Source organism: Amyelois transitella, chromosome 25 (assembly GCF_032362555.1).
Source record: "Amyelois transitella isolate CPQ chromosome 25, ilAmyTran1.1, whole genome shotgun sequence".
NCBI classification, from domain to species: Eukaryota; Metazoa; Arthropoda; class Insecta; order Lepidoptera; family Pyralidae; genus Amyelois; species Amyelois transitella.
Window position 1 is genome coordinate 1,373,651 of NC_083528.1, and position 144,179 is coordinate 1,517,829.

At 36.0% G+C, this 144,179-nt stretch overlaps 6 protein-coding genes and 1 long non-coding RNA gene across 7 annotated transcripts; 5 read left to right on the top strand and 2 right to left on the bottom strand.

The window, feature by feature from the left end:
• Window positions 1-582: 582 nt before the first annotated feature.
• Window positions 583-13,346, bottom strand: LOC106142764 (oocyte zinc finger protein XlCOF6). Its single transcript, XM_060951599.1, has 13 exons — window positions 13,042-13,346; window positions 12,644-12,751; window positions 11,525-11,750; window positions 10,758-10,928; window positions 9,665-9,834; window positions 8,625-8,710; window positions 7,868-7,993; window positions 6,257-6,376; window positions 5,548-5,697; window positions 4,984-5,058; window positions 3,801-3,912; window positions 2,493-2,597; window positions 583-1,806 (listed from the first exon to the last, which is right to left on the bottom strand). Exons 1-13 carry the CDS (start codon window positions 13,156-13,158, stop codon window positions 1,639-1,641), a joined length of 1,734 nt encoding a protein of 577 aa, XP_060807582.1. The 5' UTR covers window positions 13,159-13,346; the 3' UTR covers window positions 583-1,638.
• A 369-nt stretch (window positions 13,347-13,715) lies between these two features.
• LOC106142760 (zinc finger protein 267) lies at window positions 13,716-19,894 on the top strand. Its single transcript, XM_013344639.2, has 8 exons — window positions 13,716-13,889; window positions 14,017-14,626; window positions 15,335-15,486; window positions 15,800-15,924; window positions 16,764-16,881; window positions 17,871-17,986; window positions 18,721-18,858; window positions 19,662-19,894. Exons 1-8 carry the CDS (start codon window positions 13,782-13,784, stop codon window positions 19,741-19,743), a joined length of 1,449 nt encoding a protein of 482 aa, XP_013200093.1. The 5' UTR covers window positions 13,716-13,781; the 3' UTR covers window positions 19,744-19,894.
• A 2,371-nt stretch (window positions 19,895-22,265) lies between these two features.
• LOC106142761 (MAM and LDL-receptor class A domain-containing protein 1) lies at window positions 22,266-35,404 on the top strand. The gene is made up of 10 exons (XM_060951577.1): window positions 22,266-22,398; window positions 26,809-26,991; window positions 27,533-27,694; window positions 28,453-28,629; window positions 30,127-30,253; window positions 31,433-31,607; window positions 32,213-32,339; window positions 33,386-33,517; window positions 33,987-34,400; window positions 35,223-35,404. Exons 1-10 carry the CDS (start codon window positions 22,347-22,349, stop codon window positions 35,402-35,404), a joined length of 1,731 nt encoding a protein of 576 aa, XP_060807560.1. The 5' UTR covers window positions 22,266-22,346.
• Window positions 35,405-36,495: 1,091 nt separating this feature from the next.
• LOC132903390 (uncharacterized) lies at window positions 36,496-49,360 on the top strand. Its single transcript, XR_009657395.1, has 3 exons — window positions 36,496-36,632; window positions 45,236-45,312; window positions 49,272-49,360. It is a non-coding gene; the product is annotated as an uncharacterized LOC132903390 (long non-coding RNA).
• Window positions 49,361-52,882: 3,522 nt separating this feature from the next.
• LOC106142757 (calcium-dependent secretion activator) lies at window positions 52,883-79,636 on the top strand. The gene is made up of 29 exons (XM_060951652.1): window positions 52,883-52,970; window positions 53,251-53,418; window positions 53,936-54,111; window positions 54,201-54,286; window positions 56,233-56,390; window positions 56,462-56,542; window positions 56,859-57,028; window positions 59,520-59,622; window positions 59,935-60,056; window positions 60,372-60,516; window positions 60,630-60,736; window positions 61,055-61,230; window positions 61,526-61,546; window positions 61,615-61,809; window positions 62,115-62,251; window positions 62,488-62,678; window positions 66,037-66,178; window positions 66,688-66,835; window positions 67,184-67,296; window positions 69,136-69,292; window positions 69,642-69,783; window positions 70,877-71,051; window positions 71,779-71,913; window positions 73,242-73,372; window positions 73,869-73,977; window positions 75,364-75,498; window positions 75,882-76,015; window positions 76,324-76,432; window positions 76,723-79,636. The coding sequence occupies exons 2-29, from the start codon at window positions 53,356-53,358 to the stop codon at window positions 76,792-76,794; spliced, it is 3,633 nt and encodes a 1,210-aa protein (XP_060807635.1). The 5' UTR covers window positions 52,883-52,970; window positions 53,251-53,355; the 3' UTR covers window positions 76,795-79,636.
• An 18,273-nt stretch (window positions 79,637-97,909) lies between these two features.
• On the top strand, window positions 97,910-120,007 carry LOC106142758 (uncharacterized). The gene is made up of 18 exons (XM_060951653.1): window positions 97,910-98,020; window positions 98,726-98,922; window positions 100,522-100,694; window positions 102,398-102,498; window positions 103,278-103,352; window positions 104,161-104,326; window positions 108,020-108,117; window positions 109,352-109,527; window positions 110,717-110,774; window positions 111,101-111,256; window positions 112,021-112,127; window positions 113,118-113,273; window positions 114,816-114,907; window positions 115,868-115,941; window positions 116,135-116,307; window positions 116,778-116,917; window positions 117,913-117,994; window positions 118,720-120,007. The coding sequence occupies exons 1-18, from the start codon at window positions 97,987-97,989 to the stop codon at window positions 118,720-118,722; spliced, it is 2,061 nt and encodes a 686-aa protein (XP_060807636.1). The 5' UTR covers window positions 97,910-97,986; the 3' UTR covers window positions 118,723-120,007.
• Window positions 120,008-125,653: 5,646 nt separating this feature from the next.
• Window positions 125,654-143,660, bottom strand: LOC106142779 (lysine-specific demethylase 9). The gene is made up of 12 exons (XM_060951630.1): window positions 143,254-143,660; window positions 141,582-142,266; window positions 140,475-140,672; window positions 134,588-134,705; window positions 133,958-134,146; window positions 132,467-132,607; window positions 131,840-131,976; window positions 131,274-131,410; window positions 129,133-129,283; window positions 128,112-128,251; window positions 127,681-127,785; window positions 125,654-127,212 (listed from the first exon to the last, which is right to left on the bottom strand). The coding sequence occupies exons 1-12, from the start codon at window positions 143,462-143,464 to the stop codon at window positions 126,602-126,604; spliced, it is 2,823 nt and encodes a 940-aa protein (XP_060807613.1). The 5' UTR covers window positions 143,465-143,660; the 3' UTR covers window positions 125,654-126,601.
• Window positions 143,661-144,179: the final 519 nt, after the last annotated feature.

Consider the following 144,179-nt stretch of genomic DNA (forward strand, 5'->3'; position numbering starts at 1 on the left):
GAAATGCTAATATATAATAACCCATACTTTAAATAAATCTGAAATTTTAACTAAGCTCATTTGATTAGTGTCTACAATCTGCGCGGGAGTTACTGCAGGCAACATCTCTGGAGAGGAGCCCGGGGTGCCATTTTACGACCATGATCCCGGATTGAGTAAATTTTAAGGATGAAACATCTATACAACCGCGAAAACGTAATCAAATTAACGCTCAGTACCTGGTTGACCGAGCGGTGACCTATTCTTTAACAGAAGGTCATATCAAGGTTACATATGTACATATATAAAATCACGCCTTTTCCACGGAAGGGTAGGCAGAGACTACAATTTGCCACTTGCCACGATCCCTGCATACTTATTTCGCTTCATCACCATTAATTAGTCTCGTCATATTCGTCGCTCGTCGGTTTCGGGTACTCTTGACCTGACCTTTTGCCAGAAAGTCTCAGATTATTGACATATTAAGATTGTTCACTTTTATTTTAGTACCTAAAGGTATAGACTGCAGTGATTCTTTAGAAGGAGAAAAAATAACAAGTCTTGACTATAAATAATTTTATTAACTTATAATGAGTATCACAATTATATTATTTACATAACGATTATTTATTTTAGACTAGTACAAATAAGGTACCTACAACCTAGTGGGGAAGGCGTTTGCCTAACGGAGTCTGTGGGTTCAAATCTCGTGGAAATATACTAAGTTATTTCCGTTTGGGAAAGGCAGAAAAATAATTTAAAATAACATAGAATTACATAAAGTGTAAATCCATATTTCGTCTATACAAGTATAGATTAAATTTTACAAGGAGATATTCATAGTGTTTACTCCATCTCTTACCCGTGAATGTCGTAGAAGGTGACTAAGGGAAACTTTTTCACCTAGTTCAAAGTTAAGAGGTACAGGTTCAATTCCCACGGCCGTGCACCAATGACTATTTCCGAAGTATTAGTTTCAATAGAGAAAACATCGCGAGGAAACCTGCACATTCAGGCAACTGGATGTGTAACCATGATCGATCCAACACGGGTTAGGTTCCCCTGCAAATATTGCGGAGGTCAGATGGAAGTCGCTTCGTGTAAAAACCTGACTCACCCAATCCAGGATCCAAGGTCAAAGGCGCACCCCGGGCTCCTCTCCAGAGTGGTGAGGATGCAACCGGGACTAAAGCGATGAGGAAGAATAATCATCCGAGACCCACTTCGTTTCTCATCATGCCCTGGCCGAGATTCGAACCTGGGACCTCCGGTGTCACAGACAATGGACAAAGGCGCACCCCGGGCTCCTATCCTGATTGCTGAAGATGCAACCGGGACTAAAGCTTGGAAGATAACTAAACAAGTCTTCATAATTCTATATTGTTATTATATCGACGGCATCTGTGGCGCAGCGGCAGAACGCTTGTCTGTGACACCAGAGGTCCCGGGTTCGAATCCCGGCCAGGGCATGATGAGAAAAGAACTTTTTCTGATTGGCCTGGATCTTGGATGTTTATCTATATAAGTATTTATTATAAAAATATAGTATCGTTGAGTTAATATCTCGTAACACAAGTCTCGAACTTACTTCGAGGCCTAACTCAATCAGTGTAATTTGTCCCGTATATATTTATTTATTTATTAATTATTTATTTATTGTTATTTGACAGCGGCCTTAGGTTTCCCGTCCCTGGTCAGTCGAAGATGTATCAGCTTATTATGGGTGCCCAGGGCGCTGGATTGTCCAAAAGACGCCGGACATTTTGCACATTGATATGGTCTTTCACCTGTATGTGTCCGAAGATGAGCCTTCAGGATCTGATTACGCTGTAGGAGAAATAGTTATGAGTTCAATATCTTATATATAAAATTCTCGTGTCACAATGTTTGTCTCCGTACTCCTCCGAAACGGCTTTACCGATTTTAACCAAATTTTGCATGCATATTCAGTAGGTCTGAGAATCGGCTAACATGTATTTTTCATACCCCTAAGTGTAAAGGGTTGTCCACCCTTAACATTTTTTTAACTAGACATTACTTATAAAATTATTAATATGGCAAAACAACGTTTGCCGGGACAGCTAGTAAATTATAAAAGTTCATTAATTCATTCATAAATAATCACGTCTATATCCCTTGTAGGCTAGACAGAGCTAACAGTCTTGAAAAGACTGATAGGCCACGTTCAGCTATTTGGCTTAATGATAGAATTGAGATTCAAATAGTGACAGGTTGCTAGACCATCGCCTAAAAAAAGAATCCCAAGTATGTAAGCCTATCCCTTAGTCGCCTTTTACGACTGGAAATGGTGCGGTCGTATTCTTTTTTGTATTGGTGCCGAGAACCACACGGCACTGTGTGCGTGTATATGTGCCTTTATTGTGTGTGTGTGTATTTGTGTGGGGGTGTGTTTATATGTAAGTGACACTTACATATACACACTGTGTGTGGGAGATACAAAAAGAGAGAGTGTGTGTGTGTGAATGTGTGTGCGTGTGTGTAAATATACTTACGTCAAAAACCCTGTCACACATCGGACAGGGGAATCTGAGAGGTCTCTTGTACCCCTCGTGGACGAGTCGCTTGTGTTCAGATAACGCCCAATTTGTGACGTAAGCCTGTTGAATAAAATGGCAGCAATAAATACTATATAATAATGTGCTGTGTGGTTCCCGGCACCAATACAAAAAAGAATAGGACCACTCCATCTCGTACCCATGGATGGCGTAAAAGGCGACTAAGGGATAGGCTTATAAACTTGGGATTCTTCTTTTAGGCGATGGGCTAGCAACCCGTCACTATTTGAATTTCAATTCTATCATTAAGCCAAACAACAGCTGAACGTGGCCTATCAGTCTTTTCAAGACTGTTAGGTCTGTCAACCCCGTAAGGGATGGAGACGTGATCATATGTATGTATGTATTGTATGTACTATAAAATAATACATTCATTCATGTTTTTTAATGTAGACAATGTGCATTCGTCCACGATTTAGATTAAAGAGATCTATCTATATTTGTAAATTGACGTCCGATGAAAATGGTGCAGTGTAGTTTGTTCCGCCGCTTCTTCTACACATGCGCTTTGAAAGCGGTAGTATAGTTATAATTAGATTTAAGTTATGTGACGTCAATAAGTGATACCTTATATCCAATTTTGAAAATAAATCTATTCTATTCTATATATATTAATAAATACATAGGTACTCATTGTACTTTATAGTGGTCGAATAGTCGGTTAAAATGCGTAATACGCATATATGAACAGGTTCAAATCCCACCTCGGTAATGACGTGTAATTAAATCAACTGCCGCTTCCAAATCGCAAGTGGAGAAGAGGCGACGGAACAAACTACACTGCAGCATTTTCACCGGATGTCAATTTACAAATATAGATCTTAAATAGGGTTTTTATCGCGCGATGAACTATCGCTGTTTCACTTTTTATTATGACATGAAACGAGACAACGATATAAACCAAGTTTCGCGTGTCATGCTAACCTTGTAAAAATGAGACATTCACATTCATTTATTTACATATACATACATATGTACATACATTTTTTATATAAGTACGTGCCGTGTGGTTTCAGACACAAATATAAAAAAGAATAGGATCACTCAATCTCTTTACTAAGGGCTTATAAACTTGGGATTCTTCATTTAGGCGATGGGCTTACAACCTGTCAGTATTTGAACCTCAATTCTATGATTAAGCCAAACAGCTGAACGGGGCCTATCAGTCTTATCAAGACTGTTAACTCTGTATACCCCGCAAGGGATATAGACGTGATTATTATGTACGTATATATATTTTCTTACCTTTTCACAACTATCGCAAGGGAACGGTTTCAGTTTCAAATGAATCCTGTTCGTGTGGTGTTCCAGATTTCGTTTGGTTCCAAAACGCTTGTCACAATGTAAGCACGGGTACCTAAATTATAATATATTATGTTACATTAAAATGTGTGATATGATATTGAAAGGAGAGTGAACGCGGGGAACATGGTGAATGGAGCTTTGCGTGCCTTTATGAGCAGCCAGAAACTATCCAAAAAGGCTCGACTGGCTGTGCATAGGGGCGAGTTGGTCCCGACATTAATGTATGGGAGTGAAAGTTGGGTATGGCAAAAGAAGCACGAAAGCAGAATAAATCTCTCCGGGAAAGAGACGCGATTTTATGTATGTATGTTACATTAAAATCAACAGTGTAATGGGAAACAATTTTTTTAGTCTGTGGCAACATCAGTAACGTCACGCACACACCATAATGTCAATCGTAGCGTGACGCGCTCAGCCAATAGCAGTGTAGAGTCTAAATCGTGCAAACAAAGATTTCACGGATTCAAAACCTTTTAAATGATGGGCTCACAACCTGTTATTTTTGTCTGAATACCGATTCTATCTTGTGAATGTCGACTCTGTCTAAGGGATACCGACGTTATATGAAGTGCGTTATATATATATGACGAAAAATGGAATAACTCGCTTTGGAATAACCTCCCCCAAGAATTGAGATCAGCTCGAAGTTTTGGTTCTTTCAAAACACAAATCAAAACACTGTTTTCTGATGCATCTGATACTTTACTTTACATAAATATTTATTTATATATTACTAGCTGTCCCGGCAAACATTGTTTTACATTTTGTAGGTATAATAAAAAAATGTTGACCGATTCTCAGACCTACTCAATATGCTCACAAAATTTCTTGAAAATCGGTCAAGCCGTTTCGGAGGAGTATGGGAACGAACATTGTGACACGAGAATTTTATATTTAAGATTTATGTATAATGTTTATTGAAATAATAAATGATTTTATGTCATCCCTAACGTTTTTTATCTGCGCTACCTTTTTGATTTGGAGATATTCCTATTTCAGTTCGGTTGACTGGAAGATTCGGACAAGACCACCATTATACTATTTTTTTTTTTAATTCCAAAAATTCTTTGATTTTTTTTTTCTATAAAGAGTTAACAAACAAACGATTATTATTTGATCTCACCTTAGCTCCATATAGTTGACGTGTATCGAGGTCGTCGTAAGATGATATTTCAACGTTTCTTCAGTCTTAAAACTCCTGGAATAAAGTTAAACATCAATCAATTTATCAATGAATGTTATAGAATATAATAGATTTGATATGCCGTGTGAAAATTAATAATTTATTAAATTGTAATCACAATTTAGCCATTAATAATTCATGGCGTGTAACAGTAGTACATACATACATATATATATAATCACGTCTTTATCCCTTGCGGGGTAGACAGAGCCAACAGTCTTGAAAAGACTGACAGGCCACGTTCAGCTGTTTAGTTTAATGATACAATTGAGATTCAAATAGTAACAGGTTGGTAGCCCATCGCCTAAAAGAACAATCCCAAGTTTATAAGCCTATCCCTTAGTCACCTTTTACGACATCCATGCTAACGAGGTGGAGTGGTCCTTTTTCATTTTTTAATTACTGCCGGGAACCACACGGCCGTAACACTAGTAAATATAATTAAATACAGAACACGCCAGGCGTGTATTTTTAATTTAAAACCAAAAAAAAAAAACACGTTACTTATCACACTCCACGCAGTAGTGATCCTTGGCGTCTGAATGTTTCAAAGAATGTTTCTTCAGTTGCGACGGGGAATTGAACGCCATACCGCACGATTGACACACGCACTTTTTACTCCTTTTCACGGCGGACACCTCTTTCGGGTGTCTCCTGTATGTGAATGGGCGAAAGGGAATTTATATAGAAACTCAAATATTACAAGATGGCCTGTTGTTCTTTTAATAAATTTCATAAAATCATTCTTTTTATTATAAATGTATGCCTTTACCGTGTAAGTAATATAATTGTTATGTGTTAATATTATAAGTTTTAATTAATATTAACACATAAAAATATTATAAGTTATAAGGATTAAATTTGCGTATTAATAACCGTTTCTCGCATTTAAAAAATGATCAAGCGAACTCACGTGGTTAATTTTGTAGGCGATTGGCTAGCAACCTGACACTATTTGAATCTCAATTCTATCATAAATGCATACAGCTGAATGTGTCCTTTCAGTCTCTTCAAAACTGTGGGCTCTGTCTACCTCGCAAGGGATAAAGACGTAAATATATATATGTATGTATGCACTACTGCTACACGCCATGTGAGTTAGCCTTTCAGTTTTTTTCAAAACTGTGGGCTCTGTTTACCTCGCAAGGGATACAGACGTGACTATATATGTATATATGTATGTAGTCTACGAACTAAAAGAACTGTCCCTCACGTTATCATATGAGACTTGAGTACTTCCACGCTGGCGTACGTCTTGCTGCAGTAAACACACAACACCCTCTCTTTTTGCCGGTGCCGGTTGAAGATGTGCTTTCTCAATGATGCTTTGCGTCTAGAAAAAAACAATGCGAGTTTTAAATCAAATTAAAGTCGTGTAAATATGTAAAGTTACTATGTGACTTCTCTGGAGTATTAAGCGTTGCTGATTTTTAATAAACGTTGACATTCAAATTATGATGCTCTAGTTACAACAGACATCGGGGTTTTTTAATATATTACACGTCAAGCGTGTTCTGCATTTAACAGTACACGCCTGGCGTGTTTTTAAACGTAAAATATGTGAATCTCAATATCAACATTTAGCTGACGTTTCAATCATTTCTTTCTTTCGAACTTATTTATTTATTTATTTATGTACACAAAATTATATACAGGAGCATTTATTACAGTAATTCTAATACAAAGGTGCTACTTATTTCAAAAGAAATCTCTTCCATGAGAGGAAAGATGAATTTTGGCGCGGTATGGCGTGTGCATAAATGACGTTTAATATATTAACATAAACATGCTTACTTCGAGGCTAACTCAATATGTGTAATTTGTCCCGAATATATATATATTTATATATTTTTGAGAGTGAAGACATGACTACATATAATATGTATGTCTGTATGACCTAAAACTCACTTGAACTGCTTGGAGCAATGTGAGCAGACGTGACGTGCGCAGTCGCAACAGTGGTGGGCGGCGTAGTGGTCCAATATCGTACTGAGCTACATTCTGGTTATGTATTGCGAGAAAGAGAGAAAAAACGAGGGAGAGAGACTCTTAAGCATTCCATCATCCTAATGTTCCAATTACAATTCACACCAATTGTTTTTAAATATGCTACACGCCAAGCGTGTGCCGCATTTAACAGTACACGCTTGGCGTGTTTTTAAACGTAAAATATGTGAATCTCAATATCAACATTTAGACATACAGCTGACGTTTCAATCTTTTCGAGAGAGAAGACATATGTATGTTCACACGAAGAAGACGTATGTATAAACTATAATGTATGTCTGTATGATCAAAAATTTTTCTTTTAACGTTTTTGAATATCCTTTGGATGGGAACACTTAGCGGTTAGATTTATGCAGTTGAATTGAAAGTCACCCTGTATAGACGTGAATTTATGTATGTATGTCTGTATGATCTAAAACTCACTTGAACTGCTTGGAGCAATGTGAGCAGACGTGACGTGCGCAGTCGCAACAGTGGTAGGCGGCGTAGTGGTCCAATATCGTACTGAGATATATTCTGGTTATATATTGCGAGAAAGAGAGAAAAAAGAGGGAGAGAGACTCGTAAGCATTCCATCATCCTAATGTTCCAATTAGAATTCACACCAATTGTATTTAAATATGCTACACGTCAAGCGTGTGCCGCATTTAACAGTACACGCTTGGCGTGTTTTTACACGTAAAATATGTGAATCTCAATATCAACATTAAGCTGACGTTTCAATCATTTCTTTCTTTCGAACTTACTTCGAGGCTAACTAAATATTTGTAATTTGTTCCGTATATATTTATATTTATATGTAGGATATAAAACTCACTTGAACTGCTTGGAGCAATGTGAGCAGACATGACGTGCGCAGTCGCAACAGTGGTAGGCGGCGTAGTGGTCCAATATCGTGCTGCGACATATTCTGGTCAAATCGCACGCTTTGCACTTGTAACGACTGAAAGAAATTCAATTATTTATCGCTTTCATAGTTCACCTTTCTTAGTCGAAATTATTAATAATGAAAATAGTTTTGTATTTTATTTACGATTCAAGCCATTATCCAATGTAAGTAGGTTGGATTTTATTTAGTTGGAGTCGGTGGTCGATTTAAAATTCGTACCTACATACATACATATATATGGTCACGTCTATATAATATATAATGTGTAGGTTTCCTTACGATGTTTCCTCTCACCGTACATATAGAGCATAGGTTAGTAATCAAACTAATGTACATAACTTTCGAAAATAGTCTTTCTACGCATCACGAATTTTAATTGGTGCCGTACCGTGTGGTTCCCGGCACCAATATTAAAAATAATAGGACCACTTCATCTCTTTTCCGTGAATGTCGTAAAAGGCGACTACGGGATAGGCTTACAAACTTGGGTTATTTTTAGGCGATGTGCTAGCAACCTGTCACAATTTGAATCTCAATTCTATCATTAAGCCAAATAGCTCAACGTGGCCATTCAGTATTTTCGAGACCATATTAATGTATGTATGTATGTATGTTCTCCTTTGAAGCAAATAACATAGAGGCAATCGGTAAGGGAAAAAGATAAAAAATTAATGGCAACACTTACATTTCATGATACTTCTTGTGCGCTAACAATTTCTCCTCGGAATTTGTTCTTTGTTTACAAATATCACATACATAGTCGCCCATTCTCTGCAAAAATACAATAGTCTAAGTTAATTAGGTATCACTAACCATTAGGTACCTACATATTTTTTATTTTACAAATACATACTAAAATACATATAATCACGTCTATATCCCTTACCGGGTAGACAGAGCCAACAGTCTTGAAAAGACTGATAGGCCACGTTCAACTTTTTGGCTTAATGATAGAATTAAGATTCAAATAGTGACAGGTTGCTCGCCTAAATTAAGAATCCCAATTTTATAAACCTATCCCTTAGTCGCATTTCACGACATCCATGGGAACGAGATGGAGTGGTGTTATTAATTTTTTTTTAGTTTAGGCTAGCTACCTGTCACTATTTGAATCTCAATTCCATCATGACGCCACACAGCTGTGCGTGGATTTCGAAACTGTAAGCTCTGTCTACCACGTAAGAGATACAGACGTGATTATATATTGGTATGAGTATATAACGTGACAAGGTTACAAGCGAACATACAAATTCACTTCATTATATTATTTTGTAATATGTTTTTATTTGGACATAATTCTTTACTAATATTATAAAGCTGAAGTGTTTGTTTGTTTGAGAAGAGAAAAATTGCTAGTCTAGTCCGTACTATATGTATAATCACGTTTGTTATATCTACCTAAAACGTGTTTATACATCTATACTTACTAACTAATTATAAAGCTGAAGAATTTGTTTGTTTGAACGTGCTTATCTCAGGAACTACTGGTTCGAATTGAAAAAATCCTTTTGTGTTGAATAGACCATTTATCGGGGAAGGCTTAAGGCTATATAATATAACATCACGATGCAACTTTAAGGAGCAAAGAAGTAGTGGAAAATGTGAAAAAAAAACGGGGAAAATTATTCATATTTAAGGCTTTAATGATGCCCAAAATAACTATTCCACGCGGACGAATCGCGGGCACAGCTAGTACTATATAATAACGCAATATACTAAAAATACCTCACTATGTTTCTCCATGTGCTTTTCGAAGCTCGCTTTAAAAATAAATCCTTTTATGCAGTCTTCACACTTAAACGTAGAATTGAGATATTTCTTATCTGCTCTATTGTTTTCCCTCTCTTTCATACATTGTTCCCTCGTTATCAATATTTGTTCTACTTTATACATATCTGAAATAACAATTTTTATTTTTACCAAAACAGTGTGGAGGGAAAGGTCGGAGAGGGAAGACCTAGACGAACGTATCTTGATCAAATTAAGGACGTCCTGGTAAAGGGTCAGGTCAAAAGTACCCGAAACCGGCGAGCTTGCATGAAGAGAGTTATGAATGTGGATGAAGGGAAGGAAGTATGCAGAGATCGTGGCAAGTGGAAAGAGGTAATCTCTGCCTGGGGTAGGCAAAGGCAAAGAGGCGTGATTTTATGTATGTATGTATTTTTACCAAACAATACTGATCCATCAAATGGCGTCGGTGGTCGAATCGGTAAGACGCCCGGTTAAAATGCGTGATGCGCAGAAAGGCACAGGTTCGAATCCCACCACGGCCATGTACCAATGGCTATTTTCGAAAGTTACTTACATTAGTTTGAACACTAACCGATACTCTTACGGTGAGAGAAAACATCGTGAGGAAACCTGCACATTCAGTTAAATGGATGTGTAAGCATGATAGATCCAAAACAGGTTCCAACTGCAAAGGTTGCGGAGGTCAGATGGGTGTCGCTTTGTATAATATACCCCAGACTCCTCTCCAGAATAGTAAGGAGGTAACCGGAACTAAAAGCCAGGAGGAAGAAGAATACTGGACCATCAATTTTTTAAAAACTTCAGGGTCTTTTTTATTATTTTCGCAGGAGGCGAAAAAGAAGAACAAAACATTAAAAACTCTAGAAATTTAGGTAGGTAGGTTAGGTACCAACCCACTCATCGCCTTGGTATAATTTAGGTAATTTTTAATTATTTTTAGATTTTTTTTTAAGTTTAGGAAAAAATGGTCTAATCGTGAAATTCTTTCCACTTTGATGTCTGTTAAAAATCAGTGAAAAAGGCGAGAGAAATACTGCAAGAACAAGAACAACAAGAGTTTTATTACCATTCTGTAAATCACTGTCATCCTCTATTTTCACTTTAGTCTTATTTTTTATTTTGTGTTTCTTTCTAGTCATCTTTCTGTGTTTGGAGACAATTCCATTTTCTATTTCCGTTTTGAACAACTCTTTTAATGGAAAATCATCTTCTTCCTTCACAAATTGACCCTGGAAATCTACATAAAAAAATCATCCATTATTTAGCAGTCATTAAGTATACAAATTTTTTACAAACACTGAAAGTAATAAAGGCTAATCAGAGAAAGTTCATTTCTCATCATTCCATGGTTGGGACTCGAACCCGGGTCACCTACGGTGTCACAGACAAGCGCACTACCGCTGAGCCAGAGGCCGTCAAAACCATCGAAAAACGTCTTCACTTTAATACATTATAATAATTTTACAATTATAAGCCATTCAAATATTAAATATTTTACCTTTTAATTAGCACTTTAAACCGAACTTTTACATACATACATTTAATCACATCTATATCCCTTGCGAGTAGACAGAGCCAACGGTCTTGAAAAGACTAATAGGATACGTTCAGCTGTTTGGCTTGATGATAGAATTGAGATTCCAATAGTAAAAGGTTGCTGGCCCATCGCCAAAAAAACGAAGCTCAAGTTTATAATCCTATAAGCCCTTAGGAACCTTTTACGACATCCATGGGAAAGAGATGGTCCTATACTATTTTTCTATTAGTGCCAAGAACCACACGGCACTGTATTATTTATAAATAGTATAAATATTTCTATGAAGTAAGAGTTACCTGAATCATCATCAACATACTCCCCCTCCAAGTGGTCCAACAACTCATTCTCTTCCTTAACCTCTTCAAGTTTTATCTTCACTTTATTTGAAGAGTGAAACATCGCATATTTCTCTTCCGTACTCATCACGTCACCGGAGAGTTCTATACTGTCCAGTGTTAGGTGTGTGAGGTTCACTAAAGGTTGAGTCTGCGATCGTATTATTTCAAAGGCCGAGTCTGTATCCTGGAAATATAGATAAAATACTCTAATAAATGAATAGGTACCAGGTAGACAACAAAGTGCCATGTTGTTCCCAGCACCATTACAAAAAAGAATAGGACCACTCCATCTCTTTCCCACGGATGTCGTAAAAGGCGACTAAGGGATAGGCTTATAAACTTGGGATTCCTCTTTTAGGCGATGGGCTAGCAACCTGTCACTATTTGAATCTCAATTCTATCACTAAGCCAAACAGCTGAGCGTGGCCTTATCAGTCTTTTCAAGACTGGTGGCTCTGTCTACCCAGCTAGGGATATAGAAGTGATCATATGTATTTATTTATTTATTTATTTATTCTTTATTGTAACAATTACAATTTGTAAAGTACAATAGGCGGCGGTATGTATGTAGAGAACAAAAAGTGAAGATGACACAAAGTTTCTCCGCTTAACCCAATGGTAGACTGTTCGATAATGCTATTAGCGTTAAATCGGCCTATTGTACATTACAAATTGTAATTGTTACAATAAAGAATAAATAAATAAATGATGTCAAAAAAATGTAAAGTCTGTTTTTCAAAATTTTTGGGTACAAACATTTTCAATATAATTATAAATTAAACATAAATTAATTTTTTTTATGTACATATATATTTATGACATAAATTTTAATAAATCTGAATAGTAAATTTAAAAAAAAATGTGTAAATGTACCTACATATTTTTATTAAATAAACTTAAGACAATATTGTTGTCTTTTACTAACTATGCAGTCTTCAATTAAGATTGAACTTTTGTTTCGCCCCACCTTTTGCATTGAAATGGTTATTATCTCAAAAACTCAAATTTTACTTTTATTAACACTCACCGATAAAGTGGCATGTAATAAAATGAGATCTTAATTAAATAAATACTTACGATACTAAAGTTTTCCATTAATATTTGATTGCTTTGAACATTTTGTATGAATAACTCCACATGTTGAGCTATTCTCTTGCAAATATAACATAGAACTAAATTCTCCATCTAAAAAGAAATCACTTTATTTTTATTAACATATCATATAAACTACTACTTGTGTCACAGAGCTACGGTTTAGGAATAAAATATGCTATGAATTTTGGGATTAAGAGTATTCCAAGGTTAAATTCTCCTGTGTACGAAATTTCCCTGAAAATGCATTCAGTAAATTAAACGAAAAGAGTACTTAACAAACATTGATTCATTATCACAAACAAAACAAAAAGGGACTCCATGATAATGCCTAGGTACAAATAAGTAGTAACTAAGGACTAAACTTATTTTTATGTACACACCTGTAGTATTGCCTTCATAGTTCCATTCTGTAGGGTTATCATTTCCAAGGGAAGTTCATTGTTTTTCACCAAACAGCCAAGACAACACATATTTTTCGATTTTATGTTGTCCTCCATTTTCACAATAAACACTCAAGGCTCAAGCCTTCCTGAGCTGAGTATTAGATTTTCCTTAACATAAACTATGAAAACATTTCCATTTATCTGAATTCCATAACAAAATTATAGGAAAAATTACATTTACAAGCACTATTTAAATTGTTTTAATTTCCAGTTCCACTTTTCCGAAACGAAAACAAATGCGATTTATTTACTTTTTACTTTTAGACGACTTGACATTGACATTGATTACAAGTAAACACTCAATGTCTAATTTTTAGTCTGAACTCCGAAGCAAAGATCCGCTTGTTCAGTGGCAAAAGTTGCCACAAGAGCAACAATTTAATCTGATATTGTTACCCGACGCCTACCACAACGTTTTATAAAAACCTTGCCTACCAATACTTAATAATCAAATTATCTGGCTCAGAGAATCAGCATTGCCATTCAAAATGGCAATGAAACTTTATTTTTAAACGTTGACCTTGAATTATTTTCATACATATTTTTCATCTAATTTTATCAACAGTCACTGTCAAATCAATTCGACAAAGTTTGTTTTGTCATTAATTTTATTTCTTGTCTTGTTGTGAAGTTGTTTGGATAGATGTATTATTTTTTGTCGTCGATTTAGATGAAAAATGGAAAATATGTGTAGATTATGTTTATCATTCTCTAATGGGTGTTTACACAATTTTTCAGACGACCGTGGCATTACACAAAACATTCAGACATGCTTTTCGATAAAAGTGAGTTCGTGACTTTTTAACAGAGAGTTTTAAATTTGTATTAGCTTCTTTTATAATAATAACACTATTGTGTTTACATTTGATTTGAATATTCCGATGCTTAAACAAAACTGTCGATTTTTTCCAGGTCGAATGCAACTCTCTACTGCCCAACCAAATTTGCGAATTATGCTTGACAAAGATCAATGAAGCTTGCGATTTTAAAAATAAAATAATTGAAAATGAGCGTATATTATTAGAGCATTTAAAATACGATAAAGATATCAATCATTTAAATCAAAATGTCAGAAGTAATATTCAACCAAAATCTGAATATGTTGAAGATAAAGAGAATTCATCGAATAATATTCCAATAAATATTGAAGAAATAAAACAAGAATTTGACGAAGCAGAAGAAACATACACATCCGATAATGAAACCTTATCTAAACTGAATGAAGATAAATTCAAATTAGAAATAAATAATGAAGAAGTAACAAAGACAATAATAGAAACACATAAATGCTTGACATGTTTTCAAATATTGGATACACAAACAGATCTAATAAAACATTACAAATCTGTGCATTTCAAAAAGAAAGATAATGACAAAAGTTTTGATTATAGCACACAAATGTGTGATAAATCTACTGTCTATAAATGTAATATGTGTAGTAAAGAATATAGCAGTAAAAAGAACATTCATAGACATTTGATTGGACATTCGGATTTTAGGCCATATCTTTGTAAAATATGTGGTAAGTATGGCCAAATACTCAATAATAATATTGAGTTAACATACATATTAGGTTATCTATTTGCGGTACTAACATTGGTCATTTCAATGCTATCAAAAGTTTTCCTCCCCAATATTTTTGCCTTCACAGCTATAAGGCTCTGAAATACACCAAGTCATTCTTATTTCAAATGTAAGATATACAGATTTCTGAGTACTGAATGTCTTTTTTTTCATCTTTATTGTGAAACACAGGTAAAAAAAAAATAGGTCAACAATAAAATTATAGGTATCAATGTGTCCTACCCATATGGACGTACAATATTTCCTTTATAATATGATTAAAGATCAATTAATTAATAATACAAATCAAAATAAGCACCTTTTATACCTATAAGCATTCTCACTAATTTCGTTTATACTACACCTACATATTTATTTACTTATATTGTTCATTTATAAAGGTTTTATGTATGTTTATTATAATAATTATATTATTTTGTGTAAGTAAAAAAATGTTCATTATAATAATTATATTATTTTGTGTAAGTATAAATATTTTTATTTAATGTGACCCCACCTAAAATTCTCTGTAAGACTGATTTGATTGGTAGATTATGCTTCTATATAGCATTAAGTGTGCCAATTGTGCTATTTATTTATATTTTCTACAATAAAGTTTAAATAAAAAAAATTTTTTTTTTTTTTAATTGAAATACATTTTTTTTAGGACGGACATACAAAACAGTGTCAGAAATAATCAGACATGGTCGTGTCCACAGCGAGGTCAGGTTGTACTGTTCTCATCAATGTGGGTACAGCACAGTATATTTAGGAGCCCTAAGGTCACACGAGAAGAGACATGATAAGACTGAATACAAAGTAAGTCAACTTACTACCGGAGTTCCTAAAATTAAAAATTATTTAATGTGCCGTGTTGTATTCAAACTAATGTATACGTCTATATCCCTTGAGGGGTAAACAGAGTCCAATCCCTTAATCGCCTTTTACGACATCCATTGGAAAGAGATGGAGTAGTCCTTTTCTATTTTCTATTGATGCCGGGAACCACACTGCACTGCGCCACTAAGAGAGTTTTCCCAAAATTTCCACATGAATGGAAATTGACAGGACATTTCGTTACACGCGGTCTAGGTTGCTTATGTAGTAAAAAAAAAAAAATTTTTTTTTTCAGTACAAATGTGATATATGCGGCAAAGGATTTGAAGTCAAGACTTGGTATGAGCAGCATCAGAATGTTCACACTGGCACGAAGCCGTATGTCTGTGACATTTGTGGTCTAGCGTTCCATATGGACAGGTATTTTTTTTTTGCTTGCTGTAGTCATGGTTACATCCACCCTCTCTGGAATGGAGCCCAGGGTGCGTCTTCGCCTGGATCGCATGGTTTGGGTCGGTCAAGTTATTTTCACGAAGAGGCTTCCGTAAGCCCTGCTCAAACTTTGCGTAGTAATTCGAAATTCTAAAATTTTATTCATTATTATGGGATAGTTGATATCACTTAATAATCGTCATATCTTTTGGTTTCACAACTTTGGTTGACGTCAAATAAATTACTTAAACCTAAGTTTACTGCCGCTTTCAAAGCGTCGCAAAGCAAGGGATATAGACGTGACAATATGTATGTATGAATGTATACAGGGTGACAGTTAAAACAACTGCATCCTTTTAAACATAGACTATACCCATGCTTCTAAGCCGTTTGAGCCTATTTTTATTTAAATTAAAGGTCATCATTTTCACATTTAAAAAACCCTCAAAAACTACGTCACACGCTTTATTAAAGACCAATACTACAAAAAGAAATTAAAACTAAACATGTAAATAAATGTCTGAAAAATAAATTATTTTTCTAGTATCAAGATCAAGTAAAGTACAGAGTTGTCGAGATCGCTCAGCTGAATGAATTGTGTCGTTGACCTCTGAATCTTACGCGTCGCTTTTCCGCCGGCCGGGGTGATATGACGTATGTAGGATCGTGGATTTTGATACTTTTATTTTTTTTCGCACTTTCTTAAATATGAACCGATATTTTTCTTTTAACGTTTTTAAATATCCTTTAGATGAGTACACTTAACAGTTAAATTTATGCAGTTGAATTAAAAGTCGCCCTGTATTATTATTAGTATTTGGTTTCAGATATCTTACTGCCCACCGAAGCTCTGTTCACCCACAATCTTCAAACCTCAAAAGATATGTATGTTTACATTGTTTTTTGCCGTGTGACTCGAAAAAAGCTCTCACTGAACATCTACAGGTAGGTCTTGTTTGTTTGTTTGTAAACTCTATATTGCACATAAAAATAGATATACAAAACCGTTATTGGATTTAGAAGAATATGTATAGAATGGCGGACTTATCCCCAATGGGATTTCTTCCAGTCAACCAAAATATAAAGGAAAATCCATAATTAAAAAGGCAGCGCACATAAAAAGCATTGAGGATGCAGTATAATGAACAATACATTTCTAAATAATTAAAGATAAACATTCATACATATGTTTTTTGAAAAAACAAAATTTATCGCTAGCAAAAAAGTAGGTATCATGATTTTTATTACAGTGCTACAAGTAACTAAGTGCTTAGTCTAAGTTCTAGTCGTGTTTGTTTCCTTGATGTACATAAATATATAAATGACTTAATGTTTTTCAATTTAAAACATGTTTGTTTTAACATACATACATACATAAAATCACGCCTCTTTCCCGGAGGGGTAGGCAGAGACTACCTCTTTCCACTTGCCACGATCTCTGCACACTTCCTTCGCTTTATCCACATTCATAACTCACTTCATGCAAGCTCGGCGGTTTCGGGTACTTTTGACCTGACCCTTTATCAGGACGTTCTTAATTTGATCGAGATACGTTCGTCTAGGTCGTATGAATGTATACTTTATATTAAATGATCTTGACATAATTTGTACAGTATGTACATATTTTATTTTATATTTATTTTATTTGACGAAATATTCATATTGACATAATCAGTTCTACATTCATACATGTTTTTTAATGTAGACAATGTGCATTCGTCCACGATTTAGATTTAAGAGATCTATATTTGTAAATTGACGTCCTATGAAAATGCTGCAGTGTAGTTTGTTCCGCCGCTTCTTCTACACATGCGCTTTGGAAGCGGTAGTAGTTATAATTAGATTTAAGTTATGTGACGTCAATAAGTGATACCTTGTATCCAATTTTGAAAATAAATCTATTCTATTCTATTCTATTCTCAATATCTCTTCAGGTACATGGTATCAAAACAAGTATACTCTGTGACGTATGCGGAAAAACGTTATCGAACGCTGAACAACTGAAATTCCACATGAGAACGCATTTAGGTGAAAAACCTTATACCTGCAGGTAACTACTGTACTTTCTAGATTATTTTATCCTTTTATACTAGTAATAAGGTTGACTAAGCAGATATACAAGGAGAGTGTGGAGGGAAAGGTCGGAGTGTGAAGACCTAGACAGACGTATCTTGATCAAATTAAGGACGTCCTGGTAAAGGGTCAGGTCAAAAGTACCCGAAACTGCCGAGCTTGCATGAAGAGAGTTATGAATGTGGATGAAGCGAGGGAAGTATACAGAGATCGTGGCAAGTGGAAAGAGGTAGTCTCTGCCTACCCCTTTGAGAAAGAGGCGTGATTTTATGTATGTATGTATACTAATAATATTATAAATGCGAACGTTTGCGAGTATGTTAGGATGTCAGAATGGATGTTTGTTACCCTTTCGCGCAAAAACTACTGAACCGACTTTTTATCCCGGAGAAATAATGGAAAATATGACAAAAACGGGGTAAATTATTCATCCTTGAGGGCTTCAATGATGCCCAAAATAACTATTCCACGCGGATGGAGTCGTTTTTTTTCACATTTTCCATTATTTCTATGCTCTTAATAGTTGCAGCGTGATGTTTTATAGCCTATAGCCTTCCTCGATAAATGGTCTATTCAACACAAAAGGAATTTTTAAATTCGAACCAGTAGTTCCTGAGATTAGCGCGTTCAAACAAACAAACAAACTCTTCAGCTTTATAATATTAGTATATAGATGCATACATTTATTTTCAATGTGCGTCCTACCACCAGCACTTGCAACAAATCGTTCACGAAGAAGTACAATCTGCAAGTTCACCGGCGCGCGCACGGCGGGCAGCGCGCGCATGCGTGCGCGCAGTGCGGCCGGCGCTACACGCAGCGCAGCGCGCTACACAGGCACCGCGCCAGGTGGGTGGATAGATACCGAGATAGCTCGCTGTAGATAGATAGATATATATATTTATATATATATATATATATATATATATATATATATATATATATATATATATATATATATATATATATATATATATATATATATATATATATATATATATATATATATATCGAGAAGTATTTGAAGAGTTTCTTAAACCAATTGCAAAAAGCATCCCATATCATTTAATTATGAAACGTGCCTACAAAATTGCATAGCATGATGTTGAGAAACATAATTATTCGTTTTTAGCTATAGTAAATATGTAAGTAAATAAATATATACAGGACAAATTACACTGATTGAGTTGGTCTCGAAGTGAGTTCGAGACTTGTGTAACGAGATACTAACTCAACGATACTATATTTTATAATAAATACTTATATAGATAAACATCCAAGACCCTTCTATTCTATTGCCCTGGCCGGGATTCGAACCCGGGACCTCCGATGTCACAAACAAGCGTACTACCGCTGCGCCACAGAGGCCGTCATAGATCGCTAGATAGCGAGCGATAAGCGATGTCGTAATAGCGAGTAAGAGAAAGGCTTATAAACTTGCGATTCTTCTTTTAGGCGATGGGCTAGCGACCTGTCACTATTTGAATCTCAATTCTATCATTAAGCCAAATAGCTGAACGTGGCCCAACAGTCTTCAAGACTGTTGGCTCTGTCTACCCCGCAAGACGTGACCGTATGTATGTATGTGTTTATAAAATGTCTTTATTTTTAAATCTTAAAATGTACTCTAATTTAAAATGTCTTTTTTTCAGACATCACGCTGGTACTGTGGACTGTGTTAAGAATCAAAAATCTTTCCCGCCTGCAAATGTGGAGATACCCAATAATTTGTAAATCAAATTCTATAAAAAAAAATTAAAATCTCAATCTGAATTAAATAAAAAACAACTCAAAGACTGAATCAAATAAGTTAAATTATATGAAAATAAAATGCATTTTTAATTAAGTACAATGCTTTTGTTATTTGTAAAATCTCAACCGAAAGACTGAATAAAATAAGTTTAATTAATATAATAAAAGATATGAAAATAAAACGCATTTTTAATTACAAGGCTTTTGTCATTTGTAAAACATTCATCATACTTAAATTCATTCGTCTTCTGCTTTTTCTCGACGTTTCGTCATCACTTCACATTATTTCATTCATTTCATTTTATTCATTCATTCATCACTTTTCTGGAGAGGAGCCCGGATTGCGTTTTTACCATGATCTTAAATGATAAGGTTTTTATACGAAGTAACTTCAGTCTGATCTCCGCAACCTTTGCAGGGGAACCTAACCTACTTATATTTGATGATGTTAACACACCTGAATCGGTGCCGTATGGTTCCCGGCACCAAAACAAAAAAGAATAGGACCACTGACTAAGGGATAGACGATTACGGGTACTCCTAACATCTCCCTTTTTCAAGACATTCGAAATTGATCCTTGAAAGTTGGACAAAGCCGGCCTTGGTACGTAGGTATATGTAAAACGACTAGACGTAGGTTGTTTGTTTGTATGTATTTGTTGGTAAAATATCTTTTTCTACTAGCCTATAATGGCCGCTTCGGTCGCGCGAATTTAGCGCCATCTACAAAAAATACCGGTTTTCCGCAAATTTCGCGGGAACTATAGACAAACTAAAGTTTTAACCAGTATAAAAATTAAGTTCTTCCCCAGACTCACGCGTGAAGGGGTAACAAACAAACATACTCTCACAATTATAATTTCAGTTAGAATGCGACCCACTGCACATTTTGACCTTTATTGATTGCTAACTTAACCTCTTACGGTGTGGGAAAACATCTTGAGACATCCTGCATATTCAGGTGTGTTACATATATATGGTCACGTCTATATCCCTTGCGGGGAAGACAGAGCCAACAGTCTTGAAAATACTGAATGGCCACGTTCAGCTATTTGGCTTAGTGATAGAATTGAGATTCAAATAGTGACAGCTAGGTTGCTAGCCCATCGCCTAAAAAAGAATCCCAAGTTTGTAAGCATATCCCTTAGTCGCCTTTTATGACATCCATGGGAAAGAAATGGAGTGGTCCTATTCTTTTTTGTAATTGTTAAATGTGTGTTAAATGCCGCTGTATATAATTTTATGTACATAAATAATCCAATAAGAATAAAAAAAAAAACGTTTGCACAACCAACAACGTTTTACTAAAGAAATTTCTTCTATCCGATATTCACAAAGTGGATAAATAAACAAATAATAATGCGATGACATGTTCTTTTTTCAAAAACAATCTAACTTGCTAATTAACAAACCCCCAATTGTAAAAGTCCCATGAATCATAATCCCTCATAAATTAGTGGACTGATAAGATACAGCTTAGTCCATAGAAATCCTTTGGTAGATATTTGTTGTTTGCGATACTGCTGGATATCACTTCCTCCCGATATTTCGCATCCCGTGCTTCGCAAAGATTAAATAATGTTGCAGACGGGACTTAGTATCAAAGAAAGTTATTTTTTATCCGGGTTTAAATTATGTGTAGACATAGCAAGAATCCCCGCAGCTTCGCTCGTGCGAAATTACCGCCAACTGCACGCGTGCATTGCGCCACCTACAAAATGATACAGGTTATTTGCGAATTCCACGGAAATTGTAGTTTTTACTGGGATGAAAAGTAGGTAACCAATGTCATTCTCTAGACTTAAAATTATAAAAACACGCAAAATTTCAATAAAAACACGCAAAATTTCAAGGAGCTTGGTACAATAGACAAAGCGTGAAGTAAAAACAAAGTAATTTTCTTTCGCATATTTGTTATATTATTTGAAATTGGGATAATGCCTTTCACTTTTTTATTCCTTACAGGGTAGACAAGGCCAACGATTTCAAAAACCTAGACTTAAAGCACTTTTTATTTAGAACGAACCAGCCACTTGGGCCACGTTCATTTGAATGATGGAATTATGGAACGGCCTCCGAGGCGCAGTGATAGTGCGCTTGTCTGTGACACCGGAGGTCCCGGGTTCGAATCCCGGCCAGAGCATGATGAGAAAAGAACTTTTTCTGATTGGCCTGGGTCTTGGATGTTTATCTATATAAGTATTTATTATAAAATATAAAATATAGTATCGTTGAGTTAGTATCTCGTAACACAAGTCTCGAACTAACTTTGAGGCTAACTCAATCTGTGTAAATTGTCCCGTATATATTTATTAATTTATTAATTATGGGTGCATTAACAGACGATTTCTCGAAATTCTCACGGGAATGGAAATTAGCGGAATTTTGATATACGTGCGGGCGTAGGTAGATACTCTTGTTAGGTACATTGTCCTTTCTGTACCATAAGATACTCTTTGACGCCAAACTTATTCCTGTATTGTTATAAATGAATATTTAAACAATGTTTACGCATTGGACGACGGACGTCCTGATGTAAAACAATATACAAATAGTGTACTTATAATATTTATAAATAAGTTAAAATGTTGTTCAAGTTTCTGTTGTTATTTTCAGTGGTAGTTTCTAATAATGCTGGTAAGTTTTAATTTACAAGTATTTAATCAGTGATAGCATATATGTAATTAATTAGCTGTACCCGCGACTTCGTCCGCGTGGAATAGTTATTTTGGGCATCATTGAAGCCCTCAAGGTTGAATAATTTTCCCTGTTTTTTTTAAATACATTTTCCATTACTTCTTCGCTCCTAAAAGTTGCAGCGTGATGTTATATACCCTAAAGCCTTCCCCGATAAATGGTCACTATTTGAATCTCATTTCTGTCATTGATTTGTATTAACACACACATAATTACATATCATTAATTTGTTTTTAATGTCAATTCGAAATTTTTTTTGTTAAAAACCTCGTCATTTGTATAATATTACGTATTAATAATTTTAATAGATTTATAAATATTTTATCATTTTCTTCACACCGTAAATTATTTGGAAAGGTGTTACATATTGCTAATGTCTAGCTATGCCGCCGTCTCTAGGCCCAGGTAGAAGGGTAGGCCGAAGTAGTCCTACATACATAAAATCACGCCTCTTTCCCGGAGCGGTAGGCAGAGACTACCTCTTTCCACTTGCCACGATCTCTGCATACTTCCTTCGCTTCATCCACATTCATAACTCTTTTCATGCAAGCTCGGCGGTTTCGGGTACTCTTGACCTGAGCCTTTACCAGGACGTCCTTAATATGATCAAGATACGTTCGTCTAGGTCTTCCCACTCCGACCTTCCCTCCACACTCTCCTTGTCTATCTGCTTAGTCAACCTGCTTTGATTCATCCTCTCCACATGACCAAACCACTAACAAGTTTATAGTCGAGCACGAGTCTATGGCGAAAGGGCCGTAGCTTTTGCCTTTCTTTTTCTATCAAATATCGAGTTGACTCAGTGTGCCCTTTTGACTCAGTGTTGGCACAATGACCGTACGTCTTCTTACAGAAAACTTAGAGCGTCGCTGGTTGAATCGGTAAAGTCCGGTTAGAAGGCGTCATGTATAGAAATGCACAGGTTCAAATCCCACCTTGGCCATGTACCATACATACAGACATATGGTCATGTTCATATCCCTTGCGGGGTAGACAGAGCCAATAGTCTTGAAAAGACCGAATGGCCACGTTCAGCTATTTGGCTTAATGATAGAATTGAGATTCAAATAGTGACAGGTTGCTAGCCCATCGCCTAAAAAGAGAATCACAAGTTTATAAGCCTATCCCTTAGTCGCCTTTTAAGTCATCCGTGGGAAAGAGATGGGAGTGGTCCTATTCTTTTTTCATTGGCGCCGGGAACCACACGGCAAATGCCATGTACCAATGTTATTTTCGAAGTTATGTACATTTGTTTGATTTCTAACTGATGCTGTTACGGTGAGGGAAAACATCGTGAGGAAACCTGCACATTCAGGCAACTGGATGTGTAAACGTGATCGATCCAATACGGGTTAGGTTTGCCTGCGAAGGTTGCGGAGGTCAGAAGGGAATTGATTTGTGTAAAAACCTGACTCACCCAATCCAGGATCCAAGGGTAAAGGCACACCCCGTGCTCCTCTCCAGAATGGTGAGGATGCAACAGAGACTAAAGCCAGGAGGAAGAAGAAGATCTTAGTACTGAAGACGTGGTAGACCGGAATAATTGTAAGGAGAAAAGTAGGTGTCGTGTGGTTCCCGGCACCAATACAAAAAAGAATAGGACCAGTCCATCTCTTTCCCATGGATGTCGTAAAAGGCGACTAAGGGATAGGCTTACAAACTTGGGATTCTTTTTTAGACGATGGGCTAGCAACCTCTCACTATTTGAATCTTAAATCTATCATTAACGTAAATAGCTGAACGTGGCCATTCAGTATTTTCAGGACTGTTGGCTCTGTCTACCCCGCAAGGGATATAGACGTGACCATATGTATGTATGTAGAAAAGTAGGTCAACGGACCCCAGGTTCCAAAGTATAGGCAAAGGGTACAACTGGGAACATGTCAACAATACAAAAAGAGGTCAGGTCAAGAGTACCCGAAACCGACGAGCTTGCATGAAGAGAGTTATGAATGCGGATGTAGCGAAAGAAGTATGCAGGGATCGTGGCTAGTGGAAAGAGCTTGTCTCTGCCTAACCCTCTGATCGGAATAGGTAGATTGAATTGGGGTCAATGAACTGAAACGTATATATTAATATGGACTTGGACATGCCTCCGGGATTGCGGGATTTGTAAATTATTAAGATTTTTTCCGGAATTTTTACAAGTGGCATGAAGAATATATTAGTGGTAGCTGTTTTCCCCCGACTTCATTCAAGTAAATTGTAGTCCTACGTTACCCGCGGACAATGTAGTTTATTGTAAGTGTAAGTACTGAAATGGAATCCCGGGAAAGAGGCTTATCCATGTTATGCTTTCTATGGTGATTCATGATGCAAGTACATAAAATCAATCTACCTATTTATGTATAGATGACAGATGACCTACAAGGGACATGGAATCTGTTTCCACGATACCCACGCCCGAATAGCGGAAGTTCAACTAACAAACAGCCAAGAACGTCCGCTGATAATTTCATATACGTATTTTTATGTTATTATCGTTCTACACAGAAAATATAATTGCCTTTTGCACGGGCTCTGGCGTAGGAATGCCCAAAATGGTTTCTTAGCGTAATAAATAAATAATAAATATATACGGGACAAATAACACAGATTGAGTTAGCCTCGTAGTAAGTTCGACACTTGTGTTACGAGATACTAACTCAACGATACTATATATTAAAGTAAATACTTATATAGATAGACATCCAAGACCCAGGCCAATCAGAGAAAGTTCGTTTCTCATCATGCCCTGGCCGGGATTCGAACCCGGGACCTCCGGTGTCACAGGCAAGCAGTACCGCTGCGCCACAGAGGCCGTCGTCGTCGTAATACGCCACGGCTTTATATCTTACGGGGTAGACAGAGTTGATAATCCCAATACTCAAATGCTCCTTGTGCTGGATAGTCTTATAATACAATTCAAATTAAGACAAATTGAAGAGATATTAACCCCTTACCTAAAAGAAGAAAAACATAACATTGCACATATTCACGTCTATATACCACGCGGGCAAGACAAAGCCAACAGGCCCCAATAGACTGAAAGGCCAAGTTCAACTGCTTGGCTTAATGATAGAATTGAGATTCAAATAGCGACAGGTTGCTAGCCTGACGCCTAAAAGAATCCCAAGTATATAAGCCTATCCCTTAGACGCTTGGCGGAGGAAGCATAGCCTATCGGATCTCCAAACTATATATTTAATTTTTCAATTACTAAGAGGAGGTAGAGGAGGATTTAATTCGACCGTTACCAATAGGCTATTTGACTGTAATAAAAATATACATTTCTTTTATGTCATCAGTCTTAATATTATTTTTTTGGAGCGATTTGTAATAACGCGAGATAAAAATATTGCATTATTTTAACAAAATCCGTCTCAGAAAATTAGGCTTTTTTATGCAGCTGTCACGTGACTAAAAACGAACGTGATTGGCTATTTCTATTATGACGTCAATTATCCATAAACAGACTGTGGATCGTACTGTTCCTTAGTGTTCACTATTATTTTTCAAGATTTTATAAGTGTTTGATCGCTCGGGATTACTCAGATAACATAGGTATTTAATAATGGAAACCAATTTCGCGAAAGCTGACAGTCGAACCTACTAAAAGACTTTGGGTAGGTCCACTTTTGCCAAAAGTTGCTACTTTTGGCAAAAGTGGACCATGATAATGGTTGGCGTCTTCTTCAAAGACAATCCAGATTTCTATGCTGCCGAACTGAGGAATGTAAAAACATCAATGTAAGTATATCTTAGTAACCACTGATCTTAGATCATGATCTGTAACCACTTCTTGCGAATATTCAAATCCATCGGCATAGAAAAAAACGATTTCGTAGGAGATTTTATTGTTGTATTAGTGCATTTAGGCACTGCACAGCATTTATAGGAACTCATTTTAATAATTTTCACACATATGACGTGGCACAAGTTAAATAAAACAAGAGAAAATCAAAACTTTTCGAAACACCAACAAGCTTTGTATGATATTTACACGAAATTTACGTCACTGCATGCCATGACCGCCATATTGCTAAAAGTCGCGTTTTGGCGGTATATTTGAATATTGCATTTTCTTTTTCGATTTTTTAATAAAATAGCTGTAATAAAGCAGAAAAGTATTTTTGTAGGGCTCCTTATAAACAAATAAATAGCCTAAGATAGTTTTTAGAACTTTGTCAAATAGCCTATTCCTGACGTCCTGGTAAAGGGTCAGGTCAAGAGTACCCGAAACCGAGCTTGCGTGAAGAGAGTTATGAATGTAGTATGCAGAGATCGTGACAAGTGGAAAGAGGTAATCTCTGCCTCCGGGAAAGAGGCGTGATTTTATGTATGTATGTACGAGTATGTTAACAATTCCAGATTTCGACGGCAGCTGGGCGGACCGTTCCTGTACCTCTGTTACCCTCAAGAATGGGAGAGTGAGATGGAGGCAGAGGCATAGATTGGCCAGGTTCATGTGCTTCCAGGGGTACATCCTGGTCGGCAGCCGGTACGCCTCGTGTGTCAACGGGGAGTGGGATTCCCGCATTCCTGTTTGTGTGCGTAAGTAACTATTCTTTATAATATAACTAGCGACCCGCCCCGGCTTCGCACGGGTGCAAAATTCGAAAAAATTATACATAAAAACCTTCCTCTTGAATCACTCTACCTGTTACAAAAAACCGCATCAAAATCCGTTGCGTAATTTTAAAGATTTAAGCATAGGTATAGACAAACAGACTAAAATAGCGACTTTGTTTTATACTATGTAGTGAAGTGCCGTGTGGTTCCCGGCACCAATTGAAAAATAAATAGGACTATTGCATCTCTTTCTCATGGATGTCGTAAAACGCGACTAAGGTATAGGCTTATAAACTTGGGATTCTTCTTTTAGGCGATGGACTAGCAACCTGTCAATATTTCAATCTGAATTCCATCGTAAAGCTATACAGCTGAACGTAGCCTCTCAGTATTTTCCAAAGTAATGGCTTTGTCTACCCCACAAAGGATATATACGTAACTATATGAATGATATACCTACATATGTAAGTTTGTGTATTTAATTTCTCTAGGACTTCATTTATCAAATATCTCTTTATCCAAGGGCCCGGCTGTCCCAGACCGAGTATAGACCACTCCTTAATCATGGAGAGGCACCATGACGCTTGGCTCACAATTTTCTGCCTACCGGGGTATAAACGAAACGGTCCATCTGTCATGTACTGTGACGGAAGACGGTGGAACGGAACGGCGCCAACGTGTGATGGTTTGTACCTTTATCGTTTATTTATTTGACATTTGATGAATTTTACTTAGATATTATAATTATTTTTTCCCTTTTTTCCAATTTAATTAATTTTAATTTTTTTTATTGATATTATAATTTGACAAATTAATTATTATTATTTGACATTGAAATATAGACAAACTGATCATAATTAGACAGAGCCTTATATGCTGCTAATTTAAAATATGTATATGTATATAATTCCGACGCCTTAAGAGGTAGAATATGTGTTCACAGAAACTTTACCTAAATATTAAGACCAACATTGTAACCATATTCGAGGAATAAATAATTATGATTATGTTTCTTTTTGTTTTTTGTAAAGACTTTATTGTATACTAGCTGTGCCCGCGACTTCGTATGCGTGGAATAGTTATTTTGGGGATTATTGAAGCACTCAAGGATGAATAATTTTCCCCGATTTTTTTTTTTCACATTATCCATTATTTCTTCTCTCCTAATAGTTGCAGCGTGATGTTATATAGCCTAAAGCCTTCCTCGATAAATGGTCTATTCAACACAAAAATAATTTTTCAATTCGAACCAGTAGTTCCTGAGATTAGCGCGTTCAAACAAACAAACAAACAAACTCTTCAGCTTTATAATATTAGTGTAGATGTAATATATAAAGATGAAGCGATGGAAGTAGTCTCTGCCTACCCCTCCGGGAAGGAGGCGTGATTTTATGTATGTACATATGTAATATACAAAAACTATAAATAAAAACTCATCAACAGTTGCTGCGCAAACGCAAACAACCCAGCTGAGCTGTGACTTCGAAGACCCTGACATATGCGGGTGGAAGCAGGATGAGCTTCACGATTTCGACTGGAAGAGGCTCAACACTAGGACACCCAGTTCTTTCCTGAACACGGGGCCACCTCATGATCATACATACGGAAAGAACGGATCAGGTAACGTCTAGATATATATATGTATATACTACCTTTCCTAAGAACGTACCGTGTGGTTCCCGGCACCAATATAAAAAAAGAATAGGACCACTCCATCTCGTTCCCATGGATGTCGTAAAAGGCGACTAAGGGATAGGCTTATAAACTTGGGATTCTTCTTTTAGACGATGGGCTAGCAACCTGTCACTATTTGAATCTCAATTCTATCATTATGCCAAATAGCTGAACGTGGCCATTCAGTCTTTTCAAGCCTGTTGGCTCTGTCTACCCCGCAAGGGATATAGACGTGACCATACGTACGTACGTACGTACGTTTCCTAAGTACGTAGGTACCTATTTAGTTAATTCTCCCTAGGTGTAAGACTAGACTCCTAGCATATACTTGTATCCGAGGGGGAGGCCTAGCTACCTGTAGCACAGGTTCGCAAGACCCCATTTCAGGAACTAGCCTCTCCTCAAAGATTGATGTAACTTGCCAACTTAGCTGAGTACTAGCATTAAGAAACCGAGTTCAATCTTTGTGGATGGAGGAAATAAACGATATTTTTATTTTAAAAAATATAAAAGTATGTGAATTGGCTTATCAGTCTTTCAAGCCTCGCTCTGTCTACCCCGCAAGGGCGATAGACGTGATTATGTATGTATGTATAATAGTTATAAATGGATTAATTGACATTGTTTACTGAAAATCAGGGCATTTTGTAACCTCATCCATCATACACATGCAATGCATATGCTGAGTACTGAGGAAACCCTTTTGGTCGCATCATGTTATTCTTTATACATAAATGCATACATACATATCGTCACGTCTATATCCCTTGTGGGGTAGACAGAGCCAACAGTCTTGAAAAGACTGATCTGCCACGGTCAGCTATTTGGCTTAATGTTAGAATTGAGATCCAAATAGTGACAGGTTGCTAGGCCATCGCCTAAAAAAAGTATGCCAAGTTTGTAAGCCTATCCCTTAGTCGACTTTTACGACATCCATGGGAAAGAGATGGAATGGTCCTATTCTTTCTTGTATTGGTGTTGGGAACCACACGGCACAATAATTCTTTATTTCTAATGATTATGAATAATGTAATGTTGTTGTTAGATGTAGTTACAGGAATAGAAAAGGGTATGTTGAGATGGTTCGGTCATGTGGAGAGGATGAATAAAAACAGGTTGACTAAGCAGATATACATGGAGAGTGTGGGGGGAAAGGTCGGGGTGGGAAGACCTAGACGAACATATCTTGATCAAATTAAGGAAGTCCTGGTAAAGGGTCAGGTCAAAAGTACCCGAAACCGCCGAGCTTGCATGAAGAGAGTTATGAATGTGGATGAAGCAAAGGATGTATGCAGGGATCGTGGCAAGTGGAAAGAGGTAGTCTCTGCCTACCCCTCCGGGAAAGAGGCGTGATTTTATGTATGTATGTATGTATGTAATGTTACCTTTTGTTCAAAACAAAGGTTTTTCTTTCTTTCTTTTTTTCATAAAACGGTTTTACAGGATACTACATGTATATCGAGAGCACATCACGCATAGAAAATGACACAGCCCGTCTCATCTCGCCTGTGTTCAGACAGGCTTTGACAGAAGACGGCTGTTTTTCATTCTACTATCACATGTTTGGCAGGTAAGGCTTAAAGTAAGAGTTGTCCGTAAAAAGGATTTCCCCTTCGATAAAAAAAAAATATATAAAAAAAAGGAAAGGCTTAATGTAAGAAGGTGACTTACGAGACTCGTGATGTGACTTTTAACTATATACATACATACATATGGTCACATCTATATCCCTTCTGGGCTATACAGAGCCAACAGTCTTGAAAAGACTGAATGGCAACGTTCAGCTATTTGGCTTAATGATAGAATTGAGATTCAAATAGTGATAGGTTGCTAGCCCATCGCCTAAAAAAGAATCACAAGTTTGTAAGCCTATCTCTTAGTCGCCTTTTACGACGTCCATGTGAATGAGATGGAGTGGTGTCTATTCTTTTTTGTATATAACTATATAGTACATGTATATACTTGTATGAGCGTCGATGGTCGAGTTAGTAAGTTGCCCGGTTAAAATGCGTGATGCTCAGAGAGTCACAGGTTCAAATCCCACCTCGGCCATGTACCAATGACTATATTCAAAGTTACGTACATTAGTTTGAATACTAACCGTTGCACTAACGTTAAGGGAAAACATCGTGAGGAAACCTGTGCATTTAGGCAACTGGATGTGTAACCATGGATCCAATACGGGTTAGGTTTACCTGCAAAGGTTGCGGAGGTCATGGTATGATTCACAGCACTTTAAAAAAGGACCACTATATCTCTTTATGGATGTCGTTAAAGGCGACTCAGGGATAGGCTAATAAACTTGGGATTCTTCTATCTATGTCTGGAGTCCACTTCGGGAATAATATCGCGAGGTGATATTTGAATTGGGCTTATAAACTTGGGATTCTTCTTTTAGGCGACATACTAGCGACCTGTCACTGTTTGAATCTCAATTCTATCATTAAGCCAAACAGCTGAACATGGCCTATCAGTCTTTTTAAGACTGTTAACTCTGTCTATCCCGCAAGGGATATGGACTTGATTATATGTATGTATTATTTGCATTGGAATAATTCTTTTTATACAGTCCATTGATTTTCCTCAATTTTAGATAAAAAATTAATTTATTTATAATTATTTTATTCAAGAAAGTGTCTCCAATACATGGCCTCTTCTATTTTTTTTAATCGTAACCCAATTTTGTTCCGATCAAGCGCATTGACCACTTTCTCGTGCACCATTATCATGAATTTGGCGGATTTTCCAGGAGTATAGGAGGCTTGAGAGTATACCAAAAACCGGACAGCTTGCCAATAGAGTCGATGCTGAAACTGACGGAGGGTGAGAAACAGCAGTACCTGCTCTTTGAGCTGTGGGGTAACCAGGGTGATACGTGGTATAGAGACGTTTCTATGTTGAAGAACCAATCTGAAGATTTTCAGGTGAGTTGCTTAGATTATTAACTGTTTTTTTTGATGAACACGGCTCTAGTTTACGACTAACATACATACATATAATCACGTCTATTTCCCTTGCGGGGTGGACAAAGCCAACAGTCTTGAAAAGACTGAATGGCCACGTTCAGCTAACATACATACATATAATCACGTCTATATCCTTTGAGGGGTAGACAAAGCCAACGGTCTTGAAAAGGCTGATAGGTCACGTTCAGCTTTTTGGCTTTAAGATAGAATTGAGATTCAAATAGTGACAGGTTGCCAGCCAATCGCCTAAAAGGGGAACCCCAAGTTTAAAAGCCTATCCCTTAGTTGCCTTTTACGACATCCATGGGAAAGAGATGGAGTGATCCAATTCAAAATAAAAATTGGACTGAGGGGTAGGCTTATAAACTTGGGATTCTTCTTTTAGGCGATGGGCTAACAACCTGTCACTATTTCAATCTCAATTCTATCTTAAAGCCAAATAGCTGAACGTAGCCTATCAGTCTTTTCGAGACTGTTGGCTCTGTCTACCCCGCAAGGGATATAGACGTGATTATATGTATGTATGAATTTGAAAAAAATTTAAATTTTGGTTGTGTCCACAGATAGTCATCGAAGGCTTACGAGGCTGGAGTTACACCAGCGACATAGCTATAGACGACGTGGCTATACTCCAGGGTCAGAACTGCTCGGCTGCCAAGCAACAGGCCTCCACGCCGCCAGATCTCAATTGTAAGTTCATGATTCTGCAATAACAATGCTGCAGTGCAGTTTGTTACCCCTCCTTTTGCAGCGTCAGTTTTGAACATACATACATATGGTCACGTCTATATCCCTTGCGGGGAAGACAGAGCCAGTAGTCTTGAAAAGACTGAATAGCCACGTTCAGCTATTTGGCTTAATGATAGAATCGAGATTCAAATAGTGACAGGTTGCTAGCCCATCGCCTAAAAAAGAATCCCAAGTTTGTAAACCTATCCCTTAGTCGCCTTTTACGACATCCATGGGAAAGAGATGGAGTGGTCCTATTCTTTTTTGTATTGGTGCCGGGAACCACACGGCAGGTTTGAAAGCGGCACCAGACTTAGTTTAAAGTGATTCATTCGACGACAACCAATGTTGTGAAATCAAAAGATACGAAGTGATGTTCGAAATATCCTATTTATATGGGACATGAATAGTAACTTGTCACTATTTGAATTTCAATTCAATCTTAAAAGCCATACAGCGGAACTTCGCCTTTCAGGCTTTTCAAGACTGTTGGCTCTGTCTACCCCGCAAGGGATATAGACGTGATTTTATGTATGTATGTTTGTATAATCTTTGCTTGTTCCTAGTTGCACCCTCTGACAATATCGTTTATTTTTTATCTGATCTGATTTCTAGCATGTGTTTTTCTACTTCGCCCTTTCTAAAGCGTCCTCAGAACAAATTCTTTTGGCAAATGTACATATGTGTATATTCTTATCTATTCTAATATTATAAAGCTCAAGAGTTTGTTTGTTTGTTTGAACGCGCTAATCTCAGGAACTACTGGTTCGAATTGAAAAATTCTTTTTGTGTTGAATGGACCATTTATCGAGGAAGGTTTTAGACTATATAACATCACGCTGCAACTCTTAGGAGCGAAGAAATACTGGCAAATATGAAAAAAAAAACGGGGAAAATGATTCATGCTTGATGGCTTCAATGATGCCCAAAATACTCCACGCGTACGAAGCCGCGGGCACAGCTAGTAAGGATCATGTTTATTAACAATGTATTCCTCATCATTCCAGCGGAGACCTGCCTAGGCCGTTGCAATTTGTTGGGAGAATTGGAAAATAGCGGTACATGTCAATGCTCTATATCCTGCATTGATCATCAAAAATGCTGTGCCGACTTCTTCGAAGTATGCGTTTTCAACGGAGGTAAATAACAATTAAAGTGTAAATAACAAACAAAGGTGCCGTGTGGTTCCCGGCACCAATACAAAAAAGAATAGGACCACTCCATCTCTTTCCCATGGATGTCATAAAAGGCGAATAAGGGATAGGCTTACAAACTTGGGATTCTTTTCTAGGCGATGGGCTATAGAATCTCAAGATTCAAATCATCGTTAAGGGAATTCAATTATTTACAAGTTCAACATAATATATTATTATTTCTTACCAAGTACTTATTCTGGGAAATTTTACATGTAGGAATTTCAACTTTATTGGGAGTACAACTTCCTGATCCTGGCACTTTTTAATTGACCTTCTTTTATTCTAGCGACTAGTAACCAGTCAATTACTCTGAACTAAAGTTTTAATTAAGATCCATGCGCTCGAATTAAAACTAAACATTATAACAGCAAAACCAAATAAAACTAATGGTAAATTGTTACTAATCTTGCAGAATGGCCAACAACAGATGACGACAAAGCGACTTCAGGAGATCTGCCACAAACAGAAAAACTAGTTGCTTCTAATGCATCAGAATCTATTGAACATATCACAACTATTCCAACTACTGTTACTACTACAATCAAAACTACTACAATTGGAAGTCCAATAGCAACGTCCAAACTCAAAACTACTACAGCTAAAGTAATCAAAACTACTCCATCTATAAAATTAACTACTACGAAAAAAACTACACCTAAGCCATCTGTTACACCAAATGCTACATTATCTAAAAATGCTACTAGAGTGATTTCAACAAAAGCAACCACATTGAAACCCACTATCAAAACTACAAAAGTAATGTTTATGACGTCGACTTTAAGAAGCGTAGCGCTGAACGCTAAAACTTTAGTTGGAGATGAATCAAGTAAGTATTACACAATAAAATAACGAATTATTTTGGGAATCATTCAAAAACTGTTTCATTTGGCATCTTTATTCGGTGATTTTTAACCATAGTTGAATATAATACGTTGATTGAATATAAACTATATATAAACTGACGTCTTTCAAGAAAATTAGTAGGAATAGACAAAAACACAAAAAAAATACGCGTAGGTTCCACAAACTTATGTCAATTTCCGCTCTGTCTTTTGAGGAATTCAGCCGATGAAAATATACATAGAGGAAAAACATAATGATGAAAACTAAAACACCTATTGAAAAACAATATCCTCTTAAAGTAGTTTTGCTAGAAACTGCGTGAAAATTATCGTGCATAAGTACTGTTTTACACGAAGAAACTAAAAGAACGTAGTCTCTGCATTCCCTACAAAATTTTAAGTACTTAGTGCTAGAATTAGCAAAAATTAAGATCATGTCATTTGTAATCCTTGCATACTTTTTTCTCGATTAATCTTTTCTTGCAAACTCGTCGCCAAGAACGTTTCAATACCAAATGTTTCATTTGCCATGCCGTGTGGTTCCTGGCACCAATAAAAAAAAAAGAAAAGGACCACTCCATCTCGGTCCCATGGATGTAGTAAAAGGCGACTAAGGGATAGGCTTACAAATTTGGGATTGTTCTTTTAGGCGACGGGCTAGCAACCTGTCACTATTTGAATCTCAATTCTATCATTAAGCAAAGTAGCTCAATGTGGCCTATCAGTCTTTTCAAGACTGTTGGCTCTGTCTACCCCGCAAGGGATATAAACGTGATTATACATATATATGTATGTTTCATTTGCAGGTAACTCCGGATGGCGAACTACTCTCCTCGTGATAGCTATCCTTATCTGCTGTGTAGGTCTAGTATGGATAGCTCACGAAGCCAGGGGGTCCAGAGGCAGGCTGTTGATGGCCAGGCTTCGGGGGAGAGCCCAGCGGGACCCTGAAGTGCGGTATCTACACGCAGACACTGATGATCAATAAATTATTTATTATAATCATTTGTTTTTTTTCTCTCCTGTGGCGACATCTCTACGCCACTCGTCACAACATCCAATCACACGACAACTGTCAATCATCGCGAAGAAATTGACGCGCTCAACCAATAGCAGCGAAGAAACTAAATCGCGATTTCAAAGATTTCACGGATTGGAGCAATATATACAACCTCCGACACAACATCGTCGGAGCCGCGGTTCCCCAGGCATAACACCTAGCCTGGCGGAAGATCTTCCCTTTGGTGGCGGTCGAGCCGAATCATTGCTCCCGCTACACTCCCATTTTATTTCATGGCGCAACTTAGTTTAGGTTCCTAAGGTCTCGAAGATCAGATTGGGGGTAGCTTCTTATGCCTGATTTAGCTCTTGGATCAAGGTTCTACATTGACCTCGAAATCTTGACACTTTTGTCAATGCCTTTTTCATTACAGGTGTTCAAACTATCTTTAGATAAACTTTATAAAGCTGAAAGAAGACCATACTATGCCTTTATATAGGTAGTGACAGAACCAAAGCAAAATACATCTTTGATAGTAGTTTCTATTTTAGGTACGCTATATTGTATCTGAATTATTTTAATTTTATTTTTAATCAATTCTGAGGTAGAAATCTATGTGCAGAGAAACTTTTATAAGTTACCTACAAATGATATAACCTTTAATTTGTTTAACTGAAATTCACAAACAATGTATCAAATTCATTGAATTTACCTATATATAATTAAACGTGTAAGTACTTTATGATGAATCTTAATTTATTGGAAAAATATTATCTTATTCTTCCAAAAACTACCTCACTCATTTTCGACATCCAATTGACAAGAGTTTGAAATTCTTAAGACCTTAATGGTAACACTTCTATTTATTCCCAATGGCAACACTGAACCGGGAAACGCGGGCTTATATGAACCCGTGACCTCGTTTCAGCATCACCCCGTTTCCACAATGTCACCAAGCATGGGGGTAGCCTTCAGCGATAGCTTATCACGAAGCGACTATCGACCCACCGCCATTTTCTGCCGCGCATGCGCGACAGTATGCGGACAAACTGACGTTTCTCCATAACCCAGTAGAACGACGGATCCCCAACGCAACTGTAAATAAAATTGTAAATATTCTAATTTCAAAAGTGTACAATTCCGAATTTCAAATTCGAACATGTTCGCGTGTGTATAGATAATTTAGTTATTTTTTTAGGCAACGGAATAGATAACGGTGAGTCAATATTTTTTTTTTCGAATATTTTTATACTAATAATTTTTCTTTTAAATTGAGTTATGGCTATGCGTATGTATTGTATATGGCAAATTGGATTTCACGGTATTGTGTCTAAAAATAACTATCCGCTCGTTCTTAACTTAGAAGCTGTAGTTTTATGTAACTACTTAACATATGTATATGTGTGTATATAAGTCACTTGTTCTATACTTGCGGCATTGTTCTGATAAAACTAATTAATTTTCTGTGCCAAGGTTTACACGGCAATAAATATAAAGGGGATTTTAATCAGCTCGCTTTGTTAGCGCGTTGTTAAGGAAACGTTATAGGTTCTTGTTATTTTTGGAGTATGCTTTCATGGCCTTTTTTAAAGGGTGTGTGTGATCTTATTTTATTGGTATTTTCTTTAACTTTCCTCCAATACCTTGACTGAATTTGATTGACGCATAGATCAAAAATTTGCAGGACTTAACCTTAATATTGTTATTACTGTACATACAACTCATAGCGCGTACTAAGTTATTTAATGTCATCTATACATACGTACATATATACATATAATCACGTCTATATCCCTTGCGGGGTAGACAGAGCCAACAATCTTGAAAAGACTGATTGGCCACGTTCAGCTGTTTGACTTAATGATAGAATTGAGATTCAAATAGTGACCCATTGTCTAAAAAAAGAATCCCAAGTGTGTAAATTCAACTAAGGGATAGGCATCCCTTAATTGTATTTTAATGATTCATCATATTATAACTCTTTCGGTGAATTCGGCATGAAAAAATATATATTTACATGCTCACGCTCAATTCAGGTAATCCGCTTTGGATAGGTACATAAAGTGACCTTTTAAAGAACCCTATGGCGTTGTAATACAGGCGAGTTTGCTGTAACTTCAGGTAACTTGATATGCTGCTGACTGTACTTGTTAATACCTGTACGTCTGAACATAATACCGGCTTAACCTGTTATTAGTACTTTTAAAAATGTTTTTAAATAAGTTAATCCTCGCGCAGTGCTACGGACATAGATACATATATTTATTTGGCCTTCGCATATACATATGTATATGTAACTAGCTGTGCCCGCGACTTCGTCCGCGTGGTATAGTTATTTTGGGCATCATTGAAGCCCTCAAGGAAATTCTCTCCACATGACCAAACTATCATAACATACCCCTTTCCATTTACTAAGTATAAAATTACATTAAAAACAAAATGATCTTATTGACAATATGTGCAAGTTTTCTCCAACAGCATCAAACTTATGTACAAATCTTAATGAGTAAGAACTAGCTAATTACCTACTTAATAAGTAAAAGAATATTGAAAGTTACTTAGACGATATACTAAATTATATTGATTTTAGTCAACCAAATCAAATGTGCCGTGTGGTTCCCGGCACCAGTACAAAAAAGAATAGGACCACTCCATCTCTTTCCCATGGATGTCGTAAAAGGCGACTAAGGGATAGGCTTACAAACTTGGATTCTTTATTTTAGGCGATGGGCTAGCAACCTGTCACTATTTGAATCTCAATTCTATCATTAAGCCAAATAGCTGAGCGTGGCCTATCAGTCTTTTCAAGACTGTTGGCTCTGTCTACCCCACAAGGGATATAGACGTGACCATATGTATGTATATGTATGTAAATCAAATGGATGTCGTATAAGGCGACTAAGGGATAGGCTTAGTAACTTGGGATTATTTTTTTAAGGCGATGGGCTAGCAAACTATCACTATTGCATCTCAATTCTATCATTAAGCCAAATAGCTTAACGTGGCCTGTCAGCCTTTTCAAGACTGTTGGCTCTGTCTACCCCGCAAGGGGTATAGACGTGACCATACGTACTTATGTATGTATGCAAATCATATAGGTTTTATTAGAATTTTTTGTCCAATATGAAATGGCAAGCTTACCGGTAGGGTGGTACAACTCAAATTCTGCACATAAAGGTCAGCCTAGCACTAAAAATATGGTGACATTTGGAGATAAAATAGCGTAGGTTGTGTGTGGTCGGACGCTGGAGATAACTTATAGAGTACTAGCTGTGGCCGCGACTTCGTCCGCGTGGAATAGTCATTTGGGCAACATAGAAGCCCTCAAGGATGAATAATTTTCGCCGTTTTTTTTTCACATATTCCATTTTTTTCATTGCTCCTTATAGTTGCAGCGTGATGTTATACATCCTAAAGCCTTCCTCGAAAAATGGTCTATTCAATGCAAAATGAATTTTTCAATTCGAACTAGTAGTTTTCTGAGATAAGCGCGTTCAAACAAACAAACTCTTCAGCTTTATAATATTAGTATAGATATGAGCTATCAAAAAGAAATATTTTCCAATATGATGTGCAAAATTTTCTTTTGTGTATTTCAGTATAGGCACTTATAGTTGCAGTTTTTCTTTTCCTGTTAGAGCGTTATAGGTGACCTGTTTACTTGAGTTCCTTAGTTTGAACAGCAAAAGGTCTTGTTAAGGTTCTAATTAACCACTCAGTAAAAGCCGAGTGGAATAACTAATTGGCATAGTTTATTTTGTTCAATAATTGACAAATGGCGTGCAACTACGTGCGGTGCGTGGTGTAAGTCATGAGAGGAGCGGAAAGTTGATATGGCGATTAATTTGCGAGATTCACGATAAAATATTAATAAACTAATTAACAGAAGTGATCAGGAATAATACAAATATTTTTTAAGTTTATATTTAGATTTATTCAGCGGAAACCAACGGAGATCCTCACGACACGCCCGCAACGCAATGAATCCGTTCCGGTCAAAATTGATTGGTGAATAAAGGTTCTAAGATTCATTTTTATTTGCCAACTATGAGTCATAAATATAATACAGGTGGTATGTATAATTTTGTTCTTATCATAGCAACTCGGTGAGTATTGCAAATGTAGTCAATTACAATGATAATAACTAATAATTAATTTACTTATATACTTAAAACAATTTTAATTTAATTTATTAATTTTAACTATCTAAACTCTATATAAATACATACATACATACATATAATCACGTATATATCCCTTGCGGGGTAGACAGAGCCTACAGTCTTGTAAAGACTGATAGGCCACGTTCAGCTATTTGGCTTTAAGATAGGATTGAGATTCAAATAGTGACAGGTTGCTAGCTCATCGCCTAAAAGAAGAATCCCAAGTTTATAAACCATGGGAAAGAGATGGAGTGGTCCTATTCTTTTTTGTATTGGTGCCGGGAACCACACGGCACTATATAAATACATTAAACAATTCTACCAACCATCATGACAATTCCATAAGTACTTTGATATTTGATCAAACAAAACATACAAGTAACATACATACATATATCACGCCTCTTTCCCCGAGGGGTAGGCAAAGACTACATCTTTCCATTTGTCACGATCCCTGCATACTTCTGTCGCTTCAACTCATCCACATATATATAATTCATTCATTCATTCAGGTCATTCAACACTACATTTATAGAATTCCTCTCATAACTTGTACCACACAAACTCCCACAGGCATCTTCATTAAGGAAACTGCTCAGTTCGGGCGGGAATAGCATTTAACAGCATGTTATTAAGGTTCAAATTGCTGTAATAGATTTGGCGCTGTACCAATATGTCGAAAGTAATTACGTTTTAGGCTATAGCGCTTGGTAAAGTCAACTTTTGTTGAGAATACTTATTTTCCTATACAACATATCTTGCAAAACTTTTTTTGGGTTTAAAAATTTAAACCATGTGGTTTCCAGCATTTTAGAATAGAACCACTATGAATGACGTAAAAGGCGATTAAAGTAAAGGCTAATAAACTTTGAATTCTTCTTGTAGGCGATGGGCTAACAACCTGTCACTATTTGTATCTCAATTCCGTCATTAAGCCATTTTCCTGAACGTGGCCAATCAGGATTTCCAAGATGAGGATGGGCGCGGCTTTAAACTATCACAAAGTCAATGATCATTGAAATGTACCCACAAAAAAAGAAAAAACTAAAATATATCAAAACATCGTATGAGCCGACGCCAACAATATTTATTTATTAAATAATAAATGTAATAATAAATTACCCTCTTGGTCACGAGGTATCCCATGACCAGCTGGAGACAAAGAAGTTTCAAAATATGTTAAAAAATAATAAAGAAATTAATGTGATATTATTTCGTAGCATCTCGTAGTCGATACAATATCGCATTATCGTAGCTTGATGCTACGCAACTATTGAGCTACAAACATTTCTATGGTCTCCTTGCTACGCATTTATCTACGAAGCTTGCTACGAAATTAATATTGTTAACACAGGGATACGAAATTTTGTAAAAAAAAAAAAATAAAATAAACAACACTGAACTCATTTTTTGAGGGAGTTGCTTCGTTTTTTTTTTTAAATGGATATAAGTTTCTTAAAAAATTCTTCTACTCATTTTGATGCCTAAAAAGAGTCGTACATTTTTACGTTCGTCGACATTATATTAATATTTTTAAAAAATATCATATTTTCATCTACAATAATCATCATAAACACAAGCTATTAAATAATAAATAGCCACTTAGTAGATGAAAAAGATTTTTCTCACTAAAAACATAACGATGTAGGTATTTGGGCGTTGTGAATCAAGGAAAATAATTCCTTTAAAAAGGATTTCCTTAAAAAGCCTTCCCGTTAAAGGTTATACAAGCAATTTATTAAGAAACGCGTAGGATAAACCTCTTGTGACGACAATTGGAGTAAGTACTTATACCTAGTTGCAATGAAAATGTCATTAATATTTTTTTACAAAGACTAATGTAGGCTACATTAGTCTTTGTAAAATAAATATTATACAGAACAAAATACACAGATTGAGTTAGCCTCGACGTAAATTCGAGACTTGTTCTAATAGATACTTACTTAACGATACTTTATCACTTAATATTATAAAGTCCCCCCTATTTTGTGTGTATGTATGCGCTAATCTCGGAAAGTTGTAGACAGATTCAAGATTGAAATGTTGTACAGTGAGCTTCCTGAAGAAGGTTTATAAAGCAAGAGATGGAGTGGTCCTATTCTTTTTTGTATTGGTGCCGGGAACCACACGGCACTACAGCCTGAACCTGGAAAGATTTGTCTTTCTCCGACAATCGTGTCTCCTTTGCACCACACGATTCTAACACAATTATTTACACCTAAAAAGCTGCTTTAAAGTTCCCTTGAAATAAGGTTTCTCGAGGGATTTCATTCGTGTCGTGTTATGACCGTCCCAAGAGCCAGTCAGTCCACTCACAAACACACCTAAATTGGCTAAGTTAAGTTTTTCTTACCTAACTTATTTTATACTTTTCTTAAAAAATAAAACTTTATAATATTTTTAATTTTATTTAACACAAAAGGTCATGTGTAGAGTTACCTGAAACCGCCGAGCTTGCATGAAGAGAGTAATTATTGTGGATGAAGCGAAGTGGCTAGTGGAAAGGTGTAGTCTCTGCCTTTCTCAGAGAAAATGGCGTGATTTTATGTATGTATGTATGCTCGATATATGACGTGAAACGTATAATTTGACGTCATATATCGTCATAATTTATTTATGAATAAACACCTTCCTGGATCAAGGAAAAAAATTACGGGATCAAATTTTTCTTTATATAAAAAATTAAATAAAAGTGAATGGTTAGAAAAGTGAACTTAGCCAATTATTATTTTACGACTAAAATTGTAATACTTATGTATATTTCACACATAAAAGGGTGCCGTGTGGTTGCCGGCACTTAAGATGAGAACCACTCGATCTATTACCCTTCGGATGTCGTGAAAGGCGACCTCAGAAATAGGCACATCATCTAGTGCAAGTTTCAGATTGTAAAAGGCAATTAAGGAATTTATATACATGTATATATACGTCTATGTCCCTTGCGGGGAAGACAGAGCCAATAGTATTCAAGAGACTGAAAGGCCACGTTCAGCTGTTTGGCTTAATGACAGAATTGAGATTCAAATAGTAAGATGTTGCTAGTCCATCGCCTAAAAAAACCTAAGTAAGTATATATACCTATCCCTCTAAGTTTATCTCTGTCTATTCCGTTATATATAAACACGTGTAATGAGATGTTTTATTAATAGGTTTTTTAAGAAAATTGTAATTTAGTGTAAAATTTTTGTCCTTAATGTTATTAGATCGGATTCCAGGAAAAAAATCCTAATACATAATTACATACGCATAGATAGCTAACGTTCGTAGAAAATTTTGGATTACCAAGAAGTTTATATTAACTGTGACATAGGTATTTTTCCTCAAGGTTGTTATTGGATACTTATAATAAGTTTTCCAAGAAAAAAAATATATTAAACTTATAACATACAAATAAGGTTCTTTGAAAATTTAGTATTTCTAAGAAGAAAATATAATTTCTTATATTGACTAAAAGTTGATTGGTAAAGTAATTTATTTTCTAAGAAAATAACGCGGGAAAATGTTTTCTTCTGGCAGAAAATAAAATATATCGAGAAGTATTTGAAGAGTTTCTTAAATTAATTGCAAAAAAGATCCCTTATCATTTCATTATGATAAATGCTTAGATGAATCCGCTTCAAAATTGCATAGCATGATGTTGACAAACATAATAATTCGTTTTTAGCTATAATAAATAATACGAGACAAACTACACAGATTGAGTTAGCCTCGAAGTAAGTTCGTGTTACTCGATACAAACTCAACGATACTATATTTTATAATAAATACTTATATAGATATACATCCAAGACCCAGGCCAATAAGAGAAAGTTATTTTCTCATCATGCCTTTGCGCTTTTTGTCACACACTATTTGATATTGATTGATTGAGATTGATTGATGATTAATCTCAATTCTATCATTAAGCCAAATAGCTGAACGCCAACGACTGTTGGCTTTGACTATCCCGCAAGGGATATAGACGTGACCATATGTATGTATGTATGTATGACCTCTTAAACCAGGTAAGTTTAAGTGTTAATGTAAGTAGGTTAAAATATTTATTTTTAACTTCGTATTTATGCCGTGGCGTGGTTTGAACTCATAATACTATTCTAATAATATACATTCACAGTTGTAATCGATAGAATAACGTAAGGTTGATTACGGCAATATACATAAATCTCATAGTACTGAAAGAAAATATATATATCTTTGCGATATAAGTGTGGATTTTACACACAGTAATTTTTTCATCATCATAATTATGTGGTCACCGGCACTTAAATAAGTCCACTAGCTCTCTTTCCCATGGATGTCGAAGGCGACTAAGGGATAGGCAAATAAACTTGGTAGGGTTTAAGATTATCAAAGAAGCATGTTACAATTTTATTTCTCACAACACATTTGCCGGTCAGACAAAAATGTAGTGATCCGTGTCGGGTATGACAGAACTATTTTATATTCAAATACGGAAATTTCAAATATCGCGCACCGTAATAGAGGTGGCCATTTTGAATTATTCATGAAATGTCTATGCGTGAAGGCTTTGTATGCTTTATTTGTGGCATACTAGCTGTTGTCTGCATCTTTGTACACGTTTGTCCCTCTAATCCATATATACATACACTAGCTGGGCCCGCGACTCCGTCCGCGTGGAATAGTTATTTTAGGCATCATTGAAGCCCTCAAGGTTGAATAATTTTCCCCGTTTTTTCACATTTTCCACTATTTCTACGCTCCTTATAGTTGCAGCGTGATGTAATATAGCCTAAAGCCTTCCTCGATAAATGGTCTATTCAACACAAAAAAAAAATTCAGTTCGCGAACCAGTAGTTCCTGAGATTAGCGCGTTCAAACAAACACTCTTCAGGGTTATAATATTAGTAAAGATATATAAAATCACGTCTATATCCCTTGTTAGGTAGACAGAGACAAAAGTCTTCAAAAGACTGAAAGGCCACGTACAGCTGTTTAGCTTTATAATTGAATTGAGATTCAAATAGTGACAGGTTGCGCATCGCTTACAAGAAGAATCCTAAGTAGGTACTTATAATATACCTATAGACGATGCATATTCGACCACGGTTCAAGATCTATGTGGATGGATGGAATACGATTATAAGAATTTTTTTGTTATTTTGTGAGAAAGGTGAATGTACTTCAACTTGTTTGTTTCTGTAAGTTACTTCTTTGTTTCTTACCCATAATATTAGTTTTTTTATTTTAATATAAACCAATTTAGTTGAAATGAAGACAGTCAAGATTTTATTTTGTTATATTTATAAGAATTCCTTGCCAAATACTGTAAGAGGTGTACTACTACCGTTGTATTTTTGGCGTAAATAAATAAATAAATAATAAAATCTATATTTGTAAATTGGCGTCCGGTGAAAATGCTGCAGTGTAGTTTGTTCCGTCGCTTTTTCTACAGTTGCGCTTTGGAAGCGGCTATAATTAAGACTACTGTAGCATTCATTATTCTTAAGTTATGTAGACGCCATACCTTTTGTACCTATATTATATTACGAAAATAAATCTATCTAAAATATAAATGTATGCAAAGATCGTGGCAAGTGGAAAGAGGTAGTCTCTGCCTACCCCTCCGGGAAAGAGGCGTGGTTTTATGTATGTACGTATGTATGTATGTAAATAAATCTATGTCTATTTGTTTCAGAACCAAGATGATCGACCCCAGCTCCTCAGAGGAAGACAGTGATGATGAACATAAGAAGCAACCAGCCAAATTACCAGGTCAGTCCACAGGTTCCCAGTTGCACCCTGCAAGCAACCACCCAATAAGTAATTACTAGGGTTGCCAACACAAATTCAAAATTTTTATTATATTATTTAACTAGAGGCCGCCCGCGACTTCGTCCGCATGGAAACCCTATTAATCCCGCGGGAACTCTGGGATAAAAAGTAGCCTATGTGTTATTCTGGGTCTTTAGCTACCTACATACCAAATTTCATGGTAATCGGTTCAGTAGTTTTTGCGTGAAAGAGTAACAAACATCCATACATCCATACAAACTTTCGCCTTTATAATAGTAGTAGGATTAGGTATACCTATTTATTATTAGTACAGTTCAGAAATTATAAATTTTTATTCATTATTATAGGATACTACTTCATATCGCTTAATAATTGTCATATCTTTTTGTTTCACAACATTGGTTGACGTCAAATAAATTAGGGAAATCCGAAATTCTCCCAAAAAAAAGTTTCGAAAGAAATTTCAATCTCCCATACACTCAGAATGTTTTCATTATTTATATACATTTTTAAATTTAACTCAGAATATTTTACATAAGTTCAATTTACGTGTACTTTTAATCGAGCTTGTTTGAATTTAACATAATCACGTCTATATCCCTTGCGGGGTAGACAAAGCCAACCCTATTGAAAAGACTGATAGGCCACGTTCAGCTGTTCGGGTTAATGATGGAATTGAGATTCAAATAGTGAAAGGTTGCTAGACTGTCGCCTAAAAGAAGAATTCTAAGTAATCCTTCATCTTTTGGGGGCGGGAACCACACGGCACCAATGGAATAAAAGAACCAATAGGAAATAGTGATTCATTTATTTAAATAAAATCGGGTTAGAATAGAATAGAATAGATTTATTTTCAAAATTGGATACAAGGTATCACTTATTGAGGAAACTTAAATCTAATTGTAACTACTAAAAAATGTACTATGCTTCATATTTAAATTACAGTTATGAACAGTACACTTACAATTTTCCTGTAGTCCCAATGGAAATAAATTCTAATTGTAGTACGGTCACGCAAAAATAATTGGTTTCTAACTTACCGACGACGTGGTCAATATATAGCCTTTACTTATACGTACATACATAATCACGTCTATATTCCTTGCGGGACAGACAGACCCAAGACATCCAAGACAGCCAAGACAAGACAGAGTCTTGAAAGACTGATAGATCACGATCAGCTGTTAAGCTTAATGATAGAATTGAGATTCGTATAGGTTCACAGGTTGCTAGCCCGTCACCTAAAAGGATCCTAAGCTTATAAGCCTCTACCTTAGCCGCCTTTTACGACATCCTTGAGAAAGAGATGGACTGGTCCTATTCTTTTTCTATTGGTGCCGGGAACCACACGGCACATAACATAAAATAACTTCCTTTGAGTATCCCGCAACTAACCTCAATCCCTACTTTTCATTTCAGTGGGTACCAACTCAAAGAAATGAACTAAGGTAGTTTGTTACATACAAATAGAATTTGTAATAAGCAATCTAAATATATAAAGGAGGTCATTGACTGATACAACAATGCACAAACCGCTGAGACCAGATATTTGAAATTTGGGCATGTAGATTCCTTATGTGGTCTAAGAGTGCATTATGAAAGGATTTCCCGAAACTCGCGTTGATACGAACTAGCATAGCTAGATTTGACTTTTTAAGGTTAAAAAACAAATAAAAGTTTTACAAATTATAATGAAGAGAGAGATATATTATAATAGTTCCCAATTCCTATATCTTTTTTACGATAGCGTATTTCCAATTGCATTCTCAGCCCACGTAATAATAATAACACTACATACTCGTATTAAAAATTCTTCCACATGATTTGACAATGATTTTCGTTTAAAAAATTCAGCAGATTTACTGTGCAACGATTTCTTCAAACATTTACTGTGTAAGGATTTAAAAATATTTCACTGTCAATTGATTGGGCAGATTCACTAAGTTTGGCAAAGATTCACTGAGGAATGACTTTGCAAAGCTTCACTGAGTAAGAATTTGGCAAAGATTTTCTGTGAAACGATTTGGTAAAGAGTCACTGAACAATGATTTCCAAAGACTCACTGGGTAACATTTAGGCAAAGATTCACTACGATTTGGTAAAGATTCACTGAACAACGATTTCCAAAGACTCACTGGGTAACATTTAGGCAAAGATTCACTACGATTTGGTAAAGATTCACTGAACAACGATTTCCAAAGACTCACTGGGTAACATTTAGGCAAAGATTCACTACGATTTGGTAAAGATTCACTGAGTTCGATTTGGCAAAGATTCACTGTTTAACGATTTGGCAAAGATTCACTGAGTAACGATTTGGCAAAGATTCAGTGAGTAACGATTTGGCAAAGATTCAGTGAGTAACGATTTGGCAAAGATTCAGTGAGTAACGATTTGGCAAAGATTCACTGCGATTTGGCAAAAATTCACTGAGTAACGATTTGGTAAAGATTTTCTGTGAAACGATTTGGCTCTCTGCCTGACTTTTTTCCGTCCTGAAAATTGCATCAGTCAACTCCTATGGGATCCATAGAAACAAGTAGTACTTTTTTAACTAAATTACATACATACATACGTCTATATCCCTTGTGGGGTAGACAGAGAGTCTTGAAAAGACTGATAGGCCACGTTAAGCTTTTTGGCTTGATGATAAAATTGAGATTCGAATAGTGACGGCTAAACTTAATAAAATAGCTTCAAATATACTGAATGTTAACCAAGAGTTTTTTAATTGACATTCCTATTTAAGATTTCTCCAACATCATCTTACTTTGACGTGATGAACAAGGAATCATCTCTGCAGAATATACTTTCAAATAAAAACTGGAATTAAGAAAATTGGTTTATCAATTATTAAAAACAACTAACGAATTAAAACAGAAGGTTCTCATCATTTGTTTTAAAGTCCGTTAACAACTATTGTTTCATGGTTTTTAACGTAATTACAAAGTTCTTCCATTATCGGCATTATGAATATTAATTATTTATTAATTGGACTCGATCGTTAATGAACGGGAGATAATCTGGTTTAAAAGTCCATTGTGTCTGAAACGAAACAAGACCGTTTAAGAATTTGCGTTAAATTAAGAGGCATCTAAGTTACTTATGAAATTAATTATCGCTGTTTCGCTTTATATATATATATGATATATGACGTAGCGCATGCCAAGCTAGCCCCAATGGTCTAGTAGCTATTGCGACATCTTATTTATAACTTACCACTTGTAATATGTTGTAATTTGAATCTATCGTTAAGCCAAACAGCTGAACGTGGCCTGTCAGTCTTTACAAGACTGTTGGCTCTGTCTACCCCGCAAGGGATAGGTATAGACGTGATTATATGTACGTATGTATTTACCACTTGTATAGTTACGTAATTCCCTTCCCCGTGGGAATTTCGGGAAATCGTAAACTACATAAGGAACCTACATGCTTAAATTTCAAATATCTTGATTCAGTACGTTGTTGTATCAGTCAATGCCCTCCTTTATATATTTAGATTGCTTATTCCAAATTCTATTTGTATGTAACAAACTAACTTGGTTCATTTCATTGAGTTGGTACCCACTGAAATGAAAAGTAGGGATTGGGATTAGTTGCGGGATACTCAAAGTAAGTTATTTCAAGTTATGTGCCGTGTGGTTCCCGGCATAAATAGAAAAAAGAATAGGACCAGTCCATCTCTTTCCCATGGATGTCGTAAAAGGCGAAAGGGATAGGCTTATAAACTTGGGTTTCTTCTTTTAGAATCTCTCTATCTCAATTCTATCTTAAAGCCAAATATCTGAACGTGGCCTATCAGTTTTTACAAGACTGTTGGCCCTGTCTACCCCGCAACGGATATAGACGTGATTATATGTATGTAAGTAATATCAAGTATATACCTATTACAGCAACATAAGTTCACAGTGAGATCGTAATGGTTTATTTCTGTACAGTAGTGCCCCCCGGGTCGATCGCGGGCGGCCGGCCCTCAGTCCGGGGGAAGCCGGAGTTGCCGCGAGGGTCTACTGCTGGTCTTCCAGGCAAGTAATTTGAGTACTAGACTTTAGAGCTTTTAGCCAAGAAATTCTTTTATCTTTCTTTTTCTTTTCAAAAGTGCCGTTTGGTTCCCGACACCAATAGACAAAATAAGAATAGGACCACTCCATGTCATTCCTATGGATGTCGTACGAAGCGACTAAGGGATAGCCTTATAAACTTGGGATACTTCCTTTAGGCGACAGGCTAGCAACCTGTCACTATTTGAAGTGAGGCAAGTAATTTGAATAAATAAATAATTTCTTATGGTTCATTCACAGTTCCTTCATTTTTAAAATTTTTTTTTCAAATAAATTTAAAGATTGACAATTATATAAATATTATAATTAAATCAAATTAAAACTAAAGCTAAAACTACTTATAAAAAGAAAGAAAAAGATACTTACAAACTAATTAATTTAAAACTAAAACTACTTATAAAAATAAAGAAATAATTAATTAATTAATTAATAATTAAGAAATAAATAATTTCTTTATTTCTATATCAACTTAGATCAAACATATTTGTGACCGGGATCTCCTTTTAAGTAAGGAATTACCTGCGTTAGGAGATCCCGCTCTTCAATAGCGACAAGTATTTAAGTTTATGTATTACATCGTTAAAGCTAAATTATTATTAATAGTACAAATTGCCGTGTGGTTCCCGGCGCCAATAAAAAAAAAAATAGGACCACTCCATGTCATTCCCATGGATGTCGTAAAAAGCGACTAAGGGATAGGCTTGTAGGGATCACACTTGTAAATAATATTAATGTGAATAAATAAAATTATAACTTTTTAGTAACAAACGGACAACCTATATCAATCACTACTCATACGCGGAACTCTTTCGTCCTGCCATAAATTCGGCGGACAAGTAAAATGAAAAAATGACAGTTTGACAAGTTGCAGATTTTTTGAATTCCAAAAAATTAATTGTATTGTTTGTTTTTGTGCGGCTTACAAACAAACAATATATAAAAATAATGTAATTGTATAATTTGTGATTGATAATAAAACCCTTTCTTGCTCTTACTGGACTGATTTTGTTGTTGATTTAAAAAAAATCTACGGAAGGAAATTCATGGATAAAATGTACATACATACAAACATAAAGTCACGCCTTTTTCCCGGAGGGGTAGGCAGAGACTACATCTGTCCACTTGCCACGATCTCTGCATACTTCTTTCGCTTCATCCACAATCATAACTCTCTTCATATTCTATTTATATCTAATCTATTTCATTTATAAGGGAAAAGTTTTGCAATTAAAGAATTTCCACTTCGCCGGACTCAAATATAAGTTGAGTGTTCCAACTTACCTTTGTAGTTCAGTCTTTACTTTCATTGTTTGTTGTGTCTTTGTGGTTGCCATTTATTGAAATAGTTGCATTGCAATTCAAAATTAAAGGATTTGCTGTGTGAGGTAGCTCACTATCTACTTTTTTAAATTATATCGGATCTAAGTCGCACATGTAGTTCAATTTTTTTTTAGATTTTATGGTAACGTTTTGATTTTCCGGAAGATAGCTTAAGGGAAATTTAATGTTCTGTATTTACACACGGTAAACAGACCATTTCTCAAATACAGGATCTTCATTTTACCTTACTTCTAATTGTCATGAAGTTAATTACTCTATTATTAAGATGATGACAATGGTCAAAGGCATACCCCGGGCTTCTCTCCAGAACGGTGAGGATGCAACCGGGACTAAAGCCAGGAGGAAGAAGACTTATCACTTAATGCAATTAACGTCTAAAAAACGCCTTGACATTCTAAAATATCCCCTAGTTTTTTCAAGTTTATGACAACTTTTTTAAACTAAAGTTCTAACTTTCTTAACATAAAGCAATAATAATAAAAATCTACAAATTTTGTCCCTTATCATGAAGTCGAAAATTAGTATGGTAATAATTCACCTAATTATGAGGTGAAACTTACGAGTAGGTCGGATGACGCAGTGACCCTAGTCTCTTTACTGTCTAACAAGTTCCCTTGGGTCTATCCTGTTTCAAGAAAAACTTCTTGTAATTAAAATCACCTAATTCCTGAGAAGTTTCATACTAATTTCTCTTGGGATATACATTGATATCGAATGTCTACTTAAAAATTGTCAAGCAGATTGTGCGAAACAGGTAGATTTAAAAATGTTTTTTAATCAAATTTAAAGGCCTCTGTTGCGCAGAAGTAGTGCGCTTGACTGTGACACAGTTGGTCCCGGGTTCGAATCCTGGCTAGGGCATGATGGTTTATCTTTATAAGTATAAATTATAAAATAAACTATCGATGAGTTATTTTCGAACTTACTTCGAGGCTAACTTAATCTGTGCAATTTGTCAAAAAAATCATTATATCTATTTCATGATTTTGCATTTTTGTACCGTTACATTATGCGATATGTGAAAATTGTGAAACTAAATGAAATAACCACAACGAAAGCTGGATCAACTTCGCGTATTCGCCAACCCTAGAGTCAGAGGTGGTTCCTAAAATACTTTCTCGAACTAATTCAATTCAAGAAATTTCCTTTCTTGTATTCTAGATGGCTTAAGTTCATTCAACATGTTCATAATTTTTTTTTGTTTTTCCAATATATTTTTCTTGTATTTATAAAGGCGCGAGTCCATTAACAACAGCTCCATTGGCCGCCCCCCTCCACCCCGCCACTAGACAGAGAGAGGCTGCAGCACTCGCCCCACCACCACATGCGTATGTATCAAATTTACCTTTCAAGAAAAAAAAATATTTTATTAAACTAAAGACAGGTATGTGATGTTCATTTTATTATTGTTCAGTTATTGTTGTCGCCAAGTTTGGTGAAGAAAAATGCTAATACAATTTTTATATATGTTTAATCAGTAAATTAATGAACTTCTCATATTTAAGATTAGATTCGACATGTCCAAACATATAGATATTTATTGCATAAAACTTGCTAGAAAGTAAGTCTACAATTATCCAAGTACTTAGTTTTTTAGGAAATAATCTAGCATTTAGACATGATTGTGGTTCTTTATTATTTTGGAAAAACTAACTACAAAATAAAGCTTGCTAGTTATAAGAGTGCACTTATATTTGAACATGTGGGATCTTATAATGTAAAGATATGAGTATTAATGCCAGTAAATTAAATCAAAAAGTAGGAATCATGCTGTAGAAGAAAATGTATACAGTTAACTCACGTCCATTTCGTTTCATGGAACATCATAGAAACGTTGGCAGTAGTGTTTGAATAATTAAAAAGCTTTTTAAAGCAAATTGCAACAGGTTATTAAAGCTTTAAATATAGATCTTGCTAATGGTTATTACCAAATCAGCTTACAAAATATTTAAAGTAGAATCACAACATCAAACAAGTTCACACACACCAAATGTATAATGTTTTGTATTTCGGACTGAAAATTTAATAAAACGTAAAATTTATAAAGAAACTACCACATATGGGAAGTTTGGTTTGTGTGGACTCATTCACTTACATTGACGACTTAATGCTATAGATCGTGTTAGATCTTTCTTGCGCAGGACATCGACGGGAAGTGCCAGCTCTGGAGAGGCCCCTGCGCCCTCTCCTAGTCCATCTGGAGCCAGTCATTCTGATAAGGACCAAGACCCACAGGTAAAGTGTTTAATTATTTTATTATTTTGAAAGACTGTCGAATTTTCCATTTTTCACTATCTTTTATTTTTATATTAAAGTTATAAAACTACTAGCTGTTACCGTCCAAATCATTTCAGTAAAAATATCAGCGTAAGTTTACTGACATTCTAAACTTAAAGTTATAAAACACTGTGAAATTAAACACTTGTTCATTATCTTCCATGGTTATTTTAATACACTAATCTTACACCAGGAAAGTAAAGATATATGCGTTCAAGTTAAATAAATTGATTTATAGGAGAAAATCGAGAAGTTAGAGGAAGATAAAAAACGTCGCCTCCAACTGTACGTGTTCGTGTCGCGATGTGTTGCGCATCCTTTCAACGCGAAGCAACCAACAGACATGACGAGAAGGCATACGAAACTGACGCCACATCAACTGGAAACTATTCAAGCTAGATTTCAGGTAGATTCTAATATTAATTACACTTGTCTTCAAAATTTTTCAATAGTGTTTTCATTTGTTTCATTGTTGAACCAGATAATCTTACGAATATTAAAAATGCAAATGTTTGAGAGGATGTGTGGATGCATTTTTGCAATTTCTTCTGGACGCATTTTGATTAAATTTAGTACACGAATTGAATACGACTTTGAATAACATATAATAAGTACATACTTTTATCCCGAAATTCCCGTAGGTGTGGTTATTAGGGCTATAATTGATTAAACAAGCCGTCATTAATAATTTACACGAAAGGAGAAACCACAATAAATAAATGAATAAATAAAACGTTTATTTTACTCTTTACAAAGGTGAGCCTCAGTATTATTTAATAACCAGGATTTATACATTTTATTAAATTGCTTGGTATACAATATGAGGTAATTGTTATCTATATTTTGTATCATACTTTTACCTACTCGAATCTGTAATAAAAATATTATGCTCTGATTGTTAAAAAAAATGTTATTTGGTTTAGGCTTTCCTCAAGGGCGAAACACAAATTCTGGCAGACGAGGCTTTCCAGAATGCAGTACAGTCTTACCATGATGTCTTTCTCAAGTCTGAAAGAGTGGAACAAATGGTCAAGTCAGGTGCTTGCTCTCATCATGATTTTCGTGAAGTGTTCAGAAACAACATCGAAAAGAGAGTCAGGTTTGTTTTTATTTCTATTACTCACCCTGGACTTTTTTTTGTTCAAAGATATTTAGATTTTCAATTTCTTTTTTACATTAATTTCACAGGTCCTTACCAGAAATAGATGGATTAAGTAAAGAAACAGTCTTAACGTCTTGGCTAGCAAAGTTTGATTGTATTATGAAAGGAACGGGTAAGTTTTTTAAATTATTTATCATCCAGGTTGAAGCTATATTTGATGAAAATTTTAATAACACCGAAAATATAGGTACAATTGAAAATAAATGAAAACAAAAAAATTCAACATTCAAATCAAAGCTTTCAATTTGTTTATATACACGAAGTTCACTTTAATTCTGGTATATTGTAGATATCGTTTAATCTTTGACCTTAACAGAAATCCTTGATTCGATTTTCCTATAACCTTTAGTGAAATCAAGTATAGCCGAGGCCTAAACAAACTGACCTTTTGGGAAAGGATCCAGCATGTTTGCCATGTGTGTGCATCAATTGTTTTAAGAGAAGCTTGAGTTTGCAAGCCTTTGGATGTTTGTAAAATTGTAATAAAATAATATGTGTGTTCATTGGTAGTATCGTCATTACGAATTGCCACTACTGTACATTTTACTCTGGACAATTTGTACATACATTCTGATTCAAGTATTCAATTGGGGGAAATGAAGATAAGAACAATATGAACATTGGAATTTAATAACTTGTCATTAACGTTTAATTTGAAAGTAAGGCATTTTATCATACTTAAGTATTATTAAAATTAAATTCCAAAGCTCGGTTGATAATTGATTTCTATAAATGACAATTTCAACAAAAGAGAGTATTGTATGTATGATATAATGTCTTTTCTTTGTGAATGTGTAGTTATTTATTTTAAAACAACTTATTTAACCACTACCAAATCCAAATATTGAACAAATTGTAAAGGCAATACAAAAATTTTGAAATGAATCACAATTTGTGTACAGTAGACGAATCAATAAATCAGTAGCGGAACCACATGTTGCTCTAAATATAGGGCTAACACCGTCGTCTACAATATAACAATCAACAGTCAATCTCTATTTGAAGACACTAACGAAATTCAATAGAATAGACCCACTCCTGATTTAATCAGTGTTATCATGTATCTATGTGTGCCTGCGTCTGTCTCACTGTCTGTGTTTCTCTCCCTTTCTCTCACGACATGTCTCTCTCACACATCCCAGGAATAACAGGTATCACTCGATGCTTCATTGTTTCCTATTATTGCATTCTCGCTTTTGTTGAGTGCTGTTGCTTGTTTGTTATTTGGTATTGTAGTTATATCACTGCCCGAATATCCGTTTGGTTTGACGGTTTAATTAAAATTTTGATCTACGAGTATATTAGCAATAATTACAACATTTAAGAAATTTTCATCTTAAATTTATTATTCAAGTACTTAAACGTCATATGACTTAGATTGATTTTTTTTTATATATTTTATAACATTAGAGACTTTCTTTCGGGATAAAATGTAATAATTAGTACTTCAATTTAAATTTAGATTACAGTACCTGATAACTATTATTATTTTCCAACATAATGCTATGATGAAGATTCTTATGTCATAAAAAAGTATTTTATTAATCATTTTAATTTAATTTGTTGAACATTCTAATTCAAATTTAAGGTATAACATTTTTTGTTTTCAACTATTATTATCTATGTTAATATAGATTTTCGATTTGTTATATCTAGCATTTTGTATAAATCATTAAAAGGTAAGTTAATAAATTTGTTGCATGTTGATATAATTGATTGTAAATAAGCAGATGACAAATTATTTTAATTTGCTTATCAATCTATATTACTTATCACATACTTAAATCACCTACAAATATCTAAGTACTTACACCAAATCAAATCACACAGACATTTAATACGAAAATCTACTAATAAGAAAATAATCATCACATTTTACCTTAAATTTACTTAATTTTCCTATCGATTTATTGCATTATATAATATCTAATTATTATACAACATTAAACATCTGTAATTTGCAATTTTAATTAAACTTCTACATCACCGCAAAATCTTTCAAACGCAAAGGACAAAAGAAATCCTAACATAACTCTTACTTTACGACTCTGTTTCCAGGTATTCCAGGAGATGATGAGTCCAAAAGGCCGTCGCGAGCGCAGCAACAAAGCCTCAACGCAGAATGCATCCTCAGCAAGGAACAACTCTATGACATGTTCCAACAGATTCTTGGAGTCAAGAAATTTGAACACCAGTTGCTTTTCAACGCTCTTCTTGTACGTAATCATTGGAATTTTCGAAACTTTACGGCACAGAAAATAATCGCTAATTAATGTACGTTTTTCAGTTGGACTCAGCAGATGAACAAGCTGCTGCTATTAGAAGAGAATTAGATGGAAGAATGCAGAAAGTCAATGAAATGGAAAGGGTAATATTACAAGAATCTTGACCTATGTTTAGACAAGTTTAGTGTAATCTTTTAGGGCAGATACCTTTTACAAGAAGGATTTATTAACTTGGAATTCTCGTTTTCGATAATAGAGATCAGATATGTCAGATCAAAATGTATCATTCAACATGAACAAATAAATAAAATAAAGTATTTTTGATAAAATAGACAAATTTTAGTACCATCAACTTTTAATGAATTCCTTTTCCTTGAAAAATTAGGAAACAAATAATGGTTTCATTTCATACCTCCTTTATGATAAATAAAATATAAAATGCTAATATTCTTTTTCCAGAATCGTAAGCTGATGCCGAAGTTCGTCCTCAAAGAAATGGAATCGCTCTACATCGAAGAGCTGAAGTCTTCAATCAATCTTCTCATGGCCAATTTGGAGTCTCTGCCCGTCTCGAAAGGAGGGGCAGACTCCAAATATGGCTTGCACAAAATCAAGCGGTATAATCACAGGTCAGTATTTTTAAAAAATAACTTTAGCTCTTATTACATTATCTAAACCTACAGCTTTACTATAAAAAGTTCATGTGCATCCAATTATCTGCAAACAATAAAAGTACTTCGTAGAATTAAAATTTGTTGATCCTCTTGGATCAGTCAAATTTTCATATTGAGTAAAAATTTAAATACCTATATAAAAGTGGAATCAATCATACGATGTATTACTTTACGAATGTGGTACCTTTTTATAGTAAAGTGAATTAATGAACGATTAAAATTGTTATTTATGTTATTGTTTTTTGAGTTATGTCGTTCTCAATTGAATATTTGCTTTCGGTGTCAGCTATAAACATAAATAGACATCGAATAAACAGTCTACTTGTAACTAGATTGTCATATTAGCTAAATGAATGTCAATTTAAATTTTTGCGTCTCTAATTTGATAGAAATCTGTTATAACAAAAAATTGTAAATGAATCCAATGCAGATTTCTTTCAAGTCATATCTAATCATTGAGTGTGATCAATGTTGAATGTAACGTAACGATTGGCTTTTGGTGTGGCTTCCGAAGAAAATGCATAAAACAGTGCATATATTTTTGTCGTAACGAAGTTATTTTTGTAGCAAACAACAAGAATATTATAAGTAATTGAAAAAAAAACAATATATTTTATTAGGGTTGCTTCTGATGCTAAAATTGTAAATGTTGTTTTCTACTAAAATATTTCTATACTACAATAAAATAAAACAGAACTAAATATCAGTTTTTCTTTATTTGTATGTCATTTAAACATCCTGTCTCTCTGGCACACAGTAGGTTTATTTTTACAACTCTATTTATCTGGATGTACCGTCAACATATTAGTTTCAATATTTCGAAAGTCATTGTTTGAATCATTCATGACACTAGTCAAATTGATTGGATGAAAATTTACCGAAAAACCATTTATTTATTTTCAATCAAAATGTTTTTAATTAGATCATTTAAGTGGGTTGTTGATACGTATATCTTCACCATTAATCCTGAATGACGTTCTTCCAGATTCACTGCCATTTTATACTTGTTCATTTCGATTTTGGTTTGTTTCTCTGTCCCTGGCACATACTGGATGGTAATGAAGGAAGTACAAGTAATGAGTACAAAATTGTTGATTTGCGCACGTGTCTTGTGTAGCAGGATCCCTGCCCACCCACATGGCCTGAAAATACCTAAATCTCGGATCCTAATGTTGTCACAGTTCAGACCACAGTAGATTATAGAATAAAAATGACTTAGCTAGTAACCCATGCTGTAGAGCCAGCGCAAAGTGGTCACATTACTAAAATTACAAACTTGACAACAGTGGATACAAATGCTTCTGTTACACCGCCCAAAATTTAAGCTTATAATATTTCAATAGTAGTCGATAAATTTAAAATATCTAGTTTTAGCTACGGTTACACGTAAACAAAATAGCTCGGCATTTAAATAGTTATATAATAAAGTAGTTCCAATAGTTATCTTAAATTTAATATTGTTATTTATAATATCAAAAGCTTTAATAACGTTCAATAAATCAATGCTTAAACCAACAATATCACGCCTTCACTTCTCATTTTCTTTATCTCTTACTTTTATTTTCGTTTTATTATTCAAACTTTGACACATCTTAAATTATTTAGGAATTAATGCTTTCAGCTTGAATAGGACCAAGCTTATTATGTTAATAAAATGCTAACATCGTTGACATACAAAATAATTATATTTGCCAACATATCTGCAGTCGTATTTATTTATTATAAATCACCCTTTAATTACAATCACTCGTTAAACACATTATTATACACCACAAGACTTACCTCAGAGCTGACTGTTAAAAGGAGCTAAAGAAAATTTCAAAGAAAATGATCCGCATTCATTTGATGGATTTGAAAAATCTGTACAATAACGCATTCATTTGATGGATTTGAAAAATCTGTACTACTAATATCTCAGCTTAGCAAATCTTTGACAGTCAGTATCTAAGTAGTAGAAGTATTTAGCAGAAACTTTGTAATATTTCCCTTTTGCCATGCTTAATCATTCTTGGTAACGGTGATGGTTCCATTTTGTATGCCACCATGCTTGGGTTCGTGAATGTTGTCCTACTGTCCTTGGATCATTTCTCCCGAATTTGTCAAACGGAGATTTGTTGTTTCTTACCTTCAATTCACCTGTATTAATGTTTTCTGTCATAACTTCAATATTTTAATGAATCACAATATGAAAACTTAAAATTAATTTATTATGTTTCAATGAATCGATGTAAATATCTGGTGATGGGTTTATGCTAAATAAAAATAAAACAAAATCTGGTGTTGGATTTGGACAATGTTTCGATGTGTAAATGACTCCTATTTATGTAAATATTTAAATTTGGGTGTGGAACGGGAAATCTTTGGAATTTGGTGGTGGATTTTGGGATAATAGATCAAATGCGGGACCAGACCCGGCTCCAAGGCTGAGTAAGCAGCTGTGTTTCAGATCCCAAGGATCTCTCGCCAACAAGCTGACTGGTGAAGCCGATGGTGGAGACGTGGACACGCAGCTCACTAAAATGGATGTAGTGTTGACTTTCCAGATAGAGGTAATGATGTGATATTATGTTGATGTGAGTTGTTTGTTGACTAAGCGATAAGGAAGGTAAATATTGAAGTTAATGGAAAGGAAGATGAAGTAGATCTAGATTTCTGTCTTAATCGTCAAACAATATTACAGAATGTGGTGTCATAGTTTAGTCATCCTAATAGGATATTGGTAAAGGATATAGCAATTCAAAAGGTAAAGAAAATCTAACAAAGAAACAATATTTATTAACCGTTTACTAAATGATTTTCGTTGGAAAATGAAAATTATATTATTATTTTTTTTCAATTACCTAGTCTTGTTAAAATTACAGGTTGTAGTTATGGAGGTAAAGGGTCTAAAGTCATTAGCACCCAACCGAATAGTATACTGTACAATGGAAGTGGAGGGGGGAGATAAATTACAGACAGATCAAGCTGAAGCATCGAAACCTATGTGAGTCTATAATAATTACAACTTGATGGTACTTAATAGTAGTATTAGACCACGGATCATTGTAACATGATTCGAAACGTCCGAGATAAAATAAACGCGTTACGTGCGCCTTTAATACCTGTATTATTTATACATAGTATAATGCAACGCGAAAGTTTCAAATCACTTAAAAGAAGTGTGTGAACCTTTGAGATTAAAGATTCCTAAAGTGTCTGTGACTTCACCGAAAAACATGTTTCAATTTTCTAAGTCATTTGTTTAAATCACCTACTACTATAAAAGAGAAAAACTGACTAAATTTGTCAATGTTGTCAGGTGGGATACTCAAGGTGACTTCAGTACGACACAACCCCTTCCAGCAGTTAAAGTAAAACTTTACACTGAAAACCCTGGTGTGCTTGCTTTAGAAGACAAGGAATTAGGCAAAGTTGTATTAAGGCCTACACCATTATCTAGTAAGGTAAGTAGGCTTAGAAATGAATATCGTGACTTTATAATTCAGAAATAATAATTACTTACTGAATGTCGTGACCTTAGAATTCAGATTCCTTTAACCGTGATGTGTGTTTTCAGGCACCTGAATGGCATCGGATGAATGTGCCCAAGAATTTGCCAGATCAGGATTTGAGAATCAAAATTGCGTGTCGAATGGACAAGCCATTGAATATGAAGCACTGTGGGTGAGAAAATTTTTAATATTTATTTCCCTTTAATTATACTTCTACCAAAAATATACATAATCCTGTCAGAATCAATGACCAAACTTCCCAAATTCTGTGTACTGGGTGACCGAGGAAGAACTAGACAAAGAAGGATATAACGTTACGATTTCTGAGAACAAACACTTCAGTTGGCAGAATTATGCGATTAAAGAAACATCGAGGAAGTCTAAGTTATACACAGAGCCGATGCAAAATTTATAAAATCTAATGATTAAGATCACAATTCTTATCAAAATTGCATACAGCAATGCTGAATTTGAAACCTTTTTATTTCAGCTACCTCCACGTGATCGGCAAGAACGTCTGGCGGAAGTGGAAGCGGCGATACATGGTGCTGGTCCAGGTCAGCCAGTACACCTTCGCGTTGTGCTCGTACAAGGACAAGAAGTCCGAGCCAGCGGAGATGATGCAGCTTGACGGCTTCACGGTGGATTACATCGAGCTGGCTAGCGGTAAATTTAATATATTCATTTGGTATGACGAATGGGCTAGCGTTAATTTAAAGGCTACAGAGAGAGGTTCAAAATCATGTAGACATGTTTGGGGTAAGTTAAAAATAACGATAAAACTAAAAACCTAAACCCGATTTTTGACAAATGAAAAATATACAGATATATAAGTATTTCGAGTTTGCAAAACTGTTACAGAAATTTGTCAACCAAGGCATTTGATTGCATAGATTGGTGGACCATTTGAATATTCTAAAAATCTATTTAAAATAATAAAACAATTCGTTTATGCTTACAGCTCAACTCATCGTCGGGCAAGGTGAGATTCTAAACATTATATTTCAAATGTCACTTTCTGAATAAAATATCACACGTAACATTCAAAAGGTAAAAAACATTTTACAGAACTGGAGGGGGCCAAGTACTTCATGAATGCAGTAAGAGACGGAGAGTCGGTACTGATGGGGGTGACTGATGAAAATGAATGTCATTTGTGGGTGATGGCACTATACAGAGCGACTGGACAGAGTCACAAACCTACGCCACCGACGACATCGGACACGCATATTAAAATTATGGGAGGTGAGTTGTAACATAGAAGTCAAATTGAAGTAATTGAACTAGTTGATCTTTTTTATATCTTTGGCTGTTACTTCAATCATATCAAATTTTATGATTAGCATTTTGTTCATCATAATTTTACAGGACTTAATCCAGAACTTTGTTGAACCTTCGACTCAGAGCCAAACCCATATCAGCTTCATCACTGACAAAAGATATTCTTTTTAAACACTTTAAGGATTAAATTTCCACTAAGCCATTTTCGTCATCTGTAAATAACTTTCTGATGACATAATGAAAACTAATAAATACCATTCATGTTTCAGATGCAGATAAGGCTCGCAAGCATGGGATGGAGGACTACATTCAAGCTGATCCTTGTCAGTTTGATCATCACCAACTCTTCTGCATGCTGCAGTCGCAAACGCTGAAATATCGTCTACAAGATCCTTACTGTTCTTTGGTATGTTAGAAACATATTTAACTTTTGTTTATGTATCAAAAAAAAAGTTAATAAATTTAAAGTTTGTTATTTTAGCCCGAGGTTTCGCTCCTCCTCCATTTCAACCTATTCTACCCTGTCAATCTGCAATGCTTTTTTATTCAAGCACCGCACGATCACCACTGTTAGTAGTTGAATCTTCCAAAAAAAATTATTCTGTGTAAGTAATTTTCATAAATTCTGCATTTTTATTTCAGGGCTGGTTCTCTCCAGGTCAAGTCTTTGTACTGGACGAGTATTGCGCTCGATATGGAGTGCGAGGGTGTTATCGCCACCTGTGTTACCTCTCTGATCTTCTGGATGTCGCAGAAAGTGGTCAGCAAACTGTTGATCCGACTTTGATGCATTATTCTTTCGCGTTCTGCGCGAGTCACGTGCATGGTAACAGGTGAGTAGTTTTATATTGTTTTGTATTTGTGATGTGATGTTGAAGAGATTTGGTGGATTTTTAGCTGATGCTGATTAATAAAAATGGCCGAAACTTATCCATATATCATATCGCAGATTGCCAGTTCGTTACGCAGTGCAGTTAGTTATCTCGCTTCTACTGCACTTACACTTTCGAGGTTATAGTAGCTTTATTTATGACAACTTTTATTGTATCCAAAATTTTGAAATAAAGTATCTCAAAACTAGGCTTTGGAATCCACCAGGACTCTCGTATACCATATATTTACGGCAGATAATATACCATGTCCTGGCTAGCACGACAGGGCAACACGGGTATGTTATGTGCCGTATGAACATATAAAACAATAACAAGACAACAATTTAGAGTTATGGATAAAAAAATTAAAATGATAAAGAATGCATAAATGAATGAAAATATTATAAAGTAGTGTAATGTCTAGAAAAATAAGTGTGATCCCTCCCAACACAACCCGAGACCAAGAAATTAGTAACAAATATCCAATCTCCGAGTCGGTATGTACATTTGTGAAATAAATCTGTGTTAGATTTGGTGTACCGCAAGGAAGCATTTTAGGCCCTTTAATGTTTGTATATCTCTCGGTGTAATAGATGGTTTGATATGTGACTATGTTTGATCATTTCGTTTCTGAAAACACAGAATAGTCATAAAGATGTGACAGATATCAAGATAATTAATTGAATTTCGATGAAAGCAACGGGTTTAAAACAAATTTTGAAAACAAATGCATGCAAATCTTACATAGTCACAAATTGTGAAACACACGCCATACGCCGCCACACTTAAGTGTCATGTCGCTTTCTTTACTAAAACTATTAGTGACCCTGATCTAACATTACTTGCCCTATCTACTGCAGTATCTACGTGTTTGCTTACTAATTCTAGTCCTGCTTCACCTGACTAATATTTCATCTCCGGGTTTGTGGAGTCAGCAGTTCCTGAAACAATTAATAATAATATTTTCAATAAAATTTTTAAGTGGCGAAGCAAGTGACGTTTTTGAAATTGTGTATCGGGATGATATTATGATAATTTAGCATTTGTACCGCGGTTGCATCTTTTTTTAAAAAGGTCGGGCTTAGATCACAATCAAAAAGTGGTTAAGTAAGGTTAACGCGGATTTAGTGTGTAACTAATTTACAGGAAAATCTAACAATCATGCATTATTGCAGAAATTACTGTAGAAAAAATCAAAAATTATGTTAAACAAGTAAGGGACACTAAAATTATTTCAGTTGGTAGAACTTATTAACATTAAATTAATTACGATATGTGTTACATATAGTGAGTAAGTTATAAAAAAAATTTAACAAAAACGCTCTGAATAACATTTATTAATCAAAATTTACCTTTTTAAAGCGCTGAAGAAGGAGGGTCTGGGTATGGTCAATGCTGATATTTTACAGCTAGACACAAGTCATCATTATAATTTGCCAAAAGATTGCTTTATCAATAAAGTCATAATCATCATCAATCATGTATTTTTAGAAGATAAATTAATTATTTGAAACTTTCTTGAGCCTTAAAGCTACAACGATTTATTTTGCTAAAACATTTTGTAATGACCAACTTTTGTGAAATACTTAGTAATAAAATTGGCAAACAGATAAATCTAATCCAAAAGAAAAATATTGCACATACAAAGAAATATACAGTAGCTTTTAATTATATTGTTTGTATAAAATGCTTGATTTTATCATTAATCATCTTTGAGCAATAGTTCAGTTGTCGTAAAATAATATTAACTCAAATTCTCATTCCCAAAAAAGCACTGGAGAAGAAGGGTATGATGAATTCTTTTAAACCTAATACTGCCTTCTTGCTGAAAATAATTATTATGCTGAAAATAGTAATCTCATCTTCGTTATCCATTAGTACTTATATTTTTTCATGTCAATTCAGAATTATGAGTAGTTATCCTCACTGGGGGATACACTCTAATGTCAAGAGCCTAAAACACATTTGCTAAAAGTGGATGCACTGATCGCAAATATATATATATATAAAAAAAAAAAAAAAAAAAATTCAGAATTATTTTGTATTCTACAATAATGTAATTGTGTAACTTTAACTCTACCTGTAACAAAATTAATTAGTTTGTTAGTGCTTTGTCCAAAGATTTTAAAATGAATAGCAAATTCATCAACAGCATCGTATATTTGCTAAAAACAATTAATTTAAAATACAAGTAATTACGCGCTATTATGCTTAAAAAAATTAACTTATCTAATGATTTACAAAACAATTTAACTACTTTTTTGTTTCTACAAAAGCACTGCAGAAGGCGGGTATGAATCCACTTTATACTCATTTGGCTTGAAAACATCATACCAATTAATTTTTATATTACAATGTACTTAAAACATCATTCACTAATTTTGTACTTAGACGAGTTTAACTTATATTTAGATAAATTTGATCAACATTCAATAAGCTTGTTTATAAATATTGCTTACCAAAAAAATAGAGCTTTATTACAGTTTCTGTAGGTAACTAACTAATAAGGTATTAAATAAATTTTAAGGTTTAGGTGTAACCTCGTACGTATACGCTTAGTAGTCAAATTACAAGCTTCTAAAACATACATTAAGGTAGGCAGTAGAGTAGTACACAACGAAGCTAATAAAAATCGAGTAAATTGAATATTTAGTTGCCCCAAAGCTAAATTTGAATACATATTTACATCATTTTCGTAATTTAATAATATGTACATTTATTTAGTAACTTAACAATATTAAACCTTATAAATCTAATGATAATAAAGCATAAGTAGATGTAGAACCAAATAAGGCTAATAAAAATTAAGTAGTACCTACAATAGTTGAATAGGTCGGCTTTTAAGCTAAGATCATTTTACACGATTCAATAATAGACAAAGCTTCTTATATCACTTAGAGCTAGGCATTAAAATAAGATATAGTACCAAATAAGTCTAAAAAATTATTCAGCGGTACAAAAGAAGACTGAATAGGTTTCCTCCTTTAAGTATAGTTCATTCTAAGATCATTATCATGATTTTTTAATAGGCATAGTTATTCCGTAACATAACAATATAAAACTTAATGAAGCCGTAAATTAGATTTTATAGATTGACTTCAACGATGTAGTTAATACAAGTATAATACAAATTCTAAATCATATATATGATTCAACTATAGATATAGAAGCTAATAAAATTAATGCTGATGAGTAGAAATATGTTGCCTGCGAAGCCATAGTCGATACTGCTAATTTCACTGTCCTAATCCTGCTTGTGCCCTACTAGAGTAAGCTCCACGGTGGAAGTCGTTCACAGTACCGCGACGTTGCCTGGCAGGCCCGACGGCGTGGGCAGCATCACGGTCCAGGAGAAGGAGAAGTTCGCGGAGATAAAGGAGAGGCTGAAGACGCTGCTGCAGCACCAGATCACGAACTTCAGATACGCGTTCCCTTTCGGGAGGCCTGAAGGGGCGTTGAAGGTAGTTTTGGATGAAATACATACATACATACAGTCACGTCTATATCCCTTGCGGGGTAGACAGAGCCAACAGTCTTGAAAAGACTGAATGGCCACATTCAGCTAATTGGCTTAATGATAGAATTGAGATTCAAATTGTGACAGGTTGCTAGCCTATCGCCTAAAGAAGAATAAAAGTTTTGGATGAAATATAAAAAGTAATGTGTCGTTTTCATGTCAAGGCTAAAGATTAAATTTTGATTATGAAAAACTATACTCTCCCTTTTTTATATTCTAAGTCTTAACTTATTCTCTCTTTTACAAAGCTTTCGTATTTTTTAACATGTATTACGAAGTTTTTACTTGCGTATATATTTATTCAAATATCGTCTCTTCCTTATTTCTCCACACCACACAGCAAAACTAATTTCAACTGTTTAAATAACGTTTCCACACCTTATTTTTTTTTTAATTCATTATACTATAATTATTCATTATACTAACTTTTTTATCGATCTCCTTTCACTATAGGCAACATTGTCGCTATTAGAACGCGTTTTGATGAAAGACGTGGCAACACCAGTAGCGCCTGAAGAAGTCCGAGCCATGATCCAAACGAGCCTTGAAAATGCTGCCTTGTTGAACTATACACAGCTCAGTCAGAAAGCTAATATAGAAGGTAAGTAGATAAACATTGATGCACACTAAATGACCGTCGCATTTGCATGAAAAGATTAATTAATGTGGAGAGTGCAAACGAAATAAGCAGAAAGTGGTAAGACGTAGTCTCTGGCTGACCTTCCGGGACAATAAGAAGAACAATCAGCGATCCTGTAGCAATTTTCTCAAATAATCATGATAATAGAAGCAAAATTGAAACAAAAAATGAGATGATTACAATTACGTATCACCAAATAAGAAACAACTATAAAAATCAAACTTTATGAAAAACATAACTTTACTTAAACAAACATTATCAGATTTTTTGAATAAACAAAGTCAAAAACAGTTTTAATCATTTTTCCAGAGGATCTAAGAGGAGAAACCATGGTTACACCTGCCAAGAAACTAGAGGACCTCATTCATTTAGCAGAGTTATGTGTCGACCTACTGCAACAGAATGAAGAACATTATGCGGAGGTATGGTGGTAGAACGTAACGGCTAGCTTTTGAATAGTGAAAATCTCAATTTGAACCATAATATCGAAGCTCGAATGAACCTTAAAAATGATAATTTTGAGAGTAGTAATATACTTGATTTTTTAATAAAAAAGGAAATAACACGTTACATTCATGATGATAAAGGTAACATAGATATAACCATACAGTGTACTGATAGGTAAGTTAGTAATATTGTTAAAAATGTATGGTTCAAATTGCTGAATATGTCTGTCATACCCTAGATGTCGTGATTTCCAAAGGTGAATCATTTTGAGAATTTTAGATTACCTTAGAATGATTTGCCGATGTCAATGTTCACTGGAAATAGCACCCTACTCTCCTGTCGCTATTAGTGTGGGGAATGTAAAGGCAGTATATTTATTTTATAAAATTATTGTGGTGACAATATGAAGGGCAAAAAATTCTGTAATACATTGGTGCTTAACAGACAAATTACATGGCTTATATTTGCGATTAGTATTATTCATATTGTCATCACTATTGACCGGTATACAACGAACATTATCAACATTTTCAAAAGCATTTAAGTAACATTCGTTAACATTCGTTGTATACTCAATAATCAATAAAAATATTTTATTTTCCTGATATACTTATATATTTATGTCGCTTCGTCGTCAAGTGAATGCTCCATTCACTTCTCGACGCTAAATGTAATGCAGTATCTAACTACTATTCCACCTCTATCTTATTTTTTATCTCTCCGCAGGTTTATAACACAAAACCGGATTCTAGCGGGCAACCAAATGTAACTACTCATAATTTGATTGATTGCTCGGCTGATCAAATCACTTGTCAATCGTTATTCACTCGATCTTGATCATACTTCACTTTGATTGGTTTGGATCACAATTCTTTATCGGGAGTAGACGAAAGACGATGTCCTAGTTCAACACTCGCTTGGCCAACGCTTAGTTGTTTCGATAGAATGAAAAGTGCATGAATTTCAATCGGAAATAGACAATTTTTAGACTTGCATTTTCAAACTGTGATTCAACCTTTTCATTATAGGCTTGGAGATCCAAATTTTTTGAAAGAAGTGACCGTATTAATTTCTAATTGGCAGGGCATTTTCGTTAAACGTCTGCAATGAAAAGTGTTTTATGTACATTTTTGACAGTTTACCAATCTAAATTTAAAATTCATAAACAACTTTAAAACAGTACTCATCTTCATGAGAGCATCTAGGACAAAAACACATAATTTTAAAATTAAAAGCTTTAAGTAGAATGATCTGATTATTTAGTATGAAGTCGCTTTTGCCCGTATATATTCATTGAACATTTGGAGTATAAAAATCATTAGTATAAACGTTTGTATCATTGACATCGTCTGATATTGCACTTGATTCATAAACAATATTAATCACAATATATTCTACCCTAGCTTCACCAGCCACAACAAACGTAAGGTAGATAGAATCGGCTTTAAACCTCGTATTTTGCATGTAGTTACAATTAAAAATATTAACTATTTAGTTATAATCTTGGAAATTAAAATGTTTGTCAAATCATATCAAATTGAATCAAATTCTACACTAACTTTAATCATGCGTTCACAAATCTGATTCAATGACATGTTTTGCCAAACATCACTCGTAAGTATAATTTATTTCTTCACTAAACGTTACACTTAAAATCACTTCAATAACGTCAAACTTTCTAGTAACTAAAACCAAATCCTCGTCCACGAATAAATTTACCCAAATATTTACTTACACTGACACTTTTTCATCAAAATAATGTGACAATGATTTTGTATCTTCTAATTGTATCTGAAACATTTGATCTTTTGCAGGCATTCGCGTGGTTCTCCGAACTCCTGGTGGAGCATGCTGAGATCTTCTGGGCGTTGTTCGGAGTGGACATGGATAGAGTACTAGCTGAACAACCTCCGGACACATGGGACTCCTTCCCGTTGTTCCAGATACTGAACGACTATTTGAGAACTGATGGTGCGTAACTGTTTTAAAAGTATATATGACTAAAATATAAACGACAATAGCTAGAGGAACTACTTATATAAGATTTTATAAGAATAACAGGATTTATATACCATTTAGTAAAAAACAAGGCTACCCGAAGTGGAACACAAATATCTTTAAAAAAACGACCTAAATTACTTTCAGAAAACATTTACCTACAGATGATGTCAATAAGCATGTCGTTAAAGTAAAGTTTTGAATTTGAATTTGAATTTGAATAAAATAAAAGTTATATAATCAAATTTGATCGAGACTGTTGTCTACCCCGTGAGGGATGACGACGTGATTAGTCGGTAACTTTTGGTATTCTTGTCTCCAGAAAACCTGAAAGGGGGAAGATTTCACGAGCATCTCCGAGACACGTTTGCGCCCTTGGTGGTGCGGTACGTGGACCTGATGGAGTCTTCCATAGCCCAGTCGCTGCATAAAGGCTTTGAGAAGGAACGATGGGAGATCAAAGGGTTAGTAATATTTTTAACCTAAGATAGCCAGCAATTGCTCAGATCTTTACAGGGTTTAAAAAGGAGTGGTGTCAGATCAGAGCTTCAATTGTCCGTTAGGCCAACGAGATTAGCCTTTTTAGCGGTGAACGATTCGTCGGCAGAAAAATTGGATTTATTCTTTCGACGGATCAATACGACGAATAATTCCAATTTCTTAATAATAAAAATAACCAAGATCTATTAGAAAAACGCAGTTCCGAAGAAGAATTATGTCATCAAACTGTTTGTTCACTTAACAATCTTTAGTGAACAGTTTCAGACTCGGTGGATCAAAAAGTAAGGTAAGCCCAGTTATATCTCCATCTTGTTTCCATGAGACTAGACTTGTCTTGTGTTACTCGCAGGAGACGACTAAATAAGCCCCAAAAACTATGGCTTCAGCTGTGTCATTTATTGTTTATTTCATCGTATCTTTGGCAAGCTTGGTAACTTTGAAGCTATATATTATGAATAAAACTCAAAAGATACCATAATTGGAAAGAGTAACGATCCGAAGGCATATACCTTCGGATCGTTACTCTTTTTTTTTTCTTTGTAAGTTTATTTACAAAAACATATTTGTTGGACCTAGTCCAGTGATTTCATCAAATAGTTCAAATTAACTATGTAAGTACCTGAAACCACCAGCTTGCATGAAGAGAGTTATGAATGTGGATGAAGCGAAGGAAGCATGCAGAGATCGTAGCAAGTGGAAAGATGTAGTCTCTGCCTACCCCTCCGGGACAAAGGCATGATTTTATGTATGTATGTAACTTGTGTTTCCCGGCACCAATAGTGCCGTGTGGTTCCCGGCACCAATACAAATAAGAATAGGACCACTCCATCTCTTTCCTATGGATGTCGTAAAAGGCGACTAAGGGATAGGCTTATAAAATTGCGACCCCTTTTTAGGCGATGGGCTGGCAACCTGTCACTATTTGGATCTCAATTCCATCATTGAGCCGAGCAGCTGAACGTGGCCATTCAGTCTTTTCGGGACTATTGGCTCTGTCTACCCTGTAAGGGATATAGACGTGACTATATGTATGTAACTCACTGGCTATTTCCACAGCAATGGATGTTCAACTAGTGAAGAGTTGTTCTGGAAGTTGGACGCGCTGCAATGCTTCATCAGGGACCTCCATTGGCCGGAACCGGAGTTCAGGTCGCACCTGGAACAGCGGCTCAAACTGATGGCGTCTGATATGATGGAGACCTGTATACAGAGGACAGAGGCTTCGTTCCAGGTCAAGATAATTATTTTTTTATTCAATTATACGAGAAGTTAGATACTTCTTTTAACTTGTTTTAAATTTAGCTGACAAGAGACTGGTCAAACGGTAATAAACTTATGTTAAGATTAGTCATCCCAATGACGGATTTACTAATATTTCATCAGGGTGGTTTACTATAAAATTTTTGCCGTCCACCTATTCTTGCAAATTAGTAAAGTAAAAAGTGTAAATAAATAAAAAATAAACATAAAAGTACATCAATAAAATGGCCAGCCATACGGGCTGCCATAAAGCTGTAAACAATACAGTACACAGCCAGCACTGATCTTCCGATTCACAATGTGGATCGTTCAACACCAATTATCACGCCTGTACATAAGATGGTGAATATTTCTGTCTAAGTGTTGGAAATACCTTACTTTCTCGACGCTCATCATCCATCGTTCTACGACCAACGCATGACTATGTTGGATGCTTATCCTACTAATATTAAAAAGTTTGTATGTCAGTATGGATGTTTGTTACTCTTTCACGCAAAATCTACTGAACCGATTACGATGAAATTCGGTATGTAGGTAGCTGAAGACCCAGAATAACATATAAGTAGGCTTTTTATCTCAGAGTTCAAGCGGGACAAAATCCACTCGTACAAAGTCGCGGGCGGCCTCTAGTAAGTAATAATCTTTAACAGGAGAAATTTATACATAACGGCTAATCATTTTAACATTTCTATTTCCAGTCTTGGCTGAAGAAGAGCGTCACCTTCATGTCTACAGACTACATACTGCCAGCGGAGACGTGTGCCATGGTGAACGTAGCTTTGGACGCCAAGAACCAGGCTCTAAAACTCTGTGCTGTCGAGGGTGTCGATATTGTAAGTCCACCTCTATGCACGTCCATACAAAATATATCTGGGGGCACGGCAGTGCACCCGCCAAGTCGAGCAAAAAAAGCGGCACGGCCGTACCATCCTTTTCTCGAAGCAATTCATCCATACTTTACGCCTTTAGACTTTCTTAAGTCTACCATGTCGTGTATGGTAAACCCATCACTATTTCTCTACATACTACGTATTTCATCACTACATATTATAAAGTACTTAAAGTCCTCCTAATTTGTCTGTCTGTACGTATGCGCTAATCTCGGATAATACCCTAGAGAGTGTGGAACTCCTGGCACCAAAAAGTACCAGTTTTTTTTTTATTTAATATTAATTTAGACATTTGCCTTCCATCTCGCCTCGAGTAACGATGAAAACGAAGGTGTTACATGCTTATTCAAGAGAAACCCATTTATTCTAATTTTGAATGTTCCCGGACATACTCGTCTGGGAATATAGACGCAGGCAGTTAATTCCACAACTTAGTTACTGTTGAAGGCGGTAAAGCACTCCATAAAAAGTAAAACTTGGATATGGAAATAAACTGGGGATGATCTTGGGATGGAGTAAAACTGCACTTTGGTTTAACTTTAAATATGCACTGTAATAAACCGCTGAACTTATCCTTCTAATATTATAAATGCGAAAGTTTGTGAGTATGGATGTTTGTTATTCTTTCACGCAAAAACTACTGAACCGATTACGATGAAATTTAATATGTAGGTAGCTGAAGACTTAGAATAACATATAGGCTAATTTTTATCCCGGAATTCCCGCGGGATTGATAGGGTTTCCATGCGGACGAAGTCGCGAGCGGCCTCTAGTTGGTACAGAGTACCTAAGTTTTAAATCAATGTAAAGGTATATGTCCTTATAACATTTTAAAAAAGAATCAAATGCACACTTAAAAATTTTCTTTTTCTTTTTTTGTAACTGGCCAGTTATGACACATTGTGAACAAAACAGAAAAGAGGTTGCACAGAACAAATTATATTAAACAGTTACCAAAAAGAAACAATCGAAGCGTTTAGTTCGACTTTCTCGTATTTCAATGACAAACGGGTGAAATTTTTGTCAAACAAAAAAAAGACAAATATTTCATGTCCGATGAAGTAATAGTGAAGATTGTATTAGCTCAAAGACAGGGAGTCTTTGACCAATATTTATAACCACTAAAACCACTCCCTTCTCACCGCTGACTGTAACGTTCACGATAGAGTTGCTCCTATTACATTTAGTGTCAATTTGTTACCAGTTTCAAAAATGTATTTTGAAACTGGATTTTATTTTACGTATGTTTGCTCCACTTGAGTTTTTTTCAGTACCAGTATCACACCAAAATGGACTCTCAGATCGAAGCGTGCCTTCAAGCTATGATGACCGGCATGACGACGAGACTGTCAGCTGTGCTGGAAGCCACGTTAGCCAAGATAGCTAGGTTCGATGAGGGAAGGTAAACAACATTTTTATTTTACTTCAAAATTCAAAATTAGAATCTTTTTTATGACACATTTCTTACGTCACTTAATAATTGTCTTATCTTTTGGTTTAAGTTAATTGTTTAATATCTTGGTTTTTTTTTGACATTTTTCTAGTTGTAAATTCTCTGCGTCTGTTGAACACTGTGAATCGTTCAAATCAACATCAAACAATTTTCCTATAATGCCCGTGGGCGTTCCTTTTTTTTGGAGAAATACACATACATACATACATATGGTCACCTCTATATCCCTTGCGGGGTAGACAGAGCCAACAGTCTTAAAAAGACTGAATGGCCACGTTCAGCTATTTGGCTTTAATGATAGAATTGAGATTCAAAAAGTGACAGGTTGCTAGCCCATCCCCTAAAAAACAATCCCAAGTTCGTAAGCGTTTTGGTGAAATCTCTTTATTTTTCAATAGTTACATGATTAATAAATAAATACTTACATAGCTTACTTTTATTTCAGCTTAATCGGTTCGATATTGACGATAGCCAACGTATCTGGTTCGGGCAAGGACATCGGCCAGGGCTACGTCAACTTCATGAGGAATTCCATGGACCAAATCAGATCTAAGGTAACATTTCCCTAATTTTTTATTATCGTAATGGCCATCGACTTTGGACATACGGACAAAGACTAGACATAAAGAAGCCACTGCTGTTACTTCTTGCTTACAAGATTACTTATCTGTTTGCAAATTACAAAGTCTTTGCAAATTACAAGGTTTACAGGACTACATACATACATACATATTATCACGACTATATCCCTTGCGGGGTAGACAAAGCCAACAGTCTTGAAAAGACAGGCAGGCCACGTTCAGCTATTTGGCTTTTAAATAGAATTGAGATTCAAATAGTGACAGGTTGCTAGCCCATCGCCTAAAAGAAGAATCCCAAGTTTATAAGCCTATCCCTTAATCGCATTTTACGACATCCATGAGAAAGAGATGGAGTGGTCCTATTCTTTTTTCTATTGGTGCCTGGAACCACACGGCGCTGTTGACAGGACTAGTTTTCATTAAAATTCATGAACATACCTACCTACTTACGTAATTTAAACCAATATCCGTTTATATAACGGTTATAGACGATTCGATTAATGTGTAGACTATAGGTAGGTACCTACCTACTTTCATTAAATACTTTGATTTTCTTCCCAGCCGGAGTGCGCCCTGGGTGAGTCAGGTTATTAAACGAAGCGGCTCCCAGCTGACCTCCGCAACCTTTGTAGGGGAACCTAACCCATATGGGATCATGTCTACACATCCTTAGCCTTAATGTGCAGGTTTCCTCACGATGTTTTCACTCACCATAACAGAATCATCGGTTAGCACTTATAGCCCAGAAAAGAGACATTGGCAGGTTAGGTAGGTAGGTACATGACCTAGGTGGGATTTGAACTGCGCCTCTTCGTGTATCATACATACATATCATAACATCTTGCTCCCCCGCGGGGCAGACAGAGCCAACAGTCTTGAAAAGACTGAAAGGCCACGTTTACTGCTTGGCCCAATAGATAAGATAGAATTATGACATCCACGGGAACGGGAAAGAAATGGAGTGGCTCTTATTTTTTTTTTTTTCATTGGTGCCGGGACCCACACGGTTCGTGTATCACTTTGCAAATTTTAATCGGGCACGTTACCAATTCGACCACCGACACTCCATACCTACCTTTTATAAAATTATCCCAAACTTTCATCATTAAATTGATTGATAAGTAGTAGATATAGACTTGTGTTTTTTTTTCCTATATAGGCGACTAAGGGATAGGCTGACAAAGTTGGGATTCTTTTTTGGGCGATGGGCTAGCAACCTGTCACTAGTTGAATCTCAATTCTATCATTAAGCCAGATAGCTGAACGTGGCCATTCAGTCTTTTCAAGACTGTTGGCTCTGTCTACCCCGCAAGGGATATAGACGTGACCATATGTATGTATGTATGTTTTTTTTTCCAGGTGACAGACGAGCTCTGGATCTTACAGCTGTTTGAGCATTGGTACGGCATCCAAGTGGGGCTCATCAACACCTGGCTAGGAGAGAGGCCTGCTCTCCATCCTCAGCAGGTCGCGTGCCTGTCTATCATATTGAAGGTACGCATTGGCAAACACTTTTATTCTGCTTAACTCTATGCAAACCAATCGTCCGCTTTTTATAAGTAGGATTTTATATTAGATATTCAATTCAAACGTTGCACTGTAATAATAATAAAGTACATCTAATAACTAATAATGACACGGCTCATTGTTAACGAGCAGAGTTTTATATTTGAAGATTTTGTGCCTTATTTTATATAAAAAAAAGAATTTAAGGTCCATTTTCGAACGGATGGATGAATCATGACAATTTTGACAGTTATACCGAGTTAGCCCATTACAAGCATATTAGCCTAAATATGGGGTAAATTTGAGAATTTTTTTTTATAAATTAATTTATTCTTAGTATATAAAATTGAATCGAGTAAATTTTTTTTCAGAAAATGTACAGTGATTTCGAATTGCAAGGCGTCATTGACGATAAGCTGAATTCCAAAATCTATCAGAACGTAGCAGCGAGGATGCACACGGAGGAAGCTACTTGTAGTCTGTTGCTGGCGCAACAAGATGCTAGGTGAATACGTCTATTTTGTAAACACGAAGCTCTATAAATCTGAACCTTCTTCGCCATGAGTTCAAAAACAGATGACAAATTATTATACAAGTTTACAATTACTATTAGATTTTGTTAAATTATTGCCTTGCATTGTTAATGTTAGTTACATAATTTTTATCAATAACGTAACTAAAATTATGGATTGGCACGTTTTGAATTGGCCTGCCCAAACTTTTTTTTTACTTTACTCAGAATAAAAGTTTACTGAGAAATCAATGGTAATATAATTATTGAATTAATAATGAATAAATGAATTTTCCATACAGTGGTGGTGACGACGGTGGCTCAGAAGAGGGTTCACGCAGTGGGAAGTCCAAATTAGAAGCACTGACGGAAGAAGCCAAGCTAGGCAATGTTACAGCGGTTGTAGGCAAGGTAATATTTGAGGATTACGTACCTATACATAAGGTTTCTACTTTAATTTTATTCAACCATCAAGGTGTCATTTACACATTCATTAGTGTTCAGGTGTTCGTAGCGAATATGTGACCACAATCAAGGAGTGAGTTCTATCCTTTGACTTATTAAAAATAATAATTTTACCTAATTTTACTACACAGCAGACTTTATTATCCGTGATCTAGGACTAACTTTAACGACCGGTAAGGCTTGTATTTCTTTGTACCCATAAATTATTCGAGAAACATTGTTTGTTACGGTTCCAGGTTGGAAACATCTTCGGAAGAGGCATTGGAGAGCTGTCGACGAAACTAGGAGGTCCATCATCTTGGTTTTAGCGCATTAAAAGCCCAAAATATTCAGAAGTATTTGTAAACATACCTTTCTTTGCCTATATTGACGTACTGAGATGAAATTTCAAAGTGCTTTTTGCTGCTGCATCGACAACGCATTTTTAGCGGATTAAATTACTGATAATAATCATTCGTTAATGCTGCAGTATCAAAAAGCGTTTAACTATTCTGTGATGATGATAAAAACCTTCTTTTGCATTCGATTACAATCTAGAATGTCCGCCATTTTGCATTTAAGAAAATAATCGTTACAAAATGGCGTTTATGCGCTAGAAATAATATAAGTGGCCAGTTAATGCATAGCTTAGTGTGATTACTTAGAGTATAAACGAGGTCTAGATTTTATTTTATAAACGCTTTATGTACAGTTAGGATCATCATTCGTTTATTGGAGCAAATAACATGTAATAGGTGTTAAGAGTAGTATTTGATAACACGATTGATTATTATAAAAAAATATAAAAATGCATATACATAAACATAATGCTACAATAAGAAAACATATCGCTTTGGCAAAATTATTTTATGTGTTGTTATTATAACGATTGATATATTTATTTAAAAATAAATTATCATAAAAGGAGTCCGTTAGGTTGAAATGCAAGTGTGAGAATAAGAAAAACCTTCATTTATCTATACATCATCCTACTATGAAAATTTACGTTAAACGAGTTTTCTATAAAGTATTGGTTCGCGGAAGTTTGTCTCGTGTGATAGATACTCTTACATTCACCTCCATAAAGATTGACGTAGCACATAGAATAAAGTGCAAAGTTTTTTAATTGCATCTCTTTCTAATACCTATACTTCAGAAACAGTATTTTTCTAATTATAATAAATCCACTTTGAAACATCGGTTGATTTTCGAACTGAAATCGAAATCTTCTGAAGTTTTGATGTGTTTTTATAAAAACAATAATGGCGCGAATATAATTATTTTTTGAACGTCTATGTTGCCAGTAAATAATCTCCCTTGTAAAGGAGAAAATACAAATTGTTTTTATAAAAACGCATATTGTTAGCCACTTTGCTGTAGTATAACTCTCTATTTATATTTTGATTCTCTGTAGATTCTAATAACGATCTAGTAACATTTTACCTTGACTAGTCGTTGAATTAAAAAACTATTTATAAAAACTACTATTATAGTTTTAATTGTTAACAAAATAATATTCTTCTACGCTAAACACCTTACAAATTTTTGAATTAGGAAAATTTAAAATTCTTAGATAAACGTTTAAAGAATAAAGAATAGCGGTTAATCGCTATGCTGAGTCGCCTTAAATTGTCTTGTTGAGAACGGCTTAAGAAATAGACCTTAAAATGTTACTATTAACTTCTCTTAATATATATTCTTACTTCACAATGTCTACGTGATAAAATACTTAAATATAATTTCCACATTCCTGGGCTTGGTGAATCCTGTGAAGTTTTTACAGCTCAGTTTTATTATAGCTTTACATAAACCGCTGACTCACAGTCGAATTTTATTGATTTAGTACACAAGTCATCGAAATGTTTGCATTTAAAATAGCGTTCCAACTATTTTTCATACTCACGACTGGATGTTTAAAGAAATGTATAACCTTATAATATCGTCACAATAGGGCAGTAATGGGATGGCACAGTATGTAATGTAATGGAAAAGTAATGTAGTGCTCACGTATCATATAGTTAGATGTCATATATTATTCAAGTAACAAGAGCTATTTATAGTTTCAATACGCTGACGTTTCTTATTAAAAACAATATTACAACATAATTTAAACCGTTGGTTGACACTTAAAAGTACTGCTACAACTCAACATTAGGATCTTCATTATTGTTGTTTTTCTTTTCAATTTACAATGATAAATGAAACGATGGTTGAATGTATTTTATGTTAATAGTTCATGTGATTACGAATTCTGGCTACAATACGAAACTAAGATAAATGATTTACAATATTTTTTAATACAGTAAAAAAATCATGCATTTATGTGCACCATTTTTTTAGTTTTAAAGATTATTTATCTTTATTAACTTGAAATAGATAGACAGAAAGGCACCGCAATATTTTATATGAGAATTTTATAAAGTTTTAATATGTTTTATATATCAAGATTCGGAATCACATAAACTAAATTGAAGTTTATACATGTCACATAATCAATCACATATTTTGGGTATCGTGCTCAATCGAATGAAAACGACAGTTTCTGTAGTGTTTAAGTGCATTATGATCTGACTGAGGTAAATGCGTAGAATGCTTGTATGATTTTTGCTATGAGGGAAACTCACAGCGGTGAATGATCGTAGATCAGCTTTCCTTGAATACGAGTATAGTTGTAAGTTGGAAGTCCAAAATAAGATAGGAATAGGTCGGCAATGTATATTTAACATCACATGTAGCCGTTTACCAACAGGCGATAGCTTGTATGCTGACTTTTTATATATAAAAATTTTATAAAGGTGGATCAGGGTTCGTACTCCAACTCTACCAATTTCTTAGAAAACCAAGTCGGTAGCCGAAAGTGCTGCCGTAATAAAACTTTTTTCTGTAATATAGGATCTTCTTTCTTTAAATGATAATTAACATGTTTTGAATTAACAATATTTATTTACTTGTGAGTATTATCTAATAAATAAATATTTTCGAATTAAGTTGCTGGACTTAAAACTTACCTTAGTGGTATGCTAATAACGTGCCTATGTAATGCCAGAAATGTTCACGTAAAATACGATGATCGTAATAAAAATGTATCATCCGTTTATTATAAACCAAAATTAATCAAACCACTGTGAGTTTCTCTAAATGCTTGGGGAGCCGTCGAGTGTATCGCGAATGTAATGGGATACAATAAAAATATTTACAATAAAAATGTTTACTGTTCCTTAGCTTTTTTATTTGAATTCCTTTGTTTTTTTAAATATTCTAAACTGTTTTTATGTCAGTCGAGTTTCAGTGATTAATTACTTTTATTTACTGCTACTAGGTAACATACTAGGTAACCTACTACTTCTTATACCCATCTAAAGACTACTAAAATACTGGTTACTAAAAGCATAAATATATTAATTTTATTATTAAGACCTCCTGTCTTAAAGTAAAGCACCGTTTGTCCCGTTATTTATTTTTGATACGTTACATCTTTGAAATCACGTACAGCAATAAGTTTGGTAAGATTTTTCAGGTTTTCACGTACATACTTTGATATTGGCCATACCTTTCTGTCTAATATGCTTTCGATTCCGTTCCTGTATGCCCTGTGGATAACGCAAACGTTGTTATGGCATATCTCACCTTCTTTCTCTGAGTATTCTTTCAGATAACATAGAGAAAAATAGGTGTATGTCTCATCATCGTTTATAGCCCTACTGATTAAGGTTTCTACGGATACTATTTATCTCTTGATAGGAATGGGATATACTTAAAATATTTAACTTTATAAAAAGATAGAATGAACAAAGCCTTAAGTGTCGACACACACACACAAACATACCTACACCTCTGAAGAAACCTGATGAATTACTTCTACATTGGATTGGAATTTTAAAGGGATGACTCAGACCTTTTGACTCATTTTGCAATCATGTTTGCACTCAAAGAAACATTTCACACTCTTCCTAATGCATGCAGTTTACTGCATTATATTATACACTAGCTATTGCCCGCGACTTCGTTCGCTGAAAAAGTTCATTAAAAAGCTCACCTTTATTGCATTTATAGGAACAAAACAAAAGTCTCTATTTCTTAATATTTGTTTGCAAAAATTATTAATAATACTACTACTAGTAGGAACAAGTAATTGATGTCGCTAATACTCTCAAAAGTTTGGTGTGGGACGGCTTTTATATTGTGACCCATTGTTATTGTATTCTCTTTGTCATTATCTTTAATCTAAAATCTTCACAATGTGCAGTTTAGTAAGAGTTCATGAAATAAATTGTGCACATTAATATATTATATACCTACTTCTACAATCGTCGATTTCAACAATAATAATTTCGGCATATAAACAACGCAATGAAAATCCACTCAACTCCGCGAATTGTGATTACGACTGTGGACCGCAATGCGTGCCAACAGGCATTTTTAAATATTTGACCTATTTTTAGTTGTCGCTAATAATAATTAGAAAAGGTAGGTAACGTGAACCTTTCAGCTGGCAAAGAATTCCAAGAGAAGTGTTATGAATTGGGGATATTCAATTATTTACATTGGCAATCTAGTCAAGACCAATTTCTTTATTTGTTTTCTCTACCAATTTTCTTCCGCATTTATACATGTTGCATTGTTAATTACCCTTTATAGTTTTTAATCGTTTAAATAGTATATTTCAGTAAAGAAATATATTTTTAATATTTAATGCATTTTATAAACAATTCGGGTAAAAATATTTCTATAATGGCAACACCAAATCAAAAAAAGTTTGACATTTCGCAGTAGAGTTGAGTGGACGGTGAACGTGTGTGTAATTTTATTTATCGAAATATTTATTTTTATGTAGTGATTTTGAGAAAAATGTAAGTTTTTGACATAAACTTTATTAAAATAACACTGGTTTAAGTTAATACTAACACAGGACTATGTTTGGAACTCTAAATAAGGTAATTTATGTGGTCAAATTCCCGGAAATGCCTGTAACGTTCGTTTTATTAAAAAAAGAAAAAGTTTCTAAAGTATCGTCTGTATGGCCTGCATAGCTATGGAATGTTCATTTCATTCATTTGTGTAATTTTGCGGTGTTCTGAAATGTTTCGCGCGATGAAATCTGAACACATAATCAATGTACGCGCATTTTGGGAATCCTAAAATAGATTTACTAGGATTGGCAAAGTGTAAACGAGTCAATTGAATTTGTGTCAGTAGGTGAGGGTTGCCTACCTGAAATAATATTCTTTTACCTTAGCCTTAATTGCAAGAAGTCATGCTCCACATTTATTTTTGAATTTTGAGTATTTTTACATTTTCAAGTTCAAGTCGAAGTTATTTGAAGCTTCTCATTTAAATATTTGCATTTGATAAATACTTTCCTTTATGTGTACTGTTGAGTATTGTTTTTTCTTTAATTTCTTTCATACAACTCCTCAAGGTATTTATTTATTTATTTGAAACTTTATTGCACTATAAAAATTTGCACAAGGCGGATAATGCCGTTTGGCATTCTCTACCAGGCAACCAGCTAACCAAACAGAAAAGGTATGTACTAATGAACTTTCATAGTTTCATAAACTTCTTATAAACACTTATTATTAAAATGAATAAACATCTACACAGATTTTGATGAAATTTGGCACAGAGATAAACTATTCCTTTAAAAGCAGCAAAGGAAACATAGAGTGTGGGAAATTCCCACAAAATTCCCATCTCTAGAAGAAGTTGGATATTATAATAAACATAATAATGTTTATTTCATAAGTGTGATTGGTTTCTTATGCACTATCCTCTAAAAAAATGAATTAGAAGTAAGCCATAATGAATCATAATGGTCAGATTATTGTGTTTTCGCAAGGAATGGTTAAAAAAGTGTAACTCCATGGTCTGCTAGGACTGGCATGATAAAAAATAAAAAAAGAAATACAAGGATCTGTTTTCATTTATGTGTACTAAATTTAAATTTTCACAGATTTGTCACAGATCTAAAAAACAAATAAAACCATCAGAAAAAATAAAAATAATAAAAAAAATACACTGATTAAAATAAATGCTTCATAAAAACATTTAAGTGTTTCTGTCTGTTTTTAAAATTATGTTCTTTGGTAGGTGATTTTTAATGATTTCAATAATTAAAATGTACTTCCCTTATCTGTCAAAACTTTGCTGCAAGCTGTGTTTGTCACTGTTAGCTAGTTTAACAGACTTTCCAACAAATGAGGCTTAATTTGGACATCCTCTTTAGTGTAATTTTGAGTTTATTGTTTATAATTTTTGATTTTGCCGTTTGGCTCCCGGCACAAATAGAAAAAAGAATAGGACTACTCCATCAAGATTGTTAGCTCTGTCTACCCGGCGAGAAACTTTACACACTGCACAGAATAAATTTTTGTGATGGATATTTTGTCAACCCTTTTTTTTATTACTATTGCCCGTTGCACATTAGTCCACTTCTCAACATTTTTCCAAAGTCAGTTCCTCTCCTCAGTTGCTTACGACTAAATCTTGTCTGTCCGTCACTCAGTACCAATTTTTATTTATACATAATTGATTAATGATCGTTACTGTATAGACAAATTCTTGGATAACGAAAATGTAAATATTTGTTTAATCCGAAACTAGGCTAAGGAAACATGCCTTTGTTAATAACATATTAAGCAGTGACCAATGAAAAGCTAAACTTGGCTTGTCAGCCTTTTCAAGACTTAACTCTGTCTACCCCGCAAGTGTATATAAGTTCTACGAGTAGTTCACCCTGGCAGATTAACATTCATACCAAAATAAATTCCAGGAATAAATAAGTTCTCTTGGTATCTCCATGTTCATATTTAAGGACCACATCTGAAGAATATTCTTACAACAAAAAAAAATTTATCAAAATTGAGTTATTGATCACGTAACAAAATATACCTTTTTTGAACTCCGTTGGCCTGAGAATCCCAAGTTTTAGAAGTTATATGTCTTTCAATAACATACAAGAATTTTGTAAGTACATAAATAATATATAAATATATTTTCTAAGGAAGGTTTTTTACTATAAAAGCTATACTCATACATACATATGGTCACGTCTATATCCCTTGCGGGGTAGACAGAGCCAATCGTCTTGAAAAGACTGAATGGCCACGTTCAGCTATTTGGCTTAATGATAGAATAAGCACAATATCCGTTCATTGATCTGTAATATGACTTTAAAAAAAAAAAACAACACGAATCTAAAAATATAGCTCGCCGGTATTGCTCAAGAGGCCATTCCAGCCCACTTTCCCCTTTCGATTACGCCAGAATGCATGGAATTTGTGCCATACAAAATGACAGATAATATGCGTATGCGACGATCAAAAGAGCGAGTGAACTTTTGCAATTTTTTGAGGCGAAGTGGTAGAGTGCGTACTCTGAGTGTTAAGGTCCCGGATTTGATAATGATTATTTTCCGATTGATCTGGACTTTGGATTTTATACGGTTGTAGTATCATGTAAAATTATTTTGATTATTTAAAAAGTAATGAATAAAAAAAATAATTTAAATAACAATTATTTAAAAAAAATATTTTTATAATCATAGGTTAGGCATTTTTTTTCTGAAGTTCTGCACTTAATGCTTCAGGCAGGATACGTGACCGAAAATTCGTGAGACCGGATTCGTTAAATCCAGTGTCAGTATAAAAATAAAAAGTACTGTCTGAGTGCAATCCGTTATCTATACTAATATTATAAAGCTAAAGGGTTTGTTTGTTTAAACGCGCTAATCTCAGGAACTACTGGTTCGAATTGAAAAATCTTTTTGCGTTGAATAAACCACTTATCGAGGAAGGCTTTACGCTATATAACATCACGCTGCAATTATAAGGAGCAAAGAAATAATGGGAAATGTGAAAAAAACGGGGCAAATTATTCATCCTTGAGGGCTTCAATTATGCCCAAAATGACTGTTCCACGCGGACGAAGTTGCGGGCACAACTAGTTGTAAATAAAATATGGTTTATCCCATAACATTCTTGAGAGCGTCGGGGCGGTCAAATCGGTAAGATGCCCGGTTAAAATGCGTGATGCGCAGAAAGGCACAGGTTCAAATCCCACCTCGGCCATGTACGAATTACTATTTTTAAAGTTTGTACATTCGTTCGAATAGGATGAGATGGAGTGGTCCTATTCTTTATTATATTGGTGCCGGGAACTACACGGCCGTCATCTCGAATGTCATTCTCAAATATTTAAATGCATCTTGCGTCGAATGTTTACCGACCGAATGCAAACAGTATTCGGTATAATGAACGTTTGTGGACCTAACTCAATCACTGGTAACTCAGTCAATTGCCTTTTGCAGTCTTTAATGGCCGATCTAGACAGAATGATTTATAAAATTGATTAGATTTACAATTACTTACGAGCAAAATATGTGAATTTATGAAGAAATAAAAAAAACATAATATTGTTCTAGACTTTGTTATGAGATCCTCTTTTTCCTCCTGGCTTTAGTCCCGGTTGCATCCTCACCTCTCTGGAGAGGAGCCCGGGGTGTGCCTTTGACCATGGATCCTTGATTGGGAGAGACAAGTGTTTACACGAAGCGACTGCCACCTGACCTTTGCAGGTAAACCTAACCGGTATTGAGAGCCATGGTTACACATCCAGTTGCCTGAATGTGCAAGTTTCCTCACGATGTTTTCCCTCACCGTATGATAGAGCATCGGTTAGCACTCAAACTAATGTACTTACATAACTCACAAAAGAGACATAGGTACATGTTCATCGGATTTGAACCCGTGCATTAGAATGTTTTCCAATCGGCCATTTTACCACCGTGACCAGTGTCTGTCATGATGTCATTATTATTGTTTTAACTGAATCGCGACGTACGTGTTGAAACTGTAATACAATGATCGATTACTGTCACATATGTACATATATATACATACATACATACAGTCACGTCTATATCCCTTGCGGGGTAGACAGAGACAACAGTCTGGGAACGACTGAATGCCCACGTTCAGCTATTTGGCTTAATGATAGAATTGAGATTCGAATAGTGACAGGTTGCTAGCCTATCGCCTAAAAATGAATCCCAAGTTTGTGAGCCTATTCCTTAGTCGCCTTTTACGACATCCATGGGAAAGAAATGGAGTGGTCCTATTCTTTTTTTATTGGTGCCGGGAACTAATAATTATGTCTGTGAATAGCTATATTATGTATAGTATAAAACTGTATCTGAATCTCACTCATCAGTAAACTGAAAGTTGTATTTGACTATTTGAATCTCAATTCTAACATTAAGCTAAATAGCTGAACGTGGCCATTCAGTCTTTTCAAGACTTGGTTCTGTCTACCCCGCAAGGGATATAGACGTGACCCATATGAATGTATGTAGGTATTTGAGTCTTATGATTATTGACTCTGTCTACCCCGTAAGACTACGTGATAAGCTAGATTCTTTTGGGCGCTTGCCTAAAAGATGAGTCCCAATGTTAATAAGTCTTTCAATGAATTGTTTTAAATAATTCCTTCTCGGCGTTCATCACGGTTACTTTCTAAATTCTCTGGAGAGGAGCCCGAGGCGCGCTTTTTGACCATGATTCTGGATTGGGTAAGTCAGGTTTTTACACAAAGCGTTTCTGACCTCCGCAACCTTTGCATGGGAAACTATCCCATAGGTATTGGATGATGGTAAAAGCTAAAATGAATGGGCATGTCCCTTACTCGCTTTAAACGACATCCATGGCAAAGAAATGGAATGATCCTATTCTAAAGTGCAGGAAACCACACGGCGCCCATTAGTTCAAAATCTTACTAATTAACTATTGTGCCGTGTGGTTCCCGGCACCAATAAAAAAAGAACCACTCCGTCTCGTCCCCATGGATATCGTAAAAGACGGCTAAGGGTTAGGCTTGTAAACTTGGGATTCTTCTTTTATGCGATGGGCTATCAACCTGTCAATATTTAAATCTCAATTCCATCACTAAGCCAAACAGCTGAACGAGGCCTGTCAGTATTTTCAAGACTGTTGGCTCTGTATACTCCGCAAGGGGTATAAACGTGATTAAATGTATGTATGTATGTCTGTGTAATTTGTCTCGTATATATTTATTTATGTTATTAAACTTGAATTAAATAGTAAATATTCACATTTCTTTGTCCTTTCTTATCACCCTGTGTGGTCAATTGCATAGCAACAGCGCTCAAAGCATTATGGTCTTCCAATCTAAAGGTTTAGTGCTTAAAATGGAATGCATTCGATGAGTATTCCACAGTTCGGTTTCCAATGACGGTGGCCAGTTTGTTATCTTTAGGTCACATAGACTGACTCATTGTTTTGTCATTAGTTCGTAAGCATTCTTCCATTTTGAGCACCTGGCCGCCATATTGATTACTAGCTGCGCCCGCGCCTTCGTTCGTGTGGTGAAATTATTTTGGGCATCATTGAAGCCCTCAAAGATTGAATTGAATAATTTACCCTGTGATGCCCTCAAAGATTAATATTTACCCCGTTTTTTCACATTTTCCATTATTTCTTCGCTCCTAATAGTTGCAGCGTGATGTTATATAGCCCAAAGCCTTCCTCGATAAATGGTCTATTCAACGCAAAAAGAATTGTTCAATTTGAATCAGTAGTTCCTGAGATTAACGCGTTCATACAAACTCTTCAGCTTTATAATATAAGTAGGTATATTGTGTTACGTAAAGGTAAATTTTTATAGAACACACTTTCGTTGTCATTTTCAGAGCACGGTACATTTTTGTTAAGTACAAATCCTGCGAAATAAATAGTTTATATACTGGTATGAAAGATACCTAATGTGTGTGAAATTTTATTAATATTTATCATGTAGAAAAGGCGTCAAGAGGTGACAAACAAATTACCTACTTACAATCGCATTTATAAATCTTAGTATATGCTTTGATTGGCTATGTTAAATTCTTCAGACTTTTTTTTTATTCAAATTGTAAATCTTATATGTGTTGTCTAGTCTATATGTGAGTGTGAGAGAGTGAAGAGAGTTATGAATGGGTATGAAGCGAAAATATATGCAGAGATCGTGGCAAGTGAAAAAGATGTAGTCTGCCTTCGGGAAAAGGCGTGATTTTATGTATGCATATAATTCCGAACGTAGTCATTCATAAATACCCCTATAGTTTTCTTCGCGTGGCTAAAATATTCCTGCATCGTGCGAAATACTCGCTGTCTCTTTTCCCGACATGATAAAAGGCGAAACAGCGATAGTTTGACGCGCGATAAAAACTGGGACGCGCGCGCCTCTCTACAGGGGCTGATGCGTTTTATTATCGTAACATAATCTTCAACTTATGGTGTTGACATAATTTGTATAGTGTGTACATATTTTATTTTATCTTTCTACATTCATTCATGTTTTTTAATGTAGACAATGTACATTCGTCCATGATTTAGATTTAAGAGATCTATATTTGTATATTGACGTCCGATGAAAATGATGCAGTGTAGTTTGTTCCGCCGCTTCTTCTACACATGCGCTTTGGAAGCGGTACCTAGTAGTTATAATTAGATTTAAGTGATGTGACGTCAATAAGTGATACCTTGTATCCAATTTTGAAAATAAATCTATTCTATTCTATTCTATTCTTTTCTTACAAACTGTCCAACAAGATTATGTTGTTTGTTTTGTGTGTTGACCTCCAATGGATTAAATTAATCAGTATATAGTTGTACCCTAAGAAAGTAGATGTACCTATAGAGTAATGGCGGCCTAATTTATTTATTTTGAATTTTTATTCTCCTAATTTATTTTCTCTGCCTGTATGTTTGCGCTAATCTCAGAAAGTTGTATACCGATTTTGTTCCTGTTTGAAATGTTGGAAAGAGGGTTTTTTGAAAAAGGTTTACATCTATAAAATCTACGCGAGTCGCTTAGAAAGAAGTAGGTACACTTATCCAATAGTCTAAGAAGGAAAAAAAATCTGTGTCGAAATAAGTACAAATATGGCGGGAAAGCGAGTATTCCAGTGGCAACCAGGAAATGGTACAGAGTGCATTCAAAACTAGAATGTTAGTAGTATTGTCTGGTGCCTGTGACATAACCACTTGCCGGCTAAATTTAGCCAATCGGAGTGCGCCGGCGCATCGCTGCAGGTGCGCTCGGTGTTGCCATTCGTGTTAATTTTACCCTAAATATTGGGTAATTATTTCAATTTAATATTCGGTATTATTTTTCTTCTATCTTTGCTTGTTGGATTGCTTTCTTAGCAGTCATGCTATAGTTCACGTCACCCGGTCATTTATTTCAATGGCTGTTTTTGTAATACATTAAAAATCAGACATCCATCCATATAATCACGTCTATATCCCTTGCGGGCTAGACACAGCCAGCAATCTTGGAAGGCTGACTGGCCACGTTCAGCTGTTTGGCCTAATGATAGAATTAAGATTCAAATAGTGACTGGTTGCTAGCCCATCGCCTAAAAAAGGATCCCAAGCTTATAAGCCCTTACCTATATCCCTAAGTCGCCTTTTACAACGTCCATGGGAAATATATGGGGCGGTCCTATTCTTTTTTTCATTGGTGCCAGGACCACACTTTAAAATCATATTGTTGTTATATGCATTCTTAAACGACTACTCAAAGCCAAGTCAATCCTGAATAATATATCCCGAAGTAAGTTTATTTGTATGTTATCGCTTCACGCGTTATCTACTGAACCAATTTTCTTAATATTTTGCGTATATACATTGCGGAAAACCTGTATTCTTTTGTAAGTGTCGCTAAATTAATCGCTTTTTGAGGGTGGCGTTTATTTCGTTGCTTTTTGTTGGTGGTACTAAATTTGTTTTTTTTTTAATGGCGTTAAATGGGTCGTATTTTTTAAAATGGCGCTAAATTCACACGGGCGAAGCTGCGGGTTAAAACTAGTGTATAATAAATGTTTGTACTTTAACACCTGAGCTGGTTGGCAGAAGGCCGAGAGGTTAAAATAAACGCATACCAAATAGACATGTTTCAATGGGTGCAAAGTTATTTAGACGACTTTCTGACTCCTGTGCATACTGTGGTTGCCGGCACTTTGGGATAGGACCACTCTATATCTATCCCATAGGTGTCGTACAAGGCGATTAAGGGATAAGCTTATAAATTTGAGATTCTTTTTACAGGGAAAAAAGTGAGAGACGAGGTAGATAGAGGGGATTAAAGATTGTCTAGACTAGAGTGCTAGCCCATCGCCTACAAGAAGAATCCCCAAGTTTGTTAGGCTCCCTTAGTCGCTTTTAACGACATACGAAGACGATTAACTACAAAACTAGATTAAGAATCCCGGTCTTTGAACCGAATCGGATTAACCTGACCGACATGCTCGGATGAAAATAATTGTTCTATTTTTATTTTTACGATCATCTTAACATCATAACACGGATTATGAGGTGAAACAGTACGACATCGTCAGTTCTTAGAATTTTTTATATACATACATATCGTCTATATCCCTTGCGGGGTAGACAGAGGCAATAGTCTGAAAATACTGAATGGCTAAATGATAGAATTGAGATTCAAATAGTGACAGGTTGCTAGCCCATCGCCTAAAAAAGAATCCCAAGTTTGTAAGCCTATCCCTTAGTCGCCTTTAACGACATCCATGGGAAAGAGATGGAGTGGTCCTATGCGTTTTTTCATTGGTGCCTGGAATCACACGGCAAAAACCTGAGTCACCCAAATCGGGATCATGGTCGTAAAGGCGCACCCCGGGCTCCTCCACACATCCAGGGTGTCGATGTAACCAGGACTAATGCAAGGAGGAAGAAGTTACATCGTTCACATACGGTCGTCCACATTCTATTCTAAATTTAATTGATATTGTGAAGTTGACGTTGTTGAAGAAAATGCTGCAGTGCAATTTGTTACCGCTTCTTCTGCACTGACGCCTTGGAAGCGGCAGTAAACTTAGTTTTAAGTAATTTATTTGACGTCAACCAATGTTGTTCAACCATACGTTTTGACAATTATTAAGCGATACGAAGTATCCTATAATTGTCAAAACTTGCTCTGTAGGTCCATTGTACCAAAAGATCGCTGGATGCCATTCGTGTCCAGTACAATAATATTTTTAGAATGCTGCTAAGACTGCCTCGATTCTGTAGTGCCTCTGAAATGTTTACTCAGGCAAGAACGGATGGATTTCATGCCGTGATCCGTAAAAAAATGGCATCTTTGCTAGGGCGATTAAGAGCGAGTCATAACAGCATCCTGAAAACTGTAGCGGATAGACCGGAAGCACCAATAATGGGCCACCTTGTGCGGGGGACCATGCCGATAGCTGTATATGGCCAAATATGAAGCCGAGTTTTTCAGCGGCACCCCGGTGTACAGTTATTCTTTTTATTGGGTACCTTTTAAAATTTCATTTTGCCATATGTATTTACTAACACTATCTCTAAGTTTTCTGTATTACTAACAAAGTGGATCATGATATCTGAATAAATAAATTAAATTATTATAATTATTATTATTATAATAATGAATAAAATTTTTGAATTTTGGTTAAACTTCGCAAAAATTGGTTGAGCGTCCGTGGTCGTGTGAAAACGCGACTCACATAAACATGTTTACCGAAGACGTAATATTAATGACAAAACACTTTTCCACTGGACGTTCGTTGCCAAAAGAAATACGAAACAGGTGTCTTGTAACGAAAATATCGTAAACTGGCTATGGTCCGCGACTTCGTTCATACTTTCTTTTAACTCTTCCCCCTTTTTCTGCAATAAAAAGAAGCGTATTCTGCAGGGTAAACTCTATCTCTGCACCAAATTTCATCAAATCTGTGCATTAGTTTAGGCGTGAAAGCATAACAGACAAACAGAGGTACTTTATTAGAGCTTAAATAGTAGGAATTATTTCTCCATAACTTATCTCTACTTGCAAGTTCCATTTAACAACCTCCGCCGCTATGCTTTGGGGTTTAAAGAGACAAGATTGTTACTTTTCCACATTCTCTTTCTAATATTCTTCAGCATCCTATGTTTAAAGTTTAGTAGAATGATATTTTCAATTTCTCTTAGCATATTCCCATTAGTATTCCCAATAGTTTAAATCAAACCTGGGTCTCGTAAGATCATGGTCAGAAGCTGACACCTTTTTTTACTATTCAGAACGACAAAATGATCATTTCTTCATATTTATTTTTTAATACTTGCAGCTTTATTCACGAGAAATTTGTCGGAAACAATTCAGAAAAGAATTAAGATTTCGCGTAAAATGAATATAATGAACCAAATGCGTGTGAAACAACTGCAACTGTTAGTGAGCGATGAATGACCAAAGCGTAAGCACTAATTTCAACAGTTAACATACAGAAATCTACGATGCCATAAATCCAATTTAATTGCGCCAATATGTCTTCATTCCTGGACCAGTGATATCACTATATTAGTTTTGGCCCTCGGTATGCACTTGGGTTTTCAAACCATATATTCTTCTCGACGTGTCGAAGATCCAAAATTATATTTTTCTTTCAAAGCGTACTGCCAGTATTTCTCTTCCCAGCCATTAAAGGCTGTAGGTATGTATGTCTTCCACCTAGCGTTAGTCCCAGTTACAACTTCACCTCTCTGCAGATGAGCTCCTTTGACCACGATCCTGGATTGGAAAAGGCAGGACACGAAGCGAATTCCGTCTAACATCCGCAACCTTTTCAGTGGAAACTAACCACTATTTAATCATGATTGTTTCTTCTATAGCGTATCTCCGTCTTGGGGGATGTTTGATGCACAAAGTTGTTGACCCAAAACATTGAAATTATGAAATTTATTTGCATTATCTACGCAAAAATAGTGCATATTTGCAGTGTGAGTAATACACACGACATAAGGCACTTATGAGCGTGCCTTTTAGCAAGGAAAAACCTTGCGAACCCGTGGCTAGTTCGTGTACCATATTTGTACCGGAATGGTATACCCAAAGTACAGCAAACCTCATGCAGTTACCCTGCAAAGAACTCCGTCAAAAGAAGCGAGTTTGCACAGAATTAAGGTAGGTTGATATGCATTTGAGCGTACTTCCAATAACTACCCACCTCGCCATTTGCGAAAACATTAAACGTATATCTGTCCGAAGGAATTCTTCCCGTAAATACTTGGGTTGCATTACACCCACTCTGTAAGTAAACAATTTGTGCTGAAATATATGAGTTCCACGCCAGATCTCATTGGTTGGTGCAAAGATGTTTATGGCTCCTTTTAGCCCGCGTCGCGAAAGGTGGGGTGTTTGTGTTGTGTATTCAGATTTCGGATTAACTAAATTGATACATAAACTTATATGTATTGTAGAAATTTGGTTAGAAATGATATAATTTAGTCTTTTTTAAATATCAAAATGAGAATAGTTGTATGTATAAATTTGAAAATTATATTTTATGTTTCGCACCTTTTTCAAACTTTTTTCGCATACATAGCCAGGAGAGAAGGAAGTACTAAAAAGCTTGCATGAAAAGAGTTATGAATGTCGATAAAACAAAAGAGTATGCAGGGATCGTGGCAAAGATGTAGTCTTCGCCTACCCCTCCGGGAAAGAGACGTGATGTAACATATTTTTAAAAGTCCAATTAACTAGAATAATTTTCTACTACCCAATGTTATTCTTCTGTTTAATGGAAGATAAGTGTCATGTTACAAACAACACAGCTTAATTGGGGCGCGTTATATTTAGACGCAGTGTTGCCATGCTGTTGAACTCCCGCCGAACGGGGAAGTTTTAAAATCTTTTACAACCGACTACCGGTTCACTGCTTGTTTCTTGAAAAAATAAATGAGCACACACTGACATACATTTGTGTTGATTTTCTTATTGTGGTGTATGTTTTTGTTTGGTAGAAAAACAAACAAGTTTGTTAACTACTTGAGATATTGCGAATTGTTGAGCGTCGTTGTCAGAGTGGTTAAGAGGATTTGTAAATCAGAGTTTACGAGTTTGAATCCAACATGGTCAAATTGAATTGATATGTAGCGGGAGAGATAGTTAGGGCTCGACCGCCACCAGAGGAAAGTTCCTCCACCAGGCTAGGTGTTATGCCTGGGGAACCGCGGCTTCAACGATGTTAAATCGGAGGTTGTATTTATGTTTCGTGAAATAATTGCTTGCGCGATTTAGATTCTTCACTGCTATTGGCTGAGCGCGTCATTTTCTTCGCGATAATTGACAGTTAGTGTGTGACATTAGTGATGTCGCCACAAATCATTTACTGAGTTTCGTACATTAGTTCTTATGTTTACTCAATGATGGCAAACAAAACATATAAAGCTCTTATTCGATTAAGTAACTATAACATAATTGTGAACCATCTCAAAAATCGTCCAATCTAGTCAGATTTCCCTAAGTTGAAAGTGACTGACTAACTGGGTGTTTTAAAAAGAAAAGTTCTACTTTCTTTCTTAGGTTGCCATAATCCAATACGGGTTAGGTTGCGAAGTTTAGATGGGAGTCGTTTTATGCAAAAACTTGACTGACCCAATCCGGTATATACGACAAGTGAGACTGTCACCGGTACAAAAGATAGGCTTTAAAAAAATACTTTTACTAGCTTTTAACCTAAGCTTCGTCCGCACGAATTTAGCTACACCTACAAAACATTGAAGATTTTCCACGGAAACTTTAGTTTTTATCAGCATGAACGGTACTCTAGACTCTATTATATATAGACTAACATCATGAAGATTGCTTCAGAAGATAACGCGTGTAGAGGTAACAAACAAACAAACTTGTTTTGCATTTATAATATTAATTCGGATTTACATCGGACAGAAACATCGGTAAAAGAATCATTGGAGACAAAAAGGCGACTGCTATTAATAAACGAATTCGCGCGCCAAATCTTTCATGTGTCATTGGATTGTTACAACACGTCACGCTTTAAGAAGAAAATATACATAATTAGCTTTTGTCCGCGGTTCCGGCCGCGTAAAAGCACCCTATTTTTCGTAGTGCACACTGTAGGTACATATGTTAAGTTTCGTGCAAATCGATTCAGTGGTTTTGACGTGTAAGACGTACAAACAAACACACTTTCACATTTATACTAACAAGTTTAAACACAGCGATTGGTGAAAATTTTAAGTATATCGGTTCAGTAATTTCGGAGATAAGCGTGATCATACCTTCATACAGACAGAGAGACAACAAAAAATAACACTGGTCAACAAAAAGAATAAAGTTGGTTGTTTCCTATGAGATTTTTTTTGTTTCTGTTTTAAATTGACGCGTATTTATCAAATACGGCAGCCATTTTCTCTAACAGCTTTTGTTTTTGAGTTATAGCTAACTACCCTCACTTGATATTTTTATTTAGATTTTCGTTTTTTTTCGGGTACTAGAACACATTTTGTTGTCGGTTTCGATATGGCTTCCTCAAGAAGATGTTGTCTGCTTAATCCAGATTGTGTTTGCTATATTTGTGGTGAATATGTATTTAAAAAATATCGAAAACCTATATCGGACTTTGTGAAAACTGCGTATCATCAGTATTTTAAAATAAAATTGTGTAATCAGGACAAGCCATGGGTTCCTCATATTGTTTGCCAGAAGTGTGTAGTATGTCTACGGTTGTGGTCCAGTGGAAAAAGAGATGGAACAATGTTCGAAACACCAATGATTTGGCGAGAACCTCAAAACCATCATAACGACTGCTACTTTTGCGTTGTGAAAATAAACGGAATCAATCCTGGAAATCGAAGTAAGTGGCCTTATCCCAACTTAGCTTCTGCTCAACGACCTCAATTAAGATCACGAGAGGTACAACCCAGCACATCTAAATCTTCTGATGATCCAAATATTTGTGAATCCGAACGAAATGAACGAAATATATCAAGTGAAGATTCTGATCCAGACTACAAATTCAACCTTTCAGAACCTCAACCATTCAATCAGAAAGAATTAAATGACCTAGTAAGAGATCTGAACTTACCGAAAGAAGCTTCTGAAATTTTAGCATCTCGTTTAAAAGAAAAAAATTTGCTTACTCCGGAAACCAAAATCACATTTTATCGTACGCGAGAAAAAAATCTGTTACCGTATTTTTCTCAAGAAAAGGATTTAGTTTTTTGTAACGATGTTAGCAGTATTTTGAAACAGATAGGTTTAACAAAGTACCAACCTAGCGATTGGCGTCTTTTCATAGACAGCAGCAAAAGAAGTTTAAAGTGTGTTTTGCTACATAACGGCAACAAGTACGGTTCTATACCTATTGCACATTCGACGACTTTAAAAGAAGAATACGCAAATATTTCTAAGGTTATGGATAAAATTAAGTATAAGGACCACAAGTGGGTCATTTGTGTTGATCTAAAAATGGTTAATTTTCTATTAGGTCAACAAGGGGGGTACACAAAGTTCCCTTGTTTCATGTGTCTCTGGGATAGTCGTGACAAACAACATCATTGGTCACAAAAAGTTTGGCCAGTGCGGGAAGAGCTGGTGGTTGGTACAAAAATGTAATAAACGTGCCTTTAGTTAGTCGAGACCGCATCATACTTCCACCTCTTCACATCAAACTTGGCATAATGAAACAATTTGTGAAGGCACTTGACAAAAATGGAGAATGTTTTAATTTTCTTTTTCGCAAGTTTCCAGGATTAAGCAAAGAAAAATTGAAAGCAGGTATTTTTGATGGGCCACAGATTAGGCAAGTCGTAAAAGACCCCAATTTTGTCGAATCAATGACTGAAGTGGAATCCAAAGCTTGGAATTCATTTGTTTTGGTTATGAGTAATTTCCTAGGCAACAAGAAATCTGACGACCATGTTAAGCTTGTTGAGAGCATGCTATCAAACTTGCAAGTGCTAGGGTGCAACATGAGCATAAAAATCCACTACCTGCACTCGCATTTAGACCAATTTCCTGAAAATTTGGGTGATTTTAGTGAGGAGCAGGGTGAAAGATTTCACCAAGATCTTCGGACAATGGAAGGGCGATATCAGGGAAGATGGGACTCACATATGATGGCGGACTACTGCTGGAGTTTGAAACGAGATCTACCTAACGTCGTTCATGCAAGAAAATCATATAAAAGATCATTTGATAGTGTTTAATAGATATTTTGTTGAAATATGTATTAGTTTTTTGTCTTTATTTGGTCGAAATTATGAAACTGTATATTTCAAAAAGTAAAGCTGTTGGCAATCTCACAGTATTTTTTTCATAGTCAGGACCATAGAAATAACCAATAAGAGAGAAAAAAATGAAGGAAACCAGAATCGTGTTGACCAGTGTAATCTTTGCTTTCTATTATTATCTTTTTAAATGTTCCTCTATTCATTTCAGTCAAAAATACTGAATGTTTAGACGAAATATTTTTACAGTTTCATTATACGAGTACCTAAATACATAAAAAAATAAAAATAAAATACATATCTACCTATATATAACCTATTTTTGTCTCGCTAATTGGAAATAGCGAAATATCTTCGCCCCTAAGTAGGAAGGACACGACTAAGGACGAAAACAGTAATAACATAAGATATGTACACACTGTACAATGAGAAGCAAAGCGAACTGATAAGGAAGCAACGTTTAGACATAGAACGTTCGATGTTGAATGCTTAGTGACCGTTCATTCTGACGGACATAGTAAATGGATTAATCTTTGGCGTGTAACTTGTACATACTAGCAATTTCCATGCAACATAAATTGTGATTTATTAATCACGAATCCATTAGGGAGCGACAGTTTCCGTGTGATTTTTAAATATAATGTTATTAAAGAGAGTCTTATTTCATGCAGCAATTAACTGCCTCTTAAATCCTGTTTCTCCGTGTGGTTCCCGGCATTTTTGAATAGGACTACTAAATTTTCGTGGATCTCGTAAATGGCGAGTATGGGAAATGCTAATCAACTTCGAGTCTTCGTGAGGGCGATGGGCTAGCAACCTGTCACTTTTTAATGACAATTCCATCATTATGCTTTACAGCTGAGCGTGGTCTTTCAGTTTTTTCGAGGCTCCGTACATGGGATTAAGACGTCACTGAATGTATGTATGTTTTCTAACATTGACTCGTATTCAAATGGAGTAGTTTTAACTATTATCTTCCACTTAAAACGGTAAATCGAGAAATGAACTGGACATTTTGGATCTTTGATCATATGAGTACTAGCGCGTTTTTCTCAAATATATATATATAAGGGTTAAGTCACCCTCCAACGCTAAACACGACTGACTATTTTATACACAAATAAATCGGCATCACTGTCACCTACGCCCGAAAAATTACTAATCTGCGGTAAATGAATCATTTGACGTAAGTCGTTCATGGGTTCCTTTATAAATGTGTGAGGTACAGCAAATTGAGTCATTATTATTCTGATCTTGCGATGGGCAAATAGCCTGTATTGTTTTTCCTTTGGAGAAAAAGTGGTCCCTCGAAGAAATTATTGTCTGTTAGATAAACTTGGCCTGACTTTTCTTGTGTTTTTGTGACTGAGAAGAAATTCTCTCGAAGTGGATTCAGGTTTTTGACATAAGAAAAAATCTTGTGGTATCATCAGTTAATTCTTGGTTTCTTCGATTAGTGCAGTGTGTTCTAAAATGGTGGTGGCTGCTTTTTACCCGCTTCGCAATGGTAATTCTTTCAATTTTATAGAATTTTGTACAATTTCTTAGTCGGTATGTTGAGGTTTTCAACTTCTGATTATTTACTGTCATGTAACTACATTCGATCTAAATGACTCTTCCTGATCATAGTACCTGATTAGAAAGTCTTCCAACTAATATTTCATATGCGAAAGTTTTTAACGGTGTGTGTGTTTGTGAGGTACTCTTTCACGGAAAATCTGCTTTAATGGATTTTGATGAAATGTAGTACACGGGTAGAATTAAAATTCACAATTGTTTTTCATTATGGGAAATTTCAACATAACTTAATAATTCTCATCAGTCATATCTCTTAGTTTCACAACCTTGGTTGACGTCAAATAAATAACATAAACTAAGTTTACTGCCGCTTTCAAAGCTTTCAAGAAGTGGTAACAAACTGCACTGCAGCATTTCCTTCAATAACGTCAACTTCACAAACTTTCCAAACTAAGAATTAGAATAGAAATGTCGACAAGAGAATACTAGTTATGATTGATTGATGTATTTAAATATTAATCTAAGAATATGTATAACCTGCATTAGCAAATACATCGTACATTAACAAATCGTAGCTAGCCCATCGCCAAACTGACGAATTCAAAGTTTATGAGATATTTTCTTGATAGAGTTTTACATTCTCCATTTGATTATAATATTCTTTATATCAACCAAATACAAAATTTCTTTACAGAGCACAAAACTTTAGAAATGGCCACGGTTACGGCCACGATGGAGTCCTCCCAGAGCCTGATCCAGTCGGAGAGCAGGGTCCAGCACAGCTACCAGGAGGTGCAGGTGTCGGAGCAGAGGCACTCCGAGCGACATGTCACTGAGAAGAAGAAGAAGTCCAAGACCAGGAGGCATAAGGACGAGGGCGCTATTTCTGTGGTAAGAACGTGGTTACATCTATATCCCCTACAGGTTAGAAAGAGTCACAGGTGGACCCTGGGCTCTCTCCCAGAATACAACCGAGAATGACGCTGAGGATGAGAATGAGTCAGGTAGAGAAAATAGTGACAAGATTCTTCAAGTCCCAGAATGCCAAGTGATGCATTTGAGATTCAAAGAGCCAAAGGTTGGTAGCCTATCCACTAAAAGAAGAATCAATCTTCGCGAGAAGATAAACGGCTTCTTGTCAACCAGACCAGCATAGAAGCAGCAGTAAGGACAAAAATATAATTAAGTTACTAGCAATGGTCTTGGTCACAATGGAGTCCTCCCAGAGCCTGATCCAGTCGGAGAGCAGGGTCTAGCACAGCTACCAGGAGGTGCAGGTGTCGGAGCAGAGGCACTCCGAGCGACATGTCACTGAGAAGAAGAAGAAGTCCAAGACCAGGAGGCATAAGGACGAGGGCGCTATTTCTGTGGTGAGAACAATGTGGTTACGTCTATATCCCCTACAGGATGGAAAGAGTCACAGGCGGACTCTGGGCTCTCTCCTAGGAGAGGACAAAGCCGGGAATGACGCTAAGAGGATGAGAATGAGGTAGGTAGAGAAAATAGTGAGGTTGCATCCTTATTACTCTAGAGAGGAGCCCGTGGTAAGCCCTTGACCATGAATCTTGGATCGGATGAGTCAGGTTTTTATGCGAAGCGACTCCCTCTGCAACCTTTGCGGGTAAACGAAACCCGTATTGGAACGATCATGGTTTCACATTCTCACGATCCTCACGATGTGAAACCATGATTGTTCCCTTCCCTCCCTCCTACCGTAAGAGCATCGGTTAGTATTGAAACTAATGTATATAACTTCGAAAATAGTCATTCGTATATGGCCGCGGTGGGATTCGAACCTGTGCCTTTATGCGCAACACGTGTTTTAACCGGGCACCTTATCTATTCGACCACCGACGCCCATAACCGAGTATAATACCTATTAGTTACAAATAATTTCTTAATACACATACATACAGTCACGTCTTTATCCCTTCTGGGATAGACAGAGCCAACAGTCTTGAAAAGACTGATAGGCCACGCTCAGCTATTTGGCTTAATGATAGAATTGACATTCAAATAGCGACAGGTTGCTAGGCCATCGCCTAAAAAAGAATCCCAAGTTTGTAAGCCTATCCCTTAGTATCCTTTTACGACATCCATTGGAAAGAGATGGAGTGGTCCTATTCTTTTTTGTACTGATCCATACGGCACTTCATTTTTAATTTCTTAATTTTTTTTTCTCATACATACATACATATGGTCACGTCTTTATCCCTTGTGGGATAGACAGAGCCAACAGTCTTGAAAAGACTGATAGGCCACGCTCAGCTATTTGGCTTAATGATAGAATTGACATTCAAATAGCGACAGGTTGCTAGGCCATCGCCTAAAAAAGAATCCCAAGTTTGTAAGCCTATCCCTTAGTATCCTTTTACGATATCCATGGGAAAGAGATGGAGTGGTCCTATTCTTTTTTGTACTGATCCACACGGCACTTCATTTTTGATTTCTTAATTTTTTTTTACTAATTTTTATTTCTCTCTTCCCCAGTCGAAAAGCACCGACAAGCTGTACAAGAAAATGAAGGCCGCCTCGGACGGGGAATCGAACCCGCAGTGCGAGATGTGCGCCCGGCCCGTCTACGCCATGGAGCGGATCAAAGCAGAGAAGAGAGTGTGGCACAAGGAGTGCTTCCGTTGTGTGCAATGCAATAAACAGCTGACGTAAGGCTTGATGTGATAAATAGCTGAACGTGGCCATTGGCTCTATCTACCCCGCAAGGGATATAGATGTGACCATGTATGTATGTATGTAAGGCTAGAATAGAAAGGGATATAGATGTGACCATTTATGTATGTATGTATGTATGTAAGGCTAGAATAGAATAGATTTATTTTCAAAATTGGATACAAGGTATCACTTATTGACGTCACATCACTTAAATCTAATTATAACTACTACCGCTTTCAAAGCTAGACTTAATAAATAGCTGAACGTGGCCATTCGGTCTTTTTTAAAGACTGTTGGCTCTGTCTAACCTGCAAGGGATATAGACGTGGCCATATGTATGTATGTAAAGCTAGAATGGATAGACGTGATAAATAGCTGAACGTGGCAACATTCAGGCTTTTCAAGACTGTTGGCTCTGTCTAACCTGCAAGGGATATAGATGTGACCATTTATGTATGTATGTAAGGCTAGAATAGAATAGATTTATTTTCAAAATTGGATACAAGGTACCACTTATTGACGTCACATCACTTTAATCTAATTATAACTGCTTACAAAGCGCATGGGTTTTTATATCTCTTTCCAATTTCGGTCCCCAATAGGGATGACAAGGTTAAAACAATATCAATTAGTGAAAAATTAAATACATTAAGTGAATTTTTAGTTTTTTCATTTGACGTCATTAATGTTTTATATTAATTCAAAATAATTCATAATTAATTTTAAATAACTATGCCATCAATGAATAAAAAAATATTACATAACATTTAATCATGTCTACATCCCGTGGGGGCGTGGGGTAGACAGAGCCAACAACAAAAGATGGAAAGGCAACATTCAGCTATATGTTTGATGATACAATTGAGATTCAAATAGTGACAAGTTGCTAGCCCATCGCCTAAAACAAGAATCCCAAGTTTGTAAGCCTATGCCTTGGTCGCCTTTTACGACATCCATAGGAAAGAGACTACTTACAGGCTAACTAAATCTGTGTGATATGTCCCGTATATATGTTTGTATATTTATTTGAGATGCGATGGATATCGATCTATATCGACCACGTATAAGTGGAATCAAGGAAATTATAGTCTGATCATTATATCCTATCCTACTAATATTATAAATGTGAAAGTTTGTGAGTATGTCAGGATGTCAGTATGGATGTTTGTTACTCTTTTACGCAAAAACTACTGAACCGATTACGATGAAATTTGGTATGTAATTAGCTGAAGACCCAGAATAACATGTAGGCTACTTTTTATCCCGGAGTTCCCGCGGGATTGATAGGGTTTCCATGCGGACGAAGTCGCGGGCGGCCTCTAGTTATATTATATAATATTTTTTCCGATTGGCCTGGGTCTTGGATGTTTATCTATATAAGTATTTATTATAATATATCTATAGTATCGTTGAGTTAGTATCTCGTAACACAAGTCTCGAACTTACTTCTAAGCTAACTCAATCAGAGTAATTTGAAAATAAATAAAAAAAAATATGTTTAAATAAATAAAATAAATAAAAATCATTTATTTCAGACAATTGAGTCCATACAAATACAAATTATGTCGAAAATATATCAAAATTAATAATAAATAAATTGAAAAAATTGAAAAAATTACATTAAAATAAAATTATAAAATTAAAATAAAACACGAAATTATAAATGTATAAATGTTGTATAAATGTTTGCCAACAGAGTTGAGACTTATCAGAGCGACCACACGACGTTGTACTGCAAGCCGCATTTCAAACAGCTGTTTGAACCGAAACCGGTGGACGGGGTCGACGATGTTGATGGTGAATATCTATACATACATACATAAATCACGTCTATATTAATCGTCTCGAATTCGAAATTCAAATTCATAATTCAAAATTTTTATTAATTTTTTTTTCTACGTTCAGGTTTTTCCAGGATAAAAAGTATATTATTTTATGCCCAGGATAATAAGAAATAATTATACCAAGTATCATTGAAATCGAACCGTTAGTTATCACGTGATGCCTGAACATACAGACAGACAAAAATTTTTTTAATCACATGTTTGGGTTTGGTATCGATCCAGTAATAAACCCTGCTATTTATTTTTTCAAAATTTTCAATGTACAGAATTCACCCTTCTACAAATTTATTACATGTATAGATATAGATAGATATAGAATAGATATAGATAGATTATAGGATACTTCATATCATCGCTTAATAATTGTCAAAACTTTTGGTTTCACAACATTGGGTGACGTCAAATAAATTACGTAAAACTAAGTTTACTGCCGCTTCTAAGGCGTCAGTGCAGAAGAGGTAACAAACTGCAATGCAGCATTTTTGAGAAGACTCGTCCCCCAAAGTATAAAACCAAGTTTATAAGCCTTACCCTTACTCGCCTGTTACGACATCCATAGGGAAGATATGGGGAGACCCTATTCTGATGTATCGGGAACCACACGGCACTAGTACCTAGATTGTGTGAATTGTTATTTGCATATGTACATACAAACTGTTATATAACAAACCTCTTTTATGTTTTGGAGGTCAAACGGGGGTCATTTTTATTCAAGTAACTTGACTTTTACAGCGGCGCCGACTAAAAAGCATCAATTGATCATTTGTGAGAGTAATCCAGTGGAGTTGCCACCAGATGTCGTTAGAGGTAATGATACATACATACATACAGTAAATCACGCCTCTTACCCGGAGGTGTAGGCAGAGACTACCTCTTTCCACTTGCCACGATCTCTGCATATTTCCTTCGCTTCATCCACATTCATATCTCTCTTCAAGCAAGCTCAGCGGTTTCGGGTACTTTTGACCTGACCCTTTACCAGGACGTCCTTAATTTGATCAAGAGGTAATGATACTATTATTTGTTCACTACATTTTTACGCCGCATTACTTTGAGAACGTACGTAGGTACATACATACAATCACGTCTATATCCCTTGCGGTGTAGATAAATATAAAATAAATAAATATATACAGGACAAATTACACATATCGAGTTAGCCTCGAAGTAAGTTGAGACTTGTGTTACGAGATGCTAACTCAACGATACTTTATTTTATAATGAATACTTATATAGATAAACATCCAAGACCCAGGCCAATCAGCAAAAGTTCTTTTTTCATTATGCCCTGGCCGAGATTCGAATCCGGGACCTCCGGTGTCACAGACAAGCGTATTACCGCTGCGCCACAGAGGCCGTCAAAAAGATAGAGCCAACAGTCTCGAAAAGACTGATAGGTCACGTTCAGCTGTTTGGCTTAATGATAGAATTGAGATTTAAATAGTGACGGGTTGCTAGCCCATCGTCTAAAAGAAGAATCCCAAGTTTATAAGCCTACCCCTTAGTCGCCTTTTACGATATCCATGGGAAAGAGATGGAATGGTCCTATTCTTTTTTCTATTGGTGCCGGGAACCACACGGCAACAGTTTGATCGTAATAAGAATACCCCCGCAGCGTCAGACAGGCCGGACCTGGGGTTGGAGGAGCTGTCGCAGCTGGACGTGAAGGCGCGCTTCCAGGTGTTCGAGCGCGCCGCGCGCCCCGCGCCCGAGCCCGAGCCCGCGCCCGCGCCCCGGGCTCCCCGGGAGAAGAGCACAGCGCTGCTGTCCAAACTAGCCAAGTGAGTGAGCGAAAGAGATGGAATGATATGGCACGTTTATTTATTTATTTATTTAAACTTTATTGCACAAAAAAACAAAAAAAAATGTACAAAAGGCGGACTTTTGGCATTCTCTACCAGTCAACCAGCTGACCGAACAGAAAAAACTTCAAGTTGGTGGTGCGATAAAGTGCACATGCATACTGACAAAATACATTATTGCATTGTTTTTTTTCTTCGACTTAGGTAGTAGATGTCGCTTTGTTAAAATTAAAATAAGAGAATGAATGATATTGCACGTTATCTGCATTATTTTTCAACTTATGTAGGTACACCACACGGCTTATTGTAGATATTGCTTTTTTAAAATTAAAATTTGAGACAAACGAAGTACATGTTGTACTGTGATCTACCAATCTTGATACTTGATAGCATTCTCGTTTTGGGACCATTTATTTTATAATCATACCTATAGTCACGTCTATATCCATGGCGGGGCAGACAGAGCGAACGGTCTCGAAAAGACTGTAAGGCCACGTTCAGCTTTATGGCTTCATGATGGAATTGAGATTTAAATAGTGACAGGTTGCTAGCGCATCGCATAAATTATTAAATAACAGCTGGTCGTGTCAAATCGTTTCCAAATCGATTTTTTTATATGAAAAAAAATTCGTCCGCGTGGAATACTTATTTTGGGCATCATTGAACCCGCAAGGATGAATAATTTACCCCGTTTTTTTTTTCACATTTTCTATTATTTCTTCGCTCCTTATAATTGCAGCGTAATGTTATATAGCTTAAAGCCTTCCTCGAGAAATGGTCTATTCAACACAAAAATAATTTTTCAATTCGAACCAGTAGTTCCTGAGATTAGCGCGTTCAAACAAACAAAATCTTCAGCATTATAATATTAGTATAGATATGCACTCTAGCATATGCACTCGTTAACTAATTATTTTCACCGAAATTCTATAATAGAACAAAATATTTTTATTTTGCAACGGGCCAGTAACATCAAAAAGGGGTTATTTTATAAAATTTCACAAAATATATTTTGGGACATTCGTCAAGGATCAAGATCACGCCGTCATCTCACTCCGTCATTTGCGTCATCTCGCTGCGATGATTCCAAACGGTCTATTTTTGTTCCTTTGAGAACATACAAGCCCTTTACCACGAAACGGGTCTTAGCGATAAATCATGCGATGTGAGGCCCTCGGTTTCTCATTCCCGTGGATATCGTAAGAGGCAACCAAGGAAGTAAGCATTTTCAAGTGTTTATACTTTTGTTCAACATTGTTTAGTAAATTACCGTGACGAGTAAAAAGATGTAGTCTCTGCCTACCCCTCTGGGAAAAAGGCGCGAATTTATATTAGCAACTTACTGGTTCCTGGTTCTTGGTCTTCGGCGGGCCCCAAGGTACCTTCGGGGAGGATGGAACCAGGACAGATGTCAGGAAAATAATGATTATTGCTTACGTGGTCTTGGTACTTGGTCACTGCTAAACCGTGAATTAAAATCTACTTATATATAATTTTTTGAAAAATACTTAATAAAAATCCAGAAGAATTGAGAACTCCCTACTTTTATTAGTCGGTTAAAAGAATTCTTCTTAAAATATCACGTTTAGCTGGTACATATATATAGGTAATTAAGAGTTTGGAGAAGGACATATGGCCCTTCATCCCGGTAAAACTAGTTCCTGTGGGATTTGCGCAAAAACCGTATTATTTTGTAGGTGGCACTAAATTTATTATTTATTTCGTTGCTTTTTTGTAGTTGTTGCTAAATTCGTCGAGTTTTGTAGATGTAGAGGTAATTCGGGCGAAACTGCAGGAAAAGCTTGTAAATGAAATAAACTAATCCTAAACTATTGAGTACCTTCTTATTTCAAGGGTGATTAAAATAGAATCCAGCATTTCGTTCTAACAAACGCACATGTAATTTCAGCATCCAATCGATACAACTTTCTATAAAAAATCTTCGTAAGTCACCAGTTTTTTTTAAATAGACGACCATTCGAATTTCAACCTTACTTCTATAAAACTAAGTCTTAATAATGATACGATGTCTTTATAATGATACGATAAGAATAAAATATTCCTTATTACAATATGCGTAAGGGTTGTAATTATTTTTTTCGATGGTAAATATAAAATTGTGAGATCATAAGATGGTTTTGAAGTCATTAGTACCTCGTGTTTCCTGTCGGTCGGACGCGTTTTTGTTTTATTAATTATTTTTTAATACTTTGTAACATATGAAGTGTTATGAGTGAAAGAACAATTTCTTCTAGCGTGTGTTTTGTTTAGTGTCTTTTAAAACAAGATGTAGGTATTGAAATTGAGTTTATAACATGAAGTAAATTTAGATCGTTAATGGTTGGACGGTTAAAGTATTCGAATAATAACAGTGTGATGTACAGATTCAAATCTAACTCAGGTCGTGGACCAATGACTGTTTTCTGAGTTATAAATATTCAATACATACATATAATCACGTCTATATCCGTTGCGGCGTAGACAGAGCGAACTGTCTTGAAAAGACTGAAAGGTCACGTTCAGCTGCGGTGCCTAGTGATAGAATTGAGATTCAAATAGTGACAGGAAAGAAGAATCCCATGTTTATAAGCCTATCCCTTAATCGACTTTTACGACATCCATGGGAAAGAGATGGAGAGGTCCTATTCTTTTTTCCATTGATGCCGGGAACTACCATACATATTCATCTTAAAGCTTAACTAACCTCATGAAATGTGTAGGTATTCATATTTACTACTGAACTGGGTTAAATTAGAATTGAACCTTATGCTCAGATAAGGTTGAGAGGCAACAGTTTAACCACTGCGCAATGATGGCGTCCATATGACGACAAGCCGATGCTCAAACTACTTCTCTTTCCGTGTGCCGTGCGGTTCCCGGCACCATTAGAAAAAGAATAGGACCACTCCATCTCTTCCCCATGGATATCGTATAAGGCGACTAAGAGATATGCTTATAAACTTGGAATTCTCCTTTTAGGCGACAGGCTAGCAACCTGTCACTATACGAATCTCAATTCTATCATTAAACCAAACAGCTGAACGAGGCCTGTCAGTCTTTTTAAGGCTGTTGGCTCTGTCCACCCCGCAAGGGATATAGACATGAGTATATGTATGTATGTACGACGGCCTCCGTGGCGCAGCGGTAATACGCTTGTCTGTGACACTCTGAGGTCTCTGGTTCGAATCCCGGCCAGGGCATGATGACAAAAGAACTTTTTCTGATTGGCCTGGGTCTTGGATGCTTATCTATATAAGTATTTATTATAAAATACAGTATCGTTGAGTTAGTATCTCGTAACACAAGTCTCGAACTTTCTTCGAGGCTAACTCAATCTGTGTTATTTGTCCCATATATATTTATACATACATATAGTCACGTCTATATCCCTTACGGGGTAGACAGAGCCAATAGTCCCGAAAAGACTGAATGGCCACGTTCAGCTGCTCGGCTTAATGATGGAATTAAGATCCAAATAGTGACAGGTTGCTAGCCCATCGCCTAAAAAAAGGATCGCAATTTTATAAGCCTATCCCTTAGTCGCCTTTTACGACATCCATGGGAAAGAGATGGAGTGGTCCTATTCTTTTTTTGAATTGGTGCCGGGAACCACACGGCACCAATGCACGGCACGGCATATAATTATTTATTTATATGTACTTCTGTTTCCAGGTTCAAAGCGAAGGGCATGGACATTGGCGTGTCTGACGAGTACCTGAACGGGGTTCCCATAGAGCAGAGTTCCAGCGAGCCGGAGGAAGAAGAGGACGGTAGATATTTCTGTTTCTTTTTGTTACTTTCTTCTTTACAAGTAGGTTATATATATAGAGCTAAATAGAGCTTCATTTGGTCAGAAAATTTGTTTAAGGGGATAGTATATTATTACTGGCTCATGCCCGCGTGGTTTCTTTTCCATATGTGAAAAGTGCCCTTATTTCTTCCTCAGGGCTATCTCTGTACGAAATTTCATCAAAATCGGTTCAGTTGTTTAGGAGTGAAAGCGTAACAGACAGAGTTACTTTCGAATTTATTATATTAGTAGCTATTATGTTCATGGTCCGGTGTGAGAAAAATAAAAAAAAAATAGTTATATTGAAATATCTCTAGGTTCTAATTTAAATCTAAAATGTGTTTATTAAAATCCTAGGAACACTAGGCCTTGAAACGGTCTAGTTCAGGTGATCGACAGGTTCATTTGGCGCTTAGCCAACTTGGAAAATGTAGGTAAATGTTAGACGCATTCGTCGACTTGAGGTGTTAACGTGTTAATTGATATTGTAAGACGATGTTTTTAATTTTGTATGTCTGTTGTTAGGACGATTTTTTTATTACTTGTGATTTTTGTGAATTATCATTATTTGTATTATTAGTACGAGTATTTATGTAACAATGTTTGTGAGAATTCAAAATTTATTCACTACCAGCTCCGCCCACATTAAAGTACATACATACATAAATATGGTCACGTCTATATCCCTTGCGGGGTAGACAGAGCCAACAGTCTTGAAAAGACTGAATGGCCACGTTCAGATATTTGGCTTAACGGTAGAATTGAGATTAAACTAGTGACAGGCTGCTAGCCCATCGCCGAAGAAGAATCCCAAGTTTGTAAGCCTATCCCTTAGTCGCCTTTTACGACATCCAGGGGAAAGAGATGGAGTGGTCCTATTCTTTTTTGTATTTGTGCCGGGAACCACACGGCACTTATTTGTATTATTAGTACGAGTATTTATGTAACAATGTTTGTGAGAATTCAAAATGTATTCACTACCAGCTCCGCCAACATTAAAGTAAATTTGTTAATTTATAAAATAAATGTAGGAAGTATAGTCACAAAGTTTCACATTCCAACAGAAGATAGAAAGAGAAAAGAGGAGAGAAATAATCAATTTAAAATAACTATATTATTGAACTTAAAATAAAAATACGTCTTTCCCCTAATGACACGAAATCTGTCGCAAACGTGAGTTTAATATTAATAAATTGATTTTCTCCAATCCACAGACGAAGACTCAGTGCTCAAGAAGTCGTACAAGCAAACGGCTAATCGCGAACAACCCGTCTCGTTCTGCAACATGAGCGAGATCGTGGGCAAGTTCGAGAGCGGGCAGCACGCGGCCTCCGAGAGACACCGCGAGAGGAAGCAGGAGATACAGAACATCAGGAGCAGGTTGTTTATGGTGAGTCTGGAGTGTGTTGCTGGAAGGCATCTAAGAATGGTTCTAGAAGGACTGCTCAAATAGGTTAAGCGAGACTGCTCATGAAGACTTAGCAAGACTGCTCAGGAAGTCTGACCAAGACTGCTCAAAAAGACTTAGCAAGACTGCTCAAAAAGACTTAGACAAAACTGCTCAAGAAGACTTAGCAAGACTGCTCAAGAAGTCTTAGCAAGACTGCTCTTAAAGACTGAGCAAGACTCCTCAAGAAGACTAAGCAAGACTGCTCAAGAAGACCAAGCACACGGCGAATCGCGAACAACCCGTCTCGTTCTGTAACATGAGCGAGATCGTGGGCAAGTTCGAGAGCGGGCAGCACGCGGCCTCCGAGAGACACCGCGAGAGGAAGCAGGAGATACAGAACATCAGGAGCAGGTTGTTTATGGTAAGTCTGGAGTGTTTTACCAGAAGGCATCTAAGAATGGTTCTAGTAGGACTGCTCAAATAGGTTAAGTGAGACTGCTCAAGAAGACTTAGCAAGACTGCTCAGGAAGTCTGAGCAAGACTGCTCAAGAAGTCTGAGCAAGACTGCTCAAGAAGTCTGAGCAAGACTGCTCGAGAAGTCTGAGCAAGACTGCTTAAGAAGTCTGAGCAAGTCTGCTCTAGAAGTCTAAGCAAGACTGCTCAAGAAGACTAAGCATGACTGCTCAACAAGTGTTAGCAACATTGCTTAAAAAATTCTTGCAAGACTTTCCAAAAAAGAGGTAACTAAATCTATGCTTAAATATTCCGAATAAGACTGCCAAGGCGTCTTCGAAAGACTGTTCCACAAGTATTAAGCATCGCTGGTAAAGTAGTTCTAGTAAGATAACATGAGATAGATGAGATTGTAAGGCTTTTATTATAATATTTGAATGTGTAACCATGATCGATCCAATACGGGTTAGGTTTCCCTGCAAAGGTTTCGGAGGTCAGGCGGAAGTCGCTTCCTGTAAAAACCTGACTCACCTAATCCAGGATCCATGGTCCAGGGCTTACCCCGGGCTCCTCTCCAGAGTGGTTAGGATGCAACCGGGACTAAAGTCATAATGAAGAAGAGGAATAAGTTGGTAAGATTTCTCATTAAGTCCTTATGAGGCCGCTTCTCATATTAGTGACACCTTATATGCTGTGAATTCTGAATACATTAATTAAGAGAAGTTATTTGTTACAGGGCAAACAAGCCAAAATCAAGGAGATGTACGAGCAATCGGTTCTACAGAGTGAACAAGGTGAGATACATATATAAACAGAACAATAAGAAAAAGAAGCCACTATGAATTTTATATATTTTTTTCTATTATCATTAAGCCGTACTTAACCTTTCAGTTTTTTCAAAGCTGCTGGCTTTTTCTACCCCGCAAGGAATATAGATGTGACTACATGTATTTAGGTATTATACTATGAAAGTATTTAAAATTTTGGTTCCCTATCCAGCAGCCGTGAAGTCATGGCTTTTAAGTTTAAAAATATGTTTTTCCTTCCTCAGTTGCACTTTTGTGGTCGTATTTTTAAATATTTTTTTAATAAAATTATGATTTCCCTACATATATTACAGGAGTGGTATCGGCCGACAAAATCTCCCGCGAACTCGAATTGGACGCTGAAAAAGCGCGCGCGATCAAACAACGCTTCGAGAACGGGGAGGTTTTCAACGATGAAAATCAGCCGCCGAGGAACAGGGAGATTGATGACAGGACACTCTTCAATGAAGGTAAATGATTGAATGAACTGAATGAAAGTGTGAATCAAGAATGCTTTGAGAACGGAGAGATTTTCAATTATAAGAATCAGCCGCCAAGGAACACAGAGATTGATGACAGGACAGTCTTCAATGTAGGTAAATGATTGAATGAATTGAATGACTGAGTGAATGAGGAATGCTTCGAAAACGGAGAGGTTTTCAATTATGAGAATCAACCGCCAAGGAACACGGAGCAATCTCCGAATCTTCATGGAAGAGTCTTTTGTCAATGACAGGACACTCTTCAATGAAGGTAATTATCGTTGATGAATGAAATGAACGACATGAATGAGAATTCATGAACACTTTCAAAACGGGAGGTTTAAACGTCGAAATCGCCAAGGTACAGAGAGATTGATGACAGGACCCTCTTCAATTAAAGTTATTATCATGGCCGGAATACAGACTAGTATTCCCTAAAATTAAATACATATGTACGTTGATCATGATGACATGATCACGTCTTTATCCCTTACGGGGTAGACAGAGCCAACAGTCTTGAAAAGACTGATAGGCCACGTTCAGCTGTTTGGCTTAATGATAGAATTGAGATTCAAATAGTGACGGGTTGCTAGCCCATCGCCTTAAAGAAGAATCCCAAGATTATAAGCCTATCCCTTAGTCGCTTTTTACGACATCCATTGCAACGACATGGAGTGGTCCTATTCTTTTTTGGTGCCGGGAACCACACGGTATGAAAATTCCTGAAATTAATAGCTTATCATTGTTAACAGGCATTGGAAAGAAGTCGCGCTCGATCTTCTTGGAATTAGACGCTAATGCGAAAAACATGGCGCCCCTCTCCCCGCCCCCGCAGGAACCGCCGAAAAGGAAGGAACTTGTAAGTTGAAATATGTTCTGATTTTACTGAATGATTTTTTTTTCAGAGTATGATACATTTCTTTTTTAAGACATTAACATTATTAATGTAGACATATATACTTATGGTCACGTCTATATCCCTTGCGGGGAAGACAGAGCCAACAGTCTTGAAAAGATCGCCTAAAAGAGGAAACCCAAGTTTATAAGCCTATCCCTTAGTCGCCTTTTACGACATCCATGGGAAAGAGATGGAGTGGTCCTATTCTTTTTTTGTAATGGTGCCGGGAACCACACGGCACTATTAATGTATAATTAGGTATGTTAACTACATACATTGAAGCGCAGGTGTCGAAAAAGCATTTTTACCGGACGGACGGACGGATTTTATATTTATTATATTATATTTATCCGGCTCCAAAAACAGAATAGGTGAACTCCCATCTCGTTTACCTGGACGTCGTAAAAGATGACTAAGATTAGATAAATTAGAAACATGATTTCTTTTAGGCGATGGGCTAGCAATCTGTCACTATTTGAATGTCGATTCTATCATTAAGCGAAACAACTGAACGTGGCCTATCAGTCTTTCGAGACTGTTGGCTCTGTCAACCCTGCAAGGGGTACAGACGTGATTCTATGTATGCATGTCTCTACATAGTCTATTACATCACAAATATACTCAGTCTAATCACCAGTTGATTTTAACCGACTTCAAAAGTAAGTTCTCAATTAGTCGAAATCTTTTTTTATCAAAAATATTTCCCATGCCACATCACGAATATCAGGAATTGATTTTTACCGTCTTTAAAAACAGGAGGTTCTCAATATTTTTCTTTTTAATCTAAACCATTTCCCAGGCCTTCGTTCCTAAAGACTTGGTCCGCGCCGCAGACATTGTGGAGGACTTATTCACACTAAATCATCATATGATTTTTACCGTCTTAAAAAAAAAAGAGGTAGCTTTCAATCGGTCGATTTTTTTTTTTGTTAAATTTAAGACCTTTTCCAGGCGTTCGTTCCCAAAGACGTGGTCCGCGCCGCTGACAAAGTGGAGGAGGTGAAGATTGAGACCGCCGATATCACGGATCGATTCCGTTTCTTCGAGACTTACAAGCCGGAGACTGTGAAGAAGGAGTTCAGAATGACGCCGCCCAGGCAAACCCAGGTACCATATACATAGATATACAGGGTGACTTTTAATTCAACTGCATAAATTTAACTGTTAAGTTTACTCATCTAAGGGATATTAAAAACGTTAAAAGAAAAATATCGGTTCATATTTCAGATAGTACGAAAAAAAATAAAAGTATCAAAATCCACGATCCTAAATACGTCATATCACCCCGGCCGAAGGAAAAGCGACGCGTAAGATTCAGAGGTCAACGACACAATTCGTTCAGCTGAGCGATCTCGACAACTCTGTACTTTACTTGATCTTGATACTAGAAAAATAATTTATTTCTCAGACATTTATCTAGTCTATCAGTCTGTATTAAAGCGTGTGACGTAGTTTTTGAGGGTTTTTTAAATGTGTAAAATGATGACGTTTAATTTAAATAAAAATAGGCTCAAACGGCAAAGAAGCATGGGTATAGTCTATGTTTAAAAGGATGCAGTTGTTTTAAATGTCACCCTGTATAGATAGGCTGGTTTTCTGAGATACAAGCATCTGCTTAGTTCAGACACCAGTCTCTTATATTCTTACCTATGTTATGTATTTACTACTTGATATTTAAGAGAAAATAAAAATATATATAAATATAAATAAATATATAATAATCACGTCTATATGCCTTGCGGGGTAGACAGAGCCAACAGTCTTGTAAAGACTAATAGGCCACGTTCAGCAGTTTGGCTTTTAGATAGAATTGAGATTCAAATAGTGACAGGTTGCTAGCCCATCGCCTAAAAGAAGAATCCCAAGTTTATAAGCCTACCCCTTAGTCGCCTTTTACGACATCCACGGGAAAGAGATGGAGTGGTCCTATTCTTTTTTCTATTGGTGCCGGGAACCACACGGCAAAATAAAAATATTTGATTGATTATTTGATTTGATAGATAGATAAAATTCTTTATTGCACCATAAGAGTAAAACATACAAAGCAACATAAAACAGATAGAGATTGTACAAAGGCGGACTTATAGATAGTTAATGCAATCTCTTCCAGTCAACCTTTGGGTGGAAGGAAACCAAATAGGAGATAGTATCATAACCAAAGTCTTGAAATTCAATATTTTTTATTATTTTTTTATGAGACATTTCAATATCAATTAATATAATCATCATATTTCTTTTGGTTTCACAACATTGGTTGACGTCAAATAAATTACTTAAAATTAAGTCTACTGCCGCTTCCAAAGCGACCGATAAATGGTCAAATAGACCATTTATCGGAAGGAATGCTTTAGGCTATATAACATCACGCTGCAACAATTAGGAGCAAAGAAATAATTTAAAATGTGAAAAAAAAATCGGGGTAAATTATTCATCCTTGAGGGCTTCAATGATGCCCAAAATAACTATTCCACGCGGACGAAGTCGCGGGCACAGTAATTCCTGAGATTAGCGCGTTCAAACAAACAAACTCTTCAGCTTTATAATATTAGTTTAGATAACATTTAATTTGTTTATTTCTCTCCTCTTTACTCCTTCTGTAGTGAATAACTAACTTTGCGACTATACTTCCTACATATTTTTTATAACCAGCGCGCCAAATCACCATCACCAGAGTTGTACCACGAGCCAAGCGTGGTGCGCAGCGATGAACACCATAGCGACACCGGACTGGCTGCTGACAGGTATTGCTTCATCATCATCATCATCGTCATTGCAGCTTTGAGTGGAGTGTGCTGGGTCTCCTGCTAATAGATCCGCGCTAGTGATATAGAGTAAAATCAGTCTATATCCCTAGCGGGGTAGACAGAGCCACCAGTCTTGAAAAGACTGATAGGTCACGCTTAGCAGTTTGGCTTAGTGATAAAATTGAGATTCAAATAGTGACAGGTTGTTAGCCCATCGCCTAAAAGAAGAATCCCAAGTTTGTAAGCCTACCCCTTAGTCGCCTTTTACGACATCCGTGGGAAAGAGATGGAGTGGTCCTATTATTTTTAGTAATGGCGCCGGGAACCACACGGTGTGGTAGAACTCCTCAAAAATGGACTTTTACGAAGGGTGGAGCTGAGGGAGAGAGAGAGAGAGCATCTTTGCAAAGGAATTGCATGTTTCCTTACAATTTTAAATGTGGGTTACATTATTGCCGTGTGGTACACGGCACCAATACAAAAAAGAATAAGACCACTCCATCTCATAGGCTTGCAAACTTGGGATTCTTATTTTAGGCGATTGGCTAGCAACCTGTCACTATTTGAATCTCAATTCTATCATTAAGCCAAATAGCTGAACGTTGCCATTCAGTCTTTTCAATACTGTTACCTTTATCACTAAGGGGTATGAAAAATAGATGTTGGCCGATTCTCAGACCTACGCAATATGCTCACAAAATTTCATGAGAATCGGTCAAGCCGTTTCGGAGGAGTACGGGAACGAACATTGTGACACGAGAATTTTATAAATAAGATTAAGACGATACATGTACACGTAACCTTTCAGAAGACTGTTGGTTCTGTCTACCCCGCAAGGGATGTAGACTTCATTTTATGTATGTATGTAAAACGAAAGTTTCCTTTACTCTCCCAGACACACCTAAAACATTTAAGAATAGTCAAGAGCGTGTATTGATTAATGTGCTTCATTCACAGACATACTGCGTCCCGTATGATCTCCGTGTTCCGACAGATGGAGACACAGCTCAACAGACAGGAAGAGAATCAAGGTATATTGTCTATAATTTTATTGTGTTTTATTAATTAAGTTTTTGTTATTTTATTTATTTTTTATATTATTATTGACGGCCTCTGTGGCGCAGCGGTAGTGCGCTTTTCTGTAACACCGCAGGTTCTGGGTACGAATTCCGGCCAGGGCATTATAGACGTGATTATGTGTATGTACGTATATTTCTGTTCCAGGTCCGAAACCGCTGAAACGCTTCACCCCGCCCCCGCCCGGGGAGCGCGCCCACCAGGGGCGGTCCTCCTCCTCGGAGGCGGACAGCGGCGAGTCGGAGTGCGAGGAGGACAGCGAGGACGAGCGCCGGCGGCTCTGTCTCGAGGCGAGGCAGAGGGACGAGGCGCTCAAACAGGTACTTACATATAAAAGCGATTTACCAGACCCCCTGTATATATATGTGGGATTACTCATTAGGATTTAGCAAAACAAATATTTTCCTTCAGTTTATTTAATAGGATTTTCATCTTACAAACTCTCTCTGACGTCACTCTTTTCATCACTTCACACTTCTAAAATAAAAGTTACCAGTGCTAACAATAACTAAAAATAACGAAACAACTTAAATAAAAAACGTTCACAATCCACATTTAGGTATATATATAAATAATATTAAGACGATATATATAGTATCATAAAACTGTCTGTCTGTTATGCCTATAACACTGAACCGATTTTGATGATTTGTTACATGAATTGAGTTGACCTTGAAGGAGAACATTATATTTTTATTGCGAAAAAAGACCAAGCAGACGTATTCACCTGCAAACGCTAGTGTATAATAAAGTTTATCTATCTTATCTTATTTTATCTATCGTTCTTTAGGCACAACAGCTAGCCCGCACCAAAAGCTTCCGCTCTCGTTTCGAGAACTGGTCTGAGAGCGAGCCGCAGCGGTCGCCGTCTACCATCGTCGTTAGAGAGGATGACGACGACGGGGAGTCGCAGCTGGAGACTGCCAAGAGGTAGGCAGAGACTGCATCACATCCCATCTATGACTAACCTTGTATATTATCAGCTTTATCCACGAATTCGAATTCAGCTACTTGACGGCCTCTGCGGCGCAGCGGTAGTACGCTTGTCTGTGATATCGGAGGTCCCGGGTTCGAATCCCGGCCAGGGCATGATGAGAAAAGAACTTTTTCTGATTGGCCTGGGTCTTGGATGTTTATCTATAAAGACTCACCCAATCCAAGAATAGAATAGAATAGGTTTATTTTCAAAATTGGATACAAGGTATCACTTATTGACGTCACATCACTTAAATCTAATTTTAACTACTACCGCTTCCAAAGCGCATGTGGAGAAGAAGCGGCGGAACAAACCACACTGCAGCATTTTCATCGGACGTCAATTTACAAATATACATATGGTCACGTCTATATCCCATGCGGGGTAGACAGTGCCAACAGTCTTGAAGACTAAATGGTCACGTTCAGCTATTTGGCTTAATGATAGAATTGAGATTCAAATAGTGACAGGTTGCTAGCCCATCGCCTTAAAGAAGAATAAATATACATCTCTTTAATCTAAATCGTGGACTGTGAATGCACATTGTCTACATTAAAACCACGGTCAAAGGCGTACCCCGGGCTCCTCTCCAGAGTGGTGAGGATGCAACCGGGACTAAAGCCAGGAGGAAGATTTTTTCTTTTTTTTTGATGCCGTGAGGTTCCCGGCATCAATAAAAAAAGAATAGGACCACTCCATCTCGTTCCTATGGATGTCGTAAAAGGCGACTAAGGGATAGGCTTATAAACTTGAGATTCTCCTTTTAGGCGATGGGCTAGCAACCCGTCACTATTTGAATCTCAATTCTATCATTAAGCGAAACAGCTGAACGTGGCCTATCAGTCTTTTCAAGGCTGTTGGTTCTGTCTACCCCGTAAGGGATAAAGACGTAATCATATGTATGTATGTATGTAGGAAGAAGAAGTAATTAAATAATGAATTGTTTCAGCCTCCGTGAGAAGTTTGAGAACATGAAAGTGCAGTCCAGCTCCGTCACAAAGACGTTTGTGCCAAAAGTCAACAGATTTGTGGTGAGTATGGAAAAAAAAGTTTAATTTAAATGTCAGCCATTGCATATTGAGAGCAAATACCGAATACTGTTCCCGGTTCCCCTAGGATCTACTTTAGGACAAAAATATACATTTGTATTATTTTGTATGTAAGTTTAAGCATTGTCATTCAACATGGCAATGCAACAAGCCTTCTGGGCACAAACGTTGCCGTGGACAAACGATTTACGGGGATTGCACAATTTATAAATTATAAAATTTATTAAGTTGAAATATGTATGGAAATAAAAACTATAATTTTTTTCTCTTGCGGGGCCATACTAGGCGGCTGTCTTGTCTACATTTTCATTTATTTAATAATTTATTTATTAATACTTGTACATTGAATTTTGCAAAGATCTGAAGAAAATGGTTTATAATCATATATCTACAAATATAACATAACATATAATCACGTCTATATCCCTTGCGGAGTAGACAGGGCTAACAGTTATCAAAAGACTGAAAGACTACGCTCACCTGTTTGGCTTAATGATAGAATTGAGATTCAAATATTGACAGGTTGCTAGCCCTTCGCCTAAAAGAGGAATCCCAAGTATGTAAACCTATCCCTTAGTCGACTTGTACGACATCCATGGGAAAGAGATGGAGGGATTCTATTCATTTTTCTTTTGGTGCCGGGAACCACACGGCACTGTGATGTATTAGTTAATATATTTATTTTAATGTTATATATTTTTTTACAGTGAATAAAGAGTGGACCCTTCTCAAACGACCCCCATTTGCCAAAGTTAACCCTTTCAGGTTGTAAAGTCATTGTAACTTGCCTTTTTATATTATTTTCTAGTTAAGCTGCGTTTTATCCCGTTTTTCGACGAATATTCTTAGTTATTATAGGAAAATAATAATTTATACTTTGTATAGGGACTGATAGGATTTTTGCATTTTAAGATAATGTGCCTTAATATATTACGTGCAATTATAAAAAAAAATGTTTTATCATTTGCCTTTTATTGATACTAAATTGTGTATTTTTTGACAATATTGGTAAAAATTATTATACACTGTAGCAGATAAGTTTAAAGCAATATTTGTTAAAAATGAGGAAATGAGTAATTTAAAAAATTTACTGCGGTTCATTCGGATTATTTTAAAATTACTTTGATCTGAAAATTACTTTTATAACGCTCTCTTCATACTTTTAATTTTTTTTTATTATTATAAAATATGGAATCTGCTCCAAATATTAGTAATAATATTAATGTAAGTTGCAGTTACAACAATTAAGGTGCTAAAGATCTCTTTAACTCATCGAGATATAGTTTTATACATTTTACGAATTCATTTATCTCGGAAAAGAACTGACTTTTGAAGTTTCAAACAGACGTTTTCAAGATTTTTTTACTTTTTGTAATTATTTATATGGTTTATCATATAAATTGAATGACAAAAGTATGAGTAAAATATAAAATTAATATTAACACATTTTCGCAAAATGAATAACGATGGCCTTATTTTTGAAAATAATTTCTGGACCACTTTGTTTTAAACGGCTACTATATAATTAATATGTTTTGAAGTCTATTAAAAAAAAAATTACCTGTTGTCATCTTGCCATTATAATCTTTGTGCCATTATCATTGTATGAAAAAATTGTATTTATTCGACGATTATAATTACAGACGATGTCTACATTTGTACTCAAATAAAAAAAAAATACTTGCTATATTATTTATAAATTATATTAGTCACATAAGTAGTGAAGGATTTATGATCCCGTCACGTATATACTGTTATCTAAAACCAATTTAAAGCAATGTTTTATTGCATTGAGTTCTATTTGGAATCTATTTTATAACGCTTTAGTTACAAATATTCAATTATTTGTTAAGGATCTTCATATATTTATAATACTCATATGTCATGTTTTGTACTTTATAAAAATAATTTTTACTACAATATGACTGAATACCATCTCACTATTTATTGTTTGTACTTAAAACTGTTTTTTCATGTTTTATATATCTGCGGTATTAAATTATTAAAGTATAATTAAATTATATATGTTTCATTTATAATTTGGTCAGCGCCAGTCACAGAAAGTAAATCGATATGTTTTTTTTAAACCCGCGACATTAATATAAGTTTCATCTGTTAAGGTAATCCTAACTCATATTGTATCGATCATGGTTACATATCCAGTTGCCTGAATGTGCAGGTTTCTTTACGATGATTTCCCTCACCGTAATAGCATCGGCTAGTATTCAAACTAATGTACATGACTGTAAAAATAGTAATTGGCTTTGGATTCGAACCTGTCCCTTTATGCGCATCACGCATTTAACCGGGCGCTTTACCGATTCGACGTTCTTTATCCAAATTAAAAAATAATCGTAATCTCGTTGAAGGGAACGAAATAAAACCACCAAATCATTTTCTATTATATGTAATCTAATTATTTTCAAAAAAAAATAGGAAACGAACAATAAATTAACCACCTAAACATAAATACGATAAATAAGTCAATCACAATTGTGACCGGGGAATTCCCGGGTCTGAGACCGAGATTACACTAGGGTAGGATAGGTAGGATTACATACTATCCCAGCGCACTATAACAGGATTTGTAAACTACCCTCATTTCTAAGCGCAGAAGTGAAGAATTGCTAGATCATTGTAAACAAGCAATTTTTCAGTAAAAATGTTAAATCTATAACAGATCTAAGTTTTCTAACAAAAATAAAGTACTGGTTTCAGAACTTCAAAATATATGGGAGTGACGACAATAAATGCTTAAGGCCCATAGCACACAGCGTATTTTAAACGCGCAGAAGACGCGCAGGAGACGCGCGTATAAGCACTTCAAACGCGATTCGGACGCAACTTTGTAACCTAAGCACACGGGGCGATCGTGAAACGCGCCTCTTCTGCACGTATACGCGCACCCCCTTCCCCCTCTCAGGCCGCTCCTTTATTCGCGCCGCGTTTGTATCGCTTCAACCGCGCTTCATGCGCGCGTTTATATCATCAATGTAAACGCAACAATCGGCGTATACGGTGCCGAAAACGCGCGTTCGTAATACGCGCGTCGCCTGCGCGTTTAAAATACGCCGTGTGCTATGGGCCTTAAACTCTTATATGGTTGTAAGCAGAGATCCGGCACCTGTCTACCCCAAAGGACGAGTGGAATTAAGAACGTTCACTGGTTAAATAACCATTTAGAATTCTAAAATACATAATTAATATAATTAGGTTCACGAAAGTGTAAAATTATGTAGAAGGAAATTTACAAAACCTGTTAACAGACTTACATCAAATCGTGGTTTTTGTCAATTTATATTATTTTGTTTTTCACATTAGTCAGCGTACGATCAGCAACGAATTTAATTACCGATTTCCGTTCTCAAAATTTAAATTAGGCTTTAAATTTTTATTAACTTATACTAAATCAAAAATCTTTTCTCATACCAATATTTAGGTGAAATTTGGATTAACATTTAAACACTTACACTAATATTTTACAAAAAAAAAAATTTCGTGATCGCCTCGGCCGAATAAATAGCCGCCATATTTTAAAGTAACTGAAAAAAAAAAACACGAATCAAATTGTTCCCAGGGATTTTACTAAATATCTTTACAAACTTATATAATAATAGACATTATACAAAAAAAAAGAAATTACGTTTCCTAATTGCGATTACTCTATAAAATAAACATGCTTTTCGTTGCTGACTGTACTATCTTCATGCCAGCGTGGCGTTTCGGGTACTTTGACCAGACACATCCCGTGGTATTTGCGACAACCGGCAATGTTCTTTATATGAAACAAAACGTCACTAGATAGTTCTCGTTAATAATACTCGTAATAACATTTTGGCAAGAGGCTAAGCTATGTAATACTGCCTTTTATTTCAGGAGATATCAAAAAACAGTACTATTTTGCGCTATAAATGTTAATCAAATCATGATACAATTAAAATAAATGCAAATCACCACCAATCTATGGAACAAAATTTTGGAATTTTACTAAAATTTATAAAAACACAAGAATTTTTATCAAATTTACTGTGACAATCTCATTTGTTTAATCAATATTTCTCTTGCATCGTAGTAAGTTTTCACAGCTTAGAGTTTATCTAAACGGAGAGATAATAAAATTTTCAAGTTGATAACAAAAATATAAGTGACTGTTCTCACACGAATCATGACTCGATCGTTGTTATATTTAAAAATGACTTCGGCTTTTTTTTACACATAATATACACATTCATATGTGTATGCAAAGGCATAGAGTAGCCTTTTCCAAACATTGGGCATAAATCTTCGCAAATTTTTGAATTTTTTTGACAAAGTCACTGAAAAAAGTGTTTAATTATATAAAATAAGTTTTATCATTATCAAATCTCAATGACATTAGTGGGAACCTTAATATTACGATTTGTGATCTCGTTTTATGATTTACTGAAAACACAAAATTAACTGAAATTAAATAATAGACAAAATATAGAACTGTTGCAAATGTATGGAGAATTAATAATGTTCATGAGCATATAAAAATTACGAAATTTAGTATGATTTTAATGGGTTACAAAGATTGAAAAGTAAAAAAAAAATATTTTTTGTAAAATTCTTTAAATATGAACCATTTTATCTAATAAACAGTTAATTTTGTTACTAACGCATAGTCAACAAAAACACTTTCGTATGTAAAGTACAACAATGACCACAAGTTCAATAAATAAATTTAAAAAAATCACAAAATGTTAAGATTATCCTTAACTATTCCTATCAGAATATATAGTTTTAATCTTAGTGCAATCTTTAGAAATATGTGTGAATATTATTTTAATTTTTCTTATTAAAATTTATTTATTATTATAATCTTTTTCATCTTCGTTAAATCTCTCCAATCACAATCACGACGCAGTTTTAGATTTTAAGTAAGTAGGTAGTTAAAATAATTCCATTTTTATACATTTTTTTTTCCATATTTAAATGAAAATTATACTGAGTGGTACAAACATAATTCGATACCACATCACACACACCATTTTAATAGACTGTATACTGATAATAACTTAGAACTTAATCAGCAATGATGATTTCCGATTTAAAAATGATCGACAACTTATTTGCTGGTGATCTAAAACTGCGCAACCAACAATCGACAAAAGCCTCTGGGAGACCAACTATTACAATATTTACACAATTACCCTAAGGTATTAAAGTTTTGCGGTGAAATGGAAGGTTTGCCTTGGAGATTGGATGTACTGGAATCAGTTATGGAACATCCCTTATAAGAATCATAAGATTTTTGAACGAATAAGATTCTAAATATCAATGTGTGATTTATATAGGTTTACGATGGTAAATTCAATTCAATGTTCTTGGTGCGCCCAGCCAGTTTTTACGCTAAAAATTTATGTTATAGCTGCAATTACGGAGGACCGTAGTTGCACCATTAGTAGACCTTAGGCACGTCTACACCCCCCTTGTGGGGTAGACAGAGCCAACCATCTTGAAAGGAGGAGACCTCGTTCACTATAACACACTTCAATATATTAATTTTGTTTACTCTAAAAGCACGAGCCTATGCGGGAAACATGTGTGTCAGAATGGCGGGTGTACCTCACGGATTTTAATATCTGTTTTGGATTAAAAACGTACCTGATGTGTACCTCAGTGTACCTATCCTAAAAATCTGTGTACCTCCTTCTATGTAAAGATTTTTAATAAAATAGGTACACCCGCCATCCTGACGTCAGGACCGCGGGTGTACTTCTAGTTAGCATATGTAGGTAAGTTAACTGTATATGTAGATTTGGTACCTCTTGTGTACCTGCAGAAACAAATATTAAATAAATAAAAAATATTGTGTTGTACTCTGCAGCAACGCCCCCTGTTGGAATTTTTGTTCTTCCTATGGCAATATAATGTACAACAGAAGAACATTATGTACAAAAAACAATTTAGTATGTACGTACAGTAAATTTGAGAAAAAATGATACTTTATAGGGCGCTGCTAGTGAGTATACTCTACAGCGGCGCCACTCAGAATACTTACTTGTATTTAGACTAGAAATCTGATTTTTTAATTAAACAATGTACAAACGTTTATTAGTATGTACGTCTTAGAATAATAATGAAAATGTAAGCAACTATTGTTTTATCAAATTTAAAAGAAAGACCGTAGTTAGGTAGGTACGTTGCAGTGAACACTTCTTCTTTCCTGTCAATAAGGCAATTAATAAAGTAAGTACTAAATGAATAACACAGATTTTGTGACAGTAGTAACAATTTCAGGAAAACTATATTGTCTGCCTTTTATTTTTTCATAATGAATAAAAAAAAAAACTAGCCTTTGCTTTGCGGCTTCACCCGCGGTAAGCTTTAAAAACGTAAAATCAATTAATTCGTTAATAAATAATAAGGCTTTGCAAGACATTTCTAATAAAGTTAGATAAAACAATAGTTGCTTACATTTTCATTATAATTCTAAGACGTACATACTAATAAACGTTCGTACATCGTCTAATTAATAAATCAGCTTTCTAGTATAAATATAAGTAAAATATTCTGAGTGGCGCCGCTGTAGAGTATACTCTCTAGCAGCGCCCTATAAAGTATCATTTTTTCTCAAATTTCCTGTACGTACATACTAAATTGTTTTTTGTACATAATGTTCTTCTGTTGTACATTATATTGCCATAGGAAGAACATAAATTCCAACAGGGGGTGTTGCTGCAGAGTACAACACAAAATATTAAGGGTACTGAGAAAATGAAAAAAATTAAAAATTAAAAAAAGAAACTCTTATAGGATCACTCTAGTGTGTGTCTGTATGTTATTATACATTTATGTATAGGTACAGAATTGAAACATTCCTAAATCACAAAATATATTTTTATGTATATATAACAAAAAAATATTTCAATCCATAAAGGTCACATTCTGAAATCATACATTTTGAGCTTTTTCTTACATTATTACGAAGATCGTCAAAACACTCCCATCGCTTGCCTCGGAAGGATACCTACATGAAAGTATATACTGTAGTAATGAACTAGAAGTAGATCATTTATACATAAACATTTTGTTGTTGATATAGTTAATTATAATTTGTATTGTGCAACTTCTTTTCTGTTTTGTTCAGAATGTGTCATAACTGCCAGTTACAAACAAAGAAAAAGAAAATTTTAACATGAAAAAAATGTTTTTTTTTTTCATTTTCTCAGCATTTTTAATATTTTTTATTTATTTAATATTTGTTTCTGCAGGTACACAAGAGGTACCAAATCTACATACACAGTTAACTTACCTACATATGTTAACTAGAAGTACACCCGCGGTCCTGACGTCAGGATGGCGGGTGTACCTATTTTATTAAAAATCTTTACATAGAAGGAGGTACACAGATTTTTAGGATAGGTACACTGAGGTACACATCAGGTACGTTTTTAATCCAAAACAGATATTAAAATCCGTGAGGTACACCCGCCATTCTGACACACATCGGGAAACTTCGACAAACTATATAATAGACTAGCAACCCTGCCCTGCTTCGCATGGGTAACATTTATACATATACACCTACCTCTTGAATAACTTTATTTTTAAAAAAATGTCCGCATCAAAATCCGTCATGTAGTTTAAGCATACATACAGAGGAACAGGCCCGGGAAGCGACTTTGCTTTATACTATGTAGTGATTCACCAATGAGAGCAAAAAAAAAAATTCCGATATTAGAACCGCCATACCATTCAAAATGGATCTTAGTGGTTGCAATAAAGCTTACAATCTGAAAACTGAAATGAAAACTGCTCGTTGTGGATTGTGTTTTTTTTTGTAAAACATTAAGATTCATTTTCGAACGGATGAAAGTGTTTGTTTGGTTGGTAATTTTTTAAGTGGGACAAGTGGATCATACAAAAGTTACGTCATGATGGGATAGCATCGTCTCCAAGTCGTCTAGCACAGCTCCGCACCTCCGCCGTAAATCATTATTCCCAACTCGAAAAACACGTATAGGGATGGGTTAGGCCATTGCATTGCATGTGCATGTTTTATATAGGTTTGTAATGGTAAGTTAAAATTACTGGCAACACTACACAAACTTTGCCTCCTGGTATGACCAGGAACACAGACATAGTGCAAGTTATTTATGATCTGCGATGTTTGGCAAAAGAGGTAAACTTTCCGGCATATAAATATAGATATACACAGGACAGATTACTGATAGAGTAAGCCCAGCCCTGAAGTAAGTTCGAGACTTGTGTTACGAGATACTAACTCAACGATACTATATTTTACAACCAATACTTGTTGTATAAACATTCAAGACCCAGGCCAATCAGAGAAAGTTCGTTTTTATCATGACTTGATTGGGATTCTAATCCGGGACCTCGGGTGTCACAGACAAGCGCGCCAGAAGTCGGCACCATGATAGATAGATTTCAGTTATTGAAAAGTCTTTGATGTTATACAAAGTTTCCTGTTAAACATCTTATAAACCACACATTAATACTTAATCTAGGATCAATCTCAAAACATTACCATCTCATCCAGACTCCGTCTTCTCCGTCAGCAAAACTTCACTTCACTTAAAACCATTTAGTTACACACACACACTAGTCCGGAGGTCGATGCACCACCTCTTGTGGTAACTTTACACTGTCCACCGGCTTTGATTCACTTTTTTGACTGTCCTTATGTTTTTCATATTTATCCGAGCTTCTGTGCTCCTTCCTGTGTTCCCTTGTACGATCTGAGGGTCTGTCAGAAGGCTTGTCAGATTTATGCGACTTGTGCGGGCGAGAGGACGAATGCCTCCTATGATGATCAGATCTGTGTTTATCGTCCTTATGCTTATGATGGTTCTTGTCAACTTTATCAGATTTCGAGTCCGTTTTCTCCTTGTCCGACCTCTCTTTCTTCAATCTATCCTTCTCACTTCTACTCTCGTGTTTATCCTTATGTTCAGAGCGTTCCGTTTTGATTTCCTTCTCAGTTTTCACTTCTTTAACATCGTTCTTTTCATGTTTCTGTTCTTTCGATTCGATTTTGTCTTTTTCCGATTTGGTGTCACATTTCTTTTCCTTTTTTTCATCAACTTTAGCCTGGACCTCTACGCTTTTTCTGGAGTTCTGTATCTTGAGCGGAGTTTTCTCTTTAAACTTGGCACTGAGCGCTCTCATCTCTATAACGCCGGTTTTCAGTTTTGTTGACGACTTTTTGGTGTCTGCAAAAAAATATATACATAAATCAAATTCAACTGGTTCGAATTCTGTTAAACACGGCCCACACCAACCGCCTGAGCTTTAATAAGTACGTCGACCCACGTATTTAGTACATACATACGTATAGTCCCGTCTATGATAACGATTAGGATAACCAAAATCTTCAACAGTGCCGTGTGGTGTCCGGCACTACAATAGAACTACTTCATATCTTTCCCATGGATGTCGTAAAAGGTAACTACGCCTATCCTGAGGCGTATAAATTGGTATTCTTCTTGAAGGCGATCGGGCTAGCAACCTGTCACTATTTGAATCTCAATTCCATCATGAAGCCAAAAAGCTGAATGTAGCCTTTCAGTATTTTCGATACTGTTTACTCTGTCTTCTCCGCAAAAGGATATAGAAGTGACTATATCTATTTATGTCTTTAACATTACTCAAAATATTTAACAGCAAAATTAATATTTTACCCGTGCTGTGGTCAGTGATGACCGGTTGCGGATCTGCTGGTCTCTCCTCAGCTGGTGAAGAAGCCTCTGATGATGGGTAATACTGCTTCAGGCGGAGATGCCACGCTGCAATAGATAAGTCCCAAATAAGTCTCCAACATATAATTGGTTGGTTTAATCTGTACGACTTGTAATTATAATTAAATGAACAAAAAAAAAATTAAAAATAAATTATCTTTACATGGACGAGAGCGTGCCCGGTTAAAATGCTTGAATGCGCAGAAGGGCGCAGGTTCAAATCCCACATCGGCCATGTACCAATGACTATTTATCTATCAACACATTTGCTTATCGTAAAAGATTGTAAAAGTACTGTCATCCAATCTAACCATCTAAAGACTTCCGACTATTGACTCTATCTACCCCGTAAAAAATAAAGACGTGCATCTTACCAACTGACGTGACAGCGGAAACAGTCCTGAACTGATGAATGATATTCCTGGGCAGGAAGTAGATGTCATCTGAACATAACGGGAGGCGGGAGTAGCGAACACCCTCCCTGCGCAGTTGGTTAAGTTTCGCCTCTTCTAGCCTGCAACAAAACAAATAAATAAATATATACGGGACAAATTACACAGATTGAGTTAGTTAGTTTACTCAATATGCTCACAAAATTTCATGAGAATCGGTCAAGTCATTTCGGAGGTGTACGGGAACGAACATTGTGACACGAGAACTTTATACACATACGGTCACATCTATATCCCTTGTGGGGTAGACAGAGCCAACAGTCTCGAAAACACTCATAAGCCACGCTCAGCTATTTGGCTCAACATAATACATATATTACCGCAGTAAGTGAAGTGGCGCTAGCTAATTCAAATTCAAACTTTTATTTGCATAATACGAGTACAACAAGGTCTTAAATATTATGTATAACATACATACATATGATCACGTCTCTATCCCTTACGGGGTAGACAAAGCCAACAGTCTTGAAATGACTGATAGGCCACGTTCAGCTGTTTGGCTTATATAATGGAATTGAGATTCAAATAATGACGGGTTGCTAGCCCATTGCCTAAAAGAAGAATCCCAAGTTTACAAGCCTTTCCCTTAGTCGCCTTTTACGACATCCATGGGAACGAGATGGAGTGGTCCTATTCTTTTCTTTTTATTGGTGCCGGGAACCACACGGCATAACAGTATAACAGATCTTCATATTTACCCTTTCGGATGTTGCAAACATTTATTTTGTATTAGTAGACTTAGTAGCTAGCTGAAGTTAAGCAACATGATGAGAAACGAACTTTCTCTGATTGGCCTGGGTCTTGGATGTTTATCTATATACGTATTTATAATAAAATATAGTATCGTTGAGTTAATATCTCGTAACACAAGTTTCGAACTTACTTCGAGGCTAACTAAATCTGTGTAATTTGTCCCGTATATATTTATTTATTTACAACTCACCATGTGACGCACTGCGAGATGGGCGGCTCGTACAGGTCCAGCTGCAGCAGCCGCACCAGCTTGTTGAAGTCCGCCGCGTGGAACGCCACCACGTCCTTGGTTATCCTGCCGCGGTCCGACTCGTCGCCGCAGTGTATCGCCTTCAGTACGCCTGGTGGGTGGAGAACAAGCTGGTGTTTAGTAGTAATAAAGCACCTGGGTGACCGAGCGGTGTTGGGTGAAATTAAAAAAAAAAAAAACATAAATAGCCATCAAGACAAATGAGAAAACAAATAATAAAATAAATTGAAGGTACATAAATTAAAACAATCCGTTGTCATGGATCAAACCCAGCCATTTGAAAACCGATCGCTCGCCAAGCGTAAGTGATCGCGACGGCGAAATTATCAATATTTAGCGACCATTTTATATACGAGAAAATAGAATTTTGCGTGAAAATGTGGGAAAAATCTAAGGCCCTTTGCGTTTGTTATTTTTTTTTATTAAGAAAAACGCATTTACTAATTTTATTTAAGCACAATTTTCACAATAAAAATACTATAGTGAAAATAAAAACAAAAAATTAAGTTTCTCAAAAAAAAAAAAAATCCCCATCTCTCACGGTGGACGTATGTAATGAACATCAAAATTAGTTCTAAATACAATCGCACACAAAATTATTTGTAGTTTGATTTTGAACGCTGATAAACCAGTTGGCAGGTTTCGCCGCTACAGCTACACAGACAGACAGACAGACAAACAGACGACAGATAACTATTGTACATCCTCTCCAGGATAAAACATAGTGATACTATAAACACATGTAACAGATCTGTACTACTTACTTATGTTATACAATAAAGTTTTTGAATAGGGGATATTCATGTTTTTTTTTTGTCATAAATCAATATTTTACTTCATTGTAATGTAGAAAAAAATATAATTAAGCTTCAAAAAAGTCTAGATATTTTTCAAAATGAAATTTAAAACTTTGAATTTATTTGAGCAGTTCAAACGCCGTCATTTTGCGCGCGCTTTGCGTGACGTCACGCGGCACTCTCAGTGTTTATTTACTGTGAACTTTTCAGTTACTTCGTACTTATTTACAGTATTGATAACTTTAAAATCATGGAAGAAGCCAAAAAGGCATCTTATAAGTACTGTATAGTACCAAAGTGCACAAATACTACTCGAAAAACAACAGACAAATTGTTTTTTCGTATTCAAGACGATGCGAATATACGAAAACTGTGGTGTAAGGTGATGAGAAGGGATAATGTATCTCCTAAATCGCGTTTATATTGTTGTGAAGATCATTTTAACGTAAGTATACTTTATTAAGGTACAGCATAGTGTGAATTAGTAAAAAGTACGTTTTGCATTAGCTATTAAATCAGGATATAAATTTATAGAAATTAAATCATTAATATATATATCTCAGATACACACAAAGTCAAAGTTATTATACTTGAGTGAACTTCAATAATATAACATGTACTGTACTTATATTATTACCTTGTAGACGTAAAAATATAAGTTTCAGAGCAATGACAACTGGATATGTATAGGTTATGTTTTGGTGTATTATAAGTGAACTGCTGTATGCATTTATTAATAAAAATCCATGTTATGGGCTAAAATATTTTATGTAACATAATAATTACCTTGCAGCTTTCACTCCTCTGATCTCTGCGCTCGTAAAATCGGGATTTGATGCAAAATATGATGTCATCATAAATGCATCTATTTTCGGTAGATTGTCCGATTGTGCTTTGACAAAACCAGCTTCAGTCATCGTTCTACATTTACTACTAATCTAAACTAAACTCCACTACAATCAGCACAAGAAAACAGCTTTAAATATTTATTTTTCTCACTACACAATAGGAGCTTCGATACCGATAAATTCAATGTTGTGCCGCATGACGTCACATTTTGGTCGACCAATGGTGGCGCGTTTTGCTATCTTGAATTTCGCGCCGTTATTTTGCACTTTTTGGATAATAATTTAGGGGTTTAAATAATAAGTAAATGAAAAAAAAACCTTTCGATTATAATATGACGGTAATAAGTATTCGAGAAAAAAATACTTTAGGCCATTTAAAATTTTATGCATATCCCCTATTTGAAAAAAAAAAAAAAAAAATTAGCATTTGACGTACCGACGGCGGCGGTGGTGATGCGGTCGAGCCCGTGGCCCACGTGGTCGGCGTGCGCGCGCGTGCGGTCCTCGAACAGCGACTCGCGCGCCTCGCTGCAGCGCCGGTACTGCAGGTTGCGCAGCTCGTTGATGCCGGTGCTGGGTCACATACACACATACATATTATATATATATATATATGGGAACTTGTAGACGACGGGCTAGAAACCTGTCACTATTTGAATCTCTCAATTCTATCTTGAAGCCAAACAGCTGAACGTGGCCTTAAAGTCTTTTCAAGACTGTTGGCTCTGTCCACCCCGCAAGGGATATAGACGTGATTATTTGTATGTACATATATATACACATATAGATTATAAACTCTTCTTGTATCAGCACCCAATAGTTTGACATGTAAAGTTACCGTGTACCACAGCACAGCCCGTCGTCTACAAGTTCCCAAGAATCCCAAGTTTATATAAGTCTTCACTTTAGTCATCCATGAGATGGAGTACTCTAAGTCTAAAAGTGCAGGAAACCACACGGCACTGCACGGCTGAAGAAGAACAAGAATACAAATCGACTCACCGTCTCTTCTTGATAGGACTCTTGCCCAATTCCGCTGTGGGCACCAATTGTTCCCCGGGCCTGATCCACAGTATGGGGCCGTCGTTCGACTCTTGCGGCTCCATTTCTACGGCTGACATGGGGCCCCATGGCATCGTCTGTCACGCGATAGAAAACATTTATTTTTAATCGAACCAGCAAAGCAAGTTAGATGGATTTTTGCTCACTCGAGTAATTCAATAAATTAATTGTTTTGATAATCTTCAAATATGTTTTAAATAAATTATAATTAATATTAAAACTAAAAATAAAACATAAATAAAACGATTAAAAAAAAATTTATATTTGAATAATTCTGTGTGTATAGTTAAGACTCATGACTCTTAACTTTAACACACTGTTCAGGTGCACTACGACTAGTCAAAGACTTGAGAGTCTTAACATTGGCACACTGGACATATTAACATTTTGATACATACATACATAAAATCACGCCTCTTTCCCGGAGGGGTAGGCAGAGACTACCTCTTTCCACTTGCCACTATCTCTGCATATTTCCTTTGCTTCATCCACATTCATAACTCTCTTCATGCAAGCTCGGCGGTAATTATTAACATTTTCATAATGTTTAAATATTAGTTGTCTCACCATCCTGAGGAAGGGGCACTCGTCGAGCATGTTGAGCATGTCGGGGAAGTAGCCGCCCACCTCCTCGTGCACGGTGCCCACCAGCGAGATCTGGTGCAGCGGCCCGCAGCGGAACGTGCCCGCCGCGTACGACTGTTGCACCTGGAATGTCATGGAAAAACATATTTTTTTTGTTTTAGGATTTTTTACATTCCATTTGCGTCATCACATCACAAGAACAATGGCAACCTGGCTTGAAGATGCATCAAATAGCACACAAACCAGGAAGCTAAAGAAAAATGCATTTTACTCAAAGCAAAAACAAACCTAAAGTGAAACAAATAAAACAAATAAAAAAATATATATATACATACATATATAAAATCACGCCTCTTTTCCGGAGTGTGGTAGGCAGAGATTACATCTTTCCACTTGCCACGATCTCTGCATACTTCCTTCGCTTCATCCACATTCAAAACTCTCTTCATGCAAGCTCGGCGGTTTCGGGTACTGTTGACCTGACCCTTTGCCAGGACGTCCTTAATTTGATCAAGATACGTTCGCCTAGGTCTTCCCACTCCGACCTTTCCCTCCACACTCTCCTTATATATCTTATATCCAAAGATAAAAAATGTAAGTTTAACTAGTTTTTCTAAGCGGCTTCTTTCCAGGAACACTACTTCATTGTCAAGACTCGAGTGAAACTATGGTCTCAATATCAAAAGCATGGAATAGACCGTATGATAAGTCTTTAGTTAAAGTAAGTCTTTAGCTAGATCAGGGCACTGAAGACTTTCATGAATGTGGCCGTGTTTAGACAAATCTAGTGCACCTATTTGTGGCTAGAAAATGTGAAGTCTAGGGTAAAGGAAACAGACCTGTTGGTAGTATTTTAGTTTAGTTGAAGCCCTGGCCAGGACTCCAGCTTTGACCGCCGGGAGAGTGGCAAGAGGAGACATAGTTCTAAAGCCAATTTGTGGGTAACTAAGGCTATAATGATATTATAGCCTTAGTTATCAAAAGGTAATAATTAATAGCCGGGATAATAAGACTTGTAAATCTGAGCTGTTAGTAGTATATTGTAAAAGTGGTGGTCTTTACATCCGGTTACGATTGACCGGCAAGCCGAGTGTCGCAGGAGACGAGAAATGGGGGGAAGAGGGGGAGGTTTAAAGCATAGAATAAGCAATATGAGTAAATCTTCAGTAGTTTATAAATATGGTGTCTTTAAAAATTGTTAAGTCTACAAGCCCATTATATATACAGGGTGACTTTTAATTCAACTGCATAAATCTAACTGTTAAGTGTACTCATCTAAAGGATATTTAAAAACGTTAAAAGAAAAATATCGGTTCATATTTCAGAAAGTACAAAAAAATATTAAAGTATCAAAATCCACGATCCTAAATACGTCATATCACCCCGGCCGGCGGAAGAGGACGCGTAAGATTCAAAGTTCAACGGCACAATCCATTCAGCCTGTATACATATATGTATATAAGAAAACCTTACCTGTTGATAGTATTTTGTGAGCGTCGTAGTCTCAATGTCCGAAGCCCTGGCCAGGACTCCAGCTTTGACCGGCAAGTTGGGGTGGGTTGCGGCGAGATGCTGCAACAGGCAGGGGAACCGTGCGGCGGCTCCGCGGACGACGCCGCACACGAAATGAGCCCAGCCTTCACTGTCTTCGGAAAACACCAACTGGAAAAATGATATTAGTACGGTTATTATACATAGAGATACATATAGTGACGTCTGTATCCCTTGTGGGGTAGATAGAGCAGAACAATTCTGAAAGGCCATGTGTAGGTGTATGGCTTAATGATGGAATTGAGATTCAAATAGTGTGTTTTTACCTTCAGTGTGCCGTGTGGTTCCCAACACCTATAGATAAAAGAATAGCCACTCTTACCTTTTTTCCTTGGATATCATAAAAGGCGAGTAAGGTATAGGCTTGCAAAGCTTGGGATTTTCTTTTAGGCGATGGGCAGCAAACTGTCTCAATTTGAATCTCAATTCTATTTTTAAGCCAAACAACAGCTGAACGTGGTCCATCAGTCTTTTCGAGACTATTGGCTCTGTCTACCCCGCAACGAAAGTATGCGTGATTATATCTATGTATGTATGTATGTATATGTTTACCTTCAGAAACTCCTTCGCGAGCGACTCCTGTTGGTGGACGCTGAGCATGTCCACATCCCTCTGGTTGAGGTACACCACGCTGGCGCCGCCATTAGGATGGGTGTCCACTCGCATTAGCCTGCGGACAAACATACACAATGTATTCAACTTGACGGTGGAATAAATGTACCGGTCTGTAAAAAATAAAATAAAAAATAAAAATTTTTTAAAATTAAAAATAAAAAATAAAAAATAAAAATAAAAAATAAAGATTTTGGCGGTAGCTGTCATTAAGTAAACAAATTTTCAAAAGTGCTCCAATTATTTAATTCATAAATATTTGATTTTTATTGATTAATACAATTTATTCACTTAATGTTATAATTTACTCGGATTAGCATCTTGCCAGACTATTTTCAAAGTAACTAATCACCTTTTGGACACTTTCATCACTATGGACTCCCTTTCCATTCTGTGCAAGGACATGAGCGAACTGAAGAACATGTTTGCTTCTAAGATGTCTTCTTTTGAAGAGGCTCTTCCCGTCAGAAGTCCCGCCGGAAGTCAGAACTCCCAGGATCAAACCGCAGTCCTTGTCAGTGAGTACCACTCGTTCAAAAACTTTATTTGGAAGGCTGTATCCAGGCTCAGCCAGCAATTGGAGTTGGTATTTTCTGTGCTTGACAACTTCGAGATGAGATCACGTGCAAATATTCTTCTGTTGCATGGCCTCAATGAAAATAGAGATGAAGATGTTAGTGCGGACCTACAGAAGATTTGTCGTGAGAAGTTAAAAGTAAATATATCTCCCAATTCCTTTGATGCATGCTGGCGTATGGGCAAGCTCCCCAGGACAGATAAGCCTCGACCAGTTCTTATCCGCTGTGCGAATTCATCTACTCGGCTGGCAATATGGACGGCGAAAAAACTCTTAAAAGGTAGTGGTTTGACTGTGTCTGAATTTCTTACGCCGACACGACATGCAGTATTTGTGGAAGCACGTAAGGCTTTGGGTGTACACGGCTGTTGGACGAGTGACGGGAAGATCGTTGTTGTGACCGCCAAGAATGCTAGAAGGAAAATCACTACGATGGCGGAGCTGCAAGCTATTACTGAAGAACTTGCTGCAGCTAACTGCAATGAGCCAGTGCGTGGTACGCAACCTTCGTCTAGTGTCGTTCCGCCCAGTTATAAGCCTCGTCCACATAGTGCTCGCCTACAAGCGAAAACAACAAGAAAGTAACTGTGGGCGCTGCGCTGTATTATTATTGGTTTATATTATGTTTTGTTGCCTTCTTTCTAATTTGTGTCCGTAGTAATATAACTTCCTTTTTTTATATTCTAATACCTCCTTGTTTTCTGTTCACTTTGTGAGGTAGACTGTTCTTTTTATTATTTGTATGCCACCAACACTTATTACTAACTTAAAACACCAACATTTAAATGTACCGACTTTTGGTTTCTCAGTATAGTTAGATGACATGTGCCATGAATGACAGTGAGTTTTATTTGCTTACTGTCAATGTCATTTACTGTCACTGTGGCAGTTGACATTTGTTTTTTTTTTTATTTGACACGAATGAATTACTTATTTTTCAAAGATGGTTAAATACAATTACATAGGAAATATTTTATTTTCTTGTCTCTTTTTAAATGTAATTGTCTGGCAAGTTGATGATAGATTATTTTTGGTTTTTAAATTAGTTTAGTAGGTATATTGTTGTTATATTAATTTTTGTTAAATCGTTAATTTTATTTATATTTTTTGGCGACAGTTCTGTTGATGAATATTTTTCTCTCTCATCTTCGTCGGACACCCTACACAGTGCTAATGATTCTGAGCCATGTTTAGGCGATAATTTGAACATTACTTTTTCTTCTGTTCCTAAGGACTTTAATGTTATACATATAAATGCCCAAAGCTTGCCTGAGCATTACTCTGATTTATTGGCAAACTTCTCTAATTCTTCCATTCACGCTATTCTCATTTCGGAAACCTTTCTAAAACCGTCTCTTCCTTCTACACTGTATCCTCTTCCTGGTTTCAAACTTATCAGAAATGATAGGACTTACGAAACTGTCAATAATGGTGTTACTAAAATGGTGAGGTGTGGTGGAGTCGCTATTTACTTACGAGGTGATATACCTTGCCAAATTTTATCACAATCTCCATCTGCTCACGAAAATCCTGAACATCTTTTTCTTGAAATTACTCTCTCTCATATTAAAATTCTTCTAGGTGTATACTATTGCCCCTCTCTTCATATAAATTACTTTGATTCTTTTGAGCTTCTTTTGGCGGATTTCCGTACTCGTTATGAACATATTATTATATGGGGGAATTCAATACCTGTCTAATTAAAAATGATTCAAGATCAAGATCTCTCCTTTCCCTTCTTCATTCCTTAGATTTACATTGCCTTCCTCTTAGTGCCACTCATTTTCCACACAATGGTCCTCCATCTCTTCTTGATCTAATAATCACTTCCTCCCCGGATCTTGTGTCAGCGCATGGGCAATTTAATGCAGTGTGTTTCTCGGCTCATGATCTTCTTTATGCGTCTTTTAAATTGCGTTCTCCTAAGCGTAGACACAAAGTTATATTCCGTCGTGATTTCACGGCAATTGATGAACACTCATTTTTAACTGATTTTAATAATGTGAACTGGAACGCTGTTTTGATTGCCCCAGATGTCAATTCAAAAGTCTCTAAATTCTATGAAATTTTGTTATCCCTGTTTGATAAACATGTTCCTGTTCATCCTGTTCGTATTAAATATAACCCAGCTCCTTGGCTCACACCTGAAATCAGAAAGTGCTTGGCCAGAAGAGACAGAGCCAAGTTAAGATTACGTCAATGCCCGTCTGAAGAAAGCCATTCTGCTTATTTATGTCTCCGCAACCATTGCAATAAAAAGTGTAGGGAGGCTAAGCGTAATTACATTCACTCAAATGTGGAAAACTGTCCACCTGGCAAGCTATGGAAGTTTTTGAAGGGTCTAGGTTTCGGCAAGCGTGGGCCTGACGAGAATTTTGTTATGGACGTCAATGATTTGAATAGGCACTTTTGTTCTTCCCCTCGGAATTTTCCATCAGTCACTAAGCAGGCTACGCTTGCTAGTCTAGCTGTTCGTCCTGCTTTTGATTTCCCCTCTTTTTGTATAAACGAAATTACCGCTGATGACGTTATAAGATTAATCAAGTCCATAAAGTCTAGGGCGGTTGGGGATGACGGTATATCTCTTGATATGGTTAAACCAATTGCGGAAATGATTGCCCCTTTTATTACAGATATTATAAACTGCTCTATCTCAACGGGTGTCTACCCGGCTGCTTGGAAACTTGCTCACATAATTCCTCTTCCTAAAAAAAACCCTCCTTCTTGTCCATCTCACTTACGTCCTATTTCAGTTCTCTCAATACTTTCTAAAATCTTAGAATATCACGTCCATCAACAGTTAAGTGCCCACTTATCACGTTACAATATGTTAAGTTCCTTTCAATCGGGTTTTAAATGTGGCCATAGTACTACGACAGCTCTAGTGAAAATAACAGACGACATACGTTTCAATATTGATAATAAAAAGCTTACCGTACTCGTTCTTTTGGATTTTACTAATGCTTTTAATACAGTTGATTTTGATGTCTTAATTGAAATACTACGTTCTTTAAATTTTTCCTTAAATTCCCTCTGTTGGTTTTCATCTTATCTAACTGGACGTCGACAACGTGTAAAACTGCATGATTGCTTTTCAAATTGGTGTGATCTAGTGGCTGGTGTTCCGCAGGGTGGCATTCTATCTCCGGTTCTGTTCTCAATTTTCATTGATGGTATTACTGCGTCTCTTTCCTCTAATTTTCATCTTTATGCCGATGACTTGCAGATCTATGCGTCTTCCAGTTTGGATAATATTCACGATGCTTTTAGTACCATAAATTTGGATTTGGAGAGAATTGCAGATTGGTCAGGCCGTTTTGGTCTTTTAGTTAACGCTGCCAAGTCTCAGGCTATTGTTATAGGTAGCCCACATTATATTTCAAGATTTGCAAATGTGTTGGTTCCTAGTTTGGTTCTGGATAACAATATTATTCCTTTATCTTCCAAAGTGACTAATCTGGGTATCATCATGGACCAAACTCTTTCGTGGAGCCCCTATATCAATGAAATCAGCCGTAAGATGTATGTATCGTTACATTCACTTCGCCGAATGCAAAAATTTCTACCCACCGCCACTAAAATTTTACTTGTACAATCACTTCTCTTTCCTCTTCTTGATTATTCCGATGTGGCTTGTCTTAACGTTACTGAAGAGTTGCTTGACAAATTAGAGCGTTTACAGAACCAGGGCATTCGCTTTGTTTTCGGTCTTCGCAAATTCGATCATGTTTCTGAGTTTCGTCGCCAATTGAATTGGCTCCCCATTCGCCTTAGACGTAATGTTCACACACTATCTCTCTTGTTTAATATCCTTTTTAATCCTTCATTTCCTCACTATCTTCATAAAAATTTCTCGTTCCGTGTGACGGATAGTCGCATGCGATCTCATAATAATCTTAAACTACTTATTCCTCCTTATTCTTCTCGGACTTATGGCTTGTCCTTTAGTGTTCGTTCTGCTCAGCTTTGGAATAACCTCCCACAAGATACGAGATCTGCTCTGAACCTTAGTTCTTTTAAATCACTTATCAAAAGACTGTGTTCTGATGCATCTAACAATTGAGTGTACTTATAAATATGTAAGTTTATATATATATATATTATTTATGTATGTTTATCTTTAATTAGATATGTAGAAATTTATTGTTTATTTTACTGCATCTCAATGCTTTTTATGTGCGCTGCCTTTTAATTATGGATTTTCCTTTATATTTTGGTTGACTGGAAGAAATCCCATTGGGGATAAGTCCGCCATTGTACATATTCTTCTAAATCCAATAACTGTTTTGCAATTTGTTTTATTTATTTTTATGTGCAATAAAGAGTTTACAAACAAACAAACAAACAAACAAAAATCTTTTATTAGGCAACAACATAGTTTTAACTTAAAATTTAGGTGCTGGAGCCATCTTTTAAGCAAAAGAATGCTTGTGCCAGATGACTCCGCTCTTCTTATCGATAAGACACATAAATGTTACCTAAAGTGATTTAGAACATGCATGACTAAGGTTTAGGTTTATAACAATTTATATTACAATATCTCATACTAATACAATTTAAAGTCTTAGGTAACTGATAAATGTCTCCAATTCTTCATATGTTTGATTGTGTAACCACATTATTAACATTGTTTTGCACTCGTAGTAAGGTTTGTTGTATAGGCCTGTATAGACCGTATTCTATAAAATCGTCTAAATACACTCACTTTTGGCATTTGAGTTGTTTCTAAGGGAAGTTTTATACTGTAGGCAACCTTCTTTATATATACCGTAGCAACGGTTGCCATGGTTTGTTTAGTAAGGTCAGAGAAAAATGTCAGAGATTATATTTTTTGTCAAATATTTTCATTTTATTACCAAAATATAGTACTTTTATTTGATTATTTCTCTCCACTTTTCTCCTTCTGTCTTCTGTAGTGAACTTTTCACTATACTTCCAAAGAAGTTTCCTTGAAAAGATCTAAAACTGATATGTGGTATTTAAGGCCATTTGACAGCAGAGTTTTCCACTAGATATGTTCCCAAAAAGGAAAATCCATGCTTGCATGAAGAGAATTATGAATGAGGATGAAGCGAAAAAGCATACAGGGATCGTGGCAAGTGGAAATATTTGGTCTCCGCCTACCCCTTCGAGAAAGAGGCGCGTTTATGTAAATGTACGATCCTAAGAATGACCTAAATACCTTCCTACACCTAACCTGGTAGTTAACCACTTTAATGGCGGAGTTCTCTAGCAGTTTCTAGAACTGACCTGTGGTACTTTAGCCCTTTGATAGCTGGGTTCTCCACCAGCGAGGGTCCCCAGGCATTGGGCGAGGCGGTCGCCGTGGACACGGAGCGGTCTCGGCGACACTGAACGCCGATGGAGCATCGCTTGATGCGGGCACGGCGGCGACAATGGTGACAGGACGATGATGATGATGATGAGTGGCGCGAAGAGTGGGATGATCTGGAATTTAGAGGAAGTATTAGATTCTGTTCAAGCTTCTCTGAGTCACACATACATATTATATATTCTTTGTTTGTCTTTCTTCACATCCCGGGAGCCCTATATAAACGTGGGCGCACGCCCCGGGATTTCGTCTTTTTGCTCGCTATCCTCCGGCGGTTACTTACTGGATCTTGTCTATAGCAAAACGCACGCCCTCTTAAAAAACTAGTCCTAATAAAGGTTGTAGTTATAAATTATCTCTTACATCCGACTTTTACGTAAACGTCACATTTAGTTTTGAGAAATAAAAAATTATAAGCGCAAGTATAGTGTACTAGCTGTGCCCGCGACTTCGTCCGCGTGGAATAGTTATTTTGGGCATCATTGATGCCCTCAAGGATGATTAATACTACCCGTTTTTTTCACATATCCCATTATTTCTTTGCTCTTTATAGTTGCAGCGTGATGTTATATAGCCTTAAAGCCTTCCTCGATAAATGGTCTATTCAACGCAAAAAGAATTTTCAACTCGAACCTTCAAGTAGTTCCTGAGATTATATTTTTATAGTATTAGTATAGATGTAAATTTTGTACCACTCCATCTGATAACGTCGACTTTGTAAAAGCTTTAGTCGCCTCTGACAAAGTCCACACGAATCAGATACAACCATCATAATTCAAACTAAATTAGGCAAGCTTCAATAGAGGCACAACAATCAGATGAAAGTCACTTTGTGTAACTTGGCTCATCCACTACTATAAATCGTTTATCATCAATCAGAGAAAGGAATGATATGAAGTGAAGAAGAATGTTGAAGTAGGTAAATGTGGCTCTTCAAACTATTTGTGACTGTTGCCTCTGTCTACCCTGCGATGGACATAGATGTGGTTATACGTATGTACATGTAATTTTGTGAAAAAACTCACCTGTCCCTTTCGCGCTCCTTCTCTTTCTCTTTTTCCTTTTCCTTCTCCCTATCTCTTTTCTTCTCAACTTTAATCTTCTCCTCTTTTATCTTATCCGGTTCAGACTTAACGTTCGTCATAATAGCTGGAACATGCGACGTATTCTCTTGCTTAATCTTAAACGGAAGCTCCAAGTTCCCATAACACGGCAACTCCCTCCGCGGGTTAGACTGAAACCGTATAGCCCTCATCGTCATACTGAAATGAGTGCCAGGTCTACGCACATTGGAATTATCCAGTAAAACATTCGATCTTGTCACTCTGGGATATTTGTATCGGAACATTGATCTTTGAAGATGAGTGTTGATTATCCGGAGTTGTCTTGATACCGATGAGAATATCCGCTTTGTGACGTCATCATATGGTACTTTATTGTTCAACTGCATTTGTCTCCATGAGGCATTCAGGCCTCCAAACCAGTCTGGAGTCACTGGGTCTTGGAATACGTTGGAAAGGGTCCAATCATACAAAAGAGGATTTTTTGGTGGAGGCGTCTTCTTCATCACATGGAGACTTAGCATGGCAGCGTTGCCGTACCCTCCGGAATCGAATACGGGCCATATTTTGCTAAGTTTCGCTGGTTTTCCACCTTCCTCCCATAGGCAGACATCTTTATACAATTCTTCACTGCGCTTTCGCTTCTTACCTGGAGGGGAGGGGTACAATTGCTTAGTATGGTTTCTATGAAAATATTTTAGGACTTAGTATCACTCTGTGGTTCCCAGCACTTAAGAGCAAAAAGCGGAAAAGGTTAATAAAATTGGGATCCTTCTTGAAAAAGCACAGAAGTAGAATAAACACAGGGGAAATGAGAGCGTTTAGAAGTATGATAGGTGTAAAATTAGTGGCAGGATAAGAAACAGCATAATAAGGGAATGCTTAGATGCTTCAGTCATATCGAAAGGATGAATGAAAACAGGTTGACTAAGCAAATATACAAAGGAAGTATGAATGGGACTGTTCGAGAGAGAAGGCCAAACGAACCTTGATCAAATCGGAGACGTTCTAGCAAAGCCAACAAGCTTGCATGAAGAGAAGTATGAATGTAGATGAAGTGTGCAGGGATCATGGCAAGTGAAAAGATGTGGTCTCTGCCTACTCCTCCAGAAGAGAGGCATGATTTATGTATGTATGTGTTCTTCTTAAGGCGATGGATGGGCTAGAAACCTGTCACTATTTGAATCTCAATTCCATAATAAAGCCATATAGATGATTGTGCCCTTTCAGTCTTTTCAAGACTGTTGGCTCTGCCTAACCCCAAGGGATATAGACATCATTATATATTTATGTATGAATATAAGTAACTAAAGTAACTTCATATAATAGAAAGTAAATACTGGCAAGGTCATGGATTCATGATTAGTGCAATTTGATTTAAATTATAAGAAATTGATAGAAACTAGCCTCATTGTTCAAAATTATACTTCAACGCGGCTAGAACAAGATTAAACGGCTGATAAAGGTATCAGGGATGTGTTTATAAACAGTTATGACCTCCATTTTATGATGTAACTAACATGGATAGGTTACTAGTTTTCCCACCAAGTTTAACTATAAAGTACACTTTAATCACTCGCACCACTCGACAGACCCATATCGGAGTGCTTGTATGTTGTTATAGAAATAATATTACCTTTTGCATCAGAGGATTGTACAAGTTTCGCACTGGATGACATACTTGGGTCGTAGCCCAATTTCGAAAGTCTTCGGTAGTCGTGAGTCACTCTGCGGCGTTTAGTGCCCTCGCCGGCATCTGCTTCGCTGTTTGGACTGATATAATCGTCAGCGAAGTCACGATTTTCTACTACTTTTACATTCGTTTGTACAGATTCACTTGACGCCATTGTCTTACAGTGAACAAGGAAATCACGGATAACTGACGGTATTTCTTCAATGAAACATCGACAACACTAGTAAATTTTTGAATCATAACGCGAGTAACTTCAACATTCACGTGAAATGATTAGAAACACATTGATTCCGAATAAAAAACAACTTGCGACGCCATTTCTTGCTACCTCACATTTTTTTATGCAAATATTTTTTTTTAAGAAATCGTCATGCTATTACATGCAAAGGCATCATTCGGATAATGTATTGTCAAAAAAAATATACAAAATGCAGGATGTAGATGCATTAATGCTCATAGAAAAAAAAAATTTTTTTGAGAAATAAAATATTTTATCATTTTTAAAATATAAAAATAAAATATAATTTAAATACAATACGTAGTGACCTCTAGTGGTAGCGTAAAGAAAATGTCAAATTATTTCATCATAGATAGGTTATAATAATTACGTTAGATGTCGCTAGTTGTATAGTGACTCACATAGTCAACGCAACGCAAAGAAAATATTTTTCTAATAACGATACCAGATGGCGCTGAACAAAAAATTGGTTCTATTTATCTATTTTATTTATATTTCAACATCTATAATAGATTTCAGTGGTTATGATACGGTAGGTAGAGACTACATATTTTAATTTGGCACTATCCTTGCATATGTACTTCTTTCCATCCACATTCATTACTCTTTTCTGGCTAGCTCGTCGGTTAAG

What these genes read in the sequence shown, in the direction of transcription:
- LOC106142764 (XM_060951599.1), bottom strand. Translation starts at nt 13,158, where the DNA reads ATGGAGGACAACATAAAATCGAAAAATATGTGTTGTCTTGGCTGTTTG. An exon ending in ACATGGAGAAACATAGTGAG is followed by an intron (nt 8,711 to 9,664) that starts GTATTTTTAGTA and finishes GTATTTTTGCAG; the next exon opens with AGAATGGGCGACTATGTATG. An exon ending in GTCAACTATATGGAGCTAAG is followed by an intron (nt 3,913 to 4,983) that starts GTGAGATCAAAT and finishes ATTATAATTTAG; the next exon opens with GTACCCGTGCTTACATTGTG.
- LOC106142760 (XM_013344639.2), top strand. Translation starts at nt 13,782, where the DNA reads ATGGAAAATATGTGTAGATTATGTTTATCATTCTCTAATGGGTGTTTA. An exon ending in CTAGCGTTCCATATGGACAG is followed by an intron (nt 15,925 to 16,763) that starts GTATTTTTTTTT and finishes ATTTGGTTTCAG; the next exon opens with ATATCTTACTGCCCACCGAA. An exon ending in CTCTCACTGAACATCTACAG is followed by an intron (nt 16,882 to 17,870) that starts GTAGGTCTTGTT and finishes ATATCTCTTCAG; the next exon opens with GTACATGGTATCAAAACAAG.
- LOC106142761 (XM_060951577.1), top strand. Translation starts at nt 22,347, where the DNA reads ATGTTGTTCAAGTTTCTGTTGTTATTTTCAGTGGTAGTTTCTAATAAT. An exon ending in ATACGGAAAGAACGGATCAG is followed by an intron (nt 28,630 to 30,126) that starts GTAACGTCTAGA and finishes ACGGTTTTACAG; the next exon opens with GATACTACATGTATATCGAG. An exon ending in AGTATGCGTTTTCAACGGAG is followed by an intron (nt 33,518 to 33,986) that starts GTAAATAACAAT and finishes CTAATCTTGCAG; the next exon opens with AATGGCCAACAACAGATGAC.
- LOC106142757 (XM_060951652.1), top strand. Translation starts at nt 53,356, where the DNA reads ATGACGAGAAGGCATACGAAACTGACGCCACATCAACTGGAAACTATT. An exon ending in TTGTATTATGAAAGGAACGG is followed by an intron (nt 54,287 to 56,232) that starts GTAAGTTTTTTA and finishes CTCTGTTTCCAG; the next exon opens with GTATTCCAGGAGATGATGAG. An exon ending in GGACAGAGGCTTCGTTCCAG is followed by an intron (nt 71,052 to 71,778) that starts GTCAAGATAATT and finishes TTCTATTTCCAG; the next exon opens with TCTTGGCTGAAGAAGAGCGT.
- LOC106142758 (XM_060951653.1), top strand. Translation starts at nt 97,987, where the DNA reads ATGGTGGTGGCTGCTTTTTACCCGCTTCGCAATG. An exon ending in GCCGGAGGAAGAAGAGGACG is followed by an intron (nt 108,118 to 109,351) that starts GTAGATATTTCT and finishes TCCAATCCACAG; the next exon opens with ACGAAGACTCAGTGCTCAAG. An exon ending in GGTTCTACAGAGTGAACAAG is followed by an intron (nt 110,775 to 111,100) that starts GTGAGATACATA and finishes CATATATTACAG; the next exon opens with GAGTGGTATCGGCCGACAAA.
- LOC106142779 (XM_060951630.1), bottom strand. Translation starts at nt 143,464, where the DNA reads ATGGCGTCAAGTGAATCTGTACAAACGAATGTAAAAGTAGTAGAAAAT. An exon ending in AGTCCTATCAAGAAGAGACG is followed by an intron (nt 131,411 to 131,839) that starts GTGAGTCGATTT and finishes TATGTGACCCAG; the next exon opens with CACCGGCATCAACGAGCTGC. An exon ending in CATCACCACCGCCGCCGTCG is followed by an intron (nt 129,284 to 131,273) that starts GTACGTCAAATG and finishes TCCACCCACCAG; the next exon opens with GCGTACTGAAGGCGATACAC.